At 46.0% G+C, this 118,000-nt stretch overlaps 3 protein-coding genes, 1 long non-coding RNA gene and 2 pseudogenes across 8 annotated transcripts; 1 reads left to right on the top strand and 5 right to left on the bottom strand.

The window, feature by feature from the left end:
• Window positions 1-4,428: 4,428 nt before the first annotated feature.
• On the bottom strand, window positions 4,429-14,282 carry LOC309857967 (uncharacterized protein). Of its 2 annotated transcripts, XM_082750659.1 has the most exons (7): window positions 13,059-14,282; window positions 12,004-12,600; window positions 11,603-11,630; window positions 8,855-8,920; window positions 7,060-7,133; window positions 6,595-6,671; window positions 4,429-5,380 (listed from the first exon to the last, which is right to left on the bottom strand). In XM_082750659.1, exons 2-7 carry the CDS (start codon window positions 12,166-12,168, stop codon window positions 5,248-5,250), a joined length of 543 nt encoding a protein of 180 aa, XP_082606785.1. In that variant the 5' UTR covers window positions 12,169-12,600; window positions 13,059-14,282; the 3' UTR covers window positions 4,429-5,247. The 2 variants fall into 2 exon arrangements, with proteins under 2 accessions (XP_082606785.1, XP_082606784.1); XM_082750658.1 differs by having other exon boundaries at window positions 12,004-14,282.
• A 198-nt stretch (window positions 14,283-14,480) lies between these two features.
• LOC309857970 (uncharacterized protein) lies at window positions 14,481-20,379 on the bottom strand (the record flags this gene model as incomplete). Its single annotated transcript, XM_082750660.1, has 6 exons — window positions 14,481-14,498; window positions 15,251-15,324; window positions 17,134-17,158; window positions 17,620-17,690; window positions 19,163-19,294; window positions 20,292-20,379. The coding sequence occupies 6 exons, from the start codon at window positions 20,377-20,379 to the stop codon at window positions 14,481-14,483; spliced, it is 408 nt and encodes a 135-aa protein (XP_082606786.1).
• A 21,309-nt stretch (window positions 20,380-41,688) lies between these two features.
• Window positions 41,689-57,163, top strand: LOC309857972 (integral membrane protein GPR137B-like; the record flags this gene model as incomplete). The annotated part of the gene is made up of 6 exons (XM_082750661.1): window positions 41,689-41,794; window positions 43,315-43,388; window positions 45,664-45,713; window positions 51,807-52,029; window positions 54,033-54,182; window positions 56,948-57,163. 6 exons carry the CDS (start codon window positions 41,689-41,691, stop codon window positions 57,146-57,148), a joined length of 804 nt encoding a protein of 267 aa, XP_082606787.1. The 3' UTR covers window positions 57,149-57,163.
• A 10,034-nt stretch (window positions 57,164-67,197) lies between these two features.
• LOC309857969 (thioredoxin domain-containing protein 9 pseudogene) lies at window positions 67,198-68,173 on the bottom strand (annotated as a pseudogene). The gene has a single exon. The product of its transcript is annotated as a thioredoxin domain-containing protein 9 pseudogene (transcript).
• A 5,460-nt stretch (window positions 68,174-73,633) lies between these two features.
• On the bottom strand, window positions 73,634-75,306 carry LOC309857968 (hypoxanthine-guanine phosphoribosyltransferase-like; annotated as a pseudogene). The gene is made up of 2 exons: window positions 74,537-75,306; window positions 73,634-74,304 (listed from the first exon to the last, which is right to left on the bottom strand). The product of its transcript is annotated as a hypoxanthine-guanine phosphoribosyltransferase-like (transcript).
• Window positions 75,307-77,225: 1,919 nt separating this feature from the next.
• Window positions 77,226-101,307, bottom strand: LOC309857971. Of its 2 annotated transcripts, XR_014307995.1 has the most exons (7): window positions 100,978-101,307; window positions 94,601-94,769; window positions 92,726-92,846; window positions 89,264-89,383; window positions 88,926-89,009; window positions 78,760-78,801; window positions 77,226-77,597 (listed from the first exon to the last, which is right to left on the bottom strand). It is a non-coding gene; the product is annotated as an uncharacterized lncRNA (long non-coding RNA). The 2 variants fall into 2 exon arrangements; XR_014307996.1 differs by lacking the exon at window positions 94,601-94,769 and having other exon boundaries at window positions 77,308-77,597.
• Between the last annotated feature and the right edge of the window lie 16,693 nt (window positions 101,308-118,000).

Below are 118,000 nucleotides of genomic sequence, written 5' to 3' on the forward strand. Positions count from 1 at the left end.
AGTCCTGAGTTATTGCAGCCTGACCTTATAAATAGATATTCTCTTGATGATCGACTTTCTGCCCACCCTTGCTTTATTGGGCCATTCATCTAGAGCAAAGAATCCCAGGCATCTTTACAAATGGATGTCTGAGTGGACTTCCGCACATGTTCTTTCTCTCTCTATTCGATTTTTTTTTTGCCTTTTTTTTTTTTTTTTTTTTTTTTTTTTTTTTGCAGCGGAGTGGGTGTTGCAGGGGATGAGAGCGACCCTTCAGCAGGCTCCACTTGCCTTCCATAGCCTGACACGGGGCTCAGTCCCATAACCCTGATAACTTAACCTGACCCAAAGCCAAAAGCTGGTCCCTTAACTGAAAGAACTTCGCAGGCATTCCTGGACAGGCTTTGTCTTTATGGAAGGGACTGTAAGAACGCCTTCCTGTTCAAAATCTACTGAATCGGGGAGTATTTCCACATCTGCAGTGGTTGTACACCCTCTCAGGCCCAGAGATATGTAGCTCTTCTTGGTGGTGGAGAAAAACCTTTGGCTTCCATGTTCTCATAGACAGGGAGGAAGCCCTCATTGCCTGATGCTGAACTGTGGAGGTTTTGGTGCCCTGTCTTCCAGAAGAGCATCTTTGTAAAAGATGAAATTAATTTGCCAGCCCCCGGGTGGCGCAGTTGGGTAAGCATCTGCCCTTGGCTGAGGTCAGGATCCCTGGATGCCTGGGGATCAAGCCCTGTATTGGGCACCTTTCTTTCTCTTCTCCGCTGCCGGACCCCGGCTGTTCTTGCTCCCTCGCTAGCTCTGTCGATCTCCAATAAGTGAAGTAGATATATTTCTAAGCATGCAATTATTTTTTAAATCCTTTGCGCTTTGTGAGGACAATATTAGTAGAATTAAGGACACATGAGAGGTAGATCACAAACCATGTGTTTTTTGAATCTTGTGGCCATTCATCCTTGCGATCTATATACATCGATAGGTTCATGTTTTTGTGAACATACTTCTATCACCTTGTGTTCTGAGACTCTGAGTTCCCCCTCGACTTGATGTTCTCATGGATCCCAGGCAGTGTTACTTCCCATGATCCCACTTCCTACCAAGGGACAGTACCTGTGTCTGTTGTGAGAGCTCCTGAAGGAGAAATCCCCTGTTCTTACTTGGCATTTTGTGCACGGTTGTGAGACGCCGCCTGTTTGGTGAGACTGGCCTTTATGGAAGTACTCCTGGATCAGAGCAGGTGTGCTTGATTTCTAGCTATTGGTTACTGGAATAGCGCATTCCGCATCCCTCAGAATGGGGCCCTGTTATATGTGTTTGCAGTGTCTGAGTTTGTATCTCAGAGTCACCCCGAGGAATTCCTTAGGAGGTAGTTGCCCAGTGATTCTCTGATGGGAGTGTCCAGGGAAGAATTTCCCTTCGTTGTGTTGGGATCAGTGATTCCTCGGTGTGAGGGTGTCATTGCTGGCTAGGGAAGAAGGGATAGCTGAGCCCATTCCTTTGCTCTTCAGACCGGGAGGATTTTCCCGTGTGTGAATCCTCTCAGGTCCTTCCTGGGTTGGCTCCGTGAGGAATGGGATTCCCATATGGGATGTCCTCGGCATTCAGCCACAGCCATGATGCAGGGCGTCCCAGGGGTGTCTGCACCTTCGCTCCCGTGTGAGGGGTGAAGCACACTCTGAGATGATAGCGGGAGCCTCAGGCATGAACCCCACCTGAAGCTTCTTCCACCAGGATATCGCGCTAGTGGCTCTCCCCATGTGAGTTCTCTGGTGTTGGGAAAGGGTCCACTTCTGGGTGAAGGCTCTGCCTCAGTGACGGGAGACAAGGGTTTGTACTGTGTGATTTCTGTGGCGGTGAGCAAGGTGGGCGCGGCCCTCTGAGTACAGGCGGGGCCTCAGTGGTGACAGACACAGGTTTCTCCGCTCTGAGTTGTCTGGTGTCTCCATATGTGAGAGCTGTATCCAAGGGCTCTTCCACATTGACCGCATTTGTTGGGGTTGCCGCCGATGTGGATCCTCGGATGCTGGCTAAGGGTGTGGCTGGCCTAAATGCTTTCCCCTGAAGATGACATTCAACCAGTTTCTGTCTGTGGGAACTTGCCCATGGCCTCGAAGGGATGTATGTTGCTGTGAGCTCTTGTGCAGCAATCCCAGCACATGGCTTCTACCCCGTGTGAGTTCCTGGGCAGGAAGAAGAGCAGAGCTCTCTGAAACAAGGGTCCCCCACCTTCTTTCCATCCGTGAGGGGCGTCTCCAGTGGTCTTACTGTGTACAGAGGTGAGCACTGCCCTGGAGTTGTTCCCCCCATGTGTATCATGTCTCCGTTCCTCGGAAGGGTGAGTTCTCTCGTGTCTCCCGAGCTTAGAGCCCCGACTAAAGGCTCTCCCACACTGGGTAGATGGGTGTGCTGCGATCCAGGATGAACGAGCTCTGATGTCCCTGGCACCAGGGACCCATGGCTGAAGGCTCTTCCACATTGTCAGGAAATACAAGGCTTGTCTTCCCAGGACACAGCACACCTGGAGTGAGTGAGGCACGTGAGACCTCTCCCGTGCTGTGCTCCAGCATTGCCCGGGTTCCTGTGCAGTGTGAACCCTCTGCTAGTGGCCAGAACACGAGGGGCTGTGGCAGGATCGCTCCCTCACGTTCCTCCCTTCTTGACTCAAGGAACGCGTTCCAGCCCCTCCCTTCAGGAATGGTCGCTGCATCTACCCCTGTAGGCCACTTGTAGTCGCGTGCCTTGTTCCTTTCCGGAATTCATTTAGATCTTTCTACATGGTAGCATCAAACCCACGTCAACTGCTGATTAAATTTTTGATGTTTCTTTTTCAAAGACTATATACCCGTGAGTCGTGCTGAAGCCAGTGACTTTTCCAGACACTCGGGTGGCGGCTTGGCTCGAGGCCCATTTCAGCCGAGAAATGAAACTCTTCAGGTTTCTGGTGGGACAGCCCATATGCTCAGGGTCTTGGAAGACAGGAGATTGTGGGGAATGCTTAGCGTAGCCCGTGTCCAGCTCTAGTGTGGAAGGCCAGGGTCCATGACCCTGAAGCTTCCCGTTGACTTGCAGAGAAGCCGACCTTTGAGATGCCCCCGTGTGGGTCTCCCTTCATCCTTTATTAGGGAATGAATTGCCGTGAGCTCCTGGGTCTTGTACACAAAGAGTGAGTCCCAGAACACTAGGTGAAAAAGTACTGAAGTGCTGTGTGGGGACTAACAGAACAGAAGGAGAAAAGGAAAGAGGGGGAGGGAGGAAGGAATACAAAGAACGAAAAGATCATGCAGAGAAGGAAGGAAGGACGGAAGGAAGGGAGGGTGGGAGAGAGGGTGGCTTGAAAAAGGGAGAAGAGAAACTGGTAGAGAGGCATTAGGGGAAAGAAGAATTTTGAAAGTTGTGAGACAAACATCTGAGAGTTAAGATTTGAGCTTGATGAGAAAGGAAAGGAATGGAGTCCTTTACTCAGGAGCAGAAACCGGTTGTAGGGTGTTGGTGATGAGAACCTATGGACCAGATAAACCTGCGAGACAAAGAGAGTGAGGGAGGGATGCTGGGGAGTTTCAGAAGGGCAACGTCAACCACGTCGAGGACTGAGAGAGGGGCCATGTGAGGGTTTGAGTGCAAGAACCACAGAAGGGTCCGGTCCTCGGAGGACACAGAATGTGCAGTGGGTGAGGTGGATGGAATCGGAAGAGTTGACAGAAATGGGCCCAACGTGTTGCAGGGTTGTTTCCACAGGAGCCCTACAAGAGACAGGACTGATGTAGGAAAGAGGTTAGCATTCAAGGCCGATGGTCAAGAAAGAAGTCTTGAGACGGCTTTGCTGGCAGGAGGTGATTTTTATTAAAGCACAGGGATACGACCCTTGGGTAGAAAGGGCTGCTTGCTGGGGTCGTGACGGGAGGCTGACTTTCTGGGGTGGCATTGGGGGAGGTCAGGCAAAAGGGAAGTTTTGCGAGAACGTGGCAGGAGGACAGAGGACACCGAGGATACAGTTGGCTTTGCTCTTGTGAAGGGAAGGTGGTTTTTCCTGCTAGGAAGGCATGAATTGAAAGATGCTGGGGAGCTTCCTGGAGGAATGTTACCTTCCTCCTCTCACAGGTCCTTCTCAAGGGACTGCAGGTTTGAAAAGAAACTCTGTCCCTACGGACATTTCCTTCGGCCTCAGCCTCCCTCAGTGTCGTGGAGGGGAGGGAGATGTCAGGGCTTCAGGAAACGGAGATCCGGGCCTCTGGCAGGTCACTAGGCTCTCATTAAGCGGGCCTCTTGATTCCTGCCGAATCACGAGGACTTTTACAAACCGAGGGAGACTCCGGTCTTGCCATCTGGGGAGAATCTGTTTTTTCCTTTCCTCAGCTTGAGGGCAGTCAGAGCGCCTGAGGGATGTCCCCCGTATCCCAGGTTGGGGGGGCGGTGTGGCGTGCCAGCTCCTGCTCGGTGCTCAGCTAGCCTTCTCCTTCCTCCCTCCTCGTGTGCCCCTGACCAGGGCGGAGCATTGCGTGGTTAAGGTTGTTGAAGGAGGACGGTCTCATCTTCTGTAGCTTCTTCCTGCTGAATAGGGGCGTAGAGCTGTCCCTCCGCGTGGGTCGTTCCTGGTCAGGTGGGGTAGGCCCAGCTGGGGGAGGCCTCTGCTGTCAGAGTTGTAAAAGGAAGAGGCCGCTGAGTGCAGGGGAGAGCCTCTCCTCCCTAAACCTCTTGCTGCTGCCAAACAACACAGGCTGAGCGGGGCCCGTTTTGTGGGGCCGCTGCCAGTGTTGAGCCCAGCATTGGTCACGGTCCTGTGCGTCGAAGCGACAGGGGCGGTTCCGGTGCGGCACCCTCGGGGAATCCAGCAGGGGTAGGGCTGCTGCCCCTCGAGTCGATCCCAGGGTGGTCAAGGGGCCCTGGCAGTGCCGCTTCGTCCTGCATGTGTCATGCTCTGCAGGGTTGCCGGGGACTGCAGGGGACAGCCCCTGCAGCAGACAGGGGAGACGACGGGAAGGCTGCTGTCCCGCCCAGTCCCAGTTGGGCCCAGTCCCAGGTGGGCCCAGTCTCCCCACACAACGGATTGTTGTGGGCCCAGGTGGTTGCCTCGTGCTCCAAGTGTCCGTCATCGGCAGGGCCTGGGCAGCCAGCTCTGGGTGTGGCGGCCGACTCAGAGGGTCCTCTCATCTCGTCCTCGGGGCTCCAGTGCCGTCCTCTGGTGGGCTGCCCAGAAGTCGTCTCTTTGGCCTACGGAGGTCAGGCGTAAGAGAGCCGTTCCTGCAGGCGTGTTTCCCTGTGTGTTCACGCCGAATCCTCCTCCGGGCCCAAATCGGAGCTGCAAGTGGGGCCCCAGGGCCCTCCTGGCTCCCTTTGTCGGAGCACCCCAGGAGCCTTTGTTGCCTCGGGGTGGTGGGCACACTGTCCTGTGGCGCAGCTGTGGAGACAACGGGTGGAGTGGTGTGAGATAGTGAGTGGCGTGTGGTTTAGGCCATGTCTTACCAGAGGCCTGTGGGGTTTGGGGGAATATGTCTTCTGAGGTGTTGAGGTGGAGGTTTCCCTGCAGGACCCATGCATGACCTGAAGAAAGGGGAATTTCCCGTGGGCCCCCTGGGGCTGAATGAAGGCTTCACAGCCAGGGTCCCTCAGGCCCTTCCCTGAGCGTCCTCCTCCATGACGGCGGGGTCCTCCTCCTGCTGGGCTGTCCCTTCCCCAGCCTCTCTGAGAGCCCTGGACGTGCCCCTTCTCTGTGGGGGGAGCCTTTGCCCACATGAGTGTTGCAGGTGGCGTGGCAGAGACCACGTGCTCCCGACCCCCATGGGAAGTGAGTTGGCACAGTCTATGAGCTGTGGGCAGGTGTTGGGTGAGGTGGGAGCAAGCAGGGTGGCCTTTCCCTGGTGAATCTCCCCTGCTGACTGAGGGATCGAGGAGAGTCTCTAGAGTATGAAACTCACAAAGCAAAATGGTGCCATGAGGGGACCCACTACCTCCCACGAGGCATCTTGGAGGCTCGGGGGACTGGAGGTGTTGGTCAGATCGTATGGGAGTGGCCGGCAGACATGACTCAGCTGGAGACCGGGCCCGACTACGTGCCCACAGGGATGCAGCGCTGGGAGGGGTGAGCTGTCCTGCTCCTGTGAGCCCGGGGGCCTGTCTTGTTTGCTCATTTCTCACGTGCCTGAAGTGGGAGATGAGGCCACCTCACCACTGTCTCTTCTCGAGTAGTGTCGTCTGGGAGTAAGCCATCTGCTGACTTTTGCAGGGTGGGAGGGCAAGGCTTGTGTCGTGCAGAGGGAGGGGCTCAATGGGGGGCGTGGAGCCCTTTTCCAGAAGGTCACTGTGCCTAGGCTGCCTGGGGTCCAGTCCCTCCAGGTAGCCAGGGCCCTCCCTCCAAGATCAGCAGCTCCTGGACGACAGCGCCTAACCACCACAGGGAGTTGCCTGGATCAGGTGGAGGTTCCCCGTGGGATGTTCTCAGGTCTTCCTAGTGCCTGCAGGGACTGGGACCTTCCTCTCCTCTCCTCTTTGTGGTCAGAGGCTAGGGCAGCACCCCGGGTTTTGTGCGGTTTGCCGAGGTGCCCACAACAGGGACTGGGCAACGAGGGAGAACGTGTGTCCATGTTCACCGGCCCCTTTTCCTGCCCGACTCACCCCGTTCCCGAGTCCTCCTCTTCTTCTGCTTCCCTTGTCGTTTGCGCCAAGTCCACCGAAGGGAAGCTTCTTGAGAGCTAAGAGCAAGAGCAGAAGTGGGCATGAGCACAGACTCCCCGGCATCAGAGAACCAAGTGTGGGGATACTCACACCCAGCCTCCCTTCCCGAGGGCCCTCCAGCCGGGTGAGCCGTGCCCTGCCGACTCCCAGCCCTCCTCTCTGCTCTGCTCTCCGGGGCTGCTTCCCAGAATCAGCAGTGAGGGGTCAGGGTGATGGTAGGAAAGGGGTGAGGAGGGCTGCCTGGGGATTTCATGCAGCAGTTCCGATGCAAAGCCTGAGTGCCTGCCGGAGACGAGGGCCTCCAGGGTGGGCATCGTCAAAGCAGGGAAAGGGGAAGCGCTGGGAGGAGGCGCTTATGGACAGAGGAGAGAGAAAGCCCAAGAGATGGAGGTGGAAGTGCATTACAGGCGCAGGGTGGCTCCTTCCGACGGAATCGTCGTCCATGGAATCCTTCTCCGGGTCAGAGAGCAGCGAGGATGCTGGGGTTGGCTATGAGAGAGGACAAAGGGGAGTTAGTGCAGCTGGCGACCCACTGCTCTGGGGATGCTGGGCTCTGCCCTCAGTGGGGTGTGTCCCTAGCTCCGAGTCCTCCTTGGCCTTGGTCGCTTGATTTCCGCAGGGTACAGGGGGGTCTCCGGTTGCCCACCTGCTCTTCCCACCTCCGATTCTCTCCAAGACCCGGAAGCCCGGCTGTGTGATCCTTTCCCCCCTGGAGGCTGTCACTGTCCCTAAGACTGCCTGCGGGACTTTGTCTTCCTCTGTCCTTGTACTTGTCCTTCCCTGCTCTCCTTCATCCTCCTCCTCCTCCTCCACCTCCTCCCCTAGAGATGCTCCATGTCCTTCCCCCTGCCAAGCTCCACCAGTCCTATTGTTGTCCAGGAGGGGGCAACCATGAAAGAGAGGAGATATCCTGGGTCCCCCGATCTGTCTGTGCTGGGAGCAGCTGTCATGGGCCTGGGATTGCTGGGGAAATGCAGGGAGAGATGGCCCACCTCCTCCCCACAGCCCATGTCTGCCCAGGGACTGGGATGACCTTCCCAGGGACGTGTTTCAGGGAACGCACCACCCTCTGTTTCCCTAAGTGTTAGAGAGGTTGAATGGAGACGGGAGCATGGGAAATTGTGCAGGCGCCCTCAGCTGTTCAGGGCAGCCCTGGAAAGCATCCATCGGTGTGGTTACTGAAACACAGGATTCCTGCCAGTGCTCCTGCTGAGGCTTGCCGGGAATGGACGGGGTCGGGGTGTGTGTAGGGCCCTGGGCAGGCCTGAGGAACGTTTGCCGTGTGGGCATGCCTAGGGAGTGGGGAGCATGGCCAGGGCTGTGAGCGGCGAGGTGGGTTTGTGAGAGGAACCGTGACTCCCTGGCCCTGCTCCCAAGAGGCTCTGTGCTATGCCTCGATGCCAGCTGGTGAGAGGTAGAGTGGACCCGGGGCAGCGAGTGTGTGAAGCAGGTCCAGCAGCCCCTTCACACAGGCCCAGGGGACCGTGGCCCGCGACAGGGGTTCTCCAGGGGAGCTGCATGGGGGCGTCCCGCCCTTGGGAACACGTCCACAGGTCAGACTCGGCTGGGGTGTGAAGGCTGGCAGAAGGTACGATTTACAGGAACCTGTGTAGTGAACCCAGGGGAAGTACGCTTTCCCTTCTGCAGCTCTGGGCATCTCCTTGAAGTATAGCAGCTTGGAGAGAACCGGGACGGTTTGGTAGTGGAGGTTAGGAGGGAGAGAATTTAGACCTGTCTTCTACCTCCTGGCTCAGACCAGAGCGTAGTGTCGCGGTTCTCTTGCCCAGTAGAGTGCGGTTGGGGCCGCCAAGTCCTGAGCATGACCAGGTCTGGGCCCGTGCCAAGAAAGATTCAGAATCTCTTGTGCACCATTCCCGAAAGGCCATGAGCAAAGAGGCCAAGCTTTGACATGTGGCAGCGGCCAAGGGAGGCACGAGCAGCTTTGATGGGAAAGATCCTTCAAGGAGCCGCGCAAGGAGTCGAGTGGTGATGACAAACCCAGCCTACCCTAAAGGCCCGTGGACACCTCGTCTGTTCTTTTCATCCCGAAACCGTGACATGAGCAAATCATGCCTGTGCCAGAGCATCCCTTTCCTTGGTGGTTTTTGACCCACCTTCTTCATTCTCCGGAGCGGCAGGGGCAACCCCATGTTCCCGGGAGCCATGTCCCCGTGTTCCCCTCTTCGGTGCCATTCCCTACCTGAAGAGACTTCGTCCTCACTGAAGGAGTAGTCCTCGATGCTCTCTACCAGTAGATCTGTAAGAACTGAAAGAGGAGCAATGCCATTAGGAGAGAAACCGCCTCACCCCTTCCTCCCAAGTGCGTTGAGATGTCTCTGGGCCGTGCAGCATCTGCCTGACTCTTCTGCTGTGCTTTCAGAGGTTCACGGGGCTGGCGGAGCCGGAGCCCTTGGAGGAGACGGGGATTGGAGTCTCATGCCTTCTAATGAGACCAGGATGCTGCAGCAGCCACCTCAGTGTCAGTTCTGCATGCCCATGACCGCTGTCCCCTCCCAGCGCAACCATCGGAAACTCCAGTTGTTATGGGACTCTTGACGTGTGGCTAGTGGGAGTGAGCAACTGGATGTTTTCGTTCCCTTGATGATTTCTGTGTACTGCACTGAGATAAGAAATGACTGTGTACGATGGATACTAGACAGACTCGTTCCTGGATCACTCAGCACTAGACACCAACCAGGAGCGAGAGACCAGGCCTGCTCTCCTGCATATTTTTCAGGCATCTGTGGCTGGCGTGACAGGGACGTTGATCAAGGGAAGACGTTCCCGGGCTCACACACACCCACCAGGTGCTGCCGGAGGTCTTTGGGCCCGAAGAGATGAAGGTGAAGCCCCAGTTCCTAGAATAAGTGGGGAACGGATTCCATGCAGCACGGATCTAAAGCATACAATGTGCTGCTCTTGGGACAGAGAAGCTGCTAGAATAGATAAGGGAACCATAAAGGAACACAAGGAGCCACGACGTTTCTGAATATGAAGAAGTCAGTGGTGGGTCTCTAGAAGCTGACCTTCCAATACCTTGGATGACTCCCCTGAGCCAACAGGAGGGTGCTGGCATACAAAGAGTCAGGGGCACCTGGGAGCCAAAGATAAATGGCCCCGGAAATGCGCTCATGTTGGCATCACGATGCTTCCCAAGAGGACCGCCCAGAAAAAGCATCCTCTTCTGAAACAGCGAACAGAGTGAAAAGGCAGCCCACAGATTGGAGACCCCCTTGGCAATCCTTATTTCAGAAAAGGTGTGTTCACTGACGTAAAGGAAGAACAACAAAGAAAACCAACCAAACAAAAGAAGACTGTGATTTCACCAAATGAAAGAATCGAGAAAAAGACTGGAATAGTCTGTGCTGCAAAGGGAACAAATAACTCGGTCAGTCAGACAGACGTCGTACGAAAAGATGCTCAGCCTAAGGCATCGTGAGGGCAATGCGAATACAAAGGACGCCGAGCTGTGGCATTGTAGTTAGGGTGGCGAGGACCCAAACCAGGAATTCAAACCCAGGACCCATGTTGGAAGGAGGCAGACAATTGGAGACTTTGTATGCAATTTGTGGAATGCAGACTGGCGCAACTACCCTGGAAAAGCCCGTTGAGTGTCCTCGGAGAGCAGCGAAAGGTACTCCCGTGGATCCCGCGCGTGCGAGAGAGAAAAAGAGATGTTGGAAAATCAGATTCTGTTTCCAATACATGTTTCTCATGAGAGAAAGTCTTGTTGGTTGCCAAAGAACCCTGAAACCCTCCATTCCCAGGCACTGAACCCCCTTGAGTTGTCTGTTGGCCCAAACCTTCCGAATCTAACAAGGCCCTCTTGCATGGACAGATGGCCAGCAAAATGGGTGGTGATTGTCCTGTCACCCCTGTTGAGGTTTGAGGTTCTTTTTGGCCACCTTGCGATGCACAGAGCACCCTTCGTTCCTGCATGGAGGGGGCCCAGGTGCCGCCAGTGATCCTCAGTCCCTGAAGACCACCTCATTCCCCCTTGGATAGGACACCTTTTGGGCCCACCTCCAAGTGCCCCAGCAAGGACCAGTGGTGGGTGTGGGGTTTCCCTGGGAGAAGGCCAGTTGCATTCTTAGACACAGTATCTGCAGGGAAATGGTAATTCTCCATGGAGAAACACGGAGTGAATTGGCCCCATCTGTTCCCTGGCCATTGCCCCTTTGTGCGCGTCATCCCCGAACGGGCTTTTGCATGCGGCTGCCCCGGATGCCGCCTGCAGAAGGGAGGAAGTGTGTCCCAGCACTCAGTGCTTGCGATGAGGTTGGGAAGACGCATCGTGGGGCCTCTGATGCAGAGACGAACGTGTGTGTGTGTGAGTGCAGTGTCAAGAGGGAGGTGCTGTGACCATTCTTGCCCGAGACCTACCTTGGCGGGAGAGCCCCATGGACGCTGACTCAGTAACAGGGACACACTTGTGTCTTTGGGGCACAGTCTAGCCCTTCCTAGTTAGCGACGGGATTTGTTTTCTGGGGGAATTGATGTGATTTTGCACGGAAAGAACACCTCTTTCAATTGTAGGTGTTGAAGAGTTTTTCCATGTCACGTTCCTGACGCGACAGTGATGGGAACCGTCCCTGAGAATGTGGACACCATTAATCGCCATTTTGAGGGGACCAGACCTGTTCGAGAGCGCAGCATTCACCCACCTGACACACACACACCAACCCTGAGAATCACAGCACATGGATTCCCATGGAAACAGACCACGTGCCCAGCACCCGATCCTACAGCACCTAAGAGCAGCACGGTAGCTTCCGGGGCCAGGGTCACGAGGCCTGGGTTCTCGGTCCGGAACATGACCCTTAGTCTCGTTGCAACAGGATCTGGATTGTGGGTGGCTCTCAAGATGGAGCCTGCAAGGAAGCCCCACCTTGCCCCTTGTCCAGGTTGCTCAAAAGCAATGAGTGACTCTAGAGGACAGCATACTTACCACTAAGCTCCTTTTCCAGCCGGGCCACCTGCGATTATAGAAAAGAAAACATGATGAACATCAAGTCCTGCCTTGTCCTGTGTGCACAGCTCTTTTGGTCTCTTGGTGATGGGCAGGGTCATGGGCAGTGATATGGAATCCACCTAGAGGTCGCATGCCCTGGGTCCATTAGGTGGCACGGCGGTGTCAGTATCACCCGTGAAAAAGCTCACGACCCTGTGGACAGTAACCGAACCTGCTGTTTCCTGCAGGGTCTTTGGAATGGGGCGTCCCTGGCTAAGAGTCGCTCTCTCAAGAATCTCTCCACCAAGGACATTGTACATGCCGAGATGTTCGGATCTGATTGCGAGTATCAGGGAAATAAGGGATGCTGTACCTCACCTGAAGGAAGGCTGACTTACCACCTTGGTGAACAATGGGCCCTCTCCTTCTGTGCTGTCCACGTCAGGGTCATCGTACAGGCTAGCCAGGGGATCTGGGTGGATACACACAGAGAATGTCGGGACCCCTATGGGACTCTTTGGGAATCGCTCGGGGAGCTTTGCTTGGCGTGCACGTGTGGACATGTGTGTGGAGGTGGGGAGCTCATCAGTATGGACTGAGCTGCAGTGGGCCCTTCCTGGATGGAGGACGAAAGGTCCTGGAGAGGAGCAGGGATGTGAATAGAAACTCTGCCTCCTGTTGGAGCTACAGGGCCTGGAGTAGCTGTGAAATAGTCCATCTCCAAGGCACACCTACTGCCTGTCCCCAAACCTGCACCACCTAAGAGCAGCGCAGTAGTTTCCGGGGACAGGGCCATGAAGCCACGGGTCTTTCCCCAGGAAATCCCTTTCTGTTACCCTGACCCTTCTTCTCAGTCCCGCCAGACCTGGAATCAGGGTGGTTCTCATCGTGGCTGCGACGAAGCCCCGACCTTGGCCCTTTTCCAGGTTGTTGCAAACAAGTGAGTGACTCTAGAGTACAGAATACTTACCGCCATCCCCTTCCAGCAGGGACACCTGTGATTTCAGAATAGAAAACAGTATGAACATCAAATCAGGCTTTGTCCTGTTTGCATGGCTCTTTTGTTCCCTGGGGCACCAGAGGAAGCCAGATGGGGAAGTGTGCTAGAGGCCCGTGAGCCCCAAAGTATGACAAGAGCAAAATGAGTTCTCCACAGATGTGCCCAGTCTTCCTAGAGGTCCCACGTGCCGGGTCCCACTGGACAAAATAGGTGCCAAGGAGGAATAGCTGCTACCCGTACTAAAGCTCCCTCTCCTCCAGATGGTAGGTGATCATGCTGTGGTTGTCCCAGCCCCCCTGCAATGCCTTCGGGGTTAGGTAGCATTTGGTAACAGATTCTCTCTCAAACTTCTCCCTACCCTTTCAATTGTGCATGCTGAGATTGTTTTTTATGGGACCTTGATTTAAAAAGCCAGAAGAGTTTTGTGTCTCCCCCAAAGAAAGGCCAGCGTACCACTCTGGTGTAAAACGGGGCGTCTTCCTCTGTCGTTCCTGTTGAACGTTCACCCGCCTGTCCATCCAGCCAAGCTAGGGAGAGATCCACAGAACGGTCAGTCCAATGGTGGGGCTCGGTAGGAAGAGCTCAGGGAGTTTCGCTTGGGGTGGGCGTGCCCGGGAGTGTATGGCGACGTTGGGTTGCGTGGGTATGGACTGAGTAAGCTGCTGCTGCATCGAGAGAGGTCAGGGCAAGGAGCAGGAACGGAGGGAGAAATACTGACTCTGAACTCGAGCTACAGGGAATGGAATCAGGGTGACCTCTTCAAGCCGAAAGTGGGTAAACACTAAGACACACGGTCCGTTGTACTGACGGGCAAGCTCTTCCAACCAGCGACTGTGTCGTGGTCATTGTCAAGACCGATTCGTGGCCGCTCCCACCTATCTCTCACCTCTACTAGGAGATTGTATTTCTGCAGAAGAATGCTGTGTGGCAGGGTTGCATTCAATGCAAGCACAAGTACCCTAGAGGTTTCTATTTGTCCCTGAGTCATGCAGGGTCAGGAAAACCAAAGACCCAGGATTTCTACGTACTGACATCTGACCATTCCAACAGAGTCCCCATCCACAAAGTGCTGATTCTTCCCAGTCTTCCTTTCCTGTGACATGTGGGTGTGTCCTTGGAGTCTGCGGGACCCAGTTTCCCGGGACCCACCTCCCCCAGTCAGGACCAGGAAGTTCACGAGAGAGCGGAGGCCAGGCGAGAGAAGGGCACTCTCTAACCTGGCCATGTAGCAGATTGTCAGGAAGTCGGATCGGGCCCCGAGCTAATGATGAAGCTTTCCTGGCTATTGCCATTTGCCAGTGAGCCTTCCCTCTGAGCGTTCAAGATGGGAGCGTTTTTGTAAGGCTGGTGGTGATGTCTGGGTCGACTAAAGTAGCTTCTGATTCCTTTGTGTTTTGACCCTGTCTTAGAAACGTCCCCAGCTAGGACAGATGTGGGCCCCTTCCTTTCTCCCCATCCCTGACTGAGGAAAGGGAATCCTGAGCAACCCTCCAGGTGGAGCTGGGGTCAGGGAGGAATGTGGTGTCCTAGGGGGGTGTGTGCAGCGGGGATGAAGGAGGTTTGGCTTTGAAACTTTGACCCGTGCCGTCAAGTCCATTCAGTGGGAGATGTCTTCTGGTGAAACTCGACGGAGTTCACACACCCACATGCCCGGTCCCGTCGCATCGACCCAGGTGAAAACAAGCCCCAACCCTCAGACGCACCAAGCACACCGCCCGCATGACCTACTGGTTTCCAGGGACTGTAGCACAGGGTCCTCGTTTTCTGCAGGACACTCCGTTTTGTTCAGTCCGCCCCAGCTTCCGTTCCCGGGAGGAACTCAGAAGGGTGGAAGCTCTCCAGACCAAAGGAGGAGAGAAAGCCCTACCTTGATCTTCAGCTACATCTGTCTCCCTAAAGGGAGTGATGGGGGAATAGGCATATGGGCCATATCCGGTGACTGCCTCCTGCAGCTGGAGAAAGGGAAACCCAGTGAGGATCCCCGCACCCTGTGCACACCGTGTGCACACATCTCTGTGCCCTTGGTGTGTGTCGTAAGCAAGCTAGATGGGATGCGGTCATTGAGTCTATGATCCAGAGGAGGAGGAAATGACCTCCCGAAAAGGCTCCGGCTTGTTATGTCAAAACTCCCCCGTCCATTTTCTTCAGCAACTCATTCCAAAGCCATTTCCCATAGACAGAATGACCTGGTGGAAAATGCTCACAACCATCCATTGCCTAAGCAATGATGGTGATGTTTTCTCAGTGCCCGTCTCAATCCGCTGTCCATTAATGGTATAACCACATGGCAGGCTCTCAGCACCAAGGACATTGTCTCTCCCCTCTGGCATGTCCATGCTCAGATGTTCATGGAAAGAGAAATCAAACACTGGCTGTCCCTCAGAAGCACAAAATGACTTTAGCGAGGTGACCTAACGGTTCATACATTGAAGCTTCTGCCTTCAGCTCAGGACTTGATCCTAGAGTTCTGGGATGGAGACCCACATTGGGCACCCTGGTTGAAAGGGGAGCCTGCTTCTTCCTCTCCCTCTGCTACTCCCCCTGCTTGCGCTCTCGTGCGCACTCGGTCTGTTTGTCTGTCTCTCTCTCCCTCTCCTTCTTTTTCTGTCCTAAATAAATAAAAAGTTGAGGAACAATGAGTTTACCTGAGGGAGAGTTGGAGTTTCCTCCTCAGCCCTCAAAGTGGGTAGTAGCTCTTCCATCAGGTCATCGTGGAGAGCTAGGAGGATACAGAGGCACCGTGAGGACACTGGTGAGGCTGCTCAGGAAGTAGGCGGGGATTTTGGATGGATGAGGACAGGAGGGGAGAGTGCCTGTAGGGGAGCGTAGGAGGTACAGGCGGCACTGCTGCCGGGCCTTGTCCTTGGTGCAGAGGGGAAGGGATGGGAGAGGAGCAGGGAGGAAATGCGAAGAGGGTTCTTGCCTTTCTAGCTAAAGTGAGCTCGATCAAAGCCAAATAGCCAGTCCAGTACATGGGAAGCCTAAGCTGGCTTCTGTGTGAGGACCGAGTCCCATAACCTCTCCTGACTGACGTGCCACTAAGGCGTCCCACGCTGCTGCTTTGGACATCAGCTCTGGGCCCAAGATCCCCACCTGCTGCGACTATATGCATCACGTCTCTGTAAGATTTTGCACAGCATAAAAAGCAGCCTCACTTGCCAGGTTGCATTCAACCCTCAGGAAAGGAGCCTAGTAGTTTGCTTCACTCATCCTTTCTTTGTCTTCAGAAAATGCCATGTGCAACACTGGAGAGCACGGACATCTTAGCTTCTGTAAACAGCCGGCACCGTCGATGAGTGTGATAGATTCCTTCCACTGTTCTTGAGCTGTCCCGTGTGTGTGTGTGTGTGTGTGTGTGTGTGTGTGTGTGCGCGTTTTTCCTGAAGACAGTGGCTGTCCGAACCCTCCCAGGTGTTCTGACCAGTGGAAAGCTGCTTACACAGAGGAGTCTTGTTGGAGTGTGTGTTGATAGGCTGTCGGCCTGCTTTGCAGGAGATTTGCTCCGGGGATGTTGCGTCCAAAGCTTCCACCCAAGCTTGACCTTGCTTTCCTATTGGCTAGTGGTATTTGAGTGTGTGCTTAGAGAATCTGAACCTGGCTGAGGCTTAGGGAAATCTTATCAAGTACAGTCAGTTCCCTCCGTGATGCTTTTCTGCCATTGGTCGGTCGTGTGTACACACTGAGACCGGCTATGACTGATGTTGCCCTGTTCTGTCCTCCACGGGTCCACACGCTTTCCAGCCATGTGGGCTTGAGCACGAGGATGTGGCTTTTCTCTGTGCACTTGACTCCAGGGACCAGGCTGTAATCTTGAACGTGGGCTTCTAAGCTTGCCCTGGCTTCTGTGTCCATGGAAGCCACTGTGTCATGTTGGGTCCTGTGGGGGACCATCATAGAATCTAGGTATTTGGCTGTGTGCACAGATGCTTATGGCCCTTTGCTAGCTAGCACCCATGGTACATCATGACCCCCTGTCTGAGGGACTAACACAGGTGTGTAGGCCAGAGCAACTTTCAGATTGGAACCTGAGCTCCAATCTTGGCTTTCCAAGTAGGAGGTCAAGGGTTTGGTCCCTTTATCTCTGCACCATGCCCGTCTCAGGAAATCAAAGGGAAATGTCCTCCAGGTACAGCTGTGGTGGGTAGGGGAAGGAGTATGTCAAGTGTGCCAGGGTGATGAGAGTGTTTTGGAAGGGGGGCACTGTGATTGTGGTGGAAGTGTGAGAAAGATCTCCTGGGAAAGGCACACAATCACGTTCCCAAGCATAACGCATGGGGACACATACACACACCTGCACACCCCCACGCACACCCCCACGCACACAGCGCCTTCATCCCACGTGCACACAGATCAGCCCTTCCCTATGTACGAGTTCTTCCAGGCCCTGTTCGACATGGTGACCGTGCCTCACCGGACAGTCTCGGTCAGTATCCCCCACCCCCAGTTCCTTGTTGGAACCCAGAATCAGGGGGCAGGCTTCTTTGTACTCTAGATTTCCTCCCAGAGCCCGATGCTCTTAAATACGTACAGCTGTCCTTGCTCCCAGCGTCTACCTGCGATTGGGGAAAAGGAAACACAGTGAGGATCCCAGCATCCTGTCCTCTGTTGGGCCAGCTCTTTGGTTTGGGGAGGACTTCAGGCAGTTAATTGGATGAGGTCCCGTGGTTGAGTCCATGTCCCCCCACCCGAGTTCAGGAGGACCGTTTGAATGATGGAGCATCATTCAATCTCCGAAGTCCATTCTGATCAACAGACAGAACGTTCTCTTTCAAGCAGAAACCTTTTCTGCTGAAGAAGGTGTTTGATCCCATGGAGTTTGTAACTGAGGCTGTCCTGTGTCATCACCCTTTTTGGGTCCACTGTGCGTAAGAGGTCAGACCCAGCATTCTTCTATGAGGGGAGGCTGCTGCCCCCTTCCCCTGGGAGGTAAAGTGCCCGATGTTCATCAAACTCCACTGATGGAAGAAATCAAGGAAGCACCATTTATGTCTCTGAGAAATAGAGGTGAGCTTACCTCAGGGAGAGTTAGGGGACCTTCCTTTTTCCAGCCCCTAGGAAGGTGCTTGGACTGTCCCTCCACCCGGTCTAGGAAAACAGAGAGGAGCTGTCAGGACATTGGCTGCACTACTCAGGAATGACTCGGGGAGTTAAGTCTGCTGGATGTGGATGCGGGGCCAGAGGGAATGGACGTGAAGGGTGACCACGCAAGGCCTGTGTTGGACACAGTGGTGGAGACAGTACACAGTGCTGTACACAAAACACAGAGGAGGGGAGCAGGATGGAAAAGGGAAATGGGGCCTTGGCTTTCTAACGGAGGGGATGTCATCAGTGGGAACTCTCAGCGTCTGTCTGGGAAACACTCAAGGCACCCTGGGTTTCAGGGCGCAGTCCCCTGAGCCTTCCTGCCCAGTGTGAAGCCAAGCCAGCTTGCCACTTCTTCAGCTGGTCATGGGGCCTGTTCAGCTGTCTCCCCTGCACCTCTGCTGTGGGACCCTATCACTCCTCTGTCGTGCCTTGGAGTAGTGGGTTTTTCGGTGATGGAGTCTAAGTACTGGGGACGGTTGTATTTGTTAGTACGCGTCCGTTCGGTGACAGTGCTGACATCCGTGATGCTTTGTAGACCGCACTGCCATCTATGGGGAGAACGTTGCCATTTTATCCCCTGGCACCTCTGTACCCGTGACGACATGACCGGCCCTCCCCGTTTCCTCCCTGCACCGTCCCTTCCACTTTCTGGGTCTACGAATGTCCCTACTGGAGTGTCCTCTCAGCCTGGGATCGTGTAATGTACCTCTTTCCTTGTGTGCTTGCTTTCAAAATGCGTGTTAGGTTTCCAGGGCTCATCTGTTTCGTAAAATATTGGATACCTTTGTTTCTTTTTGCGCCTGAATTGCACTCCATGATGTGTATGGATGCCATTGAATGTGTTCTTTCCTCCCGTGAAAGGCAGTGCCTGTCTGGGGCTATTGGGAACCCCGGTGTGTGAGACATTAGTGCGCAGATTTCTGTGTTTCCAAAATGAGAAGACGTCACCGAAGGCATTGGCCCCATTTGTAGAACGGTAACCACGTGGAATGTACTGGGTACTTGAGTTCCCCAAATGTGGCGAGGTCGTTTTGTTCCTTTGAAGATACGTAGCACACCCATGTAAGATGTGGCTAATGGGCGGAAGTGAAGGGGGGGCATCGTGAAACCTCCTGTCGTATTCTGGCCCATTTTTCTGTTCAGCGGAAAACATAGTCTCTTCCTTCCTACACATCTAAGAACCATGTTTCCTGGGGAGACCTGTAGGGACCTGTGTGTTCCAGAACGACCTAAGATCTATCCCTTCAGCTAGTAGACACTTTTTTCCTGTGCCCCTTGGGTCCAGTTTGAATGAGGATCTCATCGTGACTCGTGGACGTAAAAGGGGACGGACGGACGGCATAGAGGGAAATGGCTACCAGTGAAATCAGAGGACAATGTGTCTCAGCAGTTTTAAAGGCTTCGGTTATGTATGTGCTAGTGAACGACAGAATGTGTCTCCAATCTACGTAATGAGTCAATCCCCAACGTACCTTCCTTGGTGTCCTTGATGATGTACACCTCATCATGGAAGGAGAACCGGACTCTCTTCTTGGGTCCTCGTGGAGGGAGGGGCGTGGGTGGGGGCGTCTCCACATCGTCGAGGAAACACTCCCCACAGAACTCTGGGAGACACACAGAAAGAGAGAACAGTGTCGGCACCTTGTCGTCAGGAGCCCATAGGGGGATTGGACATCCTTTCCTTCTGGTCCATCCGTCTCCTGCCCCTACTCGCCAGGTGCCCAGCAGGCATTCCTCCCTCCAGGTGGGACTTAGGAAGAGGTCACCATGTGCTGTGCTCTGAATTCAGCCCCCTCCCACACCCACAGGTTCTGCGGGCAACGGCTTGTATGGAGCAGAGACAGGACAGAAACGCAACAGAGTGCCGTGAGCACGCGTGATGTCCTCAGTCACATCCATTGTGCAGCCACACCTACCCTCTGTGCCCGCTTCCCTGCGCTCTGGTTTAGATGTTTGTGTGCCACCACAGTTTCCCAAGTGATTGAGTCCAAGGAGCGCCTGTTACCTAGGGGAGGACTGGATGCTGCCCAGCCGCTCGGCAGGTGTTGAGGAAGGGACCGCCTAGGGACTCAGCTAGATGGCTGGCTGTGGTTGAAGCCACAGTGGAGGACAGTGGAGGGCCCTGAAATATAGGGTGCTGAAGGGACCATCCAGAGTTTCCACTCTGATGAAGGATGGATCTGGGACAGGAATTTTGTCGTTTCCCTGTGGCCAGAGATCCCCCAGCCCCTGACACCAACCCACGGCCCCTGAGAAAACGTCCTGAAGCCCTGAACCAAGAGCTGCCCTCACAATCTGAAATTCCTCTGTGCCAGTGTTTCTGTAGGGGAGAGCGAGGGCCGCGAGACCAGCCTCAGTCCTCACTCACCGCTGTGTTTGGGGCCCTGACATCAACTAGGTGGTGGTTTCTGCCCAGTGGGGCCCTAGTGAACGAGCAGGAATGGGTAGCATGAGCCACGTTCCCTCACCTCTCTGCAAGGTCAGCGCAGTCGCCCAAGGCCATCCTGAAGGCCATTTGCAGCCCAGGCTCCTGGGGTTCTGCTTGGCTCCCAAGCTGTTTCTTACTCCCAATGGTCACATACGACACCACCGAGAACTCACTTGCGTTGAGCTCGCCAGTCCCAAGGAGCTGTCGATGGTATGAATAGACATGGAGGTGGCCATGTGGGCTGGCCATGTAGCTGGCCATGTGGGCTGGGAGTGGTTGGTTTCAGGAAGGAGACACATGATGCTGAGGGGTCTGCTCTTGTCATGCGGACTGCTCTGAGGAGGCTGGATGGAAGTGAGGCTACCCTGGCTGGAGTGAGTCCCTCCCTGCTCTCTCATTCTTCGCCAGCATCCCCTGTCTACTCTCAGGTCTCTTGATCCCCTCTGGAGACTTAGGTTTAGCAGACAGTCTCCTGTCTCCCTCCCTAGGCCGGGCCTGGAGAACCCAGCCCAGCAGTATCTTTGAGAGCAGCACATAGTCCACTGTGCAGCTGCTGTGTGTTCTGCCCATCCACCCGGTGGCACAGCCCATTCCCGTGCACTCCCAGGCATCAAGCAGACGGCCCGTGAAACCCTGCACATCAACCCATGAGACCACCCCACTATCCTCCAGTGTCTCTCCTAAACACAGCTGCATTTCGACTGCTGACCCTTCCTCTCCGATTTCGTCATGTCCATTGGGAAGAGGAGACCGGCAATTTGTTCCCCTCAAATGTGGTGCCTGGGTCACACCAAGATTCTCCTGATCTGGGGACATCAGTGTGGCATGTGACCTGTGTGTTGTCCCTGTAGGACTGTGTCCGAAATGGGCATTCAGAAAGAGTACGGTTTTCTGAAAGTCGAAGCGCTTTAAGGAAGGCAGCTTCCCCACGAAATCCCAATGAAACAACCCAGACAAACGAACAAACACAGGCATTGAACCGGGAGGGGGAATCAGAGGGTGGAGAGGAAAAGCGAAAGAGAAGAAGCCGGTCTCTGTAAAAGGGAGGTAGCCAGCTCCAGAGAAGACAATTGAGAAAATCGATAGGCACCTACCTATACAACAGCAGTTAAGGTTCCCCATCGTGGGGACTGTTAGTCCTGTTCACCCAACCGTCAGGGGCTTGGCTCACAGAGTGACAGTTGAAATGGAACTTTGGATGCGTGTCATCAGGTCACCGTGGCGATGGCTCATGACAGAACTCTGAGGGTGAAGGCATCCCTGCACACTGTGGGGTTATGGAGGGAAGGGGTTGGGGAGGGGTCAGTGGATGATGGGCAATTAATGCACTTGTGATCAAATACTGCGCTGTACGTTAACTACCTGCAGTTTTGGACATTAAAAAAGGAGACTCCTGAGGGCACCTAGGAGACTGAAATGTTCATTTTCTTATCTGATACTCTGGAAAACTCCTATTTTTACTAGATTGTTTCACAAAGTCTCTTAAGAGTTCTTGGGTGGCTCAGTGGCTTAAAGTATTGGCCATCGGCTCAGGTCCTGCTCTTGGAGTCCGTGATCAATCTTAGCATCAGGCTCCCTGCTCGGGGAGTGCTGCTCCCTCTGCCTCTCCCCCAAGTCCTGCCTGCTCTGTTGATAAAGGACCCTGCATTTACACTCTTGGGTATTTACCCCACAGATACAGATGGAGTGAAAAGAAGGGCCATCTCTACCCAAATTTTTATAGCAGCAGTGGCCACGGTCACCAAACTGTGGAAAGAACCAGGATGCCCCCCTTCAACAGAGGAATGGATAAGGAAGATGTGGTCCATATACGCTATGGAGAAGGATGCCTCCATCAGAAAGGATGAATACCCAACTTCTGTAGCAACATGGGTGGGACTGGAAGAGATTATGCTGAGTGAAATAAGTCAAGCAGAGAGAGTCAATCATCATATGGTTTCACTTATTTGTGGAGCATAACAAATAGCATGGAGGACATGGGGAGATGGAGAGGAGAAGGGAGTTGAGGGACATTGGAAGGGAAGGTGAACTATGAGAGACTATGGACTCTGAAAAACAACCTGAGGGTTTTGAAGGGGCTGGGGGTGGGAGGTTGTGGGAGCCAGGTGGTGGGTATTAAGGAGGGCACGTATTGCATGAAGCACCAGGTGTGGTGCAAAAACAATGAATACTGTTTCGCCGAAAAGATAGAAAATAGCTAAGTAATTTAAAAAGTAGGAAAATATGTAAAGGGCTTCCTGCAGGGCTCCCCTCTCCAGGAAGGCCCTGTGTGCCTTCCAGGAGCCCCTTGGAGCCATGGGTTCCTAGTATGGTCTGTGGGGCAGACTGTCTGAGCCACGAGGTAAGGATGCAAACATACGTCTCATTTTTCAGTGAGCTGCATTAATGTGGATCGCAAGGTGCCCTTTCTGCAGGGGACAGAGAGATACCCTTTGAAAAGTGTGAATTCTCTGTGCGCGTCCAATTTCAAAGGCCCTTAGTGCACGGACCTCCCTCTTGCCTGCCCCCCATCCTCCATTTCTGGTCTGCAGGGAGGGTCGCCCTTTGTGAACAGCGGGTCGTCTCCAGCACCGGATGGCACCTCTGGGTCCTGCATACATGGCACGCACTTGTGTCTCTGCATGGACACAGAGGATGAGGCAGCTGACAGCTGGGTAGGACCCTGCGGCCGAGGTCAGTCTCTGCCCTCTGGAGTGTTTGGACCCAAAACCTCTCTGCTGGTTTCACCCCTTGTGCGTGCACTCCCAGGAGCTTGGCATGCAGGGGGCCACATCCATCTTAAGTCCCTGCGGCCCTGTCCACTGCCGTGTGGTCTCTTGGAAAGTGACCATGGAGAACTCCTTGGCAACAACCCAGGGGATAGTAGGCATTTACAGGCAGGAAATATAATGTGATTTCTTTACAACAGTTTCTACCTGGGGCACCTGGGTTTCTCAGTCGCTTCAGCAGTTGCCTTCGCCTCAGGTCCAGGCCCTGGGATCCAGCCCGAGTCAAGCTCCCTGCTCAGGGAAGGGGCACCTGCTTCTCCCTCTGCCTCGGCCTGTCGCTCAGCCTCCTTGGGAGCGTTTTCTCTCTCTCTGCCAAAGAAGTGAGTAACATTGTTACAATATAAATCAACAAGTTAATAGAAATGATACGTAATTGAAGATATTTTATGAGTTCTGCAACTTCATAGGATGGGAGAGGGAACAAAACCAAACTAGTAACAGCATGTATTTACACACGAAAATACAGTCGTCATGCTGCTTCAGGTAACACAATTCTACCCTTTGGCCCAATTGATATCTAAATAGATCATTTTTCTGGCACAGTTTTGGAAACCTCTCTTAATGGTCTTCTGAAAATACGTACTTTTAAGAAGTTAAGTTTTGAATAATACCCAGTCACCTCTGTCCTTCTGGCAAATGTCAGATAACAATTAATTGGAGTTTACAACTTGGCGAGGTTTTCCTTGGTGGTGGTGGTGTGAAGACAAGTCTAGCTATTTCGAGTATCTTAGAGACGACAATGGAGGAAATTGGTTGGATTTCTGACGTTCTGTCAAAATAGACTTTTTTTTAAAGATTTTACTTATTTATTTGACAGAAATCACAAGCAGAGGCAGGAAGAGAGAGAGGAGGAAACAGGCTCCCTGCTGAGCAGAGAGCCTAACATGGGGCTTGATCCCCAGACCTTGGGATCGTTACCTGAGCCAAAGGCAGAGGCTTTAACCCCCTGAGCCACCCAGATGCCCCTTGATTCTTTTTTTTTTAAGACTTTATTTATCCATTTGAGAGAGAGAAAGTGCAGCAGACAGAGGGAGAAGCAGGCCACCTGCGGACCAAGGAAACCGATGCAGGATTCGATCCCAAGACTTTGGAATCATGATCCAAGTCCATGAACCACCCAGGCATCTCTGATTTGGTTCTTCTTACGTCTTGTATGATCCTGTTACCATCCTCCTACTTTACTTTCTCAACACTGTGTGTGTGTGTGTGTGTGTGTGTGTGTGTGTGTGTGTGTGTGTAAGCTCCTTCAATGTCCTTATCTACTAATGATGCCATCAGTTTCACATCCAGACTCATTTCTATTGATTCTCTGTTCATTAGAGATCACACATTTCTGTTTGTTTGCATGTCTCAGGACTTTTAGATTTGATGCCAGACATTGTGAATTTTATTCTATGGGTTACTGTTACTTTGTATCCCTCTAAAATGTTTTATCTTTGTTCTGGGATGCATTCAAGTTGGGAACACCTCAAGCTCTTTGATACTTCTGTTTAACGTTTTTAGGAGACTCCCTGAAGTCTCTGGTCTAAAGTTACAGGCCTTACTCCTGCAGTGGTGCCTTCGGAATGCTTTGCCAGATGTCCCACGTGTCAGGAGACCTTTCCACTCCAGATGGGTGAAATACAAATTCTCCCCAGCCTGTGTATTCTGAAGATTGCTTTGATACTCCTTTCTTGGGGTCCATCTCCCAACCTTGGGTCGTTTCCTTCTGCACTCGCAGTGGGCAGTCACACCCAACAGAACTCCAGAACTCTCCCTCTCTTTGCAGCTCCTCAAATCCTAGTTCAGCCATCACGTCCCAAATGAGAGTCTGTGGATTTCTTTTCCCCCCAAGAGAAGTGTTTATGACTTCATCTCCAGTTTTTCAGCTTTTCACTTTATCTAGCATTATGGCATGTCTCTGTTTTATTTTGTATTATTCATTGAGGCTTACAAGTTACCTCTCAATAAATTGCAAGCCCCTTGAGAGCAGAATCCATGACACACCCTTTTCAAAGTCCCCACTGCACATCACAAAATGTGTAGTGCACACACGGTGCATCATAAAGGTCAATGTAATGAATGAGTAGAGGCATTTGTCATATGTCCTCATTAATTAATGTGGGAGAATTTGGGCCTCTGTCTAACATTGCAGGAAAATGAAATACATTTTCCAATAGTTGCCTTTGCTCAGCTTTCTCCCCCTCAGTCTTTCTGTATAATTTCACGAGTGACAGGAAGGAGGACATAATAAGCACATTCATTAAATTTGTAGAGGATTCCAAATCCAAAGGGAATCGTAATCTCAAAATATAAGATTAGGGTTAATTATATCCTTGGCAAGTAGGATAAGCAATCACAAAGTAAGTAAAATTAAATGAAACTACAAGGTATTAAATTTTAGAAAGAAATTAAGCCACCTGCCATGATAGAGATGGTTGGAACCACATAAGATTGTAGAAGCTATAGTGAATCACAAGCTGAAAATGTGTCAAAAATGAAATTTCCTGTTGTTATAAGATGCTTTGTAAAAGTGGCAAAGATAATTATCCTTTTACAGTCATAATTGTACAACCCTTATAAAATCCTGTGGCAGTTTTTGAGGCCTATTTTTTATAGCATTAGCAAATATAGGGATTTAAGATGAAAGCTATTAAATTGTTGCAAATGGAACCCATGAAGAGAACTTATTCCCTTTTTCCCTTTTCCTCTTTTATTATTCTGCAAGAACGAGGTGCAGGTACAGAAAATTAGCTTTCTGTAACAAAGAAAACATGCAAAGAAAAAGGAACAAACACTGCCTATAACTGAAACCAAAGCACTAGCCTTAGCGTTGGGAGACAGTAAGTGAGAAACATGACACACTATTATGAACATTGACTAGCATTTAAGTGGGGGCTGCACTGACCTCTTCCAGGCATGCAAAAGAGTGTCTAGCATTCAAGTAGCTTTTTTAACTTTTCAGTATATCATAAATATAATATCTAAACCTCACAGTGAATTTGTGAAATTTTATTTCCATTGTACAGATGACAAAATTGAGTAGTTTTTAAAAAAACTTTTTATAAGGATTTATTTAGTTATCTGAAAGAGAGAGTGTAGGGGGTAGGGCAGAGGGAAAGAATATTAAGCAGACTCCTTACTGAGTGTGGAGTCCAATGCGGGGCTCGATCTCACAACCCTGAGATCATGACCTGAGCTGAAATCAAGAATCAGATGCTCAACTGACTGAACCACCGAAGCCCCCCTAAAATTGAGTGATTTTGAAGACATGAACCCCATTTTAAGTCACGTGCCTAAGCAGCATAGTCTAGACAGAAATAGTAATCTGTACAATACTGTGTCAAATGAACAGTAATCCCAAATAAATATGGTGTAATATTTTGAAATCACTAATGTGCTATGAAATGGAAGATGGTAAATATTATTTTCTGTGGCCTGGAGATTGGACCTTCCTGAAAAAGTACTCTTAGGAATTTCCATGAATTCCTTCAGTATTCAGGGGAAAATAAAATGTATTAGTTATTTTCCAGATTGTGACACTAAGAAACCCAAAACGTTTGACTTCCATGAGCTTTCTTCTTGGGGGTAAGTTGAGCATTAATATTATAAGCTTACAGTGCTGCCAACTCCTTCCCTATTGTGCATGGGTCAGTGATTTAAGTGACTGTGCCACCTCCAATCACTTATTTATTTTTAGGTTGTTTTATATTCCTCTTTAGAAATGATAAGTTGGAGTACGCAGGTGGCTCAGTCCGTTAAGCATCGGACTAGCACCTTAATTCAAATGGTCCCAAACTGGGAGAATCAAGCATCCATGGGTTAACCACTCTGAAATCATGTATGCAACTCTGAAATCATGTATGTGTATTCTGGAATTGAACTCTCCAATAAATGAAATTCAGATGTTAGCTGGATTCTCACTGTTAGTACAGACAAGCAAGGAGAGAAGGTTAGAAGGTTCCATCTGGTAATGCTTACAACAGGAGACAACAGTGTGAATACTTAGCTTACTATAGATACAGATGGTTACACACTAAAATATTTATAGACATGTCTATATACATGAGTGAGTATACACATATTCCCTGTTCAGTTAGCTGAGAGGGTCTTTGAGCAATGACTTAACAGTCACAACAGACACACCTAGTCCCCTAATCTTGGTTTCTCTTACTATGCTCCAATGAAAAGAACCAGAACTACTTAGGGGGAAAAAATGGCTAATTCTAGGGTAGGAAAGACATAAGATGCACCTGGAAAATCTACTGCCACAGAATGAGGTATAAATATTCAAACAATAACAGGGTATGTCAGGGGCACCTGGGTGGCTCAGTGGGTTAAAGCCTCGAGGCCTTCGGCTCAGGTCATGATACCAGGGTCCTAGGATCAAGCCCCACATCAGGCTCTCTGCTCAGTGGGGAGCCTACTTCCTTCTCTCTCTGCCTGCCCCTCTGCCTTCTTGTGATCTCTGTCTGTTAAATAAATAAAATCTTTTAAAAAAATTAACAGGGTATGTCAATAGACACAGGAAACGAAAGAAGGTGCTTTTTAAAAAATTTATTTACTTGTTTTTGACAAAGTAGGCAAAGGAGAGAAAGCATAAGCAGCAGGGAGGAGCACAGGGAGAGAGAGAGAGAGAATTTTTATTTATTTATTTATTTATTTATTTGGCAGAGCCACTGAGCCACCCAGGCACCCCAAGTGAGAGAATTTCAAGCAGGTCCCACACTCAGCAAAGAGCCCAACGTGGGGCTGGATCCCAGGACCCTGAGATCGTGACCTGAGCTAAAATCAAGAGTCGGACACTCAACCAACTCAGCCACCCAGGTGCCACTAAAAGATGCTTTACTAACCAACCTGGAACAACTTGAGCAACCAAAGGAACAAGGTATCATTGTACTAGAACCAAAATCTAAAATAACTAGCCATGAATTTGTGCTGATATAAAAGGATAAGTAAATATTAGAGAACAGAAAAATCTCCTATGTAGAATTCCTGATAATTTATGTACATAATTGTGTAGCTACTCCAACAGGAAGGAGGTATAGTGTAAGTGGTATAGTGTAACTGCCCACTTCCTTCCAAGGACTACAGTATGAGGACTGAGAAAACAAAGTAATAAGTCGTGTCCAGAGCACTAACCCTTCATATGGTAAGACCAAAGGATATTTTATCTCTGTGGTCTTCCTCCAAGAAACCCAAAACCTCAGTCTAATCATGAAAACAACAGAAGACAATTCCCAATTGAGGGACATTCTACAAAACACCTAACTGTACTCCGCAAAACTGCCCAGGTTATCAAAAACTAGGGAAGTCTGAGAAATTGTCACAGCCAAGGGGAGCCTAAAGAAATGACTAAGTGAAAGGTGGCATTCTGAAACAGAATACCTGCATGGGGGAGAAAACACCAGCATCAACTATCAAAAGACAAATCACATCCCATAAAATAAGAGTTTGCAACCCATAAAATGGACAAGCACTGGTATCCCTAATCTATAAAGAGCTAGACACTGAAGAAGAAGAAAAACAAAGCCACAAACCTAAGAGCAAAATGGGCAAAAGATATGAAGAGGGTTCACAGAAACGTAAATACACCTTTCAGATACATGAAAAAATATTTAACCTCACTCAGAGTTAAGAAGCTTGCAGATATAAACTTTATAAAATACCATGTTTCTCTATCCACGGCCCAAATTCCAGAAGTTGAACCACAAGTTCTATGGGTGAAGCTGTGGACAAACAAGCACGGATGCGGTGTCGATGGGAGTGACACAAAATGGTACCACAATCCTGAATGAGCGAGTTATCAATTCTAGGCACCCGTTGACCTGGCAGCACACTTCTAGGAATTTATCAGATAGAAAAAACCTATACGTACAAGGTCATTCACTAGAACATGGTTTGTAATAGCAAAAGGTTTGAAATAGTGCATAACTAATAATAACCAATTAACTATGTTATAGCTGCACAGTAATTCAAGATTGGGCGTTCCAAACAATCCATGTTCTGTTTAGATACAGATGTCTGGGACATGCTTTTAAGAAGTGACAAAAAAGCAAAGAAAGAACAGAAAATCATATATAGACTCCTTACTCAAAGTGTGGCTCCCTGAGCAGCAGAGTCCGCTTCACCTGGAAGCTTTTTAGAAATGCAAAACCCGGGGCCCCCACCAGATCCACTAAATCAACATCTGCATTTTAACAGGATGCCAGCGGTGTACAGCTGCATCTAAGTTCGGAAAGCCCTAAAGGAGATGGATTCCCTTCTAAATAAAAGTAGGGGGCATACAAGAGCATCTTTTAACTGAAAAAAGAAGCACTGGTAGGACAAACAAGACAGACAGATATCTACAGCAGGAGGACCATAACTCCAGTTTGTCTGGGACCGTCCCGATATAGCCAGTTGTCCCATTATAACTTTATGGAACCTCTTTCATTCTCAGTGGAAGTGTCTCAGTTGAGATGAAAAATGTCACCCTTCCTAGAGGGAACATCACTTAACCTTTAACCTTGTTATTACTAATTCAAAAGTATTTTATTAAAAAGAGAGAGAGAGAGAGACGACAAGTCATTAAAAACACAGACTGAAGAAAAGCAGTGAGCCAAGGATGGTTGAGCAACAAATCCAAGGAGAGGCAACGTCTAGGGCAATAGGTAAAGACAACTTTGTGAGGAACAGTAAGGGGATGTGTCAAAGTTAAGAAAGGAAAGCTAGCAGGCAGGTGTGAGAAACAACAGAGACTGAGGGTTATGCTGCAGGATGGTCAAGTAAAAGCCAAAAACATTTCCAGAGCTGACTCAGGTGAATGTCAAAGAAGCAAAAATGCATTCATGAAGGTGAAATATGAATGAGAAATGCAGAAACCAAAGCCGGAATAGGCGGCTATTCAAGCTAGAGATGTGAACAAGTGGACACAAACACTTAGGGAGAGTCATCTGGAGGACGCGTGGTCCCTCCATTCCACCAGATCTTCAAAGTCCTATTCCTGGATCAAGCAGGACCATGAGAGGGCTGTCCACTCAGACCTCATTGCTCGGTTTCCTGAAAAGCATCCATACACTTCTAGCATAATGCTGTGTCTATCAGAAATGACTATAGGCAATTTCAGTGCTGTTATTAGGAAAATCAAAGGAAGTTTTACAACTTGCACAACTCTGTGAAATTAAGAGTCTTGCTTCTCATTCTACCAACTGTTCTTTGAATTTGCTTGATATACTTGATATACTTCCCTTCAAGTAATTCTTGCCTATTTCTATCTTTTAGGTTTTTTTTTAAGATTTTATTTATTTATTTGACAGAGATCAAAAGTAGGCAGAGCGGCAGGCACAGAGAGAGAGGGAAGCAGGCTCCCTGCTGATCTGAGAGCCCGATGTGGAGCTCGATCCCAGGACCCTGGGATCATGACCTGAGCCAAAGGCAGGGGCTTTAACTCATTGAGCCACCCAGGAGCCCCTCTATTTTTTTGTTTTAAAAATATGTATCCTTTCAAATTTTAGAAAACTGATTTTCAAACAAAGTGGAAATAAAGAAACAAAAAGCTCACCTGGGATGTGTTCATTCTCTGCTCTTAGTGGAGGAGGGAGAGTTGAAGAAGAAGGAAGGAAGAAGGAAGTTAGAAGAGACTTGGCCTGCCTGGCAGTTCTTGGATTTACCTGCCCACATCTCCACATACAAGATACTTACGTGTTCATGCGTGGCTCCAATAGATGTTGACTTTAGACATGATACTTTTCACTGAGTGAATGTATACATTTGTTTCTTACTGATTTATTACCAATTTAGGTTCTGTGACAGAGAAAAATTAAAAACATGAAAATTTGAGTTGAACATTTACCAGTAACCTAAAGGAGGAAACACTATGGCTTTTTCAGAACTGATGTGGGAAAAATTAAAAATTAAAAATCTCAAGCCAGGGACGCCTGGGTGGCTCAGTTGGTTAAGCAGCTGCCTTCGGCTCAGGTCAGGATCCCAGCGTCCTGGGATCGAGTCCCATATCGGGCTCCTTGCTCTGCAGGGAGCCTGCTTCTCCGTCTGACTCTGCCTTCCACTCTGTCTGCCTGTGCTCGCTCTCGCTCGCTCTCTCTGACAAATAAATAAAATCTTTAAAAAAAAAAATCTCAAGCCATGCTGTTCATCTGTTTTCCTGTGAACACTATTAATCCCCTGAGGTCAGAAAATCCAAGCAACATCTGGAAAAAAGAGATGTAGGTGTTTAAGGCAAGATAAAAAATAAATGTTTAACGTTTCTTTCTTACAACTTTCAAAAGGTCTTTTAATAAGAAACTATCTTTGATTTAATTAATAGTGACAAGATGAGCTGTGGCCTGGGAATTTGCAGACCTGACTTTTAACCATGGTTCTGCCACCAACAAACTGCATGATCTTGGTCAGTCACCTTCTCAGGCTCAAGTTTTTTTGTTTTTTGTTTTTTTCATTTTTTAAATAATGCCAAAACAGATAACCTCGTGCCTGCACTACCATCCTGTACGTCTATAAGGCCAGGAGAACAGGAACCTCTGCATCTTTCTAGATGCCATCAACAATGGCAAATGGGGAATGGAAAATGAGGGGAGGAGCGGGTGTTCAGGGAGGGGTGATGACAGAATTTCCTTCGCTATGGCTGGTGAGTCTTTCATCCCGACCATGCCCTCACAAACTCTCAAAAGAAGTGACATTTCCTGTGTAGCCTGCATGCCCACCCTCTCAGCTCCAGCTCACCTCGCTCTTCTTAAATTTGTTTCAGATTTTCCACCGTCACACAGCCTTCGATGCCTTCAGGATATTTTCATGCTTATACATAACAAGTAAGAAATGAATACATAATAAATAATAACTGGGGACCTGGGGAATGTCAGAGCCAAGAAAGTGCCTTGGTGGCTAGCTAGTACAGCCTCTTCCCTCTTCCACTGCACAAATGAGTTAACTGAGCAATGAAGGCCCTAGAGAATTGTCAAAGCTCCAGCTGCACGTTATTGCATACACAACAAATACAACAGCAGCTAACAAAATGTGAGTTTCAGAATAATCACATCGACTATTCAGGGCTCAGGAAATGCTTCCTGGGACCTTTTGACTTGGAGGGCTCAGGCAGAGTCCAACGCGCCATGCTTTCAGGTGCTTCCGAAGGAATGTTGGGTCCCATTTCGGTACGTCCTAGGTGTCTAGCATTGCCGTCCCTGAGGCCCATGTTTTCCCCAAGGTGCACCATGGTGCTTGGGGCCCCAGTTCCTCTGGCGTGGTGTCTGGGTGCTCCCGAGTCGGAGCTCAGATGAGGGGCAGCCTCTCCTCCCTACACCTCTCGCTGCTGCCAAACACACAGGCTGAGCGGGGCCCGTTTTGTGGGGCCACTGCCAGTGTTTAGCCCAGCATTGGCCACGGTCCTGTGTGTGGAAGCGACAGGGGCGGTTCCAGGGCAGCACCCTCGGGGAATCCAGCAGGGGTAGGGTTGCTGCTCCTCGAGTCAACCCCAAGGTGCTTTCCAAGGACATGAGTCCTGAGTTGGCTATCTCTGGAAAGGAGTGTTCTTTTGAAGAGGAAAAGTCAGTTTCAAGAACCCACCTTTGTGCACTCACGTCTAACTCTGGTGGCCTTTCCAAATGTGTCACCTAAGCTAGACAACTTGAGGTCACCCTCAGAAACATGGCCACATTAGCTCGTGGGTGGGCAGTCCCCTTGCTCCTTATTCTTCGGTCATAACACCGGGAACCCATGGGCTCAGGGTTCATTCAGCAACTGGACCATGCGATTGATTCCTCCATGACTATGGAACTCAACGAGCACCTTGACCAGCTGGATGGGGCTGTGATGAGGAACTCTTTCCCTCAAAGCCAGAGAACACACTCCACACCACAGGGTTCTCTGGGGACTTATGGGGACAATGATGGACCCTCCTCTATACCTGGAGTGGAGGGTGCACTTGGGGTGCCCCTATCTCTGGACAAGTTTTCTCCACTCACTAGTGACTCCTAGTAATGAGGATCTCCCGGCAGGACCTCTAATCAAAAGGGCTCGGGACTCTGCTACCAGGGCAACCTGGAATTCAGAAGTTTTGTGTGGGGCAGGGACTTGCAGAACCATCTCCATATGTGTTGAGAAGTAATTTTCCCCCACAGCCAACTCTAGACATCGTGGTTAAGGGTACATCTCCAAGTTAATCAACAAGAAGAGGCTATCTCTTCTTCCGGAGGAAAGACAGAAGCCAGCACAAAGACACCCAGGTCAAGGCCTGAACCTCAACCCAGGCGGGAGGTTCAGAACCAAGATAACTTACCACTGCGATGCAGGTAAACCAGGGAGATGACAGCGGTCACACTTTTGGACGTGCTGCACTTCCATATGCACTGAAGAGACAGAGGCCAGACTCTTTAGATGCTGCCCAGGAGGCCTCGTCCCATGAGCCTTGAAGCACCACATGTAAAAACAAGGAGAGCATTCAGTCGAGGTCTCAGGACCCGCACGTGGGGACACGCAGAGACACCAAAAAAATACAGAGCAGAGAGCCAGGCTTTGGCACCCTGGCAACCTGGCTGGCTGCCATGGCTTTCTGTGTCTGCCTGCCTTCCCTCCCTCACTCCCTGGCTCCAGTCCTTTCCTATAAGCATCTTCCTGGGCCTGGGACTCTGGCCCTGGGTGCAGGACTTGAAAAGGCAGTTGAGGGGCCGCAGATTCCAGCCGGCCGGACCTGTGCTCCCCTCCTCAACCACCGTGGTGATCAACGTGGGCCGAGGTGCCAGATCCAACTGCGGCCCCCACCTTCCTGCTCAAACAGAGGGGGCTCCTCGGAAGCAAGGCACACCGGCTCCAAATAACCTACCCCTTGGCCCCCACTGGCCTGAATATCCCCTGGGGACAGAAGCCCCAGAAGCCAACAAAACCTCCACTCCAGGCAGCGCATTTCACTCGTCCTCACGTCTTGCTCAGGTTGTCTGATGGGTCCAGAAAAACCCGCCTATGGTATGGGCCACGTGCTGCTGTGATGCTAGGAACCCTTCACCTCCCCAGAGTCTGAAAGATCACCTGACCCATTTTGGAGGGCTGTCCCAGCGACCATGCCCACTTCTCCTGCCAGCCTGGGACTCTGCCTGCAGAGGGAATGCCCCTCATGGCTGGCCAGAGGCATGATACGCTAACTGCCACAGTGACCTGAGCCGCAGCCCCAGCAGAGGTGAGGAGAAGGGACAGGCCCTTGGCTCAGAGATGAGCCCACATGGTGCTCCACTGGACATGACATCCTTCTGGGGGCCGCCAAAGAAGGGGCAGCTAGGACAACAAACTCAGGGGCTTCATCGTATCACAAAGGGCTATAAACAATGATCCATGATCCTTCTCAGACCTAAGAAGGGGCTGTGACCAGCAGGTCAGGCTGACATAGATATCGGGTTGCTTCAGGCCCACCAGGCACCGTGGGCCACTGAGCACAGACTTCTCTGCAGAGGCCAAGGTCCGCACATGCCTGGATTCCCCAGGAGGCATTCCCTGCCTCTCTCTGGCAGCACGTCCTGGGAAGCAGGAAGATGCCTCCAGGAGTGAAATAATCCCTCAGTTCTGAGGGCAAGACTGGAAGCATCTCTTTGTCCATTGGGTTGGCCCAGCCCTCCACAGATCTCCTCGTTCCCAGCAGGGACCTGGCACCCACTCTATCCTTCCCACAGTTTCCCATAACCAGGCCCCTAACAGGGGCACGCTGCCAGGCCCCTGAGAGAGGCAGGCCAGGACTCCCAGAGTGCAGGGGCCCCCAGAGCATACTGGTCTCCCTCACAAATACTTCCACGGTACACTAGATGGGCTCAGGCCGATGCTCTCGGAGGCCTTCAGGATGACCCCAAAGGGCCGGTATTTCTTCACACCTACAGGTGGAAAGAGACAGGGATCAGGGAGTCGGGAACCACCTCCCTCTCTCGCAACCACATTGAGCTTCTGTGGGCAAAGCTCCGGGCATCCCCAGAGGGCCTGTGTGGAGCGGTGTCCTCCTCCTTCCCTGACCGGGAACTTTCATCCACCCAGCACAACAGCAGACCCACCCGGCCCCTCTGCACTGAGGGTCGAGAGGACAGCAGGCTCGCTTCCAGAGGAAGAACACAGGCGCCAGAACACAAGGGCATGGGTCTTGCCATTCCTCCAGAATCTCTCTGTGAGAACGGATGAGGAAAGTCCCCAGCATCGGAGCAAGAAATGCACTGTTTGGACTCTTGAGTATTTTAAATTGTCCTTGTCCAGTGGCTTCTACCTTGAATTTCTCCTGGCAGTATTACTGAAAATGTCAAAATCAGTGTTCCTTCCCTGAGCGGGGGGCTCAACTCAGGCTGGATCCCAGGGCCTGGACCTGAGGCGAAGGCAACTGCTGAAGCGACTGAGAAACCCAGGTAGAAACTGTTGTAAAGAAATCACGTTCTATTTGCTGCCAGTAAATGCCTCCTATCCCCTGGGTTATTGCCAAGGAGTTCTCCATGGTCACTTTCCAAGAGACCACATGGTAGTGGCCAGGCCTGCAGGGACTTACAGTGGATACGGCCCCCTGCATGCCAAGCTCCCGGGAGTGCACGTACAAGGGGTGAAACCAGCAGAGAGATTTTGGGTCCAAACGCTCCAGGGTGCACAGACTGACCTCGGCAGCCCAGAGGGTCCTACCCAGCTGTCAGCTGCCTCATCCTCTGTGTCAATGCAGGTACACCACATGTGTGTGCCATGTATGCTGAACCCGGAGGTGCCATCCAGTGTTGGAGACGACCCGCTGTCCACAAAGGACGACCCTCCCTGCAGACAGGAAATGGAGGATGGGGGGCAGGCAAGAGGGAGGTCTGTGCACTAAGGGCCTTTGAAATCGGACGCACACGGAGAATCCAGGCTTTTCTTTTTTTTTTTTTTTTTTTTTTTTTTTTTTTTTTGGAAATCCAGGCTTTTCAAAGGGTATCTCTCTGTCCTCTGCAGAAAGGGCACATTATGATCCACATTAATGCAGCTCACTGAAAAATGACAGACGTATGTTTGTATCTTCAGCTCGTGGCTCAGGCAGTTGGCCTCACAGACAATACTAGGAACTGTCATCCTTGGCTCCAAGGGGCTCGGGGAAGGCACACAGGGCCTTTCTGGGGAGGGGAGCCCTGCAGGAAGCCCATTACGTATTTTCTTTTTAAGGGAAGTTCGGAGGGAGGCAACTGACCGCCGACTCTCACCTGGGCAGACCAGCGTCTCAAGCTTGCATAATTTCCCCGACGTATCAGGAAGTGGGCAGCACGGAGGGTCCATAAGCACGAACAGCGAATGTGTCTTGGTTCCTAACCTTTCAGAGTGTGAAAGTTCCTTTTATGGTCAAGAAGGCCTCTGTGGTCACGGTTTAGTCGTTGTGCATTTAGAGTCATGGTTTGAGAACATGTACAAGGACTAGTAACAGCAGCAGGGCTAGCAAACACCTGAACCCCAAGTGTCTGTGAGGTGCCCGGCATTTGTCTCAGTGCTGGATGTGTGTTAGTTCACCTGATCCTCTCAGAAACCTGCGAGATGGGTACTGTGGTTACTTTCATTTGACAGATGGGGTACTTGAGGCACAGAGAGGTTACATAACTTTTCCAAAGTCACACAGCTGCCAACTCTTGGAGCCAGGATTCAGGTCGAGGTGAGCCAGCTCAAGTCCACACTCTGAACCATATTTACATGTCTCTGTGCCAGAGAAGGACACACAGCTGCGACCTGTGGACAGGGGACACTGGGCCTTAGTGAGAACGTGTATTCTAACGTTCAGACGTTGTGAACCCGTCAGGATGGGCAAACAAACAAGTTGCAGAAGGGTGTGGAGAGTGTTAATGTTGTTCAGATGAAGTGAAAAACCACCCAGGGTGGTACTCTGTATTTTGTATATGTAGTATATTGATATACTGTGAGTTATTTGTGAATGCATGCACGCACAGTAGAAGCGTAAGCCTTCCTGGGAACGGTAAGGCTGGATTTGGAAAGTGATTACCTCTGCAGAGGAGGGAGGGATTAGAACTGGGGAGAGATGTCTGGGGCATCAGTGATACCTTTTTTATTTATTAAAAATAAAACTGAGCTGGAGCAAAGATGATTGTGTTGCAGGTTGAACTGTGCAATGGGTACATGAGTGTGAGCTAAATAGTTTCTTTCTTTTATTTTTTTTTTTTGTGAAAAATTTTTTTAATTTGTCAGAGCACAAACAGGGGAAGCAGTAGGCAGAGGGAGAAGCAGAGTCCCCGCGGAGCAGGGATCCCGGTACAGGACTCCATCCTGGGACCCCAGGATCATGACCTGAACTGAAGGCAGACGCTTCACCAACTGAGCCTCCCAGGAGTCCCCAAGTTAGGGAGTTTCTTCGGGTATATGTGACATACTTTATAATGAAGCTTAAACCTATTATAAATTTGTAACATTTTCCTGTTTTTCTTTTTTAAAACTTTTATTTATTTGATAGAGAGAGACATCGAGAGATGGAACACAAGCAGGGAGAGTGGGAGAAGGGGAAGCAGGCTTCTGACTGAGCAGGGAGTCTGATGCGGGGCTTGATCCCAGGACCCTGGGATCCTGACCTGAGCTGAAGGCAGATGCTTAAGGACTGAGCCACCCAGCTGGCCCCAAATCATAACATTTTCAAGTGAATTTGCGTATACACATTTAAAGAGAGTGTGTGGAGAGACATACTGGTTTCTTTTGACTTCGGCCTGCTGGGCTGCTGGGAGGGTCTCCCCGGGGCCTCAGCCCGTGGCTGGCCCCTGGCACAGCAGGTCAGGTGTGTGCAGCCTGGAGCCTGCTCGGGCTGGGACAGGTGGGGAGTGTCTGTTCAGCCTGTTCATTTCCAGGGAGCATTGGCCCCGAAGGGCAGACGCAGGGACCTGGGTCAGGCGGGGCGGTGTGTGGAGCAGGAAGACTGCGTACAGAGCCTCTGAACCAAGTGCGAGTCTGGAAGTAAGGGCTCCATTCAGACGCAGACACCGCCTCTGGGGACAGCGGTTACTTTTGTTTAATTTCACGGAATGCACAAGGGACACTGTCATACCCACAAAGAAGAGCATGGGACGTTCTGCCAGAAGCAGCCAGCATGACATTGGGAAAAGTGATGGTGAGGCAGCAAATGCCAGTGTTAGTGAGTGGGAGGAAAAGCAGGCAAGTTGGAGTTCAGAGAGGAGAACAGTTGCTGAGAGGGTCGGGCACTGTGATTTATGAGGGGAGGGGACAAGGTCAGCAGCTGCTCGAGAGACTCTTTGCTTCTGTCCCAGCGAGGACGTCATCCACTGGGCCCTCTGGCATCCTCTGAAAGGTGGTGCAAGGGACCTGGGGTTACCGACGTCCCCCAAGGCAGGCCCGCAGGTGGACCAGGGGTTGCTCACATTCTGCTGCAACCTCAGGGGTCTGCCGGGGCTTCCAGCTTCCCCTCTTGCCTCCCTGGAACCTGGTCTTAAATCAGAACCCGAGGGGCCAGGATGGCTCACGGTGGTGTCCGCAGTCCTGGATGACCTCTTGGGAAGTTACCCAGCTTTCTTCCTGTGGTACAGTTTTGGGCGGGACTTTATACTGCAGTGGAAGTGATGCTGAGACCACGGGCGTCTGCAAGGGGAAATGCTGTCTTTCTGAGAGGCAGCAGCAGTTTCTGAGGGAAGTGGCCACCGCTCCTACCCCGCCCTGCGCTCCAGACCTCACCGCGGCGACCGCTCTGGAAAACCCCGCTGTTCTCCCTGATCTCCCCAACTCTGTACACATCAACAGGACAGCAGGGAAAGACCTGGTCCCTTTGTTCACCTTTCTCTTTCCCCAGGAAGCACCTCGGACTGTCCCTGCACATCAGGGTTCCAGCCAGACCGCACAGTCCCCCAGGGCCACCGGCCGTCTCTGCGACCGCTCTTGGGCCCCCTCAGTTTCTTGCCGTCGGCCTCCCTCTGGGGCAGCATCAACCGCTCTCTGCTGTCTGGCTTCTCCCTCCCTCAGTCTGACACCCAGAGCCCTTCTCATTGTCTGGGTCTCCCCATCCTAAAACCATGGTCCCAGCTCCTGTGCGGGGCCTCCCTCTTTCATTCCCCCAGAGAACCCCCCCGCCTGCAGTGCTCCCCTTCTCCCCCTGCTGGGCCTGGCCCCGCCCAGGCCCCTCCATCCCTGCTCCTCTGCTCATTCCCTGCCGCTCCTGTGTGTTTGTGGGGACACCCCCCCCTTCCAGGCGGCGCCCCATTTCAGGGACGCTGTAGTCTCAGCCTTGTGCAGCCTTCCCGCTGCCGATTTTGGAAGATTTGCATCAGCCCCGAAAGAAACGCTGTAGCCCGAGTGGTCACTCCCTGTGTCTCCCTGACCCCCGACCGGACCATTCCTCACTTACCTTCTGTCTTTGATTTGCCTCTGTCTCCCCTTCCTGCTCAGCCCACAGAGGCCCTTTGCATCTCATCCTCACCCCTGCACCCTGATTGCTGACTGGGTCACCCCCATCCCATCCTCTTGCGTCCTGCTGCCCAGCCCGACGGGCCTTCCCAGCCTTGGCCGCTGCCTCACGGCCTAGCCCTATGGCTGTGACGCTGCCCTCCCCAGGGTGCTGAAGTGCCCCTTGCCCAGCAGCCTCCTCTCCTCACACCTCCCTGCCTCATGCCTCCTCGTGCCATATCATGTCTCCTCACACCCTCTCATGCCCCCTCACACCTCCCATCTCTTACCTCCCCACACTCTCTCTTACCCTCATGCCTCATCACACCTCATCTGCCCCCTCATACCTCCCACCTCATATCTCCTCATACCCCCTCACACTTCTCGTGCCTTCCCACATCCTGTCACACCTCCTCATGCCTCTGCATACCTCTCCACACTATCTCGTGTCCTCTCACACCTCCACCTACCCCTCACACCTCACACTTCCAGAAATCCCCTCACACCACCTCACACCTCCTCACCCCTCCCTGCAGCTCCCTGCACCACTTCATGCCTCCTTGCACCTCCCCACACCTTTCCACACCCCCTCACACCTGTCCACATCTCCCCCCACCTCCTCAGATCACCTCACACCTCTCTGCCCTCCTCCCGCCTCTGGTGTGTGTGTGTCTGCTCCTGAGTTTCTTGAGGTCAGAGACCAGCTCTTTCTTATCTTTAGTTCTCGAGTCCAGATTCCGCGCACCACGTTGCCGACCTGGTCTGCGCCCCTTCAGTCTGAACCCGAGAATGGCACGAGTTTTCGTCCAGCCTCAAATGTTCCTCAGCTGGGGCGCCTGGGTAGCTCAGTCGGTTAAGCCGCTGCCTTCAGCTCAGGTCATGATCCCAGGATCCTGGGATCGAGCCCCGTGTCCGGCTCTCTGCTCAGCAGGGAGCCTGCCTCATCTTCTCTCTCTGCCACCTGCCTCCCTTGCCTACTTGTGATCTCTGTCTGTCAAATAAATAAATAAAAAATCTTAAAAAAAAAATGTTCCTCAGCTTCTCTCACGGTCTCTCTTTGTCCTCTCCGATTTTATGGGTCTGGTTTTGTATCAAACAGGCAGAACCCGTGCTGTCAGGAGCGCCATAAAGTAGGGACGGGTGATTTTTCTTCGTCTGCCTCTCCCTCAGGAGCTGCCTCCTCCCAGCCCAGGCCCTGCTGCGGTCAGCGTCAGTGGGAGCCAGTGCAGACCGTAGGAGATGGGCAGTGAGATAAGGGACCCCCGGCAGGCCAGAGATCAGCACTTAACCCAGCGCATTTAGCTCCAGTTCTGGGCACGAATCAACATTCAATGACGTCTCTTGAAGCACAGATTGGGGTGTGGGTGAGTAGGAGAGTTTGGGATTTATTTTCCTGGAAACTCGATCCGGATATTTATACACCTTAAGTAACGGAGGCAGACACTGTGTTGTAAAAATGTGCATATGTATTTGTATGTGTGTGGGGGTGTGTGTGCCTGTGTGTATACATACATTGCAGTTAAAAAATGCCAGGAATTTAAGTGCAACTTGAAGGACCTTAACATTAAGAATTAACTTGAATAAAGGAGGATTTTCTCAGCTTGAGTACACCCAGCTGCATTAAGACCTAGATGTGTCACAGATGATTGGCTGTGGATTGAGTTTTACAAATCCTGGTCAGGCTTGTCTTTTGATGTGGTTGTCACTTTGGCTGTTAGTTTCGAGAGCATCAGATGATTTACTCAAGATCAGGTTGTGTCTTTCCCTGGCAACGACTTTCCCTCTCCAAGCAGGGAGGGAAACTCTGTGGGTGAGGTTCCGGGCCCCCTCAGGGTGGAACGCCTCACCCATAGACCCCTCGAGCTCTGGGGGCTGCATGGATGGTGGCCCTGCATAATGGGGGGGTGTCTGAGTATTGTTTTAAAGTTACCCTTCTTTGTTGTGTTACAATCACCGTGACTTTTACTAAGGTTCTGGTGAACAGTGGCATGGGCAGTGTCTGTCCATGCTTGGTGGCTAGGGCAGTGTCTCTCAAACTCTGTTCATCAGAACACTCAGAAGACTGTAAATGGCCAAGTAAGTTCGGAAAACTGCTGCGTGCTACGTGTTTTCTCGATTGCAGCAGTCATTTAAAGACTGGGAATTTCCCTGTGGGAATACCATGTAGCCTAGCAGTTTCCAAATTTATTTGATCATTTGGTGCTTAATTTCTCGGAGCATTTATTAGTTCTCAATTCTGTAGGAACGCCCTGAGAAGCCCTGGCTCAGAGTAAGTGTGTGCAAGGGGAGGCGTTGGGGCAGAGCGCGTGATTGCCGACAAGGCTTACATGCTAGACCGCGTATTTGACCATCACAGCTGGAAACCCTGTCCTTCCCTGTGTTCCAGGAAGGGTGTTCCGGGTCCGGGCTGGCCTTGGACGCTGGCCTCCCGCACCTGGCTCTGTGCAGTCCACTCCCAGCGGAACATGTGCGGATGAAGCTGTGGGGGCTGGGCGTGGAGGAGGCCAAGGTGCCCCCCACGAGGTGGTGCCCACCTGCTCGCTGCCTGAGCTCAGACCAGCAGAGGCTGCAGCCTTCTGGTCTGCGTCCCGGCTCGTCACCTCTAGGTCTTTCCTTTCTAGCTGTAAGCCTGTTGAAGGCAGGACTGTCACAGTTTTCTCTCAGTCCTGCTAGCGCTTTGCATACAGCTGAGTTGGTTGTGACCCCCTCGTTGTCCCCTGTCTGGGGGATGCTGTCCTGTGGAGTGTGCTTGGGCCGTGCCTGGGAGCCCCGGGGTAGGCCTGGCGGGTGAGTCACTCGGGCTGAAGTTACCCACCACCAACCAAGCCCACTAAGTGTGGCACAGTATTAAAAATATTTGCATATTGACAAGGTCAGGCACTTTTTAAAAATACTATAGTATTTTCTCTGTGCTTCGATGTCTGTGAATATTTTTTTAAGATTTTATTTATTTATTTTACAAAGAATGAGAGAGAGAGCACAAGCAGGAGGAGCAGCAGGCAGAGGAGAGGGAGGGGTAGGCTCCCTCCAAGTCGAGAGCCCAATGTGAGGCTGGATCCCAGGACCTCAGGATCATGAGCTGAGCTAAAGCAGATGCTTAACCAACTTAGATGCCCAATATCTGTGAATTCTTAGTTAAAAACTACTAGCATTTTTAAATAATAAAGAATTATTAAAAGCAAGGTCCCCAAGTACTATTTAAGAATTTTTCCAAAACCATTGTTCTGTGTTGCGTGAAACGGTCATATTTTGTAGCAAATCTTTGGAGTCCCGCATTAATCTGTTCCTAAGAGAGGTTGTTTTGTAACATTTCTCCTTACAGAAACACCAAAGGTGATGGGACTTGCCTAAAATCCCAGGGGAGATTGTCAGGTGAAGCCGGACTAAGGACCCCTTTACAGTAAGGGCTGTGTCCTTTGCCACATATTTGTCTAATTACCAGACATTTCAATTTATTTGTAATGTCAACTCCTACTTCCTACTTCTTTCAAAAAACAGTGTGGGACAGATACAGAAGTCATGTCAGAAGCAAAATCATTTGTAGGTTCAGAATGCTTACCTATGAAGCTTGGAAAGTGTGGTTTAAGTGGGGGCAGGGGGATGGGTAGATTTGTTTCCTGTAAAGTCTGTGGGAGTATCTGCGTGTCCTGCTCCCCAGATATGGAGTCTGTTCCTGAGAGTGTCTCGTGGCAGTGCGTGACTGGACATCGGAGGGAGGTCTGGCTGGGGGGCTGTCCGTGGACCCCCAGCATGCCCTGATCTCTGCACTGTGCCCTGACTCTCCGTGTCATCCGGTTACTGCGATCGCCTCTTTCCGCATGTTGTAAGTGAATGGTTGCGAAGCTACTCAAGCAGTGGTCCTTGGACTAGCTGAGTCAGAATCGCCTGGGCTGGGGAATTTAGTGACATGGAGGTTCCTGGGCCCCTCCCCAGACTCCTCCCCAGGTGGGGCTGTGGGATTTGCATCTTTAGCAAGTTCCCCAGGTGATTCCTTTTTCCCCTTTAATTGAAGTATAATTGACACACAGTGTTATAATAGTTTCAGGTGTACAACATAGTGATTGGGCAAGTCTGTGCATTACTCTGTGCTCACCATGAGTGTGGTCACCATCTGTCACCGACCCACGTCATTGCAATAGCGACCATCTTCGCTGTGCTATACTTTTCATCTCTGTGATTTATTTATTTTATAACTGAAAGCTTGTACATCTTAAACCCCATCACCTATTTTACCCATCCCCCCACCCACCTCTCCTCTGGCCACGACCAGTTTTGCTGCATTGCAGAGTCTGCTTGTTTGTTTTTGTTTTTTTCAGATGCCCCATCGATGTGAAATCATACAGTCCTTGTCTTTCTCTGACTTATCTCACTTAGCATAATACCCCATACGTCCATCCACGTTGTTGCAAATGGCAAATTTCATTCTTTTTTAAGACCAAGTAATATTCCATTGTGTATACATACCCTGTCTTCTTTATCCAGTCATCTGTCAGGGGATTCTTAGGTTGCTTCCATATCTCGGCTGTTGGAAATAATGCTGCAGTGAACATAGGGGCGCAGATATCTTTTCAAATGAGTGTTTTCATTGTCTTTGGGTAAATACCCGGTAGTGAAATTACCAGATTATATGATCTTTCTTCTTAAATGTTTTGAAGGCTCTCCATACTGTTTTCCACAGTGGCTCTTGTGCACATATAAGTCAGAATTACCGACTGAGGGTCCTCAGGGGAATGCCTTTTAGAAGGCCCCCAAGGGAAATGGCTTCTCCTGTTGCAGATGTATTCTGGGAACTGACCCAAACAGTCCCCATGGAGGCTCCCTATGACCTCCGCGTCAGCACGCTTAGCCACATACTTGGGATCCACCAAAGAATCTCCTGGGGTTACTTCAGATATCCCTCTTGCACACATATTTCTCCCTGAGTCTTCCTGAGGCAGGGGGGCAATGATATTTAACTCCTGTGTGGCCTCAGAGGTCCCAGAGCTGCCTGTTCTCTCCTCCCTTCCCCCGCTCTCACGCTGCCCACCCTGTTCTCCCTTGTCCTTCCCTCCATCCAGCTCGGGCAATGTGTCAGTCCCTTAGCTATTTTCAGGCACTGAGCAAAATGTGGGAGAAGCCCCAAACGCAAAGAGAGCTGAGAAGTGGGAGAGCGTGTGTTAGGTTGGTGGGGAGGGGTGGGTCCAAGAGGGGCCAGGGCCAGGCCAGGCTGGGAGCAGGTCTGGGAACTCAGTGCAGAGGCCTTGCTGGGCAGCAGGGGACATGGGTCCGATACGATCCACAGCAGGGGCTTTGCCCTTCTTTCAGGGTTGCCCCCACCCCATGGACACCAGGGATCTGGGGAGAGCACAGCCATGAGCACATTACCCAATCTCAGTCCCCCGGGCAGCCCCCCAACACCCCTGGGGGTCACCTGCCCTTGCCTCAGAAGCCCCCACGTGCACGTGCTGTGGCCATAGAGGCCACGTAGCAGCTGGGGCTGGAGTGGGAGCTGCCACCTACCTTCCCTCTCCTCTGCCTCCTCAGAGGCTCTGCCAGGCTGGCTGCTGTGCCCTGTGTGGACATAATAGGCGATGGGGCAGCACACGAAAGATGTGGAGAGATTCCGACACATGATGTTTTCTCCTGTAAATAATGGTCATTTGATGCTTCGATAGCTTAGAGACTTTGGAAGTAGGCTGCCGAACTTGAGACCTGTGTGGGTGGACGCTTACGTTCAAACAACACAGATTTGATGCCAGTGAAAATTCTAAGGAAGGGTGAGGGCGGACTGTTGATCTTTAGGGGAAGTACAGGTGTGAATCTTATTAAGAGAAGTACTTGGCTGTGGTAGACCAGTAATACCTTTACTCCCCCCTGCCATTTTTAACACTTTCCCTTATTTAAACATTTTTTTTCTTTTAAGATTTTATTTATTTACTTGACAGACAGAGATCACAAGTAGGCAGAGAGGCAGGCAGAGAGAGAGAGGAGGAAGCAGGCTCTCCACTGAGCAGGGAGCCCAATGCGGGGCACAGTCCCAGGACCCTGAGATCATGACCTGAGCTGAAGACAGAGGCCTAATCCACTGAGTCACCCAGGCGCCCCACCCTTTCCATTATTTAAAAAAATATATATTTTATTTATTTGATGGAGAGAGACAGCGAGAGAAAGAACAGAAAACAGGGTGAATGGGAGAGGGAGAAGGAGCCTTCCCATTGAGTGCAGAGCCCGATGCGGGCCTCAGTCAGGATGCTGAAGGCAGGCACTTAATAAATATCTTTACTTTTGGAATTGTGTGGAGAGCTTGAAGAGTCTTTAGCTTAACAAACAGTCTCACAAAGCCGACGTCTCAGTTTCAGAACCAGGCCCTGGCGGCTGGTGTAAAGGGAAAGAGGACTTGAGAGGGACGGTGCTGGGTTGTTGGTGACAGTATACTGTGTCCCAGCTCTGATGCTGTCTGTCATTGCAGGTGATTTTCAAAGCCAAGTCAAAATATTCTCCAGAATTACTCAAATACCGGTAAGTACCTGGGGGGATTTCCATCCTCATTTGGAAAATATATTTTCGACTATTTAGGACTTGGTTAGGCAGCCTGAGGCAGAAATGTAGCTTGTGTCCTTGAGGAGCCAACACCCTGTGCAGGTATCCTGAACAATGCTGAAACTCCCAGAATCCGATGAAGCAGGTGATGTTTGGGGTATTGGGCAGTCTCTGGCCTGGTCTGCTGTGTACTGTGAGAGCCACAGGAGTTTCGTGAAAAGTCAGTCAGTGCTGGGCTGAAAGGGTGGGCACGTAACCTGGAAGGGAGTGCCTTAAATTATGTGGCAAGTTTACATGAAGGGGTGGATAGGCTTGTTTTTCCTATAGAGAAGGTTTGTAGGTTTCCCCAAATTTTTAGAGGTCTGTGACCTCAGCACCCCCAAGAGCAAAGAAACCGGTGGCTTAAGGAATGGTCAGACTTGGTAAAAGGGGAAAGGATGCAAGGCATTCAGACGACATGGGGCAGGTGTGTGGTGTTCTGATGTACCTGCCCAGGCGAGCTCCAGTGCCATGAGCAGATATTTCTGAGAAAGCAATTTCAGCCACTTACCTTCTTGAATCAAAATGAAATTTAATTATTTTGTGGCTTTAAAAATATGTAAAAATGTGTGCATATTGTATTTTATTTAAATATGTAATTTTAAATTTATGAACACTTTTTATTTAAAATTCTCAAGTTATAATTGACATACAACATTATATTAGTTTCTAGTATATCACAGGATGATTTGATATTGGCCTATTGCAAAATGTCCACTTCAGTAAGTCTAGTTAACATCTATTACCGAACATGGTTACAAAATTTGTTGTTTCTTATGATGAGAACTTCTAAGATCATGAAAATGTATATTTTGATCTCCATTTTATATCCAAAGAAACTGAAATTCAGAAAGTAATACGACAGTACTGGCACCAAGAGAGAAGTCATGAGACTCAGGGCGCCATGTTTGTTTTTCTCACCTAAACTTGAAGTCTTTGTTCACTACTTTTTGGGTAGTTTGGTGCATGTTTCTACTAGACTACTCAGCTGGGACTTGACGGTCCACCATGAAAATATGTTGGTCTGAAGGAGAACCCGTTAAAGGGGCAATTCCATGTACATAACCTCTTCCCTTCTCTGGTAAGAAAATAGCTGGCCTTTCCTCCACACCCGTAATCTAACCCTCCAGCCTCTTGACTAGAAATATGGATCAACCTGGGGACTGGGGAGCCAAGAATGGGTGAAGACTGGGAAGGAGGAAGAGATTCTGATTGGATCGTGGAGCTGGTCTTACCTTGGAAGTGGTTGGTTGAAGCTGAGGTAATGCGGTTTCTCATAGAAGTGGAATATGAAAGCACTAGTCAGAAAGGAAGGCTGGTTCAGAAGTTTTCAGCCTCTGAGCCTTGGGCGGTAGGGTCCATTAGATGTGAGGGAGTGTGTGTGTTGGGGGGTGCAGTTCTTGATCCTGGAACCGAAGTGCAGACACCAGGATGGGCTGTTTTTAGTGGGAGGGGGTTTGCGGAGATGGAGAGAGAACACCAGGAGAAATTCAGCTGGGTGAGATGTTCAGGCTGGAGAAGGCCGAAGAGTTTCTTGAAGCCAGGAGGGTGAGAGTCCAGTGGGAGGAGCCTCTTGACTCCTATGTCATAATAAAGAAATGCTCAGAATTATTCGTGTTTATGCCCATCTTCCATCTTCTCTGTTTGATCCCCCACTTCTTTTTCTTTTTAATATTTTATTTATTTTTTGAGAGAGAGACAGCAAGAGAGGGAACACAGGCACTGTGCAGAGCAGGGAACTCGATCCCAGGACCCTGGGATCATGACCTGAGGGGAAGGCAGATGTCCAGCGACTGAGCCCCCCAGCTGCCCCGATTCCCCACTTCTCTTAATCTAGATGCTGCTGCAGACATTTCAGGCCATGATTTATCCCTCAAGGTGCTTTGGTATGTTGGCTTTTGAACAGGCTGGCTTCCCTGACTGAACTACAGCTCACTTGGAAAGAAGCACAAGCCATCACTCTAGAAGTGGTGGCAGCTTCTCCCCTGAGCTGCTCCGGTAGCCGCTCCGTGTCTCTGAAGATGGTTTCTACTCAGCCCCACCAAGAACCACTTCATTTCCCCTCGAGTCCCCTCTCTCCCTGACACACCCGCACACTCAGCTTTGCTGGAGTTAATGCCCATGTGATTCAGTTTTTCTTTTTTTCAGGCTCTGCTTGTCAGTCTTTGGCTTAGGAGGCGTGAATACCGCGCAGCGGGGGCTCAGAACTCTTCGATTTTCGGCGGGTTTTTTTTGTTGTTTGTTTTCTTTTTTTTGTTTTTTTAAAAATTTATTTGACAGATGTCACAGGTAGGCAGAGAGGCAGGCAGAGAGAGAGGAAGGAAAGCAGGCTCCTTGCTGAGCAGAGAGTCCATTGCGGGGCTTGATCCCAGGACCCTGGGATCATGACCTGAGCTGAAAGCAGAGGCTTTAACCCACTGAGCCACTCAGGCGCCCCCCATTTTTGGTGTTTTTAATTGTTTTCCCTCCACCTTTGAGTAAAAAACACAACGAACCAGGCTTTGCTTTTCCCATTCTGGAAGGAATCTCAGATCTCAGAAGAGAAATTTAAACCACGCTTTACAAGCCGTTGACACTCTCCCCTCACCGTCGGAGGGAGCAGAGTTCTTGTGCATGGAGCTCATGGGCAGCCCACAGGCCAGGCACCGTGGTGGCCAGGCACCGCGGTCCCCAGGCCCTGCGGTCAGCGGCCTCAGCGACTGTCTGCACTTGCAGACCCGCGTGAAGCTGATCCTTTTGGGCTCACAAGCAGAGTCATCCTCCCGGATGCCCGGTCCCACTGATTTCCTTTTCCTTTGGTCTTTTTTCTAATTATAGGCTGTTTATCCTGACCCTATGTTTGAGCTGAGAAGTAGTCATTCTGGGGCAGGTGGTCAAACACTGTTGCCATGGAAATGCCCCCTTGCCATAGCATTTGTTCTGTGCCACCCCTGCCCCACGCTCTCTCCACACCTCTCGATCTCTCTTCCAGAGCTGCAGGCCCCAAGGGAAGAGTTCAGTTTTGCAAGATTTTTTTTTTTCATTATGAAAGTTATATAAGCTCATTAGAAAAAAAAAAAAACAGAAAATAGAAAAGTATTGGAAGTTTGTGAATAGAGACATGTGGAAAGAAAGAAACCAAATCTAGTGCAGCCCCTGCCCCCGCCCTGCCCTACAGAAACCCCGTCCAACTCTGAGGAGACACAGTAATGTTTTCCGTTGTAGGTTTTCATCTACCTTTCCCAGAACAGAGTTGTTTTGCCACATTTACGATTTTTCTCTCTGACGTTGACCTTAATGTTGGATTATAAGTACTTTGCCCATGTTGTCTTAAGCCTCACAACACAGCTGATTTCTTTGAGACAAAACCAGGCAGTTCAGCTCAGGTCATGATCCCCGGGTCCTGGGATCCAGCTCCATGTCGTCATCAGACTCCGTGCTAGGAAGGGAAACTGCTTCTCCCTCTCTCTTTGACCTTCCCCCTGCCTGTGTGCATGAGCACTCCCTCATCCTCTCAAAAACAAAACAAAACAAAACAAAACAAAAAAACAAACTAAAAAAGAAAGAACTAAAAAATACTGGATGGATAGGATTCTGTTTAGCAGGTGGTCCTAGAGGCTCACGGAGTAGGGTAGGTTAGAAAGGGAAGGGCAGGAAGGTTTTAAGCAGAAAGCTCTGCTTGTGTAAAGACGGGGACATGGGGACACCTCCTGGATGGGCTTCTGGCCAGCACACAGGCCGGCTGATTAGGATGGGGGGCGCCCATCGGTTGACCTGGCTCTGGAGACTGATTGGAAGTATAGGGGACTGGAGGGTGCTGGAGTGGAGTCGAGGGTGGGGGGGTCAGTCTGGACACTGTCACATTGGTTTTAGACAGAAGCACGAGACCATGCAGTCGGTGACGATGGGAAAGTGGGCCCACAACGAGGGGAGCAGGAATAAAGAATCTGTTGAACTTGACAGCTGGTTAAACTGGGGTGGTGAAAAAATAATGAATACACTGGTATGCTGAAAATAAATTAATTAATAAAAAAAAACACTGGGGTATAATCTTTATCGTTTAGAACTACAAAGAAACTGTGGTGCCTTTCGGAGAAATAGGAAAGCCGAGAGGAGTCCTGGAACAGGAACTTAAGGAGTTAGGCTTGCACATGGTCTGAGGGGACAGGGCTCCCGTGGTGGGCTGTTTGGAATGTGAGTCTGGATGTAGGACAGGGCAGTGGCTTTAGAGGAGCAATAGGAACCTGGGCGCCCGAGGCCATATCTGAGGATGCACGAGTAAGTGCGTTTCCCGGGGTGGAGGAGAGAGCATGAGAGTCCTCACTTTGGAGGAGGAAGAGGAACCGGGGCTGTGCAGGGGTAGGTCAGACAGGGGAATGGGAGGCAGGCATAGGGTCATGGAGTGATTGACAGCGGGGCTCTGGGAAGGCAGGGAGAGACGGCGACCAAGAGCTGACCCCTTTTTTTTGGGAGTAGGTCCTGGGGACCTGGGAGAGTGTGGGGTCTGCAGGGGACGACCTGGGAGGTGAGGGTGATGGGGTGATGTGAAGACTTTATAGGAGCTGCTGCTGACCGAAGGGGAAGCTGGGGTGAGGCCGTGAGGCCCCGTGGGGTGAGGACAGAGGACTGACACGGTAAGAAGGCACAGAACCCAGTGGATTCTCATGGCAGCCCTTTGAGGCGGGCTGGAAGACCTCATCTCTCTTCTGTAGATGAGGAAACGCAGCCCACAGTGGGCAGGAGAGACTGGCCTGATGTCTTGGCTCCGTGTGTCTCTGGGTCACACTGGGCAGTTGAGGGGAGGGGGAGGGGAAGGAAGGAGGGTGGGGTGGAGCCTGGGTTGCCATTGTGTGAAAATCCAAGATGGAAAGGCACGGCAGGGAGCTGGGGACATCTCTGGTGCTAGCTGTCATGGGCAGCACACGGTTGGCATTGAGTTATGCCCGGCTTCTTCACACTTTCCTTACACTTCTCTCTCTCCTGTGTCCCCTCCCCCCTGCCGTGGGTCCTATCAGTGACAGTGTCTGGAGCTGGGACTATCATTCAGGAGTCTTTTTTTTTTTTAGGATTTTATTACAGGAGAGAGAGAGCAGGAGAGAGAGAGGGAGCACGAGTAGTGGGGAGAGACAGAGGGAGAAGAAGAAGCAGGTTCCCCACTGAGCAGGGATCCCGACATGGGGCTCAATCTCAAGACTCTGGGACCATGACCTGAGCCAAAGGCAGATGCTTAATGAGCCAGCCAGACGCCCTGTCATCCAGGTTTTTGCGTCCCGGTCTGTTACATCTTTAGAGGATACTCTAGCTTCAAAACCGTTTTTTTTTTAAACGATTTTATTTATTTATTTGATAGAGACACAGCAAGAAAGGCAGCACAAGCAGGGGGAGTGGGAGAGGAGAAGCAGGCTTCCCACCAGGCAGGGAGCCTGATGCAGTACTCGATCCCAGGACCCCGGAATCATGACCTGAGCTGAAGGGAGACACTTAACGACTGAGCTTCCCACGCGCCCCTCAAAACCGCTTTTAGTTGAGAGATTTCTTTTTCTGGATTTACAGACGTAGTCAACGTAGACCCAGTCTGATTTTGAGCCCTGCACGTCTGTTCCTTGTTGGCTTGTTTACCGAAGGAGGTAGACACCACGGGCCGTCTTGAAGCAGTTGGAGGCTGGGGCCTTGGGTTTCAGTCTGTCCGAGAAGTCCATTGGCCGTGCGCCGGTCACAAGGAAGCGGGCAGCTCCGGGAATCTGTGGGTCACAAACGGCCAGGGGCCCAGCCAGCTGGTGTCTGTTCAGACCTGGGCAGGGACTGCGGCAGATCTGACCACCTCCCAGCGGCAGGAAAAGCAGGGCTTGGGCAGCTTCCTGAGGGCACTGTCTGTAGCTGGTTTGTGATCTGCACATGAGAGCAGCTGCTACGTAAACCTGTGCTCTGCGTGTCTGCACTGGTGTGTCCGCTTCCAGCCGTTAATGGAACGGGCCCCGCTTTCCTTGCGGGTCGATCCAGAAATGCAGCCAGCAGGCAGGGCGTGGGGCTGACTGTGCTCTCTGTTCTCCCCAGGCTGCCCCTCTACCTGGCCTCACTCTTCATCAGCCTCATTTTCCTGTTGGTGAATCTGACCTGCGCAGTGCTGGTGAAGACAGGCGGCTGGGAGAGGAAGGTCATCGTCTCGGTGCGCGTGGCCATCAACGACACGCTCTTCGTGCTGTGTGCGGTCTCCCTCTCCATCTGTCTCTACAAAATCTCGAAGATGTCCTTGACCAACATTTACTTGGAGTCAAAGGTAGGTGGACATGTGGTCAAGATCCCTTCGTTAAGCCGACTCCAAAAACAGTCTCCCAGTCACAGACAGAACTCAGCAGACACCTTCCACATCTGACTTGCAAATGGTTGGCCGCACCCTGCTGCCCAAACCCGGAGCGGTGTCATTCCTTGAACTTCATACATGAGAAGAATTGCTTTGATGTGTGGGAGTGTGAGGAATTACTGGCAGGGAGGCGGCCTGTGCGTAGACACAGTGTTTAACCAACATTTTAAAGGACTCGCTGATTGCTTGTGCCGATGAGACTAGTAGAAACACTCGCCTAGTGTGCCCTGTGTTTCAGGCACTTTGAGATCTCTGTTCGGCCTGTGTAAGTTCATGGTGTCCTCCGAGATCTCTGGGAGACCAGGCCCTGGAGGTCAGTACCTGGCGTTGCCCTACGCAGCCCAGAGACAGAGAGCCAGGCTTCCGATTCATGGTCTGGCCGCAGGCTCTGGAGATGTGGATGGAGGCTCCCCTCAGGACTGACTGATGCACCCAGGAGAAGACCGTGGACACTCCAGGGAGGACACTGCCCCCTGGAGTTCAGGCCGGCCCCTGCACCATGCTCTCAGTCAGAGATGGAGGCAGCTGGCAGGAGAGGCTGGCTTGGTTTGCTGTGTGCTGTGAACCCTAGAATGCCCGTTTGCTCCTCGTTTCCCCAGAGTTCTAGGGAAGAGCTGACATACTTCTGGGCCCCTTATCAGCCTCACCCCAAGTCTTCCTTGGTTGGGAATCCCAGGGAAGAATGGAGGCTGGGGAAGGGGCCTTGGTTTTTGCACTTGTGCAATGATTGAATGATTTCTGTAATTCCTCTGCTTCTAACCATATCCTCTGGTGGACCCCTGTCTGGCTGACCCCCTGTCTGGGGGACTCCCGCTGTCCAGCAGACCCCGCTGTCTGGCCGACCCCCATGTCTGCCTTCTTTGCCACCTGGCTATAAATAGTCTTATGTCTGAAAACCATGGGGAGCTCTGTGACCCATTATATTGTGCCTTCAGTAGTGACCAGTAGACTAAAATCTGACCTCAGAAACCGCAAGCCTTCACAAGGCATCCGTGATCAGGCTGACCTCTGGCGAGATCCCTGGAGACTTGAGTATGGCAGGAGTAGTTTTTTCATGTATTAGTTTTGACAGATTTCAGACTTGATTTTGACACAAGTTTTGTCTGTTGTTTTTACTGTCTCCCATGTGAGGGCTATCCAAGGCTTTAAAAAAAAAAACAGAATTGTGGTTTTTATGGGAAGAGTTACATTTTGGTTGTCAAATAACTATTTAGATCAGCCCTGTGGCAAACATGCTGTTAAACTGCTGCTGGGAAAATAAAATAGTATCTTGTTGATGTATGATTTCTCAATGCAAATTTCAAAATCCTGTTTCATTTTTTTTTGGTCACATTAACTATATGTTTCTAGCTTAGGGCCCTTTAATGGACTGTAAATTGACAGCTTCATAAATGGGGGTACAAATCACCAATTTCCATGTAATTCCAAGTCTGGAGTGAGACCAGGGCTTCCAGCCTAGAAGATTCTGGAATTTGAGGAAGTGCTCCCTGCCCAGGGCCATGGTCCACAGGACCGCTCCCCCACCTTGCTAGGGTTGGTTGCCACTTTGCTGGGGTCGGTTGTCCCTGGGCTGGATGCTGGGCAGTGGGCTCCCAAGTTGGGAGATCCTGGAGATTGAACAGCATAAACCACCTGACTTTCTCATTCTTACAAACCCGGGCTTTAGGCAAATGGCCTCTATTTTAAGGCTTCTCCAAACCAACTCCCAGATTTGGAAGCATCTGTATGGAGATCCTTTGACATTTGAGGAGGGGGTGTGGGGTGAGGTGAGGTTTGGGTGTGAGTTTACTGGTGAGAGCGGACACCACGGTTGGTGGCCCCGAGAGCTGAAGGGTTTATCAGGTCTGAAGCCAGGGCATGATGAGGCTGGTGTGTTGGACCTGGAATGGGTGCTCCCCTCATGGCTCCCTCTTTTCCAGGGCTCCTCTGTGTGTCAAGTGACGGCCATCGGAGTGACCATCATCCTTCTCTACACCTTCCGAGCCTGCTACAACCTGTTCATCCTGTCATTCTCCCAGAGCAAAAATGTCCATTCCTTTGATTACGACTGGTACAATGTCTCAGACCAGGTCAGTGGGCACCGGTGACATGTTCCCCGAACAGTGACCCTTTGCTTCACAGCACCCCATGTGGCAGAGAGAGGCTCCTTGCTTTTGCTGCTGCATTGCTGGGTGACCTTGACCGTCATGTACCTGGGGGTATCTGTGTCCATGTCTGTCAGATGGGATCATAGTACCTGGCTTGTCCCAGCTCACATCTGAGACAACTAGCATCTAGGTGTACAGGCACGCTTGCACGTGCGCGCACGCATACAAACACACACACACACACACACACACACACACACACACACTAATTTCTGGGGCTCCTGGCAAACGGTACTTAAAACATTTTTAAGTGCTTCCATATAAATGTAAGATGGTTTTATTAAAAGTGAAGTTTGCCTCGGTGAAACAGATTGTATGCAGATTTCAGAAAATACATAAAACCATGGCTTTATTTTTTTAAGATTATATTTATTTGTCAGAGAGAGCGCGAGCACAAGCAGCAGCAGTGGCAGAGGCAGAAGCAGACTCTCCACAGAGCAGGGAGCCCGATGCGGGGCTTGATCCCATGACCCTGGGAGCACAACCTGAGCCGAAATCAGATGCTTAATGACTGACCCATCCAGGCATTCCTAAAACTATGGTTTTTTAAAAGTGGAGCATGGAGACAGCATTTGAGAAGATCGAGATAAAAATGACTGGGGGGTTGAAGGTGTGAGCAAAATCTCATTTTACCAGCGGTGACCCCATGATATTCTTGCCCTTTTAATAATATGCTAGAAACTCGTGAGTCGTAAGTTATAAAGCCATGAACAAAGGTAGTGACATATCATCTGGCATTCTTGTTCACAAAAGCCAAAAATAAAAAAAGAATGGGAATGAGGTAGCATCCTCTCGTTTGAGAAATACCGGTTCTTCGTCTGTCATGCAGGACAGAGCGCTGGGGGTACAAACACACACAGATGGCCTGCCTGCCCCACAGCAGGAGTTTATGTCCCCTGAGGAAAACAGACACACAGATAAGCCATTACAACACGCAGAACTTCTGCTTTATAATAGGCTCTACTGGATTGAATTACGGAAAGCTCCTTAACTGTCCCTAGGAAAACACCGAATGCTCAACTCTAGAAAACGCACGTCTCCAGTCCCAGCAGTGCTCCCTCCCTGGGCTGGATTCACACTCCAGAAGAAGACATCAAGTGACCCCGATAAGCATGGGAGGACAAGATGAAATTCAGAAGGGGCACAGGGAAGGGGCTAGAATTCGGAAGGGTTCAGACCACCACTGCCCAGACCAATCCCCTCTATATAGGATGGGAGAGATTTGGGCAAGGCACTGCCAAAGGTGTGCCCTGTTTGGAGAAAATCAAATATATAAAAATTGAATCTTGGAACAATAAATGAGAGACTTACTCATAAGACCTGAAGGATTTCATTGTAGTGAAATATCCATCAATGGCTACTCTCGTAACAACTTCCGGGCAGATAGCAGCAGCCTGGCATTCAGCACTGTCCCCTTGCTGGGCAGCTGTCACCGCTGTCTGTCTCGAGAACATGCTCGTCCTCCCAAACCGCTACCCCATACCCATTAAACACTAGAGGTTAGGTTTTAACAAAATAATTATTTTGGTTTTTCTTTCCAGTAAGGGCTTATAATGGTAACAAACTTAAAATAACACAGTTTTTAAAATTCTGTTGTTTTTAGGGGGAATGTTTATTTATGAATATCTAGACCTGTGTGTTGCTGGCCCCAAACTGTGCACTATCCATGTAGAATGGAAGGGGCCAGCGTGCTACCCAGCTGAGTTAGAGAAGGGAAGCGAGATACAGAGATGGGGAGACGGTTTCCTGGAAGGGCTACTGTCTCCAAACACGATGCACTAGAAGAAGGTAGAAGGATTATTTAGGTGATCGGCTTTTCATGGCTTGGTTTTGGCGCACTTTGTCTGAAACACTGCCCTTTGTGGGAGAGCTGCCCAGATGTGACCCTGTGCATATCCTGGGCCCTGCAGATGGGGGACAGACTACACACCAGGTCTGTTCGGCCATCCCACTGGTCCAGACAAACATCCTGGTCTGGAAACAGGTTTTTTCCAGGTGATCTCCCCTGCAATCAGCTTTAAAGGATAAAGAATAGGATATAGGGAACAGGAAGAGAAGTTTAAAAAATTGATGAGTTTATCTCAGGGATGAGACAGAGGGTGACAGTTACATGCTGTCCTCAAAGATATGGAAGGGAGGGCACCTGGGTTGTTCACTGGTTAAGCGGTTAAGCAGCTGCCTTCAGTTCAGGTCATGATCCTGGAGTCCTAGGATCGAATCCCAAATCGGGCTTCAAGCTCTGTGGAAAATCTGCTTCTCCCTCTGACCTTCTTCCCTCTTGTGCTATCTCTCACACACTCTCTCTTTCTCTCGCTCAAATAAATAAATAAATAAATAAATAAAATCTTTGGAAAAAATGTGGGAGTGAGAGACCTAACATCTCCCTATTTGATTGTTGAAGGCAAGAAGACTTACATTTAAGAGATTTAGCTTGGAAATGAGGTTTTGGAGGGTGATGTAATAACTGTCAGAGATGGGCAGTTCCCACGATTGACTGTTTTGAAGATAAGAGTTCTCTGCCCTGTGTGGTTGGAATGACTCCCCACCTGGGTTATTACCTGATTTCCACATGCACGTTGCAGGGGGAAGGAATTGCACCGTATCAGAATTAGCCTTTCTTCACGTTAGTAAGAACCAAAGCAAAACCTCAGTGTGCTGACTGCACGCCTCCCCTCACTTCTCAACAGGCAGATCTGAAGAATCAGCTGGGAGACGCCGGATACGTGGTGTTTGGGGTGGTCCTCTTCGTGTGGGAGCTCTTACCCACCACCTTAGTCGTTTACTTCTTCCGAGTTAGAAACCCTGCGAAGGACCTTGTGAGTAAACCATCTTCTAGTTGTGGAAACTGTCTCCTGCTTCTCATCACAACGCATGCCGTTGGGGCTTGACCTTAGATTTTCAGGAGCAGGCCTCTTTCGTCCTGTTGTGATGTAAAAAGTTCCCTTGTCTGCCTGAGAAGGTCTTCTCCCTTAACTCTGATTTATTTAGTTGTTTGTTTATTTTTATTTTTTAAAATTTCTTTTCAGTGTTCCAGAATTCATTGTTTATGCACCACACCCAGTGCTCCATGCAATATGTGCCCTCCTTAATACCCACCACCAGGCTCACCCCTCCCACCTCCCCTCCAAAACCCTCAGATTGTTTTTCAGAGTCCATAGTCTCTCATGGTTCATCTCCTCCTCTGATTTTGCCCAACTCCCTTCTCCTCTCCATCTCCCCATGGCCTCCATGTTATTCCTTATGCTCCAAAGATAAGCGAAACCATATGATAATTGACTCTCTCGGCTTGACTTATTTCATTCAGCATAATCTCTTCCAGTCCCATCCATATTGATACCATAAGTTGAGTATTCATCCTTTCTGATGGAGGCATAATACTCCATAGTGTATATGGACCGTATCTTCCTTATCCATTCATCCGTTGAAGGGCATCTTGGTTCTTTCCAAAGTTTGGCAACTATGGCCATTGCTGCTATGAACTTGGGGATGCAGATAGCCCTTCTTTTTACTACATCTGTATCTTTGGGGTAAATACCCCAGAAGTGCAATTGCAGGGTCATAGGGAAGCTCTATTTTTAATTTCTTAAGGAATCTCCACACTGTTCTCCAACTTGGGCTTCACCAACTTGCATTCCCACCAACAGTGTAAGAGGGTTCCCCTTTCTCCACATCCTCTCCAACACACGTTGTTTCCTGTCTTGTGAATTTTGGCTGTTCGAACTGGTGCAAGGTGGTGATCTCAATGTGGCTTTGATTTGAATCTCCCTGATAGCTAATGATGATGATGAACATTTTTTCATGTGTCTGTTAGCCATTTGTATGTCTTCATTGGAAAAGTGTCTTTTTATGTCTTCTGCCCATTTTTTGATGTGATTATCTGTTTTGTGTGTGTTGAGTTTGAGAAGTTCTTTATAGATCCTGGATATCAGCCCTTTGTCTGTAATGTCATTTGCAAATATCTTCTCCCATTCCATGGGTTGCTTCTTTGTTTTGTTGACTGTTTCCTTTGCTGTGCAGAAGCTTTTGCTCTTGATGAAGCCCCCAAAATTCATTTTTGCTTTTGTTTCCTTTGCCTTTGGAGACATATCTTGAAAGAAGTTGCTGTAGCCGATATTAAAGACGTTACTGCCTATGTTCTCCTCTAGGATTCTGATGGATTCCTGCCTCACATTGAGGTCTTTTATCCATTTCGAGTTTATCTTTTTGTATGGTGTGAGAGAATGGTCGAGTTTCATTCTTCTACACATAGCTGTCCAATTTTCCCAACACCATTTATTGAAGAGACTTTTTTCCACTGTATATTTATTTATCTATTTTAATTTCTCTTTCCTTTTTTTTCTCCTTAACTCTTTTTGAGGGAAATTCATTTTTTCAGCTTTCCTCTTTCAGAAGAAATGAAAGTTGCCTCTCAAGGCCTAAAGACTAACTATTTAGTTAGCCTAAAAACTAACTGTTTTCCTAGTACAACAAATCTCACTGGTATCTGAGCCTTGACTTGGGGTGAACCAAATATATAAGCTTTTATTTTTGGAAAGGGAAATAGAAAATGGTACTTGAGGGCGCCTGGGTGGCTCAGTGGGTTAATCCGCTGCCTTCAGCTCAAGTCATGATCTCAGGGTCCTGGGATTGAGTCCTGCATTGGGCTCTCTGCTCAGCGGAGGGCCTGCTTCCTTTACACTCTCTCTGCCTGCCTCTCTGTCTACTTGTGATCTCTCTCTGTCAAATAAATAAATAAAATCTTAAAAAAAAATGGTACTTGAGTTCTTCAGCCCTGTGTTATGTTGGACAGTGAGTTGGGAACTTGGTGACAGGGAAATAAAAAACATCATGAAGGTTGCTAACCCCACTCCCCTGGTTTGGTCCTGTTTCTGCTGGGCCAGCTTTGCATAATTGTCTTTCTCAGGACATGACAGAAAATGCACAGCTTGCGAGAGTGAGAAAACCCCTGGGCGCTTGTGGTCCATGAATTATTCTAGCCACACTAACGAGGGGTAGTATTTTGAGTCACTGATCTATGAAACCCCCAGAAAAGTATAGAGAATGGCTTTTGGCCAATGCGAGCCAAATGTGGGCGGGCAACAAGGAAAGCAGATACAGTTACCAACCACCCAGTTGTGTTTTACCCTGTTTCTTTTACTTTCTTTTCAAAAGACTTATTTATTTGAGAGAGAGAATGCTAGAGGCAAGGAGGGGCAGAGGGAGAGAGAGAACCCCAAGAAGATGCCCCACTGAGTGCGGAGCCCAATGTGGGGCTCGATCCCATGCCCTGAGATTATGACCTGATCCAAAACCAGGAGTTGGCTGCTTAACTGACAGAGCCACTCAAGCACCCTGACCCTGTTTTTTTTCTTACTTTTCTCTTATTCATATCTGGATAGTCACCATGAGCCAGAAACAGTGGGGTGGGGGTGGGAAGCTTGTCTAGCCTGGGGCATGTGGGACAGGCCTGACTGTGGCCCCTGCAGAGAAGGCAGTGGGTAGTGTTTTCTAGACTGTGGGATCCGCTTCCTTCACTTCTGTTATTTGTAGCTGCAGGGCCATGGCTGTGAGCTTCCTCTGACCTTCACTTGCTGTGAAAACGGCTGGAGGCTTCTGTAGAGTCAGATCCTAAACACTTGAAGCTCCCTGACAAAGAAATGGGACCGGCGGGCCCCAGATTCTAGGCTGAGAGACCAGGTCCTTATTTTCCTTCCTTCTCTGAAGTTTTCTGGGCACCTTGCGGGACTAGGGGATTGTGAGGGGTCACTGAAGCTGACTCCCAGAGCTCATGGAGGCCTCTCCTGGGCTCTGCGTGTACCTTTTTATCAGCTCGTGTCTCGGAGGCTTCAGAACTGGGCTCCCAAAACCCAGAGTAGACGTCCAGATTTAACAAGAGGAAGGCTAATGTGATAGTGTCCACATTCTTCTACTAAATGAATACAGAGTAATGTCTGCTGTGTACTCGCGGATGTCATTTTCCAGGGACACCTGTCTTAACATACTCCATGTAGATGCGGTTACTTGGTTATTGGGCTTGAATAGAGTTCAGGATGTTCAGAGTATTTTTTAGAGCCATGGTCTTGAACATGGTGGTCTTGGGACACTTTACACGGGTTGATTTTTTTTTAAAGATTTTATTTGTTTATTTGACAGAGAGAGAGAGCATGAGCAGGGGGAGCAGCAGGCAGAGGGAGAGGGAGATGCAGGCTCCCGGCTGAGCAGGGAGCCCTATGCGGGGCTCGATCCCAGGACTCTTGATCATGACCTGAGCTGAAGGCAGACCCTTCACCAACTGAGCCACCCAGGCACCCTGTGATTAATTTTTTTACTGAGTGGTAATTGACGTACTAGTTTCAGGTGTACAGCGTAGTGAGTGGGTATCATAGCTGTTACACAGCGATCCTAACAAGCCCAATTGCCATCTCACGACGCGGTTATGATGTTTCTTCTTGAGCTAACTTTCAAGGTCTGCTCTAACTGCCTTCAGACATGCAACACACTGTTATTACGTGTGGTCAGCGTGCTGTACGGGGTCCCCAGGACTTAGTCATTGCATAACTGGAAACGTGTAACTTTGACCCCTTCCACGTGGTTCGCCCACTCCCCATCCCCACCTCAGGCGACCACCGTCTCCTCTCTGTACCCATGCTGGGGTTTTCTCTGCTTGCTCAGAGATTCCACATACACGAGATCATAAGTGTTGATCTTATCCTGACTTATTTCACTCAGCATAATATCCTCAAGTTTTATCCATGTTGTTGCAAATGGCAGGATTTGTGTGTGTGTGTGTGTGTGTGTGTGTGTGTGTGTGTTTTGATGGATGAGTAATATTCCAGTATAGTTTCTTATCCCTTAACTCACTGATGGACTTTTGGGTCATTTCCGTCTCTTGGCTCTTGTAAATAATGCTGCGGTGAACACAAGGGTGCAGATATCCTGTCGGATTAATGTTTTCGTTTCCTTCAGATAAATGCAGAAGTGGGATTGCTGGATCACAGGCTGGGTCTACTCTTACTTTTCTGCGGGCCTTCCGCTGTTTCCCATGGTGGCTGCGCCCATCTATGTTCCCACGAGCAGCGAGTGTGAAAGGGTTCCTGTACACATCCCGGCCAACACTGGTTATTTCCTGTCTTTTGATTTCAGCCATTCTGACAGGCATGAGGTGACCGCCCACTGTAGTTTTTATTTGTATTTCCCTGATGGTGAGTGACGTTGAGCATCTTTTCATGTACCTGTTGGCCATCTGTAGGTCTTTGTGAAAAATGTCTGTTAGGGCCCTTTGCCTGTTTTTTAATTGGATTATATTTTTCCGTTGAGTTGTAGGAGTTCTTCATATATTTTGGGTATTGACCCTTTATCAGATACATGATTTGCAAACATCTCCTAGTCAGTCTGTTACCTTTTCATTTTGTTCATGGTTTCCTTTGCTGTGTGGAAGCTTTTTCATTTGATGTGGCTTCACGTGTTTATTTTTGCTTTTGTTGCCTTTACTTTGGGTGTCAAATCTAAATCATCATCCCCAGTACTGACGTCAGGGAGCTTACCACCTGTGTTTTCATTTAGGGGTTTTATGGTTTCAGTTCTTACATTCAAGTGTTTAATCCATGTTGAGTTAATGTTTGTGTGTGGTATAGGAAGACAGTGGTCCAGTTTCATTCTTTTCCATGTGGCTGTCCAGTTTTCCCAACACTCTTTTTTGAAAGAATTGTCGTTTCCCCCATTATATAGTCATGGCTGCTTTGTTGTGAAACACTTGACCATGTAAGTGTGGATTTCTTTCTGGGCACTCTGTTCTTCCATTGATATGTGTGTTTGTTTTTATGCCAGTATCATACTGTTTGGATGACTGTAGCTTTGTAATATTGTTTGAAACCAGGGAGCATGATGCCTCCAGCTGTGTTCTTCTTTTTCAAGATTCTCTGACTCTTCAGGGTTACACTGATAAATTATTGAGGACCTACAAAAGGTCTTATTTGGAGAGGGGTATGCATGTGCGTAAAATTAAAAAAATTAATTCTCTATAAATAATAAACCCATTACATGTTACCATAAAAGTTTTTTCTGAGAAAGAACATTTTTCCAAAACAAAGTAGGAGAGTAGCATTGTTGTAAAATTCTCAGATTTTTTTCGTATCTGATTTAATAGAAGACAGCTGGGTTCTGTCTGCTTCTGCATTCAGTCTGTTGTGATACATTGTTTTGGTGGAGTATGTGAGGAAAATCCAGCCTTACAGAAATACATATTTGCAATAGAATAATTTAATACCCTTTAACAAAATTGTGGATATTTTTCTTTGAAGTGCATCAGAAGTGAACTAGTTGTGGTTTCCTAACAGTCAGTTGCAGTGCGGAATCTAAAATCATAGCAGTAAACTCAGACTGTGTCAACACTAACATCCCTCAGTTTATCTTGCATTTTGAATGGATCTTCTACCCACGCATGGCCTTTTATATTGGTCACTTGGAAAATACTGGTGTACCGAGTTACGCAGATCTTTCAGACATTAAAATTCACTCACTAAATACCACCACTGATCATTTCAGGAGAATCTTTGAAGTCCTGGGATGCCCTGCGGCTCGAGGTGGGGGATACCAGTGTTCCAAAGCTTTTTCATTGTTGCTGAAAAGCTCATATTTGATCGGTGATAAATACTGTCCACCTGACTTCAGATACTTTCGAGACAGGGTCTGCCAGACACTCATGTCTGAAAAAGCCTGGTTTGTAAGAGCTGTGAAGTGGCATGAAGAAATGTAGCTACGACCAAAACAGCTGCATGAGGTCTTTCCCTGAAAACAGCTTCTGCACAGTAGATGCGCTGTGTGCGTTCTTCCCGTCTTGTCACATAACCTATTAAAAACACAGAGACTGAGATTTAATATAACTAATAATGTTTAGGGCTTTGTTACAGCTGTTTTTTTTTTTTTAAGATTTATTTATTTTTGAGAGAGAGAGCGTATGCAGGCAGGTGGTGGGCAGGAGCAGAGAGGGAGGGAGCAAGAGTCTAAGCAGATTCCCCACCGAGTATGGAGCCCTGTGTGGGGCTCGATCTCATGACCTTGAGGTTATGACCTGAGTTGAAACCAAGTCAGACACATAACTGACAGTGCCAGCCTGGCACCCCCAGCAAAGGCATTCTCCAGGAAAATGGCCTCTAACTGATAGTGTAGCTGTGGCAATCCAGGGTCTGCCGGGGTGTTTGGTGCCAGCGTTGCAGAACAGCCGGAGCTGCAGGCTGGCGCACCATCCACACTGGTGTTGAGACCATGGAAAGGCTAAGTCACGTCTTAACCCACTAATCACAAAAATATTTACAGCCTTGCAGGTGCCAGAACAGATCTCAGGGACACACTGAGGCTAAGCCCCCATGGACAGCAGCTTAGTAGTGAATTAAAATGATTCTCTATGCCCTGAACAATGTTTTCTCCTGATTTACCACAAGGAAGTGACTTCAGTAGGAGGGAGGCATAATCCTAAATAGAAAAACATTTTCCCTCTTCTACTTAGGAAGGAACTCTCATTAGCAGGGAATGTGGGTATCAGATTGGGCTTGGGTTGGTCGTGAAATCTCCGTAGGCGAGTCTCCCAGAGGGAAGGCCATCTGGTCGTGTAGAGTTTGGTCAAGTGAGCCAGGCACGGTGGAGCACTTCCGTGTGCCAGGCATGGTGCGGAATGGCACTTTAGATATATTCCGTGTTGTAATGCTCACACTCAGCCTCTGAGCTGGAAACCATTATCACACTCATATGAGGAAACAGGTTCCAGATCACGGGGCTTGTTGGAGGCAGAGCTGGGATTGCACCATGGCAGTCTGGTTCCTGAGTCCGTAAGGATAATTACTGGGCTGCGCTGTGGCTTTCCTTGGTGTAAGGTCTGGAGAAACTAAGTTGCTGCTGTGTGTGACTCGACAATAGTCTTACCTGTCTGTAATTCCTATGATTGCTTGGAGAAAAAACAGTCTGATATTCCTCTGCGTGGGTGGGCAGGGCAATTTATAACCCAACTCCTGTTCCTGGACTTTAAAAGAGCCCGTTGCAGGTGGGGACTTTCTTCAGCTGTGATCGACTGTCTGGATGTGCAGCACAGTCGCTGTGAACACGCCTCTCCCCTGGGGGCTGAGCCCAGCATGACCATGTTCAGAGCGTGGCTCTCTGCTATCCACATCAGAGTCCTGGGGGCCCTTGGGGTCAGGGCAGATTCCTAGGTCAGAATCTCCTGGGCAGGTTCTGGGAATCCACGTTTTAAATACGAAGAAGCCCCGGTGATTTGAGTGTGCCGTGAAGTTTGAGAATCTCCCTGGGTTTGTTGTTCTTGCTTAAACAGCTTTACCGGGATAGAATTCCCGTCCCATACAACACTCCCATGTCCTGTGTGCAGCTCAGTGGCTTGGGGTCTTTTCAGATATGTACAGCAGTTTTGAGAACATTTTTTATCACCTCAAAAGGAAACCTGTTCCCATTAGCTGTCACTCCCCTCCCTGGCCCCAGGCACCTGCTTGTCTGTCTGAGGATTTCCCTGCTGGAATTCCACAGGCATGGGCCGTACACTGTGTGGTTTCCTGCGATTGCCTCCTTGCACAGGGTTCATGTGTGTTGTAGTGTGTATTAGTACCTTATTCATTTTTATGGCTGAATAATACTTCGTTGTATAGTGGTCTCACATCTTGTTTCCAGTTCTTTACTCCTAGGAACAGTGCTGCTCTAGATATCCATGTGTAGGTTTCGGTGTGCACACGTCTTCCAAGGCGCCTGGGTGGCCCCATGTTTCCCCTGGGGCCACCTGTGACATGATTTTAATTAGCCTATTCAGAAACTACAACTTCTTTCTATATGCCCAGCGGTAGCATTCATTTGGAAAATGCTCTTTGGACCCCTAAGATGTCTTCCTCCTCCCCAAAGCTTTCTCTTCTTGCTCTCTTTGTAAAGCTCTTCCTAAACTCTTCCATCTGACCATGCTAACCATTCCCAAAGGATTCGAAGAATGTCCACGGAATCAGAATACTTAATTCTGGGAATTCATCAATTTCAACTAGTGCTTTTTTTTCCTTTTCAAGTATACCTTTTATCCTCAAATGAATTTTCTTTTCATGGTCACTTAATTGCATATTAGTGTTAGGAGGCTACATAGCATGTTCAAGGATGCGAGCCAGTCCTCCACACCTCCTAACCCAAATATCTCTTCAACATAGCACAGGTCAACTTAGCGTGCAGTCTTTTTTGTTTATGGATAAAAAATACTGCTGTAGACTCAGGATTGAGTCTCCCACCCTCCATCACCAACTCTAACTTTGACTGCTAGTAATGCATTATTAAAATGCATCATAAAATATTCAGGTCAGGAGAACCTATACTTTATAAAGCACCCAAATAATTCTGACACACAGCCAGATTTGGAAACTACTGTTTTAGACAATACTTTAAATTTATTAATGAATGGGGTGCCAGAGTGGCTCAGTGGGTTAAAGCCTCTGCCTTTGGCTCAGGTCATGATCTCAGGGTTCTGGGATCGGGCCCTGCATTGGGCTCTCTGCTTGGTGGGAAGCCTGCTTCCCCCTCTCCCTCTGCCTGCCCCTCTGCCTACTTGTGATCTCTATCTGTCAAATTAAAAAAAAATATTTAAACAAATTATTAATGAACACCTTTTTTTGATTTTTAAAGGTTTTTATTTATTTGACACAGAGATAGAGAGTAGAAGTAGGCAGAGCAGCAGGCAGAGGGAGAGGGAGAAGCAGGTTCTTTACTGAGCAGGGAGCCTGATGTGGAGCTCGATCCCAGGACCCCGAGATCATGACCTGAGCAGAGGCAGCAGCTTAACTGGCTGAGCCACCCAGGCACCCCTAATGAGCACGTTTTAAGGGAAAATATAAAAGTGAAAATCTGTCATACTATATAGGTTATTTATGAACCAACAACTTCATTCAGCAAACATTTATTGAGCAAGTACCATGTCCAAGCACTGTTCTAGGCACTAGGGATAAAGCAGTGAACCTGAAAGACAAAGCCTCAGGCAGCTGACAATCTAGTTGGAGCAGATGGACAATGAACAGTTTAACTAAATAACCTGCCCTGCACTCTCTGGTCATTCTTGGTACTCAGAGCCGTCAGCAGTGTCAACACTCACACTGAGAGTGGTTGCTGCTTTCTACAGGCAGGTGACAGCCAGTTTCTCTGATGAGGTGACATTTGAGCAGAAACCCAAAGGAGAAGAGGCCATGCATAGAGACAACAGCGACAACAACAAAACAGGAGTAGGGAAAGGAGCTTACCTTAAACTGCTAAATTATTTAAAAATCTACTATTTAATCTATAAGGGTCCTCTTCTCAAATAGAGACAGAACAAAAACAAAACAGAGAACAGGGGTGTAGAGAATATATACCAATAAACTGGGGTGAATATTCTTCAGATTGTTTTAATCAAAAGGTTTTACATAACTGAAATAACTAGACGATGACTCTAAAGCTACTCTGAAGTGTTTAAAAAATGTTTTAATAAATCATTGGGACATACACAAACATTACCACCCAGAGAAGTAGTGGTAATCCAACCAGTAATATGGTTTATATGTTTCAGGACTACACATAATATAAAAATTACTAATTTTTAAATTATGAAATCCTAAATTTTTTTTTACAGAATAAATAGGCAGTTCTTTAATAGTTAAATATATTCCAGAAGTAAGGAGTGTTTATAATTCATTTACAAGTGAGTCTGTTACACCAGTAAATGCTGTTTAGCCTGTTGTATAAAGTAAATAATGCTGTGTAAGAATTAGTCCTGGAATAGTTTGCTGAATTTCTATTTCCAATCCAGTAGATTAAAAAACACAATTGTGAATGATATAAAGACATAAGAATCATATTGTGATAAAATCAATCTCAAAAATAGAGAATCCAGACCTTGCTGGATAATTTAAGAACTCATAAGTTTTCCTCAACTTAAACATGAGTGCCACACAGAAAATATTGAAAATGTCTTTCAATGTGATGAAACTGTACAAAACTCTAGAACATGACCATTAGATGACCAATGTATCAAAACCAATGGGATTTAGAAAACACATCTAATTCTGAAGTAAGCAGAAATAAAAAGACAATTTACAAAGAATTATAACTAATTTCTAATCATCATCAGAGTCTGAATCATATTTCTTCCCTCGGATAGTTTTCTTTTCCAGCTTTGTGAAGTTTGCTCCAAATTTCTTTTGGCTCTGAAATGGTGGCTCCATTAAATTTCCACTGTAATTGAGAATATCAGAACAACCCAGCCTCCATTCTAAAGTTTCTGTGGTGAAGTCATCTGTATTTCCTAAGTCAGTAAATCCAACAACATAATCTTGTGTTTTTCCATCTTTTACCAGTGCTAGTGTGGGAATGACTTTGATACGCAGTCTCTCACAAAGGAAAGGTGCCTTTTCCACATTCAGCTTCAGAAATTTGGTCTCAAGATGTTTCTTAGACAGTATCACCAAATGTCAGTCTAATATTTTACACCTGAATGTGGTGTCTCTGTAGAAATGGCAAACCACTTTTTTACTCTCCTTGACTTCTTGAAAAAAGTCTCTCTCACTAGGGATTTCTCTGTATTCCCCATGTCCTTTTGAAAGCCACTCTTGTTTCTGCTGTTGAGCTTTCCTTAGTGCCTCAAGTCTCTTTTCTTTGAGGCGTTCCAATTCATCTTCACCCATCTGATCCAGTTTCTGAATTTCAGAATCCAAATGTTCTTCTACTAGTTTCGTAGTCTGAAGCAACTGATTTTCCAGGACTTTTGAAAACATGTCAACAGATGCATTAGCTTCCATTCTTCTAAATGGTATAGCTCAGCCTTGGTGCTGAGCTCTCGGTGACACCTGAGAATGAGGAACTGCTCCAGAAAGGCAGTCCACTCTGGCTTGACCCTCGCAGCTGCTGCCGGTGGCTGCGAACCGGCCATCACTTCCGCCTCCCGAAATCCTAAATTCTTATAGGACATCTCTTCCATTTTTATAATATAAACAGCCAATGTTAAAAAATTAGTTAACACTATATTGATGAGAGGTGACTGATACATCATTGCTCTTACCAAGGGATCTCTGGAATGGAGTAGCATTTTTTGTTAAATACTTATAAAAGAAATATATACTGACATTATTTACTATAAGAAATATTCACAGAAATGATTTTTAATTTAAAAATATGTTAATTAAGCACTAAAAATGTTTTATTTTAATCAAAAAATAGGTAAAATGATAAGCTGGGAAGTAGTGACTGTGAGTGTTGAAAACTAAGCATAGTTAGAATGACAACTGGAGAACAAATTTAAGAGTAAGCAGTGATGTCAATCCTTATCCTAGGTACAACAGCTTACTTTGATGAAACATTTGTCAATTCTAAATATCCTAACAGGAGTATTTTATTAATTTCCCATTATTCTATCCAGATACCTCAAGAAATTTTTTTCAGATCTCTTAAAAATATTCTTACTGGCGGCAGGTGCAGTGTCTGGGTGCCTCAGTTGGTTAGGCATCTACCTTCAGCTTAGGTCATGATCCCAGGGTCTGTCCTGTGACAGGCTCCCTGCTCACCTGGGTGCAGGAGGGGAGTGGAGGTCTGCTTCTCTTTCTCCCTCTGCTGCTCCCCCTGCTGTGCCCTCTCTGTCAACTAAAAAAAAATCTAAAAATAATCCTTGCTGGGGTTGCCTATATAGCTCAGTTGGTTGAGTGTGTGACTCTTTAAAAAAAATTTTTTTAAGATTTTATTTATTTGACAGACAGAGATCACAAGTAGGCAGAAATGCAGGCAGAGAGAGTGGAAGTAGGCTTCCTGTTGAGCAGAGAGCCTGATACGGGGCTCAATCCCAGAACCCCAGGATCATGACCTGAGGCAAAGGCAGAGGCTTTAATCCACTGAGGTACCCAGGTGCCCGAATGTGTGACTCTTGATTGAGGCTCAGGTCATGATCTTTGGGTGGTTAGATCAAGCCCTGAGTCAGGCTTCTTGCTCAGCCCGGAGACTGAGTTCTCGCTTTCCCTCTCCCTTTGCCCCTCCTGACTGCTCACATTGGATAGATAGATACATACATACATACATCGATAAAATCTTTGAAAAACAAAAAATGTCCTTGCTCAAACCTTATAAGCCATGGTGTTAACATTGCACCTCCTGGCAACCTCTAAATCTGCTGTGCTATTGTAGCAGCTCACTCTAACTTGCTGCACGGCAGACTGGAGGATGAGCACAATTCTACAGATGGATCCCCTAAAACCCTCTAGGAAGCTCTATGACTACTTGAGTGCTTTCCAAGTTCTGAGGAACTCCTGCTGCCTCCAGCCATGCATTCCTGAACCCCAAATTCTTCTCCACCAACTATGACATCAAGGTAAAAAGTGAAGAGAGGCCAAGTGAATGATTTAAGTTTACTCGGCACAGTTCTTGGGAATATTCTCCTTAGATCAAAATTTTTGAGTCACTTCAATTACCTTCTGAAGTAAGAGTCATGGTAGTTACTGCTGAACAGCACCCTCTCTTCATATTATTCCAGGGGACTCTTGGGAAAAGGCTTGTGGGGAAGTCAAATTAGAGTCCTCCCCAATATTGCAAGGTGTCTTTCTGTTTGTTGGGACCTCCAGAAAATTCCAATGTGAACATGTTTATATGTTCATAGACCTAAACTGAGTGGCTTGAAATAAAGGTCCATAGGAGATGATGTGTCATGATGGGAAAAATATAGGTATGGGATCCAGTCAGATCTGGGATTGAATCCTGTCTCAGCCTCTTGTTACTGTGTGATCCTGGGCAAGCTACTCTTCTTGAGACTCAGTTTCCCAGGACATGAAATAATACACAGTTATCAAGGTAACTATAAAGATTAGCAATAATATACTTAAGGCACTCAGCACATGGCTAGAACATAAGCTCTCAATAAATGCTATTATGAATAATAAGATCCACTCAGCAATACCCAGTGTATTCAAGGTATAACTGATTATATTTTCACTGATTTCCATTTCTTATAAAAGGATTAAGGTTAAAATAACTTCATTACAATAGTTTATTACCATCAAGTTCACAAAAATGATCCTGTGAATCATCATATCTCGCCCAGTCAATAAATGCTTCTTTGCTTTGATTAAGGAGAAAGAGGGAATAAAAAAGAAAAATGATTTAAATTGGGAATGGAAAATGTTACGCTGTATCTTATATCTGAAGGAATGATAAACAAGTTACCTGAAAAATATACATATTAACTTCCATGAAGTATTTCTATTTAACTATACTAAAACTATGAGCCCTATTTTAATAATAATTTCCATTAGAAAATTACTTTACAAAAATATAGGAGATGTAGTTAAATACAAAAGTCAACCTAGCCTTTTCGACTGACTTAGAAATAGCAATCATTTTTTTCTAAAGTAGGAAATAAATTTACATTCATAATTCCTTTAACTTGGGGGAGGAGTCAAGATGGCGGAGAAGTAGCAAGCTGACTTAAACTGCTTCTGTATTTATAGGACAAAAATACCAAAAGCTGCATTTCTAGGAGCTCCCTTCCTACATGGCATTCACTGGTAGCACCAATGTCACTTTAATCATGGCATATCATTCACTTTCCATACTACCTCACATTTAATAAAATATAAGATCAAGATCTCTACTTGGAGATCTTGAAACAATTACAGTCATTCAAATAAATTCTGACCTATATTCACTTTAACCTATATTCAGACCATCTCTGTCTTAAATACATAACAGCAACATCTGTAAGAGAGCTATCATCCTTCTTCTTTATTTACTATACAACAGGAAAAAAACAAGGTAATAAAGTTATTTGTGTACCAAGTACAAATCACGTAGTTCCTAAATATGTTACTATCATAGCCAAGAATTTATTTTGTATTTGAGAAACCGCTATATGACATAACCACTAGAAGTCCACATAAGGCTGGCTGCACAAAATCCACTATCAATAAACGTTGCCGGGGCGCCTGGGTGGCTCAGTGGGTTAAAACCTCTGCCTTCGGCTCAGGTCATGATCTCAGCGTCCTAAGATGGAGCCCCGCAACGGACTCTCTGCTCAGCAGGGAGCCTGCTTCCTCCTCTCTCTCTGCCTGCCTCTCTGCCTACTTGTGATCCCTGTCAAATAAATAAATAAAATCTTTAAAAAAAATAAAATAAACGTTGCCAATTTAATTCACAGTGGGGTTTTTTTCCTCCTATGGGAATATTCAATTAACTTAATAATACAAGTTAATGGAAATACTTGTATCATAGTTGACTCAGCTGGAATACAGGATGTGATAAAGCAAGAAGGCAAGTTCTAGTTACGGCTGAGATGGTAACTATAGTTATGTTACTTAATTAGAGAAGTCTTATCTTTGAAAATAGTCAAGAACAAAGCAATTGTGACATAAATTCCTATTTTCTTGTTAACAATACAATTTAGAGGAACTTTCATCCTTGAGGATTCTTATGTGGTGATGCTTTGCTGATTGTTTCATCCCAAACCCTGCCTGAAAGCCACAGCAGCAGAAAAGATGGCGAAGGCTAATCTAATGCTAACAGAGCTGGCTCGGTCTGGCTTATAAGTGGGTTGATGGGAAGTAGTCCAGCTTTTCTAAAAGTCAGTTTGAAGATGTATGCCAAGCTACTTACATCACAACTTCCTAGTCTTTACCAGGGACTTCCTGTCAAGATGGTGCTGGGTTAAAACCAGTGGCCTTCGAAGTGGGCAATGCAGGGGCAGGAAGTAAAGGACCAGAGCGATTTCCAAAGAGCAGGAGAAAACTTCTCAGGGTGGTAAACAAAATAACTATCTTGATTAAACTGATTTTCATGTGTACATACATGTCAAAACACCAAGAGGGATATTTAAATAGGTACAGTATACTGCATGTCAATTATATTTCAGTAAGGCTGTGTAAACGTTATAGTACCAACTGCTGGAGAAGTTGTGGAATGAGGAACTCTCATACACTACCAGTAGCAATGTATTTTAGAAGTCATTTTGGAAAACGTCTCGGCAGTATTACTTAATTTCACCTCTAGGTATATTCTACATAAATGCATACCAAATGCAAACACCAAATGTCCGCCACTGTATTTTTTGGAATGGCTGTGAAGTGGAAAATTCCAACTATCAATGATAGGATGGGAACATTTTGGTGCAGTTTTAACTATGGAAACCAATGAAAAAAGAATTAAATGCTACTACTAAGTCCAAGAACATGGATGACTCTCACAGCATGATACTTAATAAAATAAGTCAGACACAAATAATACATTCCATATTATTTTATAAAAATAGGCAAAAATAACTTCTGCTACTGTAATTCAAAATCATGGTTAACTTTGGACAGTGGTAATGACCAGAAAAGTACACACAGCAATCTTCAGGGCAGCAAGTACATTGTTTTGGATGGTTGTTGCAGAGCTGGGTTCACTTCGTAAAATTAAAATCACCTTTATACTTAACATTTATATACTTTATTGCATTTCTGTTCTACTTGGATTTTAAAATTTAAAAATAACTCTGTTCAACAAAATATCTATAAGCAAAATTAAAAGACAAGCCCTACCAATGCATATGGCCAAAGAATTGTGATCAGATTGCATGAGGAATGCCTACAAATAATATAGATTTTTTAATTCATTTGACAGAGAGAGAGAGATCACAAGTAGGCAGAGAAGCTGGCAGAGAGAAAGGGGGCAGCAGGCTCCCTGCTGAGCAGAGAGCCCAAAGCAGGGCTCCATCCCAGGACCTGAGATCATGACCTGAGGTGAAGGCAGAGGCTTAACCCACTGAGCCACTCAGGCGCCCCCATGTTTCACCATGGAGAAACAACAGCAAAGAATATAAAAAGGCACTTTACCTTAAAATTCTATAGTGACTTAAGTCCCAATCCCTGGATAACTTCTCTAGTTATATTCTTTCCTGGGTAATGTCATATGGTTTTAAAATGCCATATATTCACACATGACTCCCACATTTTAGCTCTCCCCTGAAATTGAGACTTGTGGATCTAACTACCTGCTCGACATCTCCAACTGATGTCTCATAGGCAGTTCAAATGTAGCAAGTCCAAGACTGAACTATAATTTTCCATCAAACTTTTTCCTCCTGCAAGTATCCCCAGTTCAGTAAATGGCAACTCCTAGTTTTCTAGTTCCAAATCTTTTTTCTTTTAACGTTTTTTGGAATTTATTAATTTGTATTTAAAAGGAACTGTTGACACAGATTCCCTGGAAATCATCTGACTAAACCCGAGAAAACAGTTAATTCTACTAAGACAGTAAAATAATTCCAAGACATATGGTTTACCCAACAGAACAGTACTGTAGATGCTGTCTCTGATACAAAAACTCACTGCTCCTTACTCTTCTAAACACACAGTGGCATAGAGTTAACAATATTCAATCACTTCTGTTCTTTCTTGAATATATAAAATAAAAATACCAATTAAAAAACTAATATATCTTCTCTTTAAATGTTTCTTACAGATACAATTTCAATATTTTCATTCAACAGTGGTGTGTTTTAAGAGATTATTATTCATTCACAAGTCAAACAATACTCCACACAAAGAGGAACAGTCTATAGGCTCATACTGTGAATAAAGACTTCAGGAATGCAGCAACGGATCTTTCTAAATTACAAAGTGGATAAAATTCTGAGAGGATACATGCAATAAAGCTCTACTAAGCAGATGGCCACAGACCTAGAACATTCTACTGATAACTTCAGTGGGACTCCAGATGCTTCCAAACTCAACATGAACTCTCATCTTAGGCTTTGTACTTTCCTTTTCCAGTTTCACTAATGACACAAACATGATTCAAATCCCTGAAGTAGTCATTATAGTCAAGGGCATATCCTACAATAAACTTGTTTGGATTTCAAATCCAACAAAGTCTGATTTATAACTAACACTTCAAGGGGTCCTTTTCACCAGCAAGCTTCCGACCTTGATGATCTTTGGATTATGCTCCTTGACCAATGAAAGCAAGGTTTGCATTGTTTTGCCAGTGTCAGTTTATCCTCAATAATCAAGACATTCTTTCCAGTCAAAGTTGAGAGATCAGGATGCCTGGGTGGCTCAGTAGGTTAACCACTGCCTTTGGCTCAGGTCATGATTCCAGGATCCTGGGATTGAGTCCCGTGTTGGTTTCCTTGCTCAGCCAGGAGCCTGTTTCTCTCTCTGCCTCTGCCAGCCACTCTACCTGCTTGTTTCCTCTCTCTCTCTCTCTCTCTTCCTTTCTCTAACAAATAAATAAATAAAATCTTAAAGAAAAAAAAAGAAAGTTGAGAGATCATCTCCATCATTTACTTTGATGTGCCCTGTTGACTGGTCATTACAATAACTCTTCAGTCTGATAAAATCTACAGTAATAGGAATGGATCCATCACAATTTCTGTTCAGTGCTTTGATACCACCCAGCAGGTCAGCAAAGAATTTATAGCCTCCCTCGAGCACACAGAGGGCTACGATGTGACGGCCTCCCATGTCTTCACATCTTGAGTAAGCTGCTCGGTCCTGTCCATAATTCCATGAGGAATAAACACCTTTTCCAAATCCTCAGCATAATGACTGAGGTATACAGAATAAGTCTAGGTGATCACCTGGTTTATCATCACTCATCATGATGCTGGGGTTGCCACTGTGCAGCCCAGTGGGCGTATGGGTTAACCGCAGCCTGGAAAGAAGGAAGCCAGGGGCGTAGCAGAGGAGGCAGAGGCTCCACAGAAGGTGGCAACAGGTGGGAAAGCTGAGCAATGTGCTTGCTGTTGCTCTCTAGGCTGCTGCTGGATTAGAGGCCTCTACTTCCCAATCCTGTAGTCATTTATAGCTCCTATCTTTTTCCATACCCCACATCAAATCCTTCAGCAAATCCTGTCAGCTCGCTCTTCAAAATCTGTCCAGAATCTGACCACTTCTCATCATTTCTACAGCTATCACAATTCTGTCTTACCTGGATTAGTACAATAACCACATAACATAGCACCCGGCTGCCTCAAAGCATTCACTCCAGTCCTCCAGCGACTTTTCATTCCACTCAGTTTAAAAGCAGCATTCGTAGCTGTCTTCAAGCCCTCCACCCCACCCCACTCCTGCCCCCATCCCTAGCATCTTCTGACTCAGTCTTCTACTATTTTGCCCTTGACCACTGTACTCCAGCCACACTGGCCTTCTTTGGAGGCTTCAAATCATCTAGGCACACTCCTGTCACAGGTCCTTTTTACTAACAATTATACATGCCTAGAATACTTCTCTCTCAGGCAGCCATATTATGACTTACGACTTGTGCCTTTATGGGCACTTTGTTCAAACGTCCCATTATTGCTGTGCCTTTCTCTCACCACCCAATCTAAAACAGTGCCACTTCCCCATCCCCATCCACAATACCCCTAGCCCTCTGTCATCCTTCTCTGCTTTATCTTTCTCCCAGGCACTCATCACCACTTTACTTACTTCTTATATATTTTACTCTTTTACTGCAGATCTCCAAAGAGGATTAAGCTTCATGAGAAAAAGAATTTGTCATGTCCACCACTATCTGCTTAATACTACTCTAGAACAGTGCTTGACATATATTGTAGGCATTCATTAAGAAACACTAATATGCAATAAACAGATTAAAAATGCTCAAACTTACTAGTAATCAACAAAATACAAATTAAACAAAAATGAGATGCTATTTCATCTGCAAGCATTATTAATTTTTGACAAGGATGTGGAGACCAAAACCAGTTCTCAGTCCCAGAGGCAGTACACAGCCATACAAACACTATGGAAAGCCCTCAGGCAATATCAAGAACAGGTACACGGGGGCATCATAAGGTTCAGCAATCTCACTAGTGCATGCCAAATTTCCTACTGTATGCCAAAAAATTTATCAAGGCACTCAAGGTCACATAATTTGTAGAAGTAAGAAATCTGAATAATTCAAATGTCTATCAGTAGAGGAACAGATAAGTAAAATAGGTAATAGTCATCTGATAAAAACCATTCATCAGCTGAAATAATGAGACAAATCTCCCATGTTTTAACATAGATCTAGAACGCAACATGTACAGTGTAAAAATAAATTTGGATGTTAAATTCAGTATTATTTTATATAAGGAAAGAATAAAATCATATGTAAAATAACCATCATTTTATATAAATAATAAAAACAAAACCATAGATGGATTCATGATAGTAGTTACCTCTAAGAAGGAAAGAAAACAGAATTAGGAAATAGGGCATAGGGGTTTCAAATTTATCTACATTTCTCTCTTTTTAAAAACATAGTAGAAAAAGTTAATATCTAGTCACTAAATAAATAAATAAATAAAATGAATTTATTTTATTATCTTATTATGTTATATTCTCTAGTTTTCTATATTAAGATTTTTCTTTTCTTTTTTTTTTAACTTTTTATTTTTTATAAACATATATTTTTATCCCCAGGGGTACAGGTCTGTGAATCAGCAGGTTTACACACTTCACAGCACTCACCAAAGCACATACCCTCCCCAATGTCCATAATCCCACCCCTTTCTCCCAAACCCCCTCCCCCCAGCAACCCTCAGTTTGTTTTGTGAGATTAAGAGTCACTTATGGTTTGTCTATATTAAGATTTTTCAATAAATAATGACTGATAGCTTTATTAAGTCTAACAATTATAGTACACAAATGCCAACCTAAGCAAATAGGGAAATTAAAAAGATTAGTAATAATCCATTCCCTACCCTCAATTATAGAGGGTTAGTTCAGTCATTTCATAATGCATAATCTGAGACCACTCACAAATTATGTTGGCCTTCACAAGCAGGTTTTACTTAGAGAAAATAAGGAAAAGTCAATAGGGAAAAAAATCTATGAAACTTAATAGTCATGATAATCAAAACTTTAACTGTTCAGAATGTAACACACAGACTGAATTACTATTTACAAAAGACTTAGAAGTTCAAGTTCCTTTTCCTATAATAACCAGGAAGAATGGATCCATAAGTCCTGTTAGCAGAACAATCTTCTGTATTTTTACATTTTGATAAAGTCACTATTGATGATATATTTTTGAAATTTAAATTTAAAAATTTAATTTAAAAAATTAAATTTAAAAAATTGATATATTTTTGAAATCCACTAAGAGGAGGAAGCAAAGCAATCATGAAATTTAGGATGAAGAATAACTTCATAAGAATGACTTGAAAAAAAAAAAGAGAATGACTTGAAACTTTTACTGTTTCATCAAAATCACAAGAAAAACAGAATATTTCTGATATAAATATACTAAATAAGAGAATATTTTTTAAACTTGCCTTAGTGTGCTGTTAATTGCTCCCAGTTTATTAGTTTGCTCACAGTCTTCTAATTCTTTGGTATTGTTTGCCACTTTTGAGTACTGAAAGGAAGTACATAGTAAGTTTAGTAATAACTATTAGCTTTCTCTCTATTTCAAGTTCCACTGGCAATCTGTCAGTGATGACACAGATACATCCTATTATCAAAACCTCTTACATATGTAAGAAATGGAAATCAAAATGAGTCACAAATTCCCACCAACAAAAGAAGACATTAAAAACAATTACCACTGGTATGCTGGTGATCATGTAAAATAAGAAAACCCTCTTGGGAAAGTAATTTGACAATATTTATCTAGAGCTATAAAAATGAATAAACCCTTGAACCAACAGTCTTACAACTGAAACCATATCCAGAGCAACACTAAAAAAAACACAAAAAACAAAAATAACGTACAACCACTTTAGAAAGTATTTGGTACTATCTCATCATGCTAAGATAGGCATAATCAATGGCCTAGCAACCTTACTTCTAAATATCTACCTAAATATCTACCTGTCTACTCTTACCTGTGTACACAATGAGACAAAGGATGAAAATGCTGATACATCACTGTTGATAATAGCAAAAAACTCCAAACAATTGAAATGCCCATCAGCAGAGGAAGAGCCAACCAATGAGATACTCATACAATGGAGTACTACACAACTATTAAAATTAACAAAGCTACATATATCAACAGAGACAAAATTTCCAAAAGCATAATGAAGAATAAAAAATAACTGAAAAAATATTTTTAAAATAAAATTTTTTTTTACGTTGAGCACTTTTAAAATTTTTTTTTATTTTTTATAAAATAAAAAAATTTTAATGCCATTTAAAATACTATGCCTCAAATACCTTGATAACTGTGTACCCTATACAATATAATCCTGAAGATGACAGGTTGACTAGTTGGAACACAAGACTAAAAATACATGCATGATAAAACACCTGTTGCACAGGGCATCTGATACTATAGTTATACTATGCTACTATAGTTCTTCTACAGAAGACAGAATTGATGTATCTCAAAAGAATCTATATAATTTAACTGTAAAATATTCAAGTTCTCTGCCTGTGGCAAGAATTAGAAAGGTGGGACTATGGAGCAAAATGTTCCCACTGCCAACTAATTCCAGAACAGTTCTCTTCTATCAAGCAGGAAATGGTAAGTTTCACAATGTAAAGCAAAAAATATTCAAGGAAGAAAAGTGACTCACATTATTAGAACTCCCAGCTTTAATTCCGACTGGAATTTTGCTCTTAAAAGAATAAGAAAAATTTAGGAAGTTATCTTCATTTTTTCTTGAGATTTCTTCACAAATTAGTAATGCCACTGCTCAAATACAGAGACTATTTTATTCTATGATGAAAAAAATGAACATTCATTCAAACTGTTTTCATACTATCTAATAAAAAAACAATTTATGGTCTTGTAAATCATAATTTAGCAAACTGAACGACATATACAAAATAACAGTGTCAAAATCAGCTAAAATATTTTTTAAAGATTTTATTTATTTATTTGGCAAAGAGAGAGCGATCACAAGGAGAGAGGCAGGCAGAGAGAGAGAGAGAGGGAGAAGAAAGCTCCCTGCTGAGCAGAGAGCCCGATGTGGGGCTCCATCCCCAGACCCTAAATTCATGACCTGATCCGAAGGCAGAGGCTTAACCCACTGAGCCAACCAGGCACCCCCAAATCAGCTATAATTTAAACTGTAATGCAGTATGGAATAGTTCACATAATTTTTAGGTTAAAAAAAAACTGACAAAAATCACTATTCCATAAACTTTCCTACCACAGAAAAAGAAGCTTTAAAATTTTTCAAAGTTCTTTGAAAAATCTTATTCTCAATCTTAATTTCTGCTCTAAACTGACATCTAAAGTATAGGCAGTTTAGGATTAATGCTGACAGAATCAGTTCCTTGGTGCACAGGATTCACCTTGGTTTACCAATCTAGATAATCAGGGTTTACTAATAGAAAATCCCTATGTCCAGCTTTCTTTTCTACAAAGCCAGTAATTAGTTTCAGGCTTTAATAAGCAAACCTAGAAATCATTATAACTGGTTCATCAGACACAATTTTAAACAAAAAATCGTATCTGAAAGCAGAAAATCACAGGTTGATCCTCTAATCAAACTAGGGGACTGATTTCCAGCATCGGATTCTATGGTATAGCAAAATACCTACTAAAATCTTTTCATGTGTCATGGTAAATTTTAGCTTAGGTAAATTTAACCAAATATTCAGAATAAATATCTTCCTGCCAGGTGGAAGAATATAAATAATGATTAGAGATATTTCCCTAATCAATAAAAAGATTAATAGATTAAAACATTACTTGTTGCCAGCATTTTATTATTTTAGTATTTGCTAGTACATCTAACAGAAGGCAGAAGAGAGAAGACTATAAAACTTAAGTCAAATCTAATAGCCACGAACCTGAATTTAAAATGTGGAAGGAATACTAACCAAAAGTGACTGCTGGCTACAGTGTGTCCTCTGACTAGTATAGTATAATATGCTAAAATCAAAACCTTTAGCAGCTTTTCTAAAGGTTTGATGCTAAATACAATAACTTGACTTATACAAATCTTAACAATAAACCTTTTAGACATACTGGGGTAGGCATCACAGATGATTGTTACGAATGACACATAACAATCACAGAAGAGAATTATTAGAAGTAATGAAAAATGTAAAACTAATAACTAAATCAAGAATAAAATAAACCAGCTGGGATTGAGGCTGGGAAGATAATGGGGTAGGAGGACCCTAGGCTCACCTCATCCTATGGATACAAATAGAAAACAAAAACTTCACACAAATAATCTAGAAAACAACCCAAAGACTGGCAGAACAAACTCTGCAACTAAAGGCAGAGAAGAGGCCACATCGAATTGGGTAGGAAGGGTAGAGATGTAGTGGGGAACGAAATAGGATTTGGCCATCTGCAGTCAAGAACTGGAGGTACAGGGAAGGGTGAGAAACAGACTATCCCACATGCATGGGGAAGACCAATCCCCATAACTTTTGGTTTTGAAAGCCAGAGGCTCCAAATTTCAGGAGTTCCTACAACCAGTGGGAGTTGAGCTTGGATTTTTAAAAATCAGCACCTCCACTCTGGGAGAGCTGAAAGGCATTAGGAAGCAGAGTTCCTGCCCTTAAAACAGACAGCGGGGTCGGGTGGGGGGGGAATAGGACAAACAGCCCAGGTAGCTACAACATAGAAGCAGCAATTTGAAAAACAACTAGGGCATATGGGACTTACTAATCTCAGAGCATGTCTTGAAAGGCAGGGATCACAGGGAGACCCCTCCAGGAACAAAGGAGGCAGGCACCATTTCCCTCACCTCCACATCCCCACTCACAGCATAAACACATAGGCACCTGTGGGAACCAGCACTATGCAAGGCTTTCTAGCTAAATTGGTTACACTGAGCTCCACCCACCCACACCTAGTAAAGTCCCCTTTTTGACACATTTGTGTCAGTTCTGGTTTTGGATCCCCTCCCATGGAAGACCAGTGTAAACATCATCAGTGCAGCTTATTCTGACCCACAGGGCCTCAGTGTGGGCAGCTGTGGACCTTGCAGAAGCTCAAGACACATCCTGTTGTAACTGGTACCCCACCCACACAGCCCTCCATCCATCAGTGCAGGAAACAGATCTCTCACAAACAGACCAGCACACACCTTGTTAAAATGTGCAGCCCTCCAGCGGGGGACCAAACACAGCTCACAACAAGCTAAGAGAGCCTCTTAGACAACTGGACTAAAGGAAAAGCTGGCCAGGACACAAGAGCAGAGCATATGCAACACACACAGGAGACAGTCCCTGATGTGCCAGGTCCCGGAGAATAGGGGACAACTCTAACACAGGGCACTACAGGACATCTTGTTCATAAGATTGTGAACTTCAAGAGGAGGATGCAGAGCTGACTTTGCTAACACACAGAAACAGACACAGAGAATCAGACAAAGTGAGATAAGGAATATGTCCCAAATGAAAGATCAGGACAAAACCACAGCAACGGATCGAAGTGAAATGGATATAAGTAGTATGGCTGATAGATAATTTTAAGTAATGATCATAAACATACTCACTGGGCTTGAGAAAAGAATGGAGAACATCAGTGAGACCCTTAACACAGAAATAAAAAGGAACACATCAGAGATGAAGAACACAATAAATGAAAATAAAAATACACAAAATGGAATAAATAGTAGGTTAGAGGAAACAGGCAAATGAATCAACAACCTGGAAGACAGAGTAAAGGAAAGTAATCAAGCTGAGCATGTGAGAGAGAAAAAAAGTTATACAAAATGAGAATAGACTTAGGGAACTCAGTGACTCCATTAAGTGTAATAACATTCAAATTACAGGAATCTTGGGAAAAGTAGAAAAAGAAGAGAACAGAAATTTAATTTGAAGAAATAATAGCTAAAACTTCCTGAATTTGGGGAAGGAAACAGATACTGAGATCCAGGAGGCAGAGATCCCCCAACAAAATCAACCCAAGGTGATCCACACCAAGACACATAGTAGTTAAAATGGCAAAAAGTAGTGATAAAGAAAAAAAAATTAAAGCAGCAAGAAAAAAGAAAACCGTTATATACAAGGGGAAAACCCATAGAGCTATCAGCTGATTTTTTTTTACCAGAAGATTTATAGGCCAGAAGAGAGTGGCATGATAGATTTCAAGTGCTGAAAAGAAAAATCTGCAGTTAAGGATACTCTATCCAGCAAGCCTATCATTCAGAATAGAAGGAAAGATAATGGGTTTCCCAGACAAACAAAAAGTAACGGAGTTTATGACTACTACCCCCGCCATACATTAAAGGGGACTCTTTGAATGTAAAGAAAAAACTGTAAGTAAGAGTAGGAAAAGTAGGAAACATAAAAGCAGTAAAAATAAGTATATCTGTAAATATCAGTCAAGAGATTCACAAAGGATATAAAATATGACACCATATGTCCAAAATGTTAAGCAGAAAGGAATAAAGAATGGGTTTAAACTTAAATGACCATCAACTTAGCACAGACTGCTATATGCAAATGATGTTATATACAAACCTAATGGTAACCACAATTCAAAAACCAGGAATAACAAATAACATGGAGGACATGGGGAGATGGAGAGGAGACAGGACTTGAGGGAAATTGGAAAGGGAGATGAACCATGAGAGACTATGGACTATCAAAAACAATTGGAGGGTTTTGAAGGGGTGGGAGGTGGGAGGTTGAGGGAGTCAGGTGGTGGGTATTATAGAGGGTACATATTGCATGGAGCACTGGGTGTGGTGCATAAACAATGAATTCTGTTACACTGAAAGAAATTAAGAAAAAAAAAAGCCAGCAATAGATATGCAATGGATAAAGAGAAAGGAATCCAAGTATATCACTAAGGAAAGCCAAAACACCACAAAAAAGAGCAAGAGAGAGATCAGAGAAAAACTACAAAACAATCACAAAGCAAATAACAACTTGGTAATAAATTTATATCTACCAATAACTACTTTGAATGTAAATGGACTAGACACTTCAATCCAAAGATATGGGGTGTCTATGAATTAAACAGTGGATAAAAAAAACAAAAGCCATCTAGAAGGCTGCCTACAAGAGACTCATCTCTGATGTAAAAACAACTGCTGACTGAAAGTAAGAGGATGAAGAAAGATTCGTCATCCAAATGGATGTCAAAAGAAAGCTGGAGTAGTAATACTTAAATCAAACAAAACAGACTTTAAAACAAAGACTGTAACAGGAGATAAAGAAGAACACTATATGATGATGAAGGGGAGACTCCAACAAGAAGATACACAATTATAAATATTTATGCACCCAACATGGGAGCACCCAAATACACAGTTAACAACATTAAAAAAAAAAAAAACCTAATCGATAGGAATGCAATAATAATAGAAGACTATAACACCCCTCTTACATCAATGGACAGATTGTCCAAACAGAAAATCAACAAGGAAACAATGGCTCCATTCACCAGATCAGATGGATTTAAAAGATATTTTCAGAGCATTCCATCCTAAGACAGCAGATACATATTCTCCACAAGTGCACACAGAACACTTTCCAGAACAGATCACAGATTAGCCCATAAAATAAGCCTGAACAAATTCAAGAAGATGGAAGTCATACCATGCATCTTTTCTGACCACACCACTATGAAAATGGAAGTCAACCACAGGAAAAAATCTGAAAAGAGCGCAAATTCATCAACATTAAATAACATGCTACTAAACAATGAATGAGTCATCAAAGACCTCAAAGAAATAAAAATTACATGGAAACAAATGAAAATGAAAACGCAATGGTCCAAACTCTTGCGGATGGAGCAAAAGCAGTTCTAAGAGGGAAGTTTAGGATCATACCAGCCTACCTCAGGAAGTAGGAAATATCTCAAACAACCTAAATTTACATATAAAGGAGCTACAAAAAGAATAACAAAACCCAAAACCAACAGAAGGAAGGAAATAATAAAGATTAGAGCACAAATAAATGATACAGAAAATTTTTTAAAACAAAATAGAAGAAATCTATGAAATCAGGAGCTAGTTCCTAGAAAAGATAAATAAAACTGACAAACCTCTAGCCAGGCTCATTAAAAAAAGGGGGTGGGGGGAGAGAAAGAGAGAGGAACCAAACAAAATTGCAAACGAGAGAGAGTAACAATGGACACCACAGAAATACAAGTAACTACAGGAGAATATTATGAAAAATTACATACTCCAAACCTGGACAACCTAGAGGAAATGGACAAATTCCTAGAAACATATGATGTATCAAAATAGCAACAGGAAGAAAGAACATTTAAACAGACTGATAACCAGCAATGAAATTGAATCAGTAATCAAAAAATTCCCAACATGGGGCGCCTAGGTGGCTCAGTGGGTTAAAGCCTCTGCCTTCAGCTCAGGTCATGATCCCAGGGTCCTGGAATCAAGCCCAGCATGGGGCTCTCATCTCAGCGGGGAGCCTGCTTCCCTCTCTCTCTCTGCCTGCCTCTCTGCCTACTTGTGATCTCTCTCTGTCAAATAAATAAACAAAATCTTTAAAAAAAAAATTCCCAACAAACAAAACTCCAGGACCAGATGGCTTCATAGGCAAATTCTATCAAACATTCCAAGAAAAGTTAATACCTATTCTTCTCAAAATATTTCAAAAAATGAAGAGGAAGGAAAATTTCCAAATTCATTCTCTGAGGCCAGTATCATCCTGATACTGAAGCCAGGTGAAGACACCATTAAAAAACAGAACTACAGGGGCACCTGGGTGGCTCAGGGGGTTTAACCTCTGCCTTCAGCTCAGGTCATGATCCCCTGGTCCTGGGATTGAGCCCTGCCTTCCACTCTCTGCTCAGCAGGGAGCCTGCTTCCCTGCAACCAACACCCACCCCCCCCTACTTATGATCTCTGTCAAATGTCAAATACATAAAATCTTTTTTAAAAACTACAAAAAATAACAAAGATTTTTTTAATTAAAAAAAAAAAACTACAGGCCAATAACTCTGATGAACATAGATGCAAAAATCCTCTACAAAATACTAGCAAACCAAGTCCAACAATCCTTTAAAAAAAAATCATTCACCCTGATCAACCTTTACTCCCAGGTTGCAAGGGTGGTTCAATATTTACAAATCAATCAGTGTGATACATCATATCAGTAAGAGAAAGGAAAAGAAGCTTCAGATTTTAACAGATACAGAAAAGGCATCCAATAAAATACAGCAACAATAACCCTCAACAAAGTAGGTTTAGAGGAAACATACCTCAACTATAATAAAGGCCTTATAGAGAAAATCCATTATACTCAATGTGGGAAAAACTGAGAGCATTTACCATGAAGTCAGAAAAAGGAAACGGATATCTACTCTAACCGTTTTATTCAGCTTAGTACTGGATGTCCTAGCCACAGCCATCAGACAACAAAAAGGAATAAAAGGCAACCCAACTGGTTAAGGAAGAAATCAAACTTTCACTATTTGCGGAGGACATGATATTCTGTGTAGAAAACCCTAAAGACTCCACCAAAAAAGTGCTACATCTAAAAATGAATCCAGTAAAGTTTCAGGACATAAAATCAATGTACAAAAATCTGCTGCATTTCTATACAGTAATAAGGAAGCAGCGGAAAGAGAGATTAAGAAAACAATCCCATTTACAACAGTCCCCAAAATAATAAAGCAGCTATGAATAAATTTAGCGAAGAGGTGAAAAGACCTGATTGTGAAAACTTAAAATATTGATGAAAGAAGCTGAAGATGACACAAAGAAATGGAAAGACAGTCCATGCTCATGGATTACGAGAACAAATATTGTTAAAATTTCTATACTACCCAAAGCAAGCTACACATTTAATGCAATCCCTATCAAAATACCAATAGCATTCTTCATAGAACTAGAAAAAATACATCCTAAACTTTGTATGGAACCACAAAAGACTCTGAAGAGCCAAAGCAATCTTGAAAAAGAAAATCAAGGGATTTCCAGATTTCAAATTATATTATCTGTAGTAATCAAAAAGGTATGGTCCTGGCACAAAAATAGACACTTAGGTCAACAGAACAGCATACAAAGCACAGAAATAAACCCATGATGTTACTGTCAATCTTTGACAAAGGAGGCAAGAATATTTAATGGGAATAAGTCTCTTCAACAAAGGGTAACTGCATGGCTGCATGCAGAAGAATGAAATGGGACTTCTTACACTGCACACAAAAACTCAAAATGGATTAGGGACCTAAATGTGAGACCTGACACCATAAAATTCCTAGAACAGAGCACAGGCAGTAATTTCTCTGATGTTGACCATAACAAGATCTTTCTAGGTATGTCTCCTGAGGCAAGTAAAAAAAAAGCAAAATAAGCACTTGTGATTACACTAAAATAAAAAACTTCTGCCCAGCAAAGGAAACCACCAATAAAACTAAAAGACAACCTAACTGACTGGTAGAAGATATTTGCAATGACATATCCAACTAAGGATTATTACCCAAATTATATAAAGAATTTATATAGCTCGGGGCGCCTGGGTGGCTCAGTGAGTTAAAGCCTCTGCCTTCAGCTCAGGTCATGATCCCAGGGTCCTGGGATCGAGCCCCGCATTGGGCTCTCTGCTCAGTAGGGAGCCTGCTTCCTCCTCTCTCCCTCTGCCTGCCTCTCTGCCTGCTTGGTATCTCTGCCTGTCAAATAAGTAAATAAAATCTTCAAAAAAAAAAAAAAGAATTTAATACAGCTCAACACCAAACAATATCCTAAATAATCCAATTAAAAAATTGGCAGAAGATACGAACAGACATTTCTCCAAAGACAATATCCAGATGGCCAACAGATACATGAAAAGATGCTCAACATCATGCATCATCAGGGAAATGCAAATCAAAAACAAACTGAACTATCACCTCACATCTGTTAGAATGACTAAACTCGAAAACTCAAGAAACAAGTGCTGGTGAAGATGTAGAGAAAAAGTAACACTCATTCACTGTTGGTGGGAATGCAAACTGGTGCAGTAACTATGGAAGATAACATATGGGTTCCTTGAAAAATTAAAAACAGAGCTACCCTTTGATCCAGCAATTATACTACTAGGTATTTACCCAAAGAATACAAAAACACTAATTCAAAGGGATATATCCACTCCTATTTTTTTTTTCTAAAGATCTTATTTATTTGACAGAGAGAGATCACAAGTAGGCAGAGAGGCAGGCAGAGAGAGAGAGAGAGGAGGAAGCATGCTCCCCACCAAGCAGAGAGCCTGATTCAGGACTCGATCTCAGGACCCTGAGATCATGACCTGAACTGTAGGCAGAGGCTTAACCCACTGAGCCATCTAGGCACCCTACACTCCTATGTTTATAGTAACATTATTTACAATAGACAACCCATGGAAACAGCTCAAGTGTTGATCAATAGATGAACAGATAAAGAAGATGTGGTGTATACACATACAATGGAATATTATTCAGCCATAAAAAAGAATGAAGTCCTGCCATTTGCAAAACATGGATGGGTTTAGAGAGTATAATGCTTAGGAAAACAAGCCAGTTAGAGAACAAGAATTACCACAGTATTTCACTCACCTGTGGAATTTAAGAAGCAAAACAAACACAAGAACAAAAAAGAGACAAACCAAAACAACAAACTCTTAACTCTATAGAGAATAAAGAGATGGATACCAGAGAGGATATAAGGAGGGGGCAATGGCTGAAACCGGGGAAGTGGATTGAGAGTGCACTTATCTTGATCAGCACTGAATAGTATATGGAACTACTGAAGCACCATTTTGTACACATGAGGTGAATGTACACTATAAAACACTTTTTTTTTTAGCTATATAGCACATTAGTAAGTCATTCAGCAATATATGACTAAGGTCTATGGATTAGACAATTGTATTATAAAAATGTTAATTTCCTGATTTTGTTAGTTACATTGTGGTTACATAAGAGAATAATCTTGTTTTTAAGGAAACACAAGTAATTAGCAGTATTGTATCCCCTTGTTGGTAATTTACACCCAAATAGTTCAGAAAATAATATATACAAAGAGTAATAAAGCAAATGTGATAAAAATTCAGAGAATCTGAATAAAAATAAATGAGGACTGTTGGTATTATTCTCCCAATTTTTCTGTAGGTCTGAAATTATTTCAGATGAAAAAATTAAAAAAAATTATTCTTAAAGGAAAATGAAGAGGATTTTTTAAATTGTCCCTTTACAAAGGACATTGGTTAAGGTTTTTTCCCCATTTTTAATGATAACAAACTAGATTAATTGATTAGGTAAGAAAAGTAAAAAGTGAAATGAAAACACAGCTTATAATGAACTATTGTTTAAGAAGAATTAACTATGGTATATGTCTAAAACAAAAGTCTAAAATATAAGTATAGCTGCTTTTTTTTTAATGTAACAAAACCACCAAGTGAAGACCTCATACCAAGCCTGAAATTCCTCTGCTTTACAAAGCACTCTAATTCCAACTCTAAATGTAAAAGTTAAGGTCCACTAACATCACTCTTCTTATGAAATAAAAAGCATATTCAACAAAGCATGAAATAAGAGTTAGCCAATTGTAGATCCAGTCCTAGAACAGGCTGCCCAGGCTTCCACCTGGCTTAGAACCATACTATACTTCCACAACCAATCAATACTACTGGGTACAAGAGCTTTTTCAAACCCGTTTTGGTGACAAGTATAAAATAAACCTTCAAGAATGTGGTTAAAAAGAGAGAGGTGACAGCATATGAATTTGAGGACAAGTCTAAATCCATTAACAGTGGCCTAAAATATAAATTCATGCTTATCTAAGAGCCCAAGAGGAAGCAATGTTTTCCTTATTATTATTTTTTTAATTTATTTTACCTCTGGACCGGGCTCCACATGGCAGTCTTTTATTGAACAATGGCCATCTTCTGCCCAGAAAGGACATGGTCGCTTCAGATTGACCTTGAGAGAAAGATTGGATAAATGTTAGCACACATATGGCACAATTCTTCAACACTCTCTAGGTGTCCCTGTGCTGCACACCACTGATGTGGTGGTGGGAAGAAGAAAAAGTCCTACCCTGTGGCATCTATAGGGTTCAAAATTTGAAACTGCAGTTTTTCAGACACCCAGTTGTAATATTAATTTTAAAAAAATAACTGTTATTAGTCCTCTGACACTTCAAAAAAGAAATAAAGTCCAAGTACACTGCTCACCTGCAGACCCTGGGCAGCATTTTACTCTGATGTCTGTCAGCACCTTACCCGTTAGGGTTCTCCCGAGCGCCCACCCGCATCAGTGTGCACTGAGCACCCACTGTCTGCACTGTGTAGGGTCTAGGGCAAAGAAGATATATAAAAAAGTACTTTACCCACCTGGAGTCTACTGGAGGGAATAGAAATTATACATGTCTGTTTAATTACAAATTGTAGTAAGTGCTACAAAGAACATCCAGAGTTTCGTGATGGAAAATAATGGGGCTGGCAGACAGTGACCTTCTTGACTGCTCAGTGTAACTGGGGATTTTGTTTGTTATATCTTATTGTTTACATTTAGGAAGATATGGGATTTTGTATATTAAGTTTATAGTCTGCTATCTTAATGCATTTTTTTATCATTTTTGTTCATTATTTAAGTTTTCTAGTATTATTTTGTCATTTATAAATGGAGATAGTTTTACTTATTCTTCAAAAATGTTTATGCCTCTAGTTGCTCTCTCTTGTTTGGTATGCTAATTAATATTTCCAGCAGTAAAGAACAGTGGGTACCCTGGGTCCCTCACCTAAGTGAGAATTCCTCGACTATTTCCCAACAAGCAAGATGGTGGCAATGCTAATGTGAGGATTAAAATGATCATGTTAAGGAAGTATCCATCATTCCTATTAAATTTTTTAAAAATCAGGAATGTGTGTTGAACTGTGTTGAGGATCTAAAAGCCTTGTTCCTGCATTCTTAGAATAAGATTAACTTGGTCAGGATATATTTTTCTGTAATATGCTCAAAACTCCACATCATCTTTGATTTCACTTCTACTCTCACAGAATACATTCACCCCATCAGGTAAGTCTGTTGGTGTTACCTCTTATGTACGATCTTCGTTTGCTTACTTTTCACCTCTTCCAACTCTACTGCCCTATTCCAACTCTACTTTTCATCTGGTCTCATGCAAAAACCTACATGGTTTCTCTATTTCCTATTTCACACCCTGAGAGTCTGTTTTGCACAAATCCCCCCAAAAGCTTATTACACTTACACTAAAATTCAACATCCTTACATAAGATTTTCTCATCTGGCTCTTACTTTCCAACTCTCCATATCTCACTCACCTTGCTCCAGCCAGGCTGAACTTATTCCTCAAACACGCTCAACCTTTATGCCTGCACTCAAGACGTTTATACCTGTAGCTCTACTCTCCTTCCCTGGAATGTTCTCTCTCCACATCTTGTCACAGCTTTCACGTTATGTAGGTCTTTACTCAAATGGCACAGCACGGATACCTTCCTTTCCTGATCATCTTCTTTAAAAGTAAAGCTACCTAACTTCCCCACCCCATTAATTTATTCTGTCTCCTACTTTATTCTTCTCCATAGCATTAACCTTAGTAAGCATATGACATTAAATTTCACTGTTTATTGTTTGCCTTCCTAATCTGGATAAAGCTTCATGAAGTCAGAGTCTTTGTGTTATTCACTATTGTATCCACAGCACTTAGAATAGCACCTACCTGCCTGGGTCGCTCAGTCAGCTGAGCATCTGCCTTCAGCTTAGGTCATGATCCCAGGGTCCTGGGATCAAGCTCTGTGTCAGGCTCCCTGCTCAGCGGGGAACCTGCTTCTCCCTCTGCCTGCCACTTCTCCTGCTTGTGCTTTTTTTCTCTCTGACATACAAACAAAATCTTTAAAAATAATAATAATAAAAATAGGAAAACTCTTTAAAAAAGAGTGCCTGTTGGGCACCTGGGTGGCTCAGTTGGTTGATCAACTGCCTTCAGCTCAGGTCACGGTCCTAGAGTCCCGGGATCAAGTCCCGCATCGGGCTCCCAGCTCCATGGGGAGTCTGCTTCTCCCTCTGACTTTCTCGCCTCTCATGTTCTCTCTCACTGTCTCTCTCTGAAATAAATAAATAAAATCTTAAAAAAAAAAAAGAACGCCTACTGCTAAGTAGTTATTCAATAAATATTTGGTGAATAAAGAAATGGAATAGATAGTATAAGAAACTATAAATACCAACTCAGCAGCCAACTGAGCAGTTGACAGGGGTAAACTGGCTTCCACCTAGATATCCTTGCTCAATCATAAGTATGTTTGCACATGTTTAAAATTAACCTATTCTCTTTGCTTTCTTTTTCTGCCACTAGTGTATGAAAAGTATACTGATGGTGGTTAAATGTCCTTTTTGTTTAATTTGTAGGTTGGCAGAACTAGAGAAAGGAATAATCATCATCAGAATATCCTTGACTTGGAGACAAATGCATTAACTAGATCACTGCATTACCCTCCCTTGGGAAGTAAGTGGATATTTCCATTACATATGGAATAATTTCATCACATTGATTAGAATGTTTTCTTAAAACACTGTTATGTTTGCCTATCCAACTTCCATTTTTCCTCCTCCTGTAAACCCTAACATTCTGTTGAGAAACAATCACTCCCCCTTATATTTATGTAAAATAGGATTGTTAACCAAAGTATCTTTCCCTCTTTTGGTCATTTAGAAACCTGTGTAGGTGTTTTTCCAGAAATTAGGGAGGAATTTCTTCCAGAAATTTGATATAGAGTGTTGCAAAAACAAGGGAAATGGCTATTGCATTTCTTGCTAGGCACACGACATAATAAAATTTTTTGTCACCTTCAAAAAAAGAAGGGCAATGACTAAGTGCCAAAATTTTGGTGGTGACATAAAAATAATGGCTATTAGTTCCTGTTCTAATTTCTTTTTTTATCCTCAGAAATATTTAAAGACTAAGATAGCTATATAGAATCAGGATAAAAAAGAAAATCATGCTCAATTTTTAAAATAAACTAAAAATGAGTATCAAAGAAATTATAAACCCAATCGAATACTGTTAGATTTTAAAATACTGTTCTTCAATTTAAAATACTGCTTTTGAATATTGCTTATTGTTGCTACCTTTAAACTAGCATTGGTTATTCTGTAAAGGTCTAGAGCAGAGCGCTCAATTTAAGAATCAGTTCCTCAGTATTACTACGAAGGCTGTTCTGTTTGTGCCCTTAGTCTGGTTCAGCAGCCCTTCCAGTGAGCTCCCCAGGAACCATGTGCTGCTGTGGTACTTACACTGAGAAAAGCACTAACACAGGACAGGGCCCAGCAGCACAACACACAGCCTGGGAGGGGTCTAGATGGCGGAGCCTCAATTACAGTGAAAGCTGACAGATAAGTAAGTCTGTGGCACTTTCAGCTTCTGTGGAAGTAGTCTCTGTCCCCAAACTGAAAGATGAGGGATTTCCCAAACACAGGAAGAGGGTTCAGGTTCTCAGTGTTCAAAAAGACAATCAGGTTTTACTACATACTTAATATATCCCAGTGATTAAAAAAAAAAAAAAACACAGAGCGTTCTGAGAAGTCAAAATGGGTTTTCAAAAGGGTCATAAAAGTCACATCTGTAGAGAGCTATGTAAAAATTTTGCTCCTAAAGGAATAAAAAATTATAACTCTACCTTGTAATAAGGGAAGTAATCTCACTCTTGCAATTTTTTTTATTTGGGGGAAGATTTTGAAAGTGTTAAAGTTATTGATGCTATCGATGTCGCACAGGCAATCATCCAGGACTCCGGTTACCTGGGGGTGGGGAATATATACATATAAAATTAAAAATATGTAAATTATAGATATTTCAACCTTAGCAAATCTGTACTATTGTATAAAAAGATAGTTTATTCATTTGAGCTAATTAGTCTTTGTTAAGATATGTAACATTAAAGGGGTGCCTTGGTGGCTCAGTTGGTTGAGTCGATTAAGTTGTTTTAAGTCGGTTAAGCCTCTGCCTTCAGCTCTGGTAGAGATCCCAAGGTCCTGGGATCAAGTCCTGCTCAATAGGGAGCCTGTTTTTCCCTCTCCCTCTGCCACTCACCCATTCATTCCTTTCCTCTCTCAAATAAAATTCTTTAAAAAAAGATACATAACATTAAAAGAATCATTTACTTTTTATATGGCCAATTAGGTAAAGAACAACGGAAGGATTAAATAGATATACCTATTCTGAAGAACTAAGCATTAGTGGCTAGAGAAATATATTGAATGTTCCTCCCTTCCCCAAACATACATAAAATCCAAATGTACTAGGAATGCTAAAGCATTTCTTCCAAGACTAACCTAAAAGTCACAGACTATAATAATACTGCTGTAGTAACCCCATCTTATTTTTCTACTGCCATTTATGGAACAGTTATGTGATAGGCACAGTGCTAAGAACATTACATGTTATCTCATTTATTCTTTAAATATTCTATGAAATAGGTATTATTATCCTCATTTTACACATAAGAAAATGAAGGCTTAGCAAAGTTAAAATAATTTTTCCAAAGTAAAAATGAGACTTAGTCCCAAATAATCACACTTAAAAATACATGCTTTATCTACTACTCAAAGTATACATTAACTGAATAGAAAATGATATTTACAAAATGAGTTCAGAATCCAAAATTTCCGTAAAACATTCTTCAGCTAAATTTAAAAATGGGACTCACGGACATCCACATATCAGATGAATCTTCAGGGAATCAGGTTGAGTGAAAAAAAGCCAACCTCAAAATGTTACTTATTATGTGATTCCATTTATACAACATTTTTTAAAGATTTTATTTATTTGACAGAGATAACAAGTAGGCAGAGAGGCAAAGAGAAAGAGAGAGAGGAGGAAGCAGGCTCCTCGCTGAGAAGAGAGCCCGATACCAGGACCCTGAGATCATGACCTGAGCCGAAGGCAGAAGCTTAATCCACTGAGCCTCCGAGGCACCCCTACAACATTTTTCAAATGGAGAAAAGTTTGTTGGTTACCAGGGCTTAAGGACTGGAGTAGGGAGAGGAACTGGAGTCAGGGAGAAGGGTAGAAAGGAGGGAGAGTGGTTATAAAAGGGCAAGAAGAGAGGTGCCTGAGTGGCACAGTCGGTTGAGCTGTTGACTCTTGGTTTCAGCTCAGGTCACAATCTCAGGGTCATGAGACTGAGACTCGCAATGGGTACATGCTCAGTGGGCAGTCTGCTTGAGATTCTCTCTCTCACTCCTCTGCCCCTCTCCAATCCTTCTCTAAAAAAATTAAATCATTTTTAAAAGGGCAAGAGGAAGGATCCTTGTGATGAAATCGTTCGGTATCTTGACTACGGTGGTGCACACGTAAAAGTGGACAGAAAATGTACAGATGCAAGGGAGACTAGGAGGGATCTGAGTAAGATCAGTGGGTGCGTCAGTGTCAATGTCCTGGTGATAATACCGCACTGTATGTTTGCCAAATGGTACCAGTGGGTTAAACTAGATACAGTGTAGGTGGCATTTCTTTGTATTATTTCTTACAACTGCAGGGAACCTGCACTTACCTCGATTAAAATTTTTATAAAAAGGGGGGGTACCCACGTGGTTAAAGATCATTTGTATGATCCATTGGCGGAATCTATGCACAGATGATCAGAAAATGGAAACCAGAGATTCCCAGTTGTTTCTTTCTCATGTTTTCCCTCTAGCAATGCAAATGTGTCCCCAAACTCCCTACAACACAAAGAGTCAGAGGTATATTATCTTTAAAGAGCAAAGGATCATTCACACAATTTTGGCTCTAGAATTCCAGATGCTTTACTATCCTAGTTACTAAGATCCTGTCACTAACTATTGAATTTTATTCCATTTCTCTAGCTTACTATTTGTAAAACTTCAAATTCTAAGTAATTGTGGAGAGTGGGGGGGGGGGGTAGAAATACCAACTGACAACGTTCTAGGTTTAAAAAATACTTTATCCAGTGACTGCTCTTTCTTACAAATATTTCTTAAATTGTTCCTTTTTAGTAAACCACCATATTTTTAAAAAAATATTTTCATTGTGGTAGAGGCTGGGGTAAGTTATACAAAATTATCACATACTTATTTCTAACTCTTAAATACTAAGACAAAAGCCTGCATATCACCAAATTTTTAAAAACAGAAATAGAGAGGTGCCTGGGTGCCTCTAGGCTGAGCATCTGACTCTTGGTTTCACCTCAGGTCATGATCTCAGGGTACTGGGATGGAGCCTCAGGCTGTCCCTGCAGGCTCCCTGATCAGCAGGGAACCTGCTTCTCCAGCTCTCCCCACCCTCCACCCCTTCTCTTTCTAAAATAAATAATCTTAAAAAAAATAGAAATAGAATATGGCTATTATCTTTTAAGTCCCTTTCTAATTATAGCCATCTCCCTCCCCCTGGAGGTAGAATAACCTATTTTTGTTAATTACCTTTCCTTGCAATTTCATCACATATGATACATCCCTAAACAATATAGAGGGTTCTTTTTGTTTTTGAACTTTAATATTAATGACATGTTTCTTTTGCTAATATTTTGCCAGCTACCCACCATAATGAGTTTTATGGTCATTCATTTTCCCTGCTGAAAATGTTGTATTATATGAAAATATCAAAGTGTATTTATTCTATTGTTGACCTGTAAGGTCGGCAGAATAATGGCCCCCAAGATATCCATGCCATAATTCCAGAAGCCAGTGAATATGTTACAGTACATGGCAAAAGTGACTCTGCATATGTGATTAAGATCTTGAGATGGTAGTTAATACTGGATTATTTAAGCAAATTCAGTAATAAGATCCTTGTAAGAGGAAGACAGTGTCAGAGTCAGACTGGAAGGTGCTACATTACTGGCTTTTAAGACAATGGAAAAGGACACAGGCCAGGAACACAGCAGCCTCTAAAAGCCTGGAAAACAGAAGGAATGATGATTCTCCCCTAGAGCCTCCAGGAGAAATGCAGCTTTGTTGATACCTTTATTTTATCCCTGTAAGACCCATTTTCAGACTTCTGGCCTACAGCATTACATGATCATAAATTTGTATTATTTTAAGCCACTAAATTTGTGGTAATTTGTTAAAGCAGCAACAGGAATCTAATGCAATCCATATTTAGGTTGTTCCCAGATTAAGTTAAAGAACAATGCTACACAAACACCTTTTTCTTTATCTCCCTATATATATTTATAAGAGTTTCTCCAACTTATATGCTTACAAGTGAAATTACTATAGCTCATTTCCAAAATAGGTATACCACTTCACAATCCTACCAACAGCAGATAGAAGTTACTGCTAAATCATATATTTGCCATTATTTTATTTTATTTTATTTTATTTTTTTAAAGATTTTATTTATTTATTTGACAGAGAGAGATCACAAGTAGGGAGAGAGGCAGGCAGAGAGAGAGGAGGAAGCAGGCTCCCTGCTGAGCAGAGAGCCCGATGCGGGACTCGATCCCAGGACCCTGAGATCATGACCTGAGCCGAAGGCAGCGGCTTAACCCACTGAGCCACCCAGGCGCCCGCCATTATTTTATTTTTTTAAAAAGATTTTATTTGGGGCACCTGGGTGGCTCAGTGGGCTAAGCCTATGCCTTTGGCTCAGGTCATGATCTCAGGGTCCTGGGATCTGAGCCCCACAGCCCTCCGGGTCTCTGCTCAGCAGGGAGGCTGCTTCCCCCTCTCTCCCTCTGCCTCTCTGCCTACTTGTGATCTCTGTCAAATAAATAAAATCTTCAAAAAAACGATTTTATTTATTATTTGACAGAGAGATAGAGAGCACAAGAAGACAGAGTGGCAGGCAGAGGGATAGGGAGAAGCAGGCTCTCTGCTGAGCAGGGAGCCTGATGTGGGGCTTGATCCCAGGACCACAGGATCAAGACCTGAGCTGAAGGCAGCTGCTTAACCAACTGAGCCACCCAGGCACCACAATTATTTGATATTTAAAAAAAAATTTTCCAATATAGTAAGCAGGAAAGAGTATCTGATTTTTGTACTGATGAAATATAATGTTTTATGTTCCATAAGACATGTGTATTTCTTGTGTGAAATACCTGTTTTTCATTTTTCTACTAGGTTGCCTTTTTCATGTTAACATGCAGGAATCAATACTTTTTCCCTATTCTGGTACATTCTTCTGGAACTCCAACCTGACATATTATATTAGACTGTATCTCTTAAGCTCTCTTTAAAATTTACTAACCAATTATCTCTCTGAGCTTCCTTCTGAATAATTCATGCTTTTATTTTCCATTCATTCATTCATTCATTCATTCAAAATATTTGAGAATCTACCTCACATAAGCCTTGCACTGTTGTTCTACCTGCTAGGAGTGCAAAAAGAGAAGAAAGAAAGGAAGAAAAAAAAACAGGCAAAAATCTCTGCTCTCCATGAGTTTACATGCTCATAGGAAATGGGGGGGGGGGTGAGCCACATACAGAGTCTGTCAAATGGTAATAAAGTAACAGGGAAACCAGGGAATAGGAATTGAAGGACTGAGTTGCTACTATTTTCAAAAGGAGAGTTACAAAAGGTCTCAGTCAAATTTTGGCAATGCTTGAAGAGGGAAAAAGAACAAGCCACACAATTTGGGAGAGTGGGAAAAGCATTCCAGGCATTGGGAACACAAACTATAAATGCCCCGAGGCAGTCAACTTGCCCAATGTTTCTGAGGAAAAATAAGGGGGACTATGTAGTAGATGAAAGGAGAAATAGGAGACCATTATAAGACTTTGGCTTTACTGGTACCCGGGGTTTTCTCACACCAACCAAGTCTCCAACTCTCCAACACCAAGTGAGTGCCCAAATCAGTTTTGATACCACCTGGAGTCAGAGCAGACCTCACAGAATTAAGGGCTCAGACACACAGACTGTCCCCACCTTAGATATCAGCCCCAAGTTCCAAGCCACCCGTACTTCTGACTGACCAGCTATAAATCGGGGTTCCCATGACTCTCTTCTCGGGTTCAGTAATTTGCAATGGCTCACAGGACCAAGGAAATGCTTATGTTTACTGTAAAGGATACAACTCAGGAAGTACCAAATAGAATAGATAGGGGCATAGGGCAAAGGTATTAGGAGGTGCAAGTACAGACCTTCTCTGCCTCCAACGCACCCTCCCAGCAAGGGTCTATGCGCTCACCTGGAAATGTGTCAAAATTGTTTTAAGAGCTTTTACAGTGCTCCATCTCTAGCACCCCTATCCCCATCCTAGGGGTCATGGGTGGGGCCCAAAGAGGAGAAACAAGCAAAAGATACCAGAAAGACTAGCTAGAAAGACAAGACAAAATCAGAAAGGGACAGCATCCTGGAAGCCCAGAGAAAAGATGTATTTCAAGGAGAGTAAGTAATGAACCATGGGGAAAAAACTGCTGTCTATAGGTAAAGCTAAGGTTTAAAAACTCACTATTGGCTTTAACAAGAAAGACACTACGGACTTTGCCAAGAGCAGTTTCCGAGGAGCTGGAGTAGGTTGAAGAGAGAACCAGCATGGAAGGAGTAAGGATAATTCCTTTGATGAGTTTTTTTGATAGAGAACAGAAAAATGGAGCAGAGCCAGGAGAGTTGGGCAGGTTGAGAGGGAACTGTAAACTAGAATTAACACCATGTTTTAGAATGCCAGTATCAGTCCATCAGAGAAGGAAAAACTAATAATCCAGGAGAGAAAGGGAAGAGTTGTTCAGCCATGTGCTTGAAAGAGGGAATGGGACCTAAAGCAGATGAGGCAGGGATTGACCTTTGATAAGAGTTTACAGTTCAAAGAAAAAAAGAGTTTACAGTTCATCTATGATAATCCATTGGAAGTCATGACCTGTGGATTCAAAAACTAATAGGTAAACACATATGGATTACACGGATTACTCCAATTTTGTTAGTGAAATTCGAAGATAAGAAAAGGATAAGTGTTGCAGGATTAAGTAGAAAAAGACATAAAATGGTAGCATGATTAGGTAATCCTTTCTTCTGCTGGACATAATCAGCTATCTAATCCACCCATTGAGTTTTTAATTTCAGCTCTAGAAATCACAGGTCTTTTTCCATAGTCTATATTTCTAATACCTCATTCATGGTGACTAGTGTTTGGTGATTTTGCCTATTAGCTGCTTATTCTCCTTGACACTGTATCTTCAAGAATTCGTTACGGCCTGGGTTGAAAATAAATTCTTCCAGAGGAAATGAATATTTGCTTTTACCAGTAAACCAGCCCCACTTCTAGGAGACAGATCCAATAAAATGAGATAATAAATACTGAAACACGTTGGAGATTAAATACTATCTATAATATGCTCCAATACTGTATTAGAAAATACCACTGGAAACAAAAACCAAACATATCCACTTTTGAGGACTGTTTCACAAAATGTTCCTTTGAATATGCACAAATCTTTAATTTTTGAACTATATGTATTTATTTGGACATGATAAAATGATATGTATTCATTTGGATATAATAAAAGTAAACGTGCAATTATAAAACAGTAACACATGTAATTAGTAGATGACAAAAACCTTAAGTGAAGTTTCCAGATTGATGACAAAGTATACAATTCACATAGGCTATAAAAAGAAAAAAATGAGGAGTCTCCTTTAAGAAAAATATCTAAATGTATACCCCAAAACTATCACCACTAGAAGATAATTTTACTAAAGACAATTTGGAAAATTTACTTTTTAGAAGATTTCCAGATTTCCATTAGTTCAGTGTTTCCTAAGTGGGGCTCACAAGGTAGTTCAGAGGATAACTGCGTTGCAGTTACTTACAAACAAGGCCTGTTTAAACTTGCTGATCGCTGGGTCCCATCCAGAGCCACTAAATCAGCACAGGTGGCAACGGGGCCAGAGAATCTGCATTTTTTTTTAATTTATTTTTTATTTTCAGCATAACAGTAGAGAATCTGCATTTTTAACACGCTCACCAATAACGAACCCGGAAGTCTGCCCCTTAGATTTTTACCAAATCATTCATTTAAAAAATCCCCACACAAATATGATGTTCGTGCTTTCTGGGATTTAGTGCACGCACCATAACGCCAGGAGGAAAGTGTGAGAACAAAGTCCGAAAAGCATGATTACACGGTTGCACGCACGGCTTCAGCCGTCCTCACCTGGGAGCACCAACCGCTTCAAATGCGCATCTCCGCTCGCCCTGGAGCCACCGAGACACCTGTCCTCCCAGCGGCTCCGCCGCCTCGCAGCACAACCGGGCACAGCCACACCTGCTGCTGCAGGAAAGCAGCGAACGGGGCTCTCAGGGCAAAGGCTCTGGCTTTCCACACCCTCGACCTCCAGCGCACTCTGTCCTGCAGGTGTCACAGGGCGCCCCCCGGGCTGTCCCACTCTCCCCACGTCACCCGTCACCGACCGGCGGTGTCCGCGAGCTTTCCCCTCGGGCCCCCCGGACCCCGCGGACCGGCTCAGCCGGCGAGAACTCCCCCGAGAACGAGGGACGGCAGAGCCGGGGCGCAGCAGGGGGCTCTCCAGCCCGAGAGCTCCAGGACTCGGGGTCTGGCATCCCTCCCCGCCCGCGGCACTCCTGAGGGACGCGGGGGAGCCCCCGGTGAGGGGCGGGCTTCCCCGTCCGCGCGTCCCTCCCCACACAGCGGACGGCGTCCCCACTCCCGCCCGGGCTCCAGCACACGCCCCGCCGCCCCACACTCCAGAAGGAAAAGCGGAAACGCCTCCGGGAACCGTCACCGCCGCCCTCATCCTGCCGCCGCCTCCACGAGAGTCGCCGCCCCGCACTCACGGCGCGCATCTCGCATGTGCCCCGGGACGCGGCGGTTCGGGTCACGGCCCCCCGCCCGCGCGGTCTCCAAAGCCCCTGCGGGTCCGGCCTGGCCCTGCCCGCACCCCCGCCGCGGGCCGCTCGCCGCCAGCGCCTGCGTCCGGCCCCGCCCCCTCCCCCACCGCCGGCCCTCGGCTCACCTGGGCCTCGACGACGCCCGGGAGGAAGCTCAGGGTGACCAGCAGCTGCACTGCGGCCGCCCCCCGCCCGACACCGGCCCGCCGGGGCCCCTGGCTCATGCTGACCTCTCCCCACAACGCGACCTGCCGGGCCCCTCGGGGCCGGGGAACGGCGGGCGGTCCGAGGGACGACCCAAGGCGACGGCTCCCGGCGGCTGCGAGACTCCAGGGTCAGAGGTCCGCGCTTTGCAGACGCAGGGGATGCCCTCCCCTGCTCCCGGCAGGTGCAAGTGAGGCGGGAGAGCCGGGCGCTTCCACTTCATCTCCCAGGCTGCCCCGCCCCCGGCTTCCCCTCCGCCCCGGCCACGCCCACTCTGACCGCAGGGCCTTGTGGGAGTTGTGGTCTTTGCGCGGCCGCAGGTCCGTCTCCTGCGGGGGGGCCAGGGCCAGAGGCCGGGGAAGCCCGGGAGCGGCGGCGGCGGCGGCGGCGGCAGCTCCGCCTCCCCCACAGGGGCCAATGGGGCAGAACCACGCGAGCCTCCAAAACAGGAGGCGCTGCGGGCGTGGCTCCGCTCCCTTCGGCCGGCCGCCGCGCCGCCTCCCTTCCCCGGTGGTGGCTCCCGGAATCCCGGCCGGGGTCAGGCCTGGGTGGCCGGTCACCGACGCAGCACAGCCGGGGGACTTCGGGACGCGGCCCGCGGGGCCTTCGAGTGCGAGCCGGGGCGCGCTCTGCGTCTCCTGCGGCGGCCGCGGCCTCCGGCGTCCGGTGGGGCCCCGCCAAACACCTGACACTTGGCGAGGCGACCCGGTTCCTCTTGGACTTCAGGGCTCGCAGGCGTGGACGCCGCCCCTCCTCAGTCCGCTCCCACTCCCTGCCGCCGAGCAGACCGCGCGGAAGAAGCTGACGAGCCCCGGAGTTGATCATAACTTGTGGGGTGGGGAGGAGCGCTAGGAGGACCTGGGAGGGCTGCGGCCTGGCGCCGCCCCCGCCTCCGAAACATCCCAGTTTCTCACGGGAAGGAGGTTCCTTAACCTCCGCGAGCCTCAGTCTGTTCGTACTTGAATAATGACCGACCCAAACCCTGTTTTAGGATTGCATTAGACCTTACGTAAAGGGCTTAGGATGGCGCCAGAACAAAAGAAGTTCAACGACAGCTGCTATTCCTTTTCTTAATAGCCTTGATTTCTAGAGAACTAGCAATACACAGGCTCACAGGTATGCGGTACTTCGGTAACGATCACACATTTAGTGGTGTAAACAAGACATTTATTATCTTAGAGTTTTGAAAATCAGAAGTCTGAATTAGATCAGCAGGGCTGCATCTCTAAAGGCTTTAGGGGAAACTATGTTTCCTTGCCTTTCCCAGCTTCTAGAAGCCACCTGCTTTCCTTAGAGCTCATAACTGTACACCACACTGTCACATCATCACTCCCTAGGCTTCCATTGTTACATTCTTTCTCTTGCTGACACTGACTCTACTGCTTCCCCCTCATAAAGAACCCTGTGATTACACAGGGTCCACTCAGATAATCCAGGATAATCTACCCACCTCAACTTTTTTTTTTTTTTTTTTTTTTTTTTTAGTTTTCAGGAGACAGAGTCTGTTTATTGGGTAGGTAGGTGGGCACCAAACCCCAAAGTTCTTAATCACATCTGCAAAGTCCTTTTTGCCATATAGGGTAACAAACTCACAGTTTTTGGGAATTAGGGCGTACATAGGTTTGGGAGACATTGATCAGACAATACATAGTGTGTTACAACTTTCTGAGCACTTTCATTATTTGAGGGGCCTGTGCAAAATGAAAATTCAGGGTCCTGTTTTAAAAGATGGTAAGAATTTCAACCAGGGACAACAGAGCATTCAACCAGGTGCAGGGCCCTTCTGAGCCACGTCAGTCCTCTTCCTCTTCAGCAGCTTGGAATTTTTGTTGGACTCTTCCAGCTACTTTTTCACGCTTCCTCTTTTCTTTGCCAAACCTCTATTTTCTATCCTCCCGTTTCCTTTTGTCTCTTACATAAATATGATCTCTCCCCCTCTGCTAAAGCTTTTCTCCTGTACAATCCAATGCGTTTTTTTTTTTTTTCAGGATTCCTCATCTCTGCACCACATTTGATTTTATTGCTAACACATACTTTGTGGGATTATGTTATTTAAAAAATCCTGGGAATTTTTTGTTCTGGTTTAAAAAAATAGTTAGGGGGAAAAAAGTTTAGTTTCATTTTTTTAAGTTTCATTTTCATTTTTTTCCAGATCCAGTTGTTTTTGTCCCAAGTTCAGTCTCATATGTATATTGAGTCCAGCCAGTCACCTCGTTTTTGCTCGGTGCTGCTGCTTGTTTTCCGAGGCTCACATTCACGCTTGCCCCCAGACTGCTGCCCTACGTCTCCTCTTCCCCATTCCCTCCAGCCCTAGAGTCTGGTTTCTATTGTGTAGGCTGCCTACCTCCTGTGCCTTAACTTCTCTCACTGGCCAACATCTTGATTCAAATTTGGATTCCATTTGGCCTTAACAGAATCACATACTTGCTGGCTTCCATTTTGTGTTATTTTCTTTCTCCTGTTTAGGAACTTCTGACGATCTCCTGACGATCTCTCAACGATCTCTCATAGATACAGACTTTAAGGATCTTCTCCTTCTACTTGAGCAGGATGTGCATCTTGCATTTACAATCTTACATAAAACCTCATGCTCTTCTCTGAAAAAAAAAAAAAAAAGAGGAGCATAGCATATACTCCTCAAGGCACTATAAGTGCCTTTTACGTGATTCCTCTTAGGGTTGGAATCCCAGTGGGATTCTCATTGTTTGTGACTATCCACAGTCCCCCACAGAAGCAGGATGACCCACCACATTATATGACATCCTTGGGACTCTTCTAATCCCCCAAGAATGAAATGGGTCATTTATGTCTCTCCTTTCTTCCATGATCCCAAGGATTCACTATATTGCTATATAATAAAATCAACAGGGATACCTGGGTGGCTCAGTTAAGCATCTGACTCTTGATTTCAGCTCAGGTCATGATCTCAGGGTCCTGGAATGGAGCCTCCAATTACACTCTGTGCTCAGCATGGAGTCTGCTTGGGGTTCTCTCTCCCTCTCCCTCTGCCCCCCCAATAAACAAATAAATCTTTAAAAAAATGAAATCAATTACAATTTCTTAGAAAATACTACCAATTTTTACTAGGCTGCAATTGTCACTGGGTTGTAAAAAAGTCAGAAAACACAGAGAAAATATTCAGTTATTTTAAAGATAACTTTACAATTACTTGAGACAATCTTTTCCCCAATTTTCAGGTTCTGTTCTTAAAATGTCTTAAAATCTCATGCTCCTAGACTGTGGTGCTTTTTCCCAGACATCCCTGGGCTTATCATACCACTAAATTAGCGTGATTCTTCGCTGTACAAAATTATTTATCAAAGAAGTCCTCTTTTCAAATGCCTTCATTGTACTATTTTAATTACCATGTATAGAAATTTACTAATTTATCAAGAATGGCTCTAAGGTTTTTTTTTTTAAAGATTTTTTCTTTATTTATCTGACAGAGATCACAAGTAGGCAGAGAGGCAAGCAGAGAGAGAGAGGAGGAAACAGGCTCCCTGCAGAGCAGAGAGCCCGATGTGGGGCTCTATCCCAGGACCCTGGGATCATGACCTGAGCCAAAGGCAGAGGCTTAACCCACTGAGCCACCCAGGTGCCCCAAGAATGGCTCTAAGGTTTTTAATGACAAGAGAACACTTTGGAAATGAGAGGTTCTAGTTCTTCAAAAACCTATGTTTATATCTGAAAAGTTTGCAGAATTATTTTTTAATAGAGTAGTTTTAGGTTCACAACACAATGGAGTGGAAAATACCATTCCCCTACACCCCTCCCATCAACCTGCACGGCCTCCCGATTAATCAACATCCCCCACTAGAATGGTGTATTTGTTATAATCAGTGAACCAACATTGATACATCATTAACACCCAAAGCCCATAGTTGATATTAGGGTTTGTTTTTTGTGTGTTATACATCTGATGAGTTTTGACAAATGTGTAATAACAAGTATCCACCCTTGTCCTATTAGATGGAATAGTTTCGCCGCCTCAAAAATCTTGTGCTCGATTTGTGTCTCTCTCCTCAGTGAAATCATTTTTTCATCAACTTTCCTGCCCCGAGGTTCATGTCATAAATGGAAAAATCTGTATCAGTTGGAATTAATTCTAACCATGTAGAATAAAACAAAGCAAAACATCAAATTCCACTAAACTGAAATAAGGTTTCTCTTCACTCTACATGGTGATTTCAAGGAAAAAAAAAAGATGTGTAGTGGTGTCCAGTTATCTTACTAAATGTTAATGATCATCACTTCAATCTTCTGACCACAATTATGACACAGGAGCGTGGGATTTCGAATGTAGCAATACGGATATCTTGTACTAAGGCAGCGACAAGAGAAGTGTCTATAGCACTGTCAAGGTTATGGAAGAAATTGAAGGTATAGGCACCTGGGTGGCTCATTCGGTTAAGCATCTTCCTTCATCTTAGGTATGATCCCAGAGTCCCAGGATGGAGTCCTGCATGGGGTTAGTTCCTACCTGGTGGGGAGTCTGATTCTCCCTCTACCACTGCCTGTCCCTCCCCCTGCTTGTGCACACACACACACACACACACACACTCTCTCTCTCTTTCTCTCCCCCTCTCTTGTAAAAAAAAAAAAAAAACAAGTAAAATCTTTAAAGAAAGAAAGAAAATGAAGATAGCCTTCCTTTGGGATAGCACCCTACAGCTCAGACTCCGTATACCCTTGTATACACTCACCTATGAAAGGACTAGCACTTCTTACCAGAATTAGCTGAGGATTCTTTGCACCTCCTCCTACTCTACAAGATATGTATGCCAGCTGCACATCCCATTTTGTATCTACATAAAAAAGCCTAATTCTGATTTATGTTTTTTGAGTAACAAGTGGAAAATCTCTTGATTGTTCCAAAAAATAATTTTGAATAGAAAGCTACTAATGTGTTTTTGTTGATGAATTTCTATGACGTAGAGGAATAAAGTAGTCAGTTTCCTGGTGCTGGAGCTAAGGACAAGCCACCACTCAGCAGGCAGGGGGTGGGGGGTGCTTATAAGGGAGCATAAGCATCAAATGAATGATGAGACCAGGTGATTTTTTAGAGTTTTTCAATCCTTACTTTTAGTGATTCTACTTAAAATACAGAACACTCTACTTGGACCTTTTTTTTTTTTTCATCCAATGATCAAAAAAAAAAAAAAAAAAAGGCTTTTCCTAACATTGTTTAAACATTTTAGAATTATCCTTTCCCATTTGCAGTATGAGCATCAGTATCTGCAACTCAGCAAATGGCCCATTATCCTGTGTTCCCACATTAATAGCTTGAACTGGAAAGTAGCTATAGATTGCAAATTGAATGACTGGATCAATCAATAGCCATATATTACCAACTTTTGAAATAGACTAGACTACACATACTAATACCCAGGACACAGGAATGTAACACACTTTGAGAAAAAAGAGATAGCAAGAAAAGCTTTCTGACTCATAGATCTAAACTAACGACTGGCTGATGTTTAAATAAAAAGAACTAATTATTGTGGGGTTATTTTAATAGAGTTGTTAAGAAAAACACTTTAAAATGTCTGTATAACAGTGTCAGAAAGAATTATTTAGGAGAAAAGCCACTGGGCTGTCTTGGAATATTAGTACACCATTGTCTCACTGTTCATGGTGACCTCATTAGCAATGTGCAGACTTTTCAGATTATAAAGATACTCTTTTCATCCCAGGGTCAGTACCTCTGCCATAGCTATCTTTGTATTTAAAAAAGAAGTACATTGACCAGAAATTGTATTTCATTTACAAAAAGCATATAGAAACCAAAGTATAGCCATGTCTCCCACTCCCTCACCTACCCACTGACCTGCATCTGCCTTTTCTCCCGTGCCTCCACCCTTACACCCAGCTCTGCTCCCTTTGCCAACCAAAAGGCATTTCTCTAACAATTCTCTCATTGTGTTCTGCATGATGGATTTCCCACTCTGCTGATGGATTCCATCAATATTAAAAACATGTTGAAAGAACTCCCACCTTTTAAAAACACTTCTTGACCCTATTTCTCCCATGTCTTTCTTTTTTACAGAACCCTCCTTAAACTAGTGATCTATATTTGCTGTGTTCAGTTCTGCTCCTCTTGTTCTCTCATTAACCCCCTTAAATTAAATGTTTGCCCCCACTGCTTCACCAAAACTGCTCTTGGGGAAGCTCCCCACTGATGTCTTTATTGCTATAACCAACGCCAGTTCTCAGGACTCATTGATCTGACCTAAAGCAGCATTTCACACTGCTGAGCACCTTCTCCTTGAAACACTTTCTTCACATGACTTCCCTGGTCTTGCTCCTATACCTTAGTTTTTCTTTCCTCTCAGTCCTTTTGCTGGTTTGTCCTCAATTCCATGACCTCTAAATAAAGCCTCCTTGGGACACCTGGTTGGTGCAGTCAGTTAAGACCCAACTCTCAGGGTGCCTGGGTGGCTCAGTCAGTTAAGCACTTGCCTTCAGCTCAGGTTCTGATCCTGGGCCCTGGGATTGAGACTCATGACAGGCTCCTTGCTCAGAGGGAAGCCTGCTTCTCCCTGTCCCTATGCTCCCTGCTCCCCCTGCTTGCACTCTCTCTCTGTCTCAGATAAATAAGTGAAATCTTAGAGAGAGAGAGAGAGAGAGAGAGCAAGCGCACTCCAACTCTTGATTTCAGCTCAGGTCACGCATGATGTCTGCACTCAGTGGGAAACCTGACATTTCTCAGTAAAGTGTCATTATGTCAGGTTGGTGGGTCCCCCAGGAGAAGTTTGTTCTTCAAGCTTACTGCTGTCAGACCTCCGCCTCCCTCCTCCCCACTCTGTGGTTGGTATAGACGCTAGTCAAAGATGGGGCTGGAACTAATGGTGGCCCCATCTTCCCTGGACCACTCGGGGACAACAGTCTCATCCTTCTCAAGACCAGGCATCCCAGCACCTCTGCTCCAGGTGAAAGGAAGCACAGGTCGTCCTCAGCAGTGAACTCTGCCTTGGTGAAAAGACTTCCGGACGGGGTGCCCAGGTCAGTCCTTAAGCGTCTGCCTTCAATGCAGGTCATGACCCCAGGGTCCTGGGATCAAGCCCCTGCAACTATGGGGCTTGCAGCTCAGTGGGGAGCCTGCTCCCTCTCCCTCTGCCTCTACCCCCGCTTGGGAGTCTGCTCATTCTCTCTCTCTCTATCTATCCCTCAAATAAATTAATAATATATTTTTTAAAAAAGATTTTATGTATTAATTTTATAGGCAGAGATCTCAAGTAGACAGAGAGAGGAGGAAGCAGACGCCCTGCTGAGCAGAGAGCTGGATGCGGGGCTCAATCACAGAACCCTGAGATCATGATCTGAGCCGAAGGCAGAGGCTTTAACCCACTGAGCCACCCAGGCGCCCCAATAAAATATATTTTTTAAAAAGCTCTGGGATCCCATCTTTTATAAGTGGAGACAGTCATACCAGATGAGAGAGGAGAAATCAGGGCTTTTGGGTACTGGATGTGGCTGCTGTGAAGACCTCAAATCCTATAGTTCCAGAAATCGGGAATTATGGACAGACCAAGATCACAGAAACAGAGGGTAAGATGGTGCTTTTGTGTATAGCACAGAACCTCTCAGGATGCAATTGGCGCCAGTGTTCTATTCTGAAGGGGGCAGGATCAAACCGTTTTATTGAGGGGCTTCAGGGAAAGGTCAAAGGGCTAGGAGGACAATGAGATCCAGTATCCTCAGCCTGGCCAGGATCTCCTCAGCATCACATTTTTTCAAAAAAAGTCCAAATGTCCGCTTAAGGCCCACATTGTAAAATGTCTTTTTGTGGGGCGCCTGGGTGGCCCCATGGGTTAAAGCCTCTGCCTTTGGCTCTGGTCATGATCCCAGGTCAAGCCCTGCATCCAGCCCCACATCAGGCTCTCTGCTCAGCAGGAAGCCTGCTTCCTCCTCTCTCTCTGCCTGCCTTTCTGCCTACTTGTGATCTCTGTCAAATAAATAAATAAAATCTTTTAGAAAAATAAATAAGTAAATGTCTTTTTGGCATTTGGCCTGCTGGTAACTATTCACTTGAGAACCACCACATGGTGCCAACAAGGACTTGGCTTCCCATAGAGTAGGACTCCCAAACTTCTCTACCCTGTGCACCACCTTCCCAGCTCTCCTTGCCTAAAATTCATATCTTCCAAACCAAAAAAACAACAAGACAGACTTTCTAGTTTTTAGTTGGCAAAAAGCAGCCTATCTCAGATCTCAGGCCAGAGAAGGCTGTGGCGTACGGCAGGGGGACGCCCAGCACTGGCGGGAGAGCTGGATTCAGCCACCTCAGTCACCCCACGTGCAAGTGTTTTTTTTCTCCATCATAGTGGGGTCACCATGCTACGTTTTAGGTGCCTGCCCTGAAGTTAGGAAATAGTCCCTAGGCAGAGTGCTAGGCAATTTTAGGAGCCACTCCTGAGTGTTCCTTCTCTCAAGGGCTATAGTCTGTGTCACTTTGGCATGGTGTCTAGAAACTCTGTATCATGTATTTTGTCTATTTTAGTAGAATTTCCTCTTTATGGCAAGACAAAATGGAATTCCTATAAAGGAAAATACTATGTTTTTAAAATCTTGGCGAGATTAAGGGCCCCTGGGTGGCTCAGTCAGTCAGGTGGCTGCCTTCAGCTCAGGTCAGGATTTCAGGGTTCTGGGATTGAACCCCACATCAGGCTCCTTGCTCAGCATGAGGGTGGGGGAGTCTGCTTCTCCCTCTCCCTTTCCTGCTCCCCCTGCTGTGCTCTCTCTCTCTCTCTCTCTCTGTCAAATAAATAAATAAAATTTTTTAAAAAAATCATATACGTAACCAACTGACTCACCCAAGCACACAAATCATATTTCAATTTTATGTGGCCTCAAAGATTCATGATCAATAACATGGTAGGATCAAAACTAATAATTCATTTCATCAGCATTCAGAGATTTTTATCGGAAGGGTTGTTGTTAGAAAAACGTTGAGGAAAGATAGATGATCCTTCTGTTGCTAGTTTAAGTATCAGTTGCGAACTAGAAAAGAATATTCTCTGAGGTCATCTGAAGCCTACATTTGTATCTACAAGATGACTTTTAAAAAATCAATTATTTATATATTTGACAGCACAAATGATCTTTTTTGTGTAGCAGTTTCTCTTTAAAAAAGTAATGTCTAATATGTTGTACATTTTTATTTGACATTCCTGTAATATATGCTGGATTACTTCTAAGTTATGAAAAGACATTAAAAATGCCAAATTCTTTGACACATCCAATCACCCTATCATCGCCATGACATAAAGATGGGGAAAGAGAACTCCAAGGCTTCATGTCTCACTTGGAGCCAGGCAGTAGCCTGGGACTGGTCCGCCTTCAGGCTCAAGTGCATCCTACCCAACCCTCCGTGGTGTGGAGACTAAGATCTCAAGTTACCAGTGACTCTCAAGTCAGGTTTGTTAATAACCAGCACTCACTTACCTCTGAGGAAAAACCAGCATCATGAAAGAGAGATGACACCCTCTATAAACAGGTCATCTTTTAACCCTGAATGGAGCTCTAAAATACCTATAAGTAATCTCTTTACTGGCTAAGAGACAATGGCAGAAAATAGAGGAGGGAGAACCTAGGCTTAGGGCTAGTGGCTCTGGGCATGGCTGCACTGATCTGAAAGTACTGTGGCAAGGCTTACAGGGGCCTGGCTTGAGAGCATGGTTCAGGGTCAGTGTCAGTGTCAGGTTCCAGGTATGTGTCCAGGGGACTGCTGAATGTGGGCCTCTCAGGACAGAAACCTCAGAACAGAACCCAGGGTTAGGGTAAGGGCCTAGGGGCCTAGCAGGTCTGGGACGGCATGCTCTGTCCATCTTTATGGGGGGGCTGTTTTGAAGGCATGTTTCAAGGGGAGTGTCAGGTTCCGGTTTGTGTTCAGTGGCCCGCTGAATGTGCAGTGGCTAGAGTTGAGCATGCAATTTTCTCCTCCACCGAATCCTTCCCAGAGTTCCAAATGGCACGGTTTCCCTCCGGGTGGCAGGCTCAGCCATCTGGTCTTGCTCAGGTACTCCCAATACCTTGGGTTCTGTAGCCAGGCCCTTGGGGATGGACCAATCTGTACCCAAACTGGGGTGAGGCTTAAGGCCTAGGGGAATGGCAGGACTGATCTGAAAGTGCTTTGGAGAACCTCCCAGGTGGCTGAGACAAGGGCATGGGTCAGGGTCAGTATCTGGCTCTGGGTTGGTGTCCAGGGGTCTACTTGTATGGGCGTGGCCTCAGGTAGGCGTGCAGATTCACGGTGGGTTCTGCAGATTCAGAACAGATTCTGCTCTTCATTCTTTCTGTACTTCCAAATGGCACTGTTTCTTGCTGGGGGGCATTCTGAGCCCTCTAGGATTGCTCTGGTCTCCTCAGTCTAGACAGCTTATGTCCCAGGCCTCTGGGGACAGAAGCCTCAGAACTGAACCTACAGTCCAGTCAGGATTATAACCTAGTGGCATGACAGGTGTGGACTGCCAGTGCTCATTGCATCTTGATGGGAGGCTGAGTTGAGGGTCTAGCTCAGGTTGGGTGTCAAGCTCTAGGTTTGTGTCCAGGGGCCCCCTGAATGTCAGGGTGACCAGATGTGGACATGCAGATTTCTATTATTCAGAATGCTTTCAAGAGTTCCAGATCAAATGATTTCCTTGTGGATGGCAGGCTGAGGCCACTGGTATTCCTCAAGTGTCTCCAATCCTTGGGTCTTTGGATCCAGGCTCTTGGGGATGGAAGCCTCAGAACCCAACCTAGGGTACGGGTTAGGGACTAGGGGTATGGCTAGCCTAATCTGCCAGCTTTGATTTGACCTTTCTAGAGGGAAGATTTGATGGCTTGCTTAAGAATGAGTGTCAGGCTCTGCATTGTTGTCCATGGGGCTGCTGAATGGTGGGGTGGCCTCAGGGGGATTTCCACATTTCTCCTACTTGGAATCCTTTCCATAGTTCCAAAGACCACAGTTTCTTTCTTGGTGGCAGGCTAAGTCCTCTGGTGTTGCTCAAGGTCCCCAAACACTGGGTCTTTGGATTCAGGCTTTTGGGGTTGGACCCCTCAGAACCCAAGATGGGGTTAGGGTTAGGTCCTGGGGCATGGCAGGACCAAGCTGAAGGTACAATGGAGAATTTCCTGGGGGGACTGAGATGAGGTCAGGGCCAGAGTGAGTTTCAGACTCCAGGTTTCTACTAGGGAACACTGAATCTGGGGGCGGTGTCAGGTGGCATGAAGATTTCTCCTGCCATTAATCCTTTCTGGAGATCCGAATGGCATTGTTTCCTTCTGAGTCCTCTGACAATGCCCTAGTTCCTTCCCTTTGTTCCTCAGGTACCAAATATGGTTATGGTTTGGGCCTAGGGGCATGGCAGATGGCATCTCCTAGTGGTGTTTTGATGTTTTCAGAGAGCTAAGTTGAGAGGGTGGGTCAGGGTGAATTTCAGAATCTGGGATTACGTCCAGCTGGCCACTGAAATTTGGATGGCCTCATATGGGCATGCAGATTTCTCCTACTCTGAGTCCTTTCTGGAGTTTGAAATGGCACAGTTTCCTCCAGCTGGCAAACATTTGGAACTCCAGAATGGATACAGTCAGTAGAAATCTCTGTGCCCATCAGAGGATATGACCAAATTTAGTGCACCCTTGGAAACAAACCCAGAACCTGAAATTAACACTAAAGCACACACTAATAGGAGACCCCTGTGAAGTTTTCCACATAATTGCCAGACCAAGCCTGCCATGCCACTAGACCTGAATGCTAACCCTAAGTTGCGTTCTTCAAAGACTGCAGATTGGGTCTGCTATGCCCCCAGGTCCTGCACCAAATGATGGGTTTAGTCTTTGAGTCTTCCATCCCCAGAAGCCTGGCTCCCAAGCCCTACACACTGGGGACAACCTCTGCAAACCCAGAGAACTCCACCTGCCACCCAAAAAGAAACTCAAACCAAGAGCATGACACACACCCTGACCCAAGCCCTCAACTCAGCCCCCAGGAGTTTGCCTCAGCTGTGGCTGATCAGGTTTGCCATGCCATTTGGTCCTACCCAAACCCTTGGTGAGACATTGAGAATTCTGTTCCCAGAGGCCTTGTAGCCCAGCTCTACACACTGGGCCATCAGACATCAGGGATATCTGAAAAATACCAAGGACGCCACCAGGCACCCACAAAGAAATCATGGCATTTGCAACTCCCGAGATGATTCAGAGCAGGAGAACTCTGCATGTCCACCTGAACCACCCCCTCCCCTTCAGAGGCCTGCTGCTACAAACCACAGAGTCTGACACTAAGCCTGACCATGCCCTCAACTCAGCTCCAAAGGGAGCTGGACTCGGTGCCAGCAGATCAGGCATTTCATGCCCTTAGGCCCTAAACATAACCTTAAATTGGGCTTTGAGTGTTTGTCACCAGAGCCCTGGCACCCAAGCCTTACACATTGGGGATACCTGAGCAATACCAGAGGACTCCGCTAGCCTCCTAGAAGGAATCCCTGCCATTTGGAACTCCAGAAAGGCTGCAGAGGACTACCAATCTGCATTCCCACTGGAATCCACCCCACACTCAGGGGCCCCCATTCACAACAGCAGCCTGACTCTCCCCTGACCCAGGGCCTCAGCTCAGCCCCCGGAAGCAACAAGACCTGCAGATATCTGCCATGTCTCTAGTACCTACACAAAACAATAGCTGTAGCTTTGAGTCTTCTGTTCTCAGGGACCTGGCTCCCAAGCTTTAGGGACTGCAGAGACCTGAGCAATCTAAGAGGATTCCACGTGCCACGCAGAAGGAAACCCAGCAAGTTGGAACTCCGGAAAGGATTCAGAACAAGAGAAATCTGCATGTCCACATGAGACCATTCCCAATGACCATGGCCCCCTGGACACAAACTTGGATTCTAACACTCCCCTGATCCAGGCCCTCGACTCCACACCCCAGGAAGCTCACCTCACCTCCTGCTGAATGAACCTGCCATGCCTCTAGGCCCTTACCCTAACCTGAGTTTGGACTTTGAGGCTTCTGTCCCCTGAGGCCTGGTTCCCAAGCCCTACAGACTGGCGACATCAGAGCAAAGCCAGAGAACTCTGTCTACCCCCCACAAGGAAATCATGCCATTTTGAACTCTAGAAAGAATTCAGAGAAGTTGAAATCTGCATGCCAACCTGAGGCCACCCCCACATACAGTAGGCCCTGGAACTTGAACCAGGAGCCTGCCCTTCACTCTGACCCAAGCCCTCAACTCAGCTACCAAGAAATTTGCCTCAGCTCTGGTATATTTGGTATGCTATGCCCCTAGGCCCTATCCCTAACCCTCAGTTGGACTTTGAGGCTTATGTCCCCAGCAGTCTTGCAGCCAAGCTCTACACATTGGGGATATCTGAAAAATACCACAGGACTCTGCCTGTTACAAGAAGGAATCCCTGCCATTTGGAACTCCATAAAGGACTCAGAGCAGGACACATCTGCATTCCCAGTTGAATCCACCCCACCTTTAGGGGCCCCTGGACACAACAGGGAGCCTGACATTCCCCTTAACCATGCCCTCAACTTGGGCCCCAGGGAAGCATGCTTCAGGGTCTCCTGACCTCTGCCATGACCCTAGGCCCTAACCCTAACAATTCATTTAGTTTTGAGTCTTCTGTCCCAGAAGCCTGGCTCCCAAGCCCAAAGACCGGGCACACCTGAGCAAACCCAGAGAACTTTGCCTGCCACGCAGAAGGAAATTGTGCCACTTGCAACTCTGGAAAGGATTCAGAGCAAGAGAAATCTGTATGCCCAAATGAGGCCACTCCCAATGACCACAGCCCCAGGACACAAACTTGGAGTCTGACACTCCCCTGACCCAGGGCCTCGACTCCGCACCCCGGGAAGCCTCTGAGGCTTCACCTCACCCCCCACAGATCAGGCCTACAATGCATCTAGGCCCTTACCCTAACCTGAGGTTGGACTTTGAGGCCTCTGTACCCCAAAGAACAGATCCCAAACCCTACAGACAGGGGACACCTGAGCAAAGCCAGAGAACTCCACCGGCTACCCACAAGGAAAATTTGGAAAGGATTCAGAACAGGAGAAATCTGCATGCCAACCTGAGGCCACCTCCCCATATTTGGTGGCCCTGTGCACTAGAACCAGAAGTCTTTCCCCTCACCCAGACCCAAGCCCTCAACTCAGCCCCCAGGAGTTTTCCTCAGTTCTGGCTGATCATATCTGCCATGACCCTAGGTCCTAACCTTTAACCTTTTGGGGACAGAAGCCTGGCAGTCAGCTGTACACTTTGGGGATACCTGAGCAATACTACAGGACTCTGCCTGCCACCCACATAGAAACCATGCCATTTGGAAATCTGGAAAGGATTCAGAGCAGTTGAATGAACTGCTGAGACCAACCTGAGACCACCTCCATGTTCAGTGGCCCTCTGCACTCCAACCAGGAACTGGCCACTCTCCCTGACACAAGCCCTCAACTCAGCCCCAGGAAGTTCACCTCAGCTCTGGCTGATTGAATATGCTATGCCCCTAGGCCTTAGCCCTAACCCTCAGTTGGACTGTGAGGCTTTGGTCCCCAGAGACCTGGAAGCCATATCTGAAAAATACCAGAGGACTCTGCCTGGCACCCAGAAAGAAACTGTGGCATTTGGACCCATGGAAAGGATTCAGAGCAGGAGAAATTTGCGGGCCCACCTGAACCCACCCCACCTTCAGAGAACCCCATCTGATGAGAGCACAGAAGGCAGTCTGAGGACAATGCAGAAGCCGGCAGGCTTTAATAGCCCCAGTCTTGGGATATGTGACAGTCCTCAGGCATTCCTGCTACCCTAAAGGAAAAACAAATAGCTAACTGGTAGAGATCACAATTCTACCAGACCTGAGTCTCCCTCAGTGTACAAATGTCCTAATTATTTACAAGGAAGAATTCTTATCAATAGCTTAACTTCCAAAGGCACATAACTCAGTTCTTGAAGCCCTAACACTATCTTTCCCTCCCTAAAATTGAGGGAGGCTGAGGCAGAGGGAAATGTAAATAAAGTTAAATTTCTTCTAAACCTAAAGCTCATTGATAAGAATGTGTGACACCAGGAATGTGCCATTCTTCCAGGAAGCTCCCAACTCTTTTACTGTTAATGTCTTACTAAAAGGAAAAACATCTTAACCTGACAATGGCAGGGCCTCTGATATCTTACAGTCCTCTTTAGCATATGAAAGTTCTTTTGAAACTTCCCTTTTCCTTACCTCCCCAACATCACAGTCTATAATCAATCACCTCCACAACCCAAGTGCGAGAGCCCTTTCTGCCCAGGGGTCTTGTTTGAATAAAATCATTTTTTAAATTTATTTTCAGCATAACAGTATTCATTGTTTTTGCACCACACCCAGTGCTCCATGCAATCCATGCCCTCTATAATACCCACCACCTGGTTCCCCCAACCTCCCACCCACCACCCCTTCAAAACCATTCCCACCAAGAGTGTAAGAGGGTTCCCCTTTCTCCACATCCTCTCCAACACATGTTGTTTACTGTCTTGTTCATTTTGGCCCTTCTAACTGGTGTCAGGTGGTATCTCAATGTGGTTTTGATTTGAATAGCTCTGATCACTAGTGATGATGAACATTTTTTCATGTGTCTGTTAGCCATTTGTATGTCTTCATTGGAGAAATGTCTGTTCATGTCTTCTGCCCATTTTTTGACATGATTATCTGTTTTGTGTGTGTTGAGTTTGAGGAGTACCTTATAGATCCTGGATATCAGCCCTTTGTCTGTATTGTCATTTGCTAATATCTTCTCCAATTCTGTGGATTGCCTCTTTGTTCTGTTGACTATTTCCTTTACTGTACAGAAGATTTTGATCTTGGTGATGTCCCAAAAATTTATTTTTGGTTTTGCTTCCTTGAGAAGTATTTATTTAAATCACATGATGAATATTTTTACCACCTAGGTTTTTGTTATAACAAATTTACAATATTCCTAAAGAATTATGGAATGTGTTTACTTGGAAAATAGGTAAAACAAGGTAATATTGTATTTCTGGAAAGGCTACAAGTGCTTTCCTCCTTGCAAACTTCCCATTTGGTTAGGTAGACTTATTTAAAATCCTTGAAGTGAGTCGCGGTGCAGATCCTCTTGGCAAACATAGAGACTGCTTTTTACTGAGTGTGTCATCCTACTACTTTGGCAATTTCACATTTGTTACCATAGCAAAATCTCAAATTACTTTTTGTTCTGCCTAAATCGCAGTACATAAATAAAAAAATATTATAGACTGTTTTTTTTTTCAAAGATTTTATTTAGTCACTTGACAGAGAGATCACAAGTAGGCAGAGAGGCAAGCAGAGAGAGAGAGGAAGGGAAGCAGGCTCCCCACTGTGCACAGAGCCCGATGCGGGGCTCAATCCCAGGACCCTGGGATCATGACCTGAGCCAAATGCAGAGGCTTTAACCCACTGAGCCACCCAGGCGCCCCTCATAGACTGTTTTGCCTAAAACTTAGAGGTAACTTGAAGTAATGACTTTCCGTTTAAAAGAAAATACATTTTACCAGTACTAAAATCCAATTTTCTTTAATCATCTCTCCCCAGTGCATTGTCCTTCTATCTCTAATGTATTTCCCACTTGTAACTATTGATGAACTTTTGCAGTTCATGACTGAAATTACTTTCAGGGACCACGACAATTTTAACTTTGTGTTTGCTTCATTTATTACTGAAAATAAATTTCATTAAACATTTAAAAATGTTCTTATATGAAATCATAATCTACATCGAAAAGGTATAATCCTGAGGCCAAATGGTTTATTAACTAGATTGAAAAGTCAGGTAATAGAAATGGAAGAAATTCACTGAGGTTTATTCCTCTGGGTTATAAAATCATAAAAGCAGGTACATCTTGGTTACAGATTATTGTATAATTCCCTTCAGTTTGCAGAGGTCTTACTAAATTTAGCAGGTATTTTGTAACTTTTGTTCAGTGAGTGATTT

This window comes from Mustela nivalis, assembly GCF_964662115.1.
Source record: "Mustela nivalis genome assembly, contig: HAP1_SCAFFOLD_1617, whole genome shotgun sequence".
In the NCBI taxonomy this organism is placed as follows: Eukaryota; Metazoa; Chordata; class Mammalia; order Carnivora; family Mustelidae; genus Mustela; species Mustela nivalis.

Excerpts from the sequence above, each read along its gene's own strand:
- LOC309857967 (XM_082750659.1), bottom strand. The coding sequence starts at position 12,168 with ATGTCCACACGTGCACGCCAAGCAAAGCTCCCCGAGCGATTCCCAAAG. Across the intron at positions 11,631-12,003 it reads GCCCATTGTTCACCAAGGTG|GTGGCCCGGCTGGAAAAGGA; the intron begins GTAAGTCAGCCT and ends CTATAATCGCAG. Across the intron at positions 8,921-11,602 it reads GCTGGAAAAGGAGCTTAGTG|TTCTTACAGATCTACTGGTA; the intron begins GTAAGTATGCTG and ends CTCCTCTTTCAG.